This window comes from Gossypium hirsutum, chromosome A11, assembly GCF_007990345.1.
Source record: "Gossypium hirsutum isolate 1008001.06 chromosome A11, Gossypium_hirsutum_v2.1, whole genome shotgun sequence".
Classification (NCBI taxonomy): Eukaryota; Viridiplantae; Streptophyta; class Magnoliopsida; order Malvales; family Malvaceae; genus Gossypium; species Gossypium hirsutum.
The window spans coordinates 6,736,395-6,856,205 of NC_053434.1; the positions used below are offsets into that span (position 1 = coordinate 6,736,395).

Consider the following 119,811-nt stretch of genomic DNA (forward strand, 5'->3'; position numbering starts at 1 on the left):
AATAGTTGTATAATATCAATAAACATGTTAAACAACCGTAGGTTCTTAGATCTTGAAAGGATCTATTTATTTTGCACCTTTCCTTTTTTTTTCCTAATGAAATTAATGCTGATTGCTTGAACATATTATTCATATATTTATGCTTGTCCTGTTGTTTTGTTTTGTACATCTTCTCTTTGGAGACTGATGGTGATATGAGTATATTAATATACTTTGGACCCTTGTGTTACTCGGGATCAGGTTAGTGACGGCTAAGCGATATTCCTAGTTCTTCTTCTTGTTGTGGGAATTGGATTCGAGTATGTTTCAGATAGGGATATATTTATGAGTAATCATTTTATTCAGAATTAAAAAAAATTAATTCACAATAAAAAATAAAAAAATTATTGATGGAATCCTAGCTTTAGTAACATCTGTATTGTTACCAGTATAAGAGGACATGAGTTCATGAGTTCAAGTGTATTGAAGTGTATTATCTTGCAATAAGTAGTTCTGTAGCAATTTTTTAAATTCAGTTGTAAAGTCTTTTTTTTATTTCATTCAGTGTGTATAGAACAATTAAATATGATTTTGGCTGAAATGATAAAGTTAAAATATGATGTTTTAAGTTCAAATAGTATATATATATGTTATTTTGTAAAAGTAAGATGTTTTTTATAATTTTAGAAATGAGTTGAAAGTCAATTGACAGGTGACATAAATTTAAAAATTTACATATAATATTGATTATAACACACTTGAAAATAAATTATCTAATAATTATATTTATTAAAAATTTATATAAAAATATTCACCAAATTTTTTTACGAATATAAAAATTTATATTTATTATGTCATATATTCGAATGTTAGTATAATTGAAAATTTATTGATTTTATATAAAAAATAATTTCATAAAATGTAACCTACTTTATATTATATATATATATATAAAGATATTTAGCAATTTCTTCATTCGCTTAAATCAGGTTTCAAAAAGATTTTCTAAAATATCTTAACATAAATTAAAATTGTCTGAAAAGTAATCTGATTGATAAACAAATTGGATATATTTTTGGGTGTTTTCCGCTGATGTGGGATATGGAAGGCAAGTTCGTCGAATTTATCTTTGAAAAATTAGACAAACATATTTTGTTTGAATAAATGATCATTCTATATAATATTTTTAAAAGAAAAAAAGCATACTGAATTCAATTTTAAATAATTTGAGATAAAATATTGTAAAAAAATTGTTGATTATTTTAATGAAATTTGAGTTTAGATATCTCCAATCGGATACACTTAAAAAGTAAAAAAGAGAAAACCAATATCTCTTTTGGCTCTAGACGCTGTCCAACATGCCATTTAGGTTGCCTACCATCACGTGTCACATACCACCACCGTCCGATCAGTTAGACAGTGCATACGGTTCACGTGGGCCCCCAGACCCATTTGGAAAAACCGGTTTTCACACCATCGGTAGACTTTTCAAAGCTCAAGTCTTCGGCCGAGTTCGAAGCTGTCGCTTAAGACTTGAAACAGTGTTTTTATTTTCCTTACAAAAAATAAAATAAAAGTAATTAATACTCTCTGCTATTGTTTTGGAATTTTCACTCGAGACTAATGCTATTACGCTAACAGTCAAAACGTGAAGCCCATCATTTGGATTATAAAAAAGTTACCATCTTTATGTAGTTTTTTCTTTCTGTGAATTTCACATAAAGAAAAAGAAGAAAAAATGGGTAGTTGTGTTTCAAAGCAAGGAAGCTTTGGGGGATTGTCAAAGAAGAAGAAAAGGAGGATTCTGTGCAGAAGAAAGACCATTAAAAGGAGGGTTTCTTCTCGCAAGCTTGAAAATGGGGAATTTGCTGCTGGTTCTAAGGATTTTTCTCGTGCTAGTTCTACCGTCCAAGGTTAATTGTTTTTCTTGATTACCTTTTTTTTTTCTTTATCTGTTTTTGCTTTGAGTTGTTGAATCTTGGTGTTTGGTTTTTGATTTCTTGGATTGATTGAGGGAAACAAAATCGATTTTATTTGATTTAGGTTTTTTATTGAATCATAAATGAATGATGATTTTAGTCTTGGAATTGTATGATCTTAATGGAGAGGGGGCATGGAAAAATTGAGTTCATATTATAGGGTTATTCTGGGCTTTGAGTTTTAAAGTTGATTGATGCATTTTTTTTATTTGTATTTTACTGGCTTTCATGAATTTGATCTTGATTTTTGGTTTGGTTGCTAGTGACAGGAAGTGCAGACTTGGCATGGCGTGATTGCTTTTCAGTATTTGAATCTGAATTGGATGAAGATTTTTATAGCCTCCATGATGGTATGTGTTTATTTCATGATCAATTGAATCTCTCTTTCTTTTTCTTTTGGTGAAAGAATTAAGCATGATAATGATTTAAATTCATAAGCTCATTGCGTGTTGTTTGCAGAGGTAGTATCTGTGACTGGCTCTGAAAATGCATCTGCATTGAGTGTATCGTCTCCTACAGATTTGAGTCTAATTAACAATGTTAATTCTCAATCGAAGGCGAATGATAATCAGACTGAGGGGAGTGCTGTATTTGTGGATGATATTTCTAGTGAAAGTATTCGTGGGGATGAAAAGCAAGCTGCACATCATGTCGAACTTCTTCCAAATACTTGCTTGCCTTGTCTTCAGTCGACTGCCCCTTCACTTGAGAGAAAAAGATCGTTTAACCCAAGTACTCTTGGTTCAAAGAAGAAAGCACCTCTGAAGCTATCCTTTAAATGGAGGGACGGACATGCCAATCCGACATTAGGTGAATGCTATGCTACCAGTTTTTTTTCCTTATCATCCTTGAATATCTTCTTTATTTGTCATATGCCATATATTTACATGTGCATGATCTTATTTCATCTTAGTTTCTCCGAAGGTGGGTTTCCAAAGACCGGTAGCTGGTACCTCAGTCCCACACTGTCCGAAAGAGAAAAGCATGCCTGATTGTTGGTCTCCTCTTGAGCCAAGTTCTTTCAAGGTCCGTGGCCAGAACTACTTTAGGTGAGAGGGCTTTTGCTTAATTGGTTCGACTTTTCTTAATAAATGTACTTGCAACTTGCCAGCTTAACTGATTTCAATGATGCTTTCTGTTGACTCTCTTGGAAGGGACAAAAAGAAGGAATTTGCTTCAAACTCTGCAGCATTTCATCCCTTTGGAGTTGACCTCTTCTTGTCTCCACGCAAAATTGATCACATTGCTCGTTTTGTGGAACTTCCGGTTTTTAATTTATCTGAAGAAATCCCTGCTATTCTTGTTGTAAATATTCAGGTGCATATACCTTTTTCATCTCTTCCTTTTTCTCGTAGAACTCACTTCATATGGTTATCTGCATGTTTTCTAAGACCTTACAATAGATGTTGATGCGAAATATTTTCTCCCAAGCTTTAGATCGAATTGTTATTTTTCAATTGTAACTTACATTCTTTGCTTGAAACTGAAATATGGACATAAGTATGCTCAATGTGTTTCTAGGTTCAAATCTCTTTGTGTTGTCATTGAACCTTTTTTAATAAAGAACATTTTCTTTCGGCCTGCAGATTCCATTGTACCCTATTACAATCTTTCAAAGTGAAAACGATGGAGAAGGAATGAATTTGGTGTTGTACTTTAAACTATCAGAAAGTTACTCAAAAGAGCTCCCACTTCAGTTCCGAGAAAATATTATAGTAAGATAAACACATCTATTGCTTTCTACTTCTATGTTAAACATTTAATTATTAGAAGTCCCTTGTTTTGGGCATCCCTTTGTTGTTTATCTTAATTCATTAACATTTCTCATTCATTCTTTTACCGTCAGCAGTTTATCAATGATGAGGTAGAGCGAGTTAAAGGATTCCCTGTAGATACTATTGCACCTTTTAGGGAAAGACTGAAAATGATTGGCCGAGTGGCAAATGTTATGGATCTTCATTTAAGCACGGCTGAGAAGAAGCTTATGAATGCTTATAATGAAAAGCCGGTTCTCTCGCGACCTCAGCATGAATTTTACTTGGTATCTTCTTTTTTTTCCCTCATGATCCTTCTATTGAATTATTTTAGTTTTAATTAATTTATGACCTAATTATGCATATGATTCTGATGGATTAAAACTCTTTCAGGGCGAGAACTACTTTGAGATTGATTTAGATTTGCATAGATTTAGCTACATATCTAGAAAAGGTTTCGAGGCGTTTCAGGACAGATATAAGTTGTGTATACTGGATTTTGGCTTGACAATTCAGGTAAAATTTTTAATTACATAGACTGCTGTCAACGTTTTGAGATTTCACTTGGACATGCATATGATGTAATTGCAACACTTCTGAACAGGGAAATAAACCCGAAGATTTACCGGAGAACATGCTATGCTGCATACGATTGAATCAAATCAACCACATTAATTATGGTCAACTGCAGTTATAGGCAAGAACTCTTATTTTTACTAGGGCAAATGCTTGAATGTTGTTTTCACCATCAACCCAATCAATACAAATAATTTCTTTATTATTTCTTTTAAAGCCTTCCTTCCTCGTTCCATTACAACCTAGATTTCGTCTTGTTTTTCAGGTTACAAATAAAAAATCTTACAAGTTGTATCATCCCATTTTTACAATCAGTGTTAAACTTTCATTTTTTTTTTCTTTTTGGTATATAAATATTCAGATGTAAAGTTCTGATCAAGGTGGAAAGAAAAAGGAATAAAAGGAAAGACCATACGCTATGCATATTTATTCATCCATGGCTCTTTATTGTTGTTTCAATCTATGTTTTCCTTTCTTCATTTAACCAATATTGCAAAAGATATGTTGGCATTGAAATTCTAAAGTGCTAATTCTTTCTATTAAGATCATCAATATGATTGTTGGTTCATTCATGGTGGGGCAAAGCATTTGGAAGCTTTATAACAACATTTGTTTGTTTTAGAACAGAATGTTGTGAGATGTTCAATTACAGTTACCTAACAATCACAATTCGTTACCAAGGACTTCTTGAACAATGCTTTCATGGTTCGGTTTGATGTTTTTGTTGGAGAACACCTTGATCCAAAACTGTATCAAAGCAATGCTTTTGATGGCTCATGCATCTGGAAACACAACAGCATTTTCTGTTTCCGTAACAGATTATTTTAGGCTGATCAAACGAACTGATTACACAAATCATGCAGCAATTTGTGAGTAATTCCTTTTTTGTAGATACCAAACATTCATTCTCTCCTCAGCTGCTGCTGCACTAGGCAGTCGTGTGCTGGATGCCACCTTGTAAGAGGGATTAAATGAACAAACTAGATTAATCACATACTCGTATAAATCATTCCCGTTTAATCTGGATGGTAAGTTGTTTTCACCAGCTAATCCATTGATAGTAGAGATGATGTATAATAACCAATAAACATCCTCAATATAATATATGAAACTTCACAGATTCAAGTCCTCAAAAATATGCGTGCATCGAGCATAACTCAAAAATGTGTCGGTATATACAGCTATTAAAAGCTTTAACCATTGATCTTTGGGAAACAGCCAGGGAAACGACTTTCTACGAGGAGCATACCTTACAACTCTTCCTACAATATCCGTAATAGTCTTCAGAACCAATCATGTAACTAGGGTTCTTTTCACACTCACCCGCTGAAGCCCAGGTAGCACAATTCTCATTCTCATCAACACAATCTCTATTTACAGACTGCCACTTTGCCGTATCGAATGACCTGACATGGATCCATTTTGTTGCAGACCATTTCTCACCCTTTATCACTGGGCAACTTCCATGCAAACTGTCGGAATCAGTTGTTGCATCAAGATGAAGACTGAAGAATAGTAATGCATCACCTTTTCTGGGTTTCACTGCAAGGACGAACAGTACAATTTTGTGATGATTATATGGTTGGATTTTTAAGGTGGCAATTTTATCCGAGAACAATTAAATAAGAAGCTATGAACATATATAGCAGGTTCATAGTAATATCTGCAGAATTCATTGGAATACAGATCACAAGCCAATCATACAAGCAAAAGCGGCAAACTTAATTTCACTTGTTCATTAAAGTGAGATTTTATCAGCTAGAATCAAATGAAAATTCTTCCAACAGATCGGTATGGTCTAGCATATTAATATCCGAGAAAAGTAAAAAGACAACACACTAAGCATTTCACAAAATCTCCAATGGAAATCATAGTATTACCTGCATATCCATCTTTTGCACAATCTGACCAGCTATCATACTTTGGCTGAGAAAGTTTTCCCTGCAGAAGGCAGACTAGTAAGTGATGAACAAAATAAAATGGAAATGTAAGCATTTAACAATGATAGAATAGGAAGAGAGCAAACATAAATAAAGGGGGGGGGGAATAAAAAATTCACGGTCAAATGCTTACCTCTGCATTTGGAAACACAGTTTCCCCACCACTCTCAACATCAGACAAATACATCAGTACAGTGGCTATACGGTGACCGCCCAGCTCTTGATTAGCCTTGTCGTGAAAATAATCGAAATGTGGCTCATACTTTTGACCATTCTTGTAATGTAGTATTTGCATGGACTCCCCATTCTCTGGTTGGTGTGCCATATTAAAATAAGATGAGAAAACACCATTCAAAGCAGATTAAGAAATTATAGGGTAACAACAAGCAAGAAATGATATATACCTACTGGAAGGAAGGTCCATGCAGCAATCCTAGCTTCAATATCAGCAACTACTTCATCCTTCACATGAGAAATAAAGGACACCACATAAGCATTTGAACTTCAAGAATCAGCATATACAATGCTTTCCAAACACGGTCCACAAAAATAAATAATCCGAGTCATCACAATTAGCATTGAGTAAACGATCTCTAAACTTAATGAAACAAATAACTAATACTAAGCAGTACATATTTGGACCTGAACTCCAGTGAAGAAAAAGGTGCAAACTAAAGAAGGATTAAAGCAGTAACGCATTCCCCAGTGAGCATTCCCCAGTGAGCAACAAGACGCCAGAGGAAGAAATAAGAAGTAAATCAGTTATCAGGAGTCCTACTCGAGAGCTCTGATACAGCATTAAGGGAAAGTAATCATCCCAAAAGCTTAAGCCAATACCAAAGAGCACAACTATCATCTTTAACTTTCGATGCATTCAGTGAGGAAACAGATTCTTTAGGTAAAGAGCTTGCCCTAGATTAAGTGTGAATGAATCATTAGGGGAAAGGAGTAAAAGACACCTAAAACATCATCTGTCATAAACTACCATCCAAAATTTGGTTATTTGTGAAGAATAAGTGAACTGCCTTCACCGCTGTAATATTTCTATCTTCCATTAACAGAATTCCAGCTAATTTCACATATTTAAACTAAAAAAAGGGGCAATTTAATTATATACCTGAGCTTTCTGAAGAAACATCCCATAGCTGGTTCGAACTTCACTCTCAATGCTATCACCTGATTCATTATCCGCCACCATTGACTTCTCTAATTTATCCTTAGCCTGAAATTCACACATTTTAACAAAAAAAGGGGAGGGGATTAACATCACAAATCGAAATTAATTAACAAATTAGTTAAAAAAATGTTGCTTACCAGAGTAATAAGGTGATCGCATTCCTCACTTGATAAAAATCCTTTGTAAAGGAAAGCCCTGAACATAAAAAAAAATAAAAAAACATAAAGTTCACAATTTTGAGTAAATTAAACAGGAAAAAGTTATAAAATGCGAAAAAGAAGAAGAGAGAAATTAAAGTGACCTAGGGTGCCATGAGAGTTGAGTAACACGAGTGGGATCAAATGGAACCGAAGAAGTTCCTCTCTTCATTTCAAGCACCGATCCATTGATCTCAGCTGAAACCAAACAGAGTTGAAGCAAAATAAGAAGCAAGAATCCTAGAAAATACCAATGATCCATTAAATCCTTTGTTTGGATCCAATCGGTAATAGAATAACAGAGATGATAGGTCTTCGAAGACTTCTGCCTTGGAGTTTGGTGGGATTGTGTACTGTTTTTTAGTCGAAATGTCAAAAAGCGAAAATGGAAAACGTGTCCAGTAGAGGAACTATAAAACCAAAACGATGCGTTTAGCCCTTTTCTAGCCAAATAAATGCAAAGACATAAAAAAAAATGCAAAGACATAATTGCAACTGTGGTCTCCAAACTATGAGGTTTATTTTAAATTTCTAATTACATCTCTAAATTATTAATCTTATAGAGATTTTTTTATTATTAAAATTATTAATTTAATTGTTAAATAGCTTGTTAAATCTTGTATAACTAAATTTAGAATAAAATAATAATAAATAGAATGATGTTGCATAAATTTTTAAAGTAAAAACTAAACACAAAGTAAAACTGAAAATAAAAATTGAATGATAAAGCTTATATAAAAACTTGAAAAATCTCGTCACTAAAATTTTTACAATATTTATCTTTACAATATTTATTTTCTTTAAATTTTAATTTTAAATTATATCACATAAAATTAAATTTAACAATTAATTTTAATAATTAAATAATCTAATTAATATAAAATCAATAGTTTAAAAATGTGATGATTTAGGTATGTTTGGAGTAAAATCGTAGTTGAATAACATTATTTTCTATTGTATTATTTGTATCCAAACAAATTTTACTTTAATAACCTTGAATTTCTCACCCAATTACCATATATATTAAGTATTATTTTTTAATCATCAATATACACCAAACTGTCCAACTATTATTATTTGAAGGTGATGATTTAGGTATACAACAATTTATAGGACAAAATATATCTCATTGTTCAGCCAAAAAACACCCTAAGCTACGAAACTAAAGGACAAAATAGCGTGAACAAAATATAGTTTCTAGCAGCCCATGACCTTATTAGGAGAAAGCTTTGGTTTTTCAACCACAGTGCCATCATTTCCAGCCAAAGCCCTGTACTTATCTTTTCTGGTAAAACTTGTACATTCATATGATAAGCTTGCAGCAATCATTCTTTGAATATAATTGGCAACTTCATGGCTTGATTTCCCACCACTACAAGTTAAAGCATATGGCACCTTGTTCAAGAATGTTACTTCATAAGCTGGGCTAGGGTTCATGAAGAAGTAAAATGGGTCCATCCCTTTCCACCCCCTAGCTGTTGTTCCATGGAACATGCTCATTCGGTTCGCCATTGCGATCGGAACAAGTTCGTCGGTTAACTCAGCAAATAAAGCCGAAAACCTTAGTAAAAACGGTTCCCTACATGTTGTTCCTTCGGGGCAAATAACTAGGTCGCCTTCTTGTAATAGCTTTTTAATCATGGAAGCATCCGTGGCGCGATCACGGCTGAGACGGACGGTCTTAATAGGTGAGATGATTTCTGATAATCTCGATACGGAGTATGTCATGGCGGGTATCGGCCGGCCTAAAGCTGTGGAGAGGAAGATAGGGTCAAGTAGGGTTCTATGAGAGCATATGAAAAGGACTCCGGTTTGACCTATTGATTTTTTAGCCGGTGGGGGTGGGTTGCCTTTGATGTAAATTCGTACACCAAGTGCCCAAAACGCATAATAGACTAACGGCATGGGAAGGAGTGAGCCGGCGGCTATGCGGAGGCAGGCAAGGAGGAAGCCTACGGGGATCCAAAGGACGATGAGAAGTGCAATGAATGGGGTTGGTTTTTGAACAAGTCGGCCATCGTGGAAAACTACTGGTTTTGGTAGTTTGTTGAGGCTTACCGGATCAACTTCAGGCTTTGCCGGAACCACATAACTTTCCTGTAAACCAAATTAAAAGCCTTTTTAATCTAAAATGCAGAAGAAAGGTTCAAAATAAGTGTAATACCTGGTAAGAAAAGGGGAAAGAAAATTAACCTTGCACAATTTCATGAAAGGATAATCAGTCTTTCGATCCCCAAGACCAATATCGGGGATAGGCTCATCTTTGAAAGCGTTCTCAAGTGCATCAGCCTTATTTGTTCCCACAAGAACCCCAGGATTCTTCACTAAACCAGTGGCTCTACCTTTAAACACATGGATTTCAGTTCCAATAACCAAATCAGCTCCCAAATAATCCTTCAAAAAGGGATCCACCATAACCCTTGGGTTGGCCGTAAGCACACATCTTTTCCCACATGAAGAGAACACCCTCCAAGTCTCGGGATGCAAATCGGTGGAGTAAAACTTGGGCAAAACAGCTCGAGCCACAGATTCGATATCCGACACTTTCATTCACACGAAGGTTGCAAATATTAGGACTTGAATACCCGCCGATTCTGAGATGAAATAGTAAAGGATCCCTGCTATGGGGGAAGCTAAAAGCAAGAAGAGAAGCCTTAATATCCCACCAACTTCAAAGGCAATTAATGCAAAGTAAGGGAAAGGGCTTCGTCCTCTTAGCAGGGTTCCATCTATGTCCGCCACAACCGTGTCTTTTTCACGCCCAATTGGTGCACAGTGAGCTACTCTTGGAAATATAAAAGTAGGGGCTTCCTTTGGTTTCGCCATTGTTAGGCTTTTACAACTAACTTTTTTTGGCTTGAAGCTTTGTGTTTAGTTTTGCTTCAATGTTCGTTTGCTTTGAGTTATATATCGAGAAAAAAGTTCATGAAGTGTATAACAAACGCTTTGGTGGGGGCACCGAGATTTCCAAAAGATTTCCTTGAAGACAACGATTATAATTTTTGGGGGTACATTACGTGAATTAATTTTTCTTACTATGAGTATTAAAAAATAATAATCGATAAAGGTGTTGATTGAATTAACTGAAAAATTTTGTTGGTTACTCGTTACCTCAACTAAACTTCCAACATCTAATAAGATTTCACAATTAATATTATGAATTTTGACTTATTTTTATTTATTTAATTTAAAATAATCAATAACTAAAATTTTAAAAATATTCTTTTAATAATTAAACTATTTTTTTATGAATTAATTAATGGAATCGAGTTCAATTCCATAATAACCTATCATTCATCACGTTTACATATATACTTTGTTCTCCCTTCTATTTTCAATTGTTAATTCGATAACATAAGCAATAAAAAATATTTTTAAAAAATAAATTGAGTCATAATTTAATTGGTATCAGTATTGTTTTCAGCTTAAGAGAATATAAATTTAAGTGTATTAAAGTACATTTTAAAATTATTCTCTTATTTATGAGTTTTTAAAATTATTCTCTTATTTATGGTTTAGAAAAAGGGTTATGTATAATTTGAAATCATAATACAAGAAGTAAATAAATAAAATATAACTAAAAGTAAGTAAATGATAAAAATGGGTATGAAAAAATGTATTGATTTTTAACCTTACATGAATGATTAGTTAAATTAATCCTCTTTGTTTTACCCGCTATTTAGTTTGTCATCTTTCTTCATTGTATAATTAATGTTGCATTTGATGTTCCCATTTTTTTTTCTTTTTATATATTGTTTCTCCGTATTCCTTTTCTCTTTCCATTTTCATTATAAAATTAGTATCGTTATCATGCTTTCGATTGGGTTAAGTATTTATTTATTTAAATTATTGAGTAAATTTTAAAATATGTTTTAAGTTTTTATATATTTTATAAATTTGATTTAATTTAATTATTTTTATTTTTAGAAATATAGTCTCTTTATTTTTAAATTTTTAAAAATTCAAGTTTAATTATTACTGCCATTAAAAATTTTCAATTAAATTTACTAGTGTGACATTTTAAAATAAAAAATATATATCACTTGCTAGTGATGTAACAAAAAAAAATTTGCATTGAAAATGCTTATGTGATTTTTTTTATTTATTAAAAATACTCATTCGAACTCGTTATGATGAAATAATTTTTTTGTTGTTGGAATAATGTTCTATTAAAAATGACATAGCATTATAATTGAAACATGTAGCACTATTAACTATTTAGATTAACTAATGACATTATAAAAATAAATAGATCAAATTATGTCAAAAACTAAAGTATATGTATTTAATTTAAATTTCAACATAATATAGGAACCAAAATTAACATTCGACCCTCATTTTATAATGTAAAAAAAAAGAAGAAAAAAAAAGCAAGATAAACTCAATAGATGTGTCACCCTCTTTTAAAACCAACGATATTTAAGAATAATTTTGAAAATAATAAATAATAGTTAAAATATTATGGCTCTGTTTGGTGTCAATAAACAAAGGTTATTTTTATTTTTATTTTTTTAAAAAATAGAAAACATTGAAGAAAATATGTTTGATTGAAAATTTTAAAAATGATTTTTGAACGTGAAAATTAAAAAATAATAAAAAGTAATTTTCATTAAAAATACTTCATAAAAGTATCGACACCTTTCTCCAATCACCCTCTTATTTTTTTTTGAAATCTCTGATCAACAATACATAATAGACATTTAATACATTTAAAACTGTATATATGTTGATAAATGTGTTTTGAATTTTAAATTTGTCACCTCTAGGTTGATAAACACAATTAATTGGCCACTACAAAATTTAGCAGTGTTTTTTACGACACTTATAAAATTAAAAAAACGTCACTAAAAACATATTTTTGTTGTAGTAATTTCGAAAGTTAGGATTTATGTATCACCAAAAAAAGTAAAGTTAGGATTTATATGTCACCAAAAAAAGAAAAGTTTAGGATTTATTTAAAAGATACATAAATGCACTAATTAGGTACTGCATGCCTTAATTATCGCAATGTAAGAATCAATATCAGTTAATTATCATAATATAAGAACTAAAGTCGTCTCCAACATAACTTTTGTATTTTTTTTTGTTATCATTAGAATAGTAAAGAAAAAAGATGACAAAGTTTGAATCTATATCATTTGAATAATCATTTTTTAAAGTGAGGGTGTTCAAATGTTTAACCGAACCGAATTAGTATTAACTAAATTAACAGAATTTTTTAGTTAAAATAAGTATAAAACATATCAAAAAATAAATTGATAATATTCATTTGACCGGGTTATATGAACTAACTAAATTAACCGAATTAATAATAACATAATACATATAATATATAATATTATTTATTAAGTTCGATTAATTCAATTAATTACTTAATTTAAAACCGAATTAAACGTTAACTAAAATTTAAAAAAAATTAATCAACTTTTTACCGAACTAGATCGATTAACATATTATTAAACAAAAGCAATTTTATTTATGAAATAATGATCGGATTCTTTCTAATCTAACTTGGATGGTACCTATCACTGTCAGTATCAACCATTGTAAATAAGGAAAGAGATGCAGCAGAGAACTACGAAGTCCATGCGACGTGGAACTTTTCCCATCACTTTCTAGAGGAAATAACAATGTTGTGTGAAAAGTGAAAACTGACTTTTCTTTCCATGTTTGCTTTGATTTTTTCCATATACAAAAATCATCAAGTATGTAACAAAAGCTTTGGAAACAACTATTAATTTTGCAACAAAGTTGCTTTCCTCAAATAAAATATACTGATTTTGTACTTTACTTGAATTATTATTTTCTTAGAATTTTTTTATAAAATTAACCAAATTTTATTTATTTATACTTATTAACTAAAAAACTATAAATTAATTGAACTAAAATTAATTTTACTAATTTGATCGATTTGTGACTACTAACTGAACAACATTTTTTTTATTTTTTTATTACTTGTTTGGAATTTAGTACTCTTCTTTTCCTATTTTAAATGAAAATAAATTAATTTTAACTTTTAAATATATATATACCACTTAATAATAAAATCAAATAGATAAGGATTACATATTTCTAAAATAATTTTAAAATATAATATTCGTCACCCATTTTAAAATATTTTAATAAAAATATTATTTTCAAAAAAATCATTATTATTTAAAAATACATTGTAAGGTAAAAGTAAAAGTAAAAGAGTAATTAATAAATATAATAAAATATAATTGGAAATGACAAATTGCTCCCAACTCAGCCATTCACGTGAGAATGAGATTTGATTTTTTTTTATTACATATATTCATATTTAGTCCTAAAATTTTGTAAGACTTATAGTTTAACCCTAATTTGTTTTAAATTGTTTCAATTTAGTGTAAAGTTTGTTTTCATAATTTGCAGAAATTAAACATTTCTTTAAGGAATAATGGTTCCAATTTGAACTCGCTATAAGGATTATAATAAGTATACAAATTTACTTATAATATTTTTTAAAATATAGATATATATATAATTTTTATTCAAATAATTTTTAAGCTTATAATTTTAATTAATACATACAATCGGCTTGTGCCTTGCACGAGTATGCAAACTAGTATATAATATAACAAGGTACACAAATTAGAATTGAGACAAGTGGCGCAAGTGTATTTTTATATAATTTATATTTTTTAAAATATAATTTATATTTTTTATTTTCTATTAAATTATAAATTTTATGTTTAAAATAAATACTTTATTGGATAAACGAGAATTTCAAAAATAATTTATTAAATCAATTTAACTTAAATAAAAAAAATTTAAACAAATATTTATCCTAAAATTTAGTTACCCTATTATTTGTATAAATTTTTACAAAAATACTATTTGGGTAAATTATTTATATATTAAGAAAATAATTTAAAATTTTAAGATAAAATTAATTGTTTAAAATACACCGTTCAGAAATATTAAAGTAAATATTTAAAATAATTTTGAGATAAGTTTAAAAAAGTTAAGATTAAATTAAATTATGCATGCACTACTCGTCTGCATAAATTTAAAAAAAAATATTAAAGTAAATTTTAAAATTAACATTAAAATTTCAAATAAAATTTCCCATTAAATTAGCAATTTTATCTTTTTCTAGTGGAGTCAAATAAATTAGCGCCAAAAAATTTCCTCTTGACACCCTATTTCTCTATTAAAACAGCTAAAGGCTAATTTTTTATTTTTTTCTTTCACGTCAGTTTTTTTAAATTGTCCTTTTACTTTTTTCTTTTTTTTAAGTTTTTATTTATTTACTTTTTTTTAAATTATTTATTTTATTTTATTTTATTTATTTGTTTATTATTGATTTTTTAAAAAAAACTTGAAATGTATATTTGAAATGTTTAATAATATATTTTTTAAAAATTTAAATATATATTTTAAAATTATTTTTTAAAATATTTAAATATTATTTTTTAAATTATATATATTTTTAATAATATAAAATATTTAAATATTTTAAAGATATAACCTTTCAAATTTATTATTAGTTTTATAATATTTTAAATGTATATTTTAAATATTTTTTAATTTTACATATACTTTTTTGAATTATAATTTTTCAATTATTTTTAAAGATATTCAAAGCTTTTTTAAATTCTATTTAAAATTTTAAAAAATGATATTTTATTTAAAAAAAGTGAAATTTGAATAAATTAGAAAAATAAAAAAATTATTTGTTAAAAAAATGACTTTATTTAAAAATATATATTAAAGAGGTAAAAATATATATTAAAAAAATAAAAATTTAAATTAAAAAATTAAAAAATATATTATAATTGGTCACATTGTGTCAGTGATATCAATGATGTGACCAGTTATTAACCTAATTAATAATTTAAAAAAAAAGATAAATGTAATATTTTATAGTTATTGTAATATAATAATTAATTATATTGTATTTATTTTTTATATTATGTAGATATCAAAATGTCTTCTGGAGCAAATACGAATCACATTTTATAGAAGATCAACGAAACAATAAAATTAATTATAAATTAAATAAAAAATTATTTTAGTTTTTATTTATTTTTTGCTAAGTACTACTTTGCTCAACATATTTTTAATGTAGATTACTGTCGTGACATGTTGGTGACGCCAAACACTTTAACTCCACTAATATTTACTGTAGATTTTAAATTATTTTTATATTTTATAAAAAATAAATTATTTAAGTAATTAATTAATTTTTAAGGCTATTTTTATTAAAAAAAAGAACTCAACAAAGCCCCCAAGGCCAAGAAATTTGGATAGTGTAGGGAAAAGACTGATGAGGATTTGGTGCTCCATTCGCAGATCCCAACAGTGAAATTGAAGCTTAGAATAGATAAACAACATACAGAAGACAAAAGCTGATCCGACGGTGGGGGAGGGGATCAGAGAAAGCTATGTTGATTAAAATGTATAACCAATCCATTTATATTTATGTCGGCTGATTAAAATGTACATTTGTAATTGATGTTTCAATTTTTTTTTCTATTTTTCTAGATATTCCTTTTCTAATTTTGATTTTGTAAGCCTTGACTTTGTTAATTAGTGGCAGAGTCAAGTTGAGGTTTGTGGGGTTAATTGACTAAAAAAATAAAAAATAAATATTTTTATAATTTTTATATTATTAATATATTAATTCACATAAAAATTTAAAAATAATATTTCTACAAAAATTTGAAAAACACCCACAATTTTTTTAAAAAATTATTTATAAAATAAATTATTTTATATAAAAATAAATAAATCTCTACCCAGCTACTAAAACCCAATCATCCCTAATTCTTTTATTTTCTTTCCACACTCATCACTTTTTTTCTCAAATTTTTTTATTCTCTAGAATTTTTACAAGACATGTATTCAATCAGTCAGTACTTTCACGTTGGTCTCCTAATTTGATAACAACTTTTTTTTTTTCTTTTCATGCTTTATTGATTAATTATTAAAAATTAAAATTTTGACTTTTCTTATGATAGATTAAAATTTTTGTGTAAGATTTAGTTTTTTTTTTCTTTTCTATATTGAATGATTTTGAGATTATTGATTTTGTATTAAATAATTCCTAACATTTTGAGTCGGTAAATGATTAATACAAACCCTGGAGGTAGCATTTGGAACCAAGATTTCAGAATTTAGATTTAAATTTCAAAAATAGTGCAAATTGAGTAATAAATTGTTTAGAAATGTATCATTCATATAATCATTTCTCCAACCCATGGATTTGCTAGAAGCCCATTTAGTAATAAAATTGCAATTCTTAAAATATTTTTATATTTGACAAATCCATTTTTTTTATATTTTTATAATACATATTAGATGAAATCTCAACTAATTTCACTATTATATATGCATTTTATTCTTACGATTTACATCATAATTGAAATCCAAATTCAAATTTTCTAATCTAAGTTCTCGAACGGAGCATGAAAAAATCAAGATTGATTAAAAATTTAGCATTTTTATTTAAAAAATATTGTTGCTGCTGTGACTACTGTGAATCTTGTGTTTGAAAATTAGTATATTTCATTCTCATGACACCAAAAAGCAATTAAGTGTAGTTTATTTTTGCGAAAGAAAATTACTAGTCGTATGTTGACTTCATGAACTTTTATGTGTTTAAGACTTGGATATATTTATTCTAAATATTTGACATGAATAGAAATTTTTTAAAAGAACAGCCTACTAATGAAAGAGAGAAAGAACAACAACAAAAATATTATGGATTAATTTATATAACTTTTATAAACGTTTTAAATAAAAAAAAACCACAATTCAAAATTTTTACTCCACCAATGTTAATAGAATAATTAAAGAAAAAACATAGCTGTGAATGAATCAAACCCAACTTATCAAACTCGAAATGGTCATTTTAATTTTTAAATAAATTTTAAAAGTTATTTTTACTTTAAAACGTATATTATTTGTAATTAAATTAAAAATAAATTTAACAAGAATTACCTTTTTGCTACCTATCAGTATCATGCAACGTCAATCATTGGCTTATTATTTGTTTACATGTCATTTTAGACTCGGAAGAAAAAGAGTATGAAGACAAGCAGCAGAGAATTATAAAGTCCAATGTCGGGAGAGGTGGGATTTATTTTCCATCACTTGCTACGTGAAATAACAATGTTGTGTGAAAAGAGAGAGGGAGTTGATGAGAAGTAGAGAGTAAGATGGTGGACATGGATATTGGGCGTGATGTCCAATGTATTGGCGTATATTATGGAACAGTGTGATGGAGAAGTTGAAAACTTCTAGACGATGCTACTTAGCATCCGTGAGGAGTCTTCAATCTTGGTCTTCCATGAATTCTTTTTTAAGTCCTTTGAGTTTGGCTATAAAGGTGAAGGTCAAAGGTAGAGCTCCATTAATTGTGTTTTTAGCCATAGTAGTGGTGCACAAGAGTCAAGTGTGGTGATTGGTTTAGCTGGGATGTGAGAAAGAGTTTAGTAATTGGAAACCAAGCTAATCATGTAGAGGTGTTATCCATTATTTAATCACCAGTGAGCATAGAATTTATGTTTATTTTACGGTTAGAATAGTAAAGAAAAATTATAGGGTGTTAGGGTTGGTAATCTAAGACACCTTCTAAAATTTTAATGAGAGAAAGTAAAGGATGCTTAAGGAATTATTTTGACAAAGTAATAATAAAATGAAAAAAAAAGATAGAAGATGAACATACTTGAGTATTTATATCTCGACTTTTGGTTACTCTAAAACCGTTAATTATATGAAAGGACATGAAGAGTATGTAGTTACTTACACATGATTGACTAAAATTAATGTCCTTAGTCTTACAAAATTTCATATTGTGAATAGATAATTTAATTATAGAGGTTAGGGGTGGTTGACATGATGGTGGTGTCAAGAGCCATTATTTTAGGAAAGATGGTGAGATTTGGAGAACTATGGAGGTGGTTGGATAGAGTTTTAAATTAAAAAACTAAGCCTTTGGTGGCTCTTCGTGGGAGGAGTCTATACAACTTGACGTGGGTTTCATAACATTAATACTATATTACATATGTTCGAGTTAGAATGAAAAATGGTTAAATTTAAATATAAAAATATATTTGAATAATTAAAATTTAGAAAATATATAATTATTGGATAATAAAAATAGTGTATCATTTAATTACTGTGTTTATAAAATTAAAATAAAATGAGGTCGAAAGAAGAAGTGCTAAAAAATTAAAAGTTGTTAGGCTCACTTTCAATATTTATTCAGCAATTGAGTCCAACATAAAATTTGAGTCAGACCCATTTTTCAATAACTCATAAGATTGGTAAATCATTGATTTATGTTTATTTTATAGTTTATATTTGAGGATCGTAAATATTTTTTTAAATAATATTATTTTTAAAATTTAAACATTTTAAGAGTGTAACACTTTGTAAAATAGACAAACATAAATTATCTTTAGATTAGTTATATCAAAATTATTATCTAATGCTTTAAATTATTTTAATTAAAATATTAAAATAATATCAGTTAAATCTTTTGTATTAAAAACTTAATATAATTAGAATATGAAGGACAGGCAAAAAGTCTTAACGAGGAAGCAAAATTTAGTACGTCGGAAAAAGCCTTAGCTCATAAGGCTTTTTGCCGACTTTTGGAAACTACGAGACAAATTGCAAGTCAATTCTATACCTGATTTTTTCCATTATTTCAAGATTAACCCCATTTCTGTAAACGCAAACCACCTATTTTGTTTGCAATATCTCCAGGACAAAACAAATTAAGAAATCCCTACAGACATGATTTCCCACCTAGGCTCCATATTTGCCACTTTAATGTTTGTTTGGGCAGTTTTCCAGCAATATTTCCCATACCAATTTCGAGGCTATATCGAAAAATACTCCCAAAGATTGCTTAGTTTTGTCTATCCTTACGTTCAGATTACTTTCAATGAGTTCACAGGTGAACGTCTGATGAGGAGCGAAGCATATTCCGCCATCGAAAACTACCTTAGTTCCACTTCCTCTTCACAAGCTAAGAGACTCAAAGCTGACATAGTGAAGAACAATCAGTCTCTGGTTCTTCGCATGGATGACCATGAAGAAGTTGCAGATGAATTTCAAGGTATAAAGCTGTGGTGGGCTTCTGCCAAACATGTTGGCAAAACACAGTCGTTTGCTTTCTATCCTGTCACGGATGAGAAAAGGTTTTACAAGCTTACTTTCCATAAAAAACACAGGGATTTGATCATCGGGCCTTACCTCAAACATGTTTTGAAAGAAGGTAAGGCTATCAAGGTAAGGAACAGGCAAAGGAAGCTTTATACAAACAATGGGTCGAATTGGAGCCATGTTGTGTTTGAGCACCCTGCAACTTTTCAAACACTAGCAATGGAACAGGACAAGAAGGAGGAGATTATGGAAGATTTGATTACTTTCAGCCAAGCAGAAGAGTTTTATTCGAGAATTGGGAGGGCTTGGAAGAGGGGTTATCTTCTTTATGGTCCACCAGGGACTGGTAAATCCACCATGGTTGCTGCAATGGCTAATCTTTTAGGGTACGACATTTATGATCTTGAGTTAACTGCTGTGAAAGACAACACAGAACTGAGGAAACTGTTGATTGAAACGTCAAGCAAGTCGATCATTGTTATCGAAGACATCGATTGTTCACTCGATTTAACTGGTCAAAGGAGGCCAAAAAAGGAGAAAAAGGATGAAGCTGAAGAGATGAAACAACATCCAATGCACAAGGCAAGCATAGAAGAAGCTAAAAGTGGTCAGGTTACACTGTCGGGGTTGTTGAATTTCATTGATGGGCTATGGTCAGCTTGTGGGGGTGAAAGATTGATAGTATTCACGACCAACTTTGTTGAGAAACTTGATCCAGCTTTGATTCGAAAAGGTCGAATGGACAAACATATAGAATTGTCGTATTGTGGATTTGAAGCATTCAAGGTGTTGGCTAAAAACTATCAGAAGGTCGACTCTCATAAGTTGTTCGGCAGGATTCAGGATTTGTTGAGAGAAGTTAGAATAACTCCAGCTGATGTTGCTGAGCATTTGATGCCAAAAACTGCATCAAGGGATCTTCAAACTTGTTTCGAAAGCCTGATCCAGGCTCTAGAATCTGCAAAGCAAGCACAAGACAGTAACAAAGAAGAGACAGCATTGATCCAGGGATTGTCTGAAAAATCAGTTCAATAAGAGGGGAGGGGATTGAATGTAAGGGAGTGACCCCAGATTGTAGGCTTATAGATTGTATTAATCAAGCAAGCAAGCAATCAACTACGATTTATGAGAAGTTTATGGATAATAAAAAGGACTAGAAAACTAGAAATGGATGTATTCAAATATTTTTTCAACATATTAAATTTTCTTATAAATTTTGTAAAATTCTTTTCCTATATCGACATTATTTTCACTTTTTTTTTTTGGATTTTATATTTTTGAGCCTAAAGTTTTCTGGGCATTAACAGCCTTCAGTCCATGATTAGAATATGGCCTAAACCTAAGCTAAAATTCTAATATTAATATGTATTAATCAATCTATACTTCTCTACCATTATAATTTTGGTTATGTGAATCTCTATGAGCTGCCAACCATGGCTCAACCACGGAAGCCCCAGTGGCATCCACAATATGTCTTTGAACTTTAGCCTTTGTAAACTTTAACTCCAACACAACGAGCTCTACTCCCCATCAACTTACTACATCCTGCTAAATTTGCTTGCTTCTCTAACCAATGCAACGTCTTCATTTCGTCATAAAACGCCGCCAGATGCTTATTCCCTGCGCCAACCGATAACCGACCACCACAACTATAGCATCACACAATTTCGCTATCCTCCGGCAAAAGAAATTGTTAGCAACCAAATCGTTGTTTCCGCTCACCCAACCGCCAACGTGAGTAACCTTATCGGTACTTTTTTACAATTTTAAGGTAATGGTGAATAACCTTGATAAGAATTATTATTAGATCTTAAATCTAAACCTTGGCGTTTCCCTCAAATGTCTCTGTTTTACAACAAAAAGAAGCCGGAGAAGAGAGGAAAAAAAAAAGTTTTGGATTAATTACGGAAAATTCTTAACTTTAGTCAAAAGTTTTAAAAAAAATTAACACGTGTTAATCACTTAATGAATTAATATGTTAAGTTAATAATTCATTAATGAATTAATATAATTTTTAATGATAATAATTAATTCAGATAATTATTTTAATTAGAGTGACTAAATTAATTAAATAAATTAAAGTGATTAAAATAAAAAAATTATATTTTAAAATGATGATGGGGTTGCCAATTACCAATTTGCTCAACAAATTCGTTAGCGGCTAACACCGCTAAATTAGTAACTAAACCTAATCCTATTTTCCTTAGACAGTAATGGAGAGATTAGAAGGAAAGTAACTATGAAAATATTTACTGTTACTTGAGACATAGACCAATATATATAGAATATCCAACATATTTACTAATTTTGATTTAATATATAACACTACCTTATTTATTATTATTGATTTTTACATTTTAAGTACACTTTTGTATAAAAAGCTCTTACGAACAAAATTATAAAAAATATTAATTAAGCTGCTCCACTTAATTAGCATTTAATTGGGCTCTTGCTTTTATATCCACATTAATTGTTAAAAATTAGCTAATCAAAGACAGGTTATATCTTTCACTTTTTAAATTATATTATTTTAATATTTAATAATTTTATATATTTTATATATTTTTTATTTATTGAATTTAATAACCTTAACATGATTTTAATGTTTATATTAGAGTAGTATTATATATTTCGTACAGGTTTATTTTTTTAATACTTTTTAAATTACATAATATATAAAAAATAGTATAATATAAAGTACTATAAATTTAAAAATGGGTCGAGTTAGAATTGGGTCTTGAATGTTTAAGCTCAAACCTGAAACCATATTTTAAAAGATTTTATTTTTTTATCCAAACTTATTTTTTAGACTTAATATTTTTACTCAAAACGTCTCAAATTTCGAACAAATTTTTGAACTTAAACAAATAATCACAGGATTGTAATATATTTTCTAATTTTAATTTAATACGAAAGTGTAGTTGATAAAGAAGAATTGTTATTATGATTGAACTCTATTTTTTTTTTAATTCAAAATACAAAGCACCGCTTTTTGGAAAAATGGTTCAAACCATACTTTAGTATGTCTCATGATTTTATATATGTCACACATGATCTAACAGTGTTAAGAATTTTTGCTTCTTCCTCTTTCGTCTTTTTAAAGTTATTTATTGGGAAAAGAACCCATGGCCCAAAAATGATGGATGTCATTTCAAATTGGAAAAGAAGGTAAAATTAATTAATTAAGGGTCAAATTTATTTTGTTCATATATTTCTAGAAGTTTAATTATCAATGCATATTAAACCCCAATTTTCCACTAAACATATTGATTCTGTCTCATTCATTGAAATTTCATGCCAAAAATATAGAATAAAGAAAACATTACCCATGTGATTTTCCATTATTGAGGAACTAATTGGCCAATTTTTATTTAGGAAATTGCCAGGTTATAACTGATAAGCATCTTGGGCTTGATTCGATCCTATACAAGATGATGCTTTTTCACACTTACATAATTTTTTTCTAACTTTTCAACATAATGGAAAACTAGAATTTAGATAATAGGGTTCAATTTCCACAAATTAGTTTGATAAGATTATATATAAGTTAGATATAATAAAAATAAAAATAAATATAAAAATATTTTTTTAGTAGTCTATGTTCGAGGTTCGTAATTATTCCTACTATTGAAATTATCTTTAAGATTTGAATTCGTATTTTTCTTTTTGAAAATACGTGTAGAAAACATACTTTTATTCCATGTTAAATAATTATGGTTATATGCTGATAATCTCTTGACCTATTGACAAAAATATTATGTTGTGAAGTATAAGAGTTTTAGTTCAATTTAAAAAAAAAAAACCCAATCTCCACCTTCAATTGATATATTAAAACTAACTAAAATACTAATTATAAAATATAATGTGATAGTTATTCACCTTAATTTTTAACCATGTACAACTTACTGTGAAAGTTGCGTGGAACATTTTCTTAATATTCCTTTTTTAAATGAAATAACTAAAAAAAGGGTATTCCGGAATTGGGGGAGAAAAGGAATAAGAGGCAATTAACATTCCTTCAATCTTTGTCTTGATGTTGGAGAATGGAGACCATGAAGAACAAGACAATATTTGGCAATTTATAGGAAGCTACCCCCAATGACTTGTCCATCACAATCTCAGTCTGCATTTCGCCTACCGAACAAACTAAAAGGCAATATTTTCGATCCCTTCGATATTTAGTAAAACTGTATTAATGTATTTAATAATATTGAATTAAGTCACACTCACCGTGAAAAAATATGAAAAAAAAGGACTTATCAATTATTTGGAACTTTCAACTCTATTAAAATTTTTGTTGTCTTTTATTTATTTTTCTTGTTTCTTTTATTTTTTTAAATTGTATTACTTTTTAAATTATTTTAAAATGAATGAAAAAATTAATATTTATTACTTTGCTAATGTGGTAGTAGTCCACACTTATATCACATTAGCAATCAAATAATTTTTTAAAAATCAAAAACCATATTCTTTTTCAAACTTTGAGATGAGATTGCATCCTCACTTTATAGCTTCAATTCGAGCTTTTATCACCTACGCGTTGAAAAGTAAAGCTTAGTAAATACATTGAGAATTAAACTTTAAATATAATTTTTAATCTTACCATCTCAATACTTTTTGTTTTGCCCATGGTACACTAAATAGAACTTATAGGATATGTGGAACAATCACTTTCAATTGCACCGAACTGCCATATTCCATCCATATCCAGCATGTTCATAGATTGTTTATTTGGGCAATTTTTATTGTCATTTTCATTGTTGTCACTTATCAATTAGTTGCATAAAAAACTTTACACTATTTACAATTTAGTTTTTATTAATTTAGTTTTTATTTTCATAAAAATAAATGTTCATTCAATTATCACTTTAATATCATAAACACTTCACTAAAATTCTCCATTAATACTTTATTACACACATCAAATTTTAGTCACTTTGCTAACTAGTATTCTTTGCATAAACTTCACTTCACTTACTTTACAATCTTCTCGAATTAGTCCCTACTAGCATATATTTTCATTAATCACCATCCTCTCACTTATTAATCACTTCACTTCTATATATCATTACATTTTGAAAATGTTATTCTAAAATCTTAATACACTTAGGCACTTTTATATATTTTACAACTTGATCCTTTTCAATCTGAAATTTATTTATTATTATTTTTACTACTCAATCGCTTTAAATCAATTCTCTTCCATGTAACACTTCTCTTGAATAATTTTTATTTTCTAACGTTTTTAATACTTGTAGTCATTTCTAAGTATCTTGCAATCTAGTTCCTAACATTATAAAATTTTAATAATTACTATAATATCCTTCTAACTTCACATTTCATTCAAATTCACTATCACATATTAGAATATTTCATCATAATATCTTATTTCACATATCAAATTTTTACACACTTCTCCTCTCTTATTTCAATTTTAAATTTCACAACATTTATAATTTAGTCATTAGCATCATGAAAATTCATTATTTAAGATAATATCTCTTCAATACCACTTTGTATTTAACTCACTAACACTTAACACTTCATTTAAACTCTTTATCCTATTACTTTGTTCTACACATAAAATTTTGTACACTTTTCAATTTAGTCCCTTGTTTCATACTTTCATTACACAACATCAATTCACTTTGAAATTTACATTAAATAGATATTTTCACTATTCTTTAATTAATTTCAAATTAAATAGTAACAAAAATATTTTAAATTAATCACAAAATTTTTAATATAACAATTTCACATATTTTATACTTAGATTCTAATAGGCAAAGTAAAATTCTTTAAGTACTTACCTCTCTTTTGTTAGGAATTCACTGTTTTTGCTTTAATTCTCTTCCTTCTGCACTTTAGTCACCACTTTCACCTTGTCTCCAACACTTTTATTATTTATTCTTTTTTTCTACTCCATGAACACATCAAATACATAATCTAACATGAATTTTATAAAAATTCTTGAATTTCTTACATTGTCTCTTTAATCCCTTCACTTTCTTCTCAATTTTCTCCACTTCCACTACCCAATTTCTTTCGTCCAAATGATAATCTAACTCTCTATGATCTCTACTTCACTTTTCCTTTTTGGTGGCTATGAAAATTCTCATGAATTTTAGGTAAAAATGGTGAAGTTGATGGAAAAGTACTATTTTGTAAAGAAAGCAAAGTTTCTCCCCTCTCTCTTTTCCCACTGATCACGTCGAAGGCATGGAGAAATGAAGAACTTTCTTCGTTTTTCCTTTCTTTATATTAACTAAAAATAAATAAAATATTATTAAATAATTTCACCTAATCAAATTTTATCACCTGGGCCATAATTTCATGATAATTATCCTATTTAGAAAATAACTATTTTACCTCTCAACATTTTTTACAATTTCTCCCTTAAATCACCACTTTATTTGATAAAATTATGATTTAGTCTTTTATATTATCCAGTTATTCAATTTAGTCCCTTCTTACAAATTTCATCACAAGGAATTTTTTTGGATATTCACGCATTTGGTCCTTCAATTTTTTCTAAATTTACTCTTTAACCTCTCAAATTTTGAATATTCACACTCTGACCTATCACTTTTCACTTATTTACAATTTAGTCAATACGTTTATTTCTCTCAATACACTAGTCCTTTCAATTTTCTTCCAATATCCGACTGCCTTCTCTACTAACACTAATAGTTTCGATTTAATTCCCTTAAAAAAAATTAACACGTATCATCTTTTATTAACACTATTCTCGACTTAAGGGGTTTAAGAATGTTAAATTTGGAAGGCCAAATAAGTCATTATGCTGAATATATATAAAAACTAAATGAAGCTTTAGTTGAGATAATAAAGTTGAGTCATTTGATTTGTGGTGTCTCAAGTTCAAATATTGCAATGACATTTTATAAGTTTTATATAAAAATATAGAAACATAGAAACACCCTCAAATTAATATTTATTATTTTATAAATGAACAGTTTTTTTCATTATTTTCATGTTGAATTGGTATCCAATTAATCCATGTTATGCACATAAAGTTCTTAATCAAACTTTACTGGTTGAAAGCTTTATATTATCAAACATAAACATGATTTGTATCAATAAATATAACAATAATCCAAATATTGAGACGTTATAAATGAAGATGGGAGTTCTAGACATTATATATATATAAACAGATTGATAATAACCTATAACGAGATTAAAATTAAAAAAAATTTAAAACTTATAAAATAAATAATATTAATTTGATGTACATAATAAATACTAGAAATTATAAGTGATTGAAATAATTTATTAATTAAAGGGTATTAATCATTATTTAAAAAAAGAAGGAAATTTTAGTTTATGCTGACAGTCATGAATGGAGTTAGAAAGTTAGATGGAAGGGCAAGCATTATTTATTTATTGGATACTTAAATAAAATTAAACATGGAGTTAAAAAAAGGTGAAATGAAATGAAATAATATAAAATTTGAAAGGTGTGGTTAAAGAGATTTTGAACAGTGTGGAAGAAAAACATGTGCGATTGTAAGAGTCATCCCAGACTTTTCTCACTTGCTTCCTCTTGTCCACCAAAACCAACACTTTCTCACACGAAATTTCCATGCATTGATTTGCAATCCACGCCTATATATGAAGATGGCTAATCAGAGAAATGAAAAAGCAAAGCAAGAAATGCGAGAAACTGGCGGTTGGGGGAATCTTGTCGCAGGAGCGATGGCACTGCCTTTTGTTTTTGTTTTCCTTGTATAGCAACACAGCACAGTGCCATCGGCCTGCGACAAGGTACCCTGCAACTTCCTTTAATTTGTTCGTCATCTTCTCCATGGTTTCTCACAGGTATCCATTTCTTTGCATTAATTTATTTATTTTTAACCCAAATTACTGCTTTTTATGGATCATCCGTCTCCGTTTTCTGTAACGCGTGTTATAAAGCAGATGTTGATACTGTTGAAAGATGTATCAGTGGCACTGGCAGGCAATTGTAGTAACTGGTTTTTCACAGTAATATAGATCAATTCCAAATTGCTTTGTAAATTTGCCTTACCCAAAATTCAGTTCAAGTAATGCTCAATTTGGAGTCTAACACAGGGATTTTTAAACAAGATGAGTTTATAATTTTCCTGGGGATTTTAATGATTAAACATCAACCCATAAGGTGGGAAAATATCAATTTAAATTTCCCTCCAATTATTTCTTCCCATCATAATTGTGTAGACGACAATTATCTGTCAACGTAGAGACACACATGTTATATATGGAACCGATAGTATTGTTGCTCTTGTTCAGCTGACTTTTTTTTAGGGTAAACTATACCTCAAATTATTAAACTATTGATAAGTTACATTTTGATTATTTAACTTCAAAAAGTTACAATATAGTTACTGAATTATTCAAAAGTCTTCATTTAAATCACTAGTATGATAAAATTATTGTTGTATGACCTTTTCTATTTGCATTGCTTGTGCCAATCTAAAGCTCTCAGTCCCCGTTTATTTTACAATTCATTTTTTTATGACACAAATTTGTGAACCAAAATCTAAATTTTTTTTCTTTGATCTTCGACACTGATTGTTAGATCGATTTTGATCTAAAGTATGTTTTTCTACTCATCGAGGGGTATTGATCCACCGTACCGATAATCAAATCGACACTTGAAGGTTGTTAGCTGGACTTAAAAGAAAAAATGAAACTTAATAGCCTAGTGACTTAAATAAAAACTTTTGAAGAGTTTAGTGACTTAAATGAAATTTTTTGAATAATTTTGTGATCATTATAAGTTTTTAAAGTTGAATGATCAAAATGTAAATTTATCAATAATTTAATGAGTTGAAATTTTTTTAAATCTCTCAAATCCACAAACTTGTAATAACCTTTGATCTTATTTATTATTATTTTGCTAAGATAGGGAGATAATTTTATTAAAGGGAAAAAGAATAAAAAGAATTAAGAAATACACAAGTCTAAATTTCAGCCTTGGTGTCATCACCAAAATACCAAACATAGTAAAATACAGAAGTTAAAAAAAAAAAGTATAGGGTTTCTTATTTAAATAAAACAAAAAATAAATTACAAAAATAGGATAGGTTGTTAATTAATTACGAAATTAATATGTTTTCTATAAACAATGTGTCAAGTGGAACAAAGTATAAAAAACAATATTTTTAATAAAAACAAATTAATTAATAATAAATTAAAAATTAATTTTTAATTATAAAGTGGGTTGAGGCTAAATTGTGAAGCAGCACCACTTTTCCTAATAAAATAATTGGATTAGTTTTAATAACTTAGGAGGATTAAATTTTAACAAATTAAAGGGATTAATTTCTTTACTTTATATAAAGTAAAGAGATAAAAATTTATAATTAGAGCTTTAAAATAAACTTAGAAATACTAGACATTTTATGATTATAGAAAACATATATAATACAAAAAAATGAATATATGAGAAAATAGAAAGCATAAAATTATCAAAATTTTCTAATTTTCTACATATAAATTGTTGAATTGATGATTTTATTAATTCGTTGCATATGAATTGATAAACAATTGATCATGAAGTAAGTAATTAGATGATTCAGTTTAATAGTATTAAATAATTTGATTAACTTGTTAAAATCGATTTAACATAATTATGGTGAGATTTGAACCCGTGTTATTTACATCAATAAATATTAACTTTATAACTAAACTAATTTTGTACTTTAATATAATCTTTGCATTTTTAATTGTATTATGAATACTTTATCACCTCCATCAATTGTATATATTGATAATCTTGTTGATTAAGGTAGTGTTAGAAGTTAACTCAATACTAACTCAAAATTGATAAAAACACCATGATAAATAATTGTTGTGCATTTAATATTCTTAATATCATATATTATTATTAATTAATTTCAAACCATAAATTTTATTATTTATTATATTTTATTTTTAAATTAATATTTATGCTCAAAATACATAATTTCCACACATATGCCTTTAATAGAATATCAGAATTACTTCATTTAGTGACACTAACTCGAAATGATAAAAAAATCCAAATTTAATTATATTAGTAAACATATCAATTAAATACAAATATATCATTTAATTTGAAACCCACTAAGTTTTATAGTAAAACTAACTTATAATTTATTTCTTCTAAAAACACCTACGATTGATAAGTATTTTATAAAGATATAATAAAATATTAAAAAAATAAATATTTAAATAAAGAAACACGTGTCAATTTTTTTAAAACTATTTGTAGAATGAAAAATATATATTATTAGTGTACCAAATACTCATTACTTTATATATAAAAATTAATTATTTTAATAAATTTTATGGTTTATTCATGATATCAATTTAATCAAAAACTTAATAAAATTAGAGATATTTATGAGTCAAACTGTTGATCTATTAATAATACTATTATTATACATCTTGAGTTCAACTTTTGAGTCTTGAATTTTAGTCGAATCGATTATAGTTGTAAATGATTTAACCCTAAACCACGCATGTATATCCAACACCCGATTTCGAATGAATAAAGGATATTAATGTTTGAAGCTACATTCTAGCAAAATTGAAAAAGGGAATCAAAGCAGCCCACATTTAACTTGCTGTCGATTTCCAATTTAATTTTAATATGGAAAAAAGGGAAACGAATAGTCAGCGACCAACAGAAAAGTGACAAACATAAGCTTCTGGGCCTTTAATATAGATGACGTGTTTCATTCAAAAGTGGAAAACAATCATTAATCATATTTTATTCCTTAATTCCTAATTCCAGAGTTGACTTTGCTTCGATCCCTCAGCAGTGCAGGAAAACCGGCAACCCTAATTACTGTAAAACAAAACAGGTTATGACGCACTGGATCCGAACCGTAAACCAATACAATTTTAACTCAGAAGCTAGGTTTTTCGATTTTTTCCTTACACGAAAAAAAAAAAAACTCTTTCCCTGATCTCAGTCTTTCAAACAAGTTTGAGCACTTTATGAATCTCTAGCACTTTGATCCAACCAGCTGGATTCTTGTTCTTTTTCTTGCGTCCAAGGGAGATGACCAGATAAGTTAAAAAGAAGCAGTGAGCACTTTGATCCTAACCCTAGCTAGCTATGATGGTTGGCAGAGTTTGATCGATTATAGGCGCCACACCTTGCTCTAACAAAATCCTTTTATGTCAGGTATATATTAATTTCAATTTTCTAGGCATAATGTTTACACTAATTATCAGCTAAATCTTGACCTAGTCCAATCCAAGTTAATTTGCATGAATGGCCTCGTCCTTCTCTTCTTAATCTATACACTAGTTGACACTTTGACAGCCTTGTTATTCTGTCTCTTCCTCTCTTCTTTATTTATGCTTATTTAAACCATAACCTACATCTAAGGCATGTGATTGCTTAGTTTTATTTATCAGTTTGATATAGTTGTGTGACCACAAGCTTCAACGGATCTGCATCTTTGTACATTATTTGGGTTCCTATTACACATATTTCGGTTGGTTTTATTCCTTTTGTTTTATATAGAGGTTGAGGCTTATATATATATATTTATATGTACATATTTCAACAATGTCCTAGATATAGCTTGGAATGCATTAGGGAATTTGGAGTTATACGGTTCAAATGGCCACTATCCACATCAAATTATTAGTGAGGATGGTCCATGAGGCTTTTTTAACGATGAAGTGGCTTTATATCTTTTTGGCTTTTCGATCGTGAATGGTTGTATTGGTTTTTTGATATTTTGGTTGTGTCTGATTTGCAGTTTGGAACTATGAATAGGTGTCATGTTTGTGGCCTTTTATTAATGAAATTTCACTTCTTGACTGAGCAAAAAGGAAAAAAAATATTAATGAAAGGTCACGGGACGAACCAATCACGGTCTAAAAATGCTCTTTCAGTGCTAGCATATATATCCTTCCCGTTAATAATATAAATATCTTAAAGGGCTTAATTTCAGTACTGTAATGCATTTCTTTTTCATTATCTGGGTTTTCAGTTACGCATATTTCAAGCATATACATGTTGATTATTAACATAGTGTACTATAGCAATCCAAATGCATCACTTAGATGGCCAGTTCAGGAAACATTATTCAAGGAATATCTACATGAACACAGGGAAACAAAGAGGATTGGGACCTGAGGGTAGTGTTAGTGCACTGCAGATGGCATTATACGGACAGCAGACAATGCTGACTAGTCAAGGACTTGTCTTTAGATTGTTTGGGTTCATCACCTGTCCTCTATACCCCACATTCCACTATAAGGTCCTATAATATCATAACCTTACCTTACTCATTTGATAGTATACTGCATATATAGACAATCCATATATGTGTGTGTGCAGGTTTGTATTTACTGAATATAATACATGTGGCTGAAATTGTTCCCTTAGTTACAAGTTTCTATCAACTACTTTTTCATTGATATGTGATAGAATTTTAGTTAGAGATCAGATTGAAGCAAATTGAAATAAGTGCAGTCGCTGCTAGTACAAATTCAAATCAGCTTGTTTTCAAGATAATGATCAAGTATGAATCTTTCTCTGAATTCCTCCCATATGAGAAAAGTTTTCCTTTTGGGCAGAATCTTTCGGTGCTTGGAGCTGGATTTCTGACCTTGTGATTGAATCTCCAATGGCTGAGATATTGGTAAGTTTAGCCGCTTTTTTACTTTAATTTCTAAGTTTGATGCTTGGCTGGTCGTACTGCAATTTCTGAGATTGATAAGCCTATCTAGGTCCAGTGAATAATATAGTTAATAATTGACATAAATCCTGTCTGTATCATGGTAGCAACTAGCAGTTAAAGAAACTATTAAGTTTGGCAGCTTCTTGGTTTAGAGATAATGGTGGTGGAGCCAATGCAATAAGAAATGCATTCTTTAAAATAAGCCATTGATTAATAAAACAGAAAACTATTGGACACTTTAAAAAAGAAAATTAGGGTGAAGCTGAATCTTTATTCTTATGAGGTAACAGGAGGATTTCTTGTTGTCACAGTTCAAACCAAAAATATTCTAAGACCATGCATAAATGAATCAATAAACACCCTCCTCCTAGGAATTGTGAGATTAAATAATAAATTCATACAGCTTTTTCTTAGCAGACAGCCTGTTTTTGTTTCTTATTTTATTCAAAGGTTTGAATTTTCTAGTTCAAATAATGCCTCCTATGATTTGATAATATATTAATCTTCATTTTGCCATGATTTGTCTTTGTCATCAACCAAATTATTCGGTTGAATTAATTGATAACTCATTCGATTGGGTTGTGGCTTAATTAATATTACTATTTATTTAATTTTAAATCTGTTTTTCAAATATTGAAACACATGCTTTTCACTAAATTGATTAATTAATCCCAATCCAAAATTTTTAACATTGGAGCTTACTATGAAAGCTGTTTTGATATATATTTAATGGGATTATAATTTTTTCACTAGTATCAAGGGACTTGTTTTGAGAGAAGCTTTTCAACCTTAAAGTATCGTGTGTTGGTTCCCCCTCAATGATGGTCTTGTTCATGCTGGGTTTTGTCTCCCGCTTCTCCTGAAAAGTCTTGAGGAGTTTCGGCTGGTATTATCTATACCCATAAATGTTATATAAAGATTTAGGTTCAAACCTCCTTATAAGACCAAATATTTACATTCTTTTAGTGGGTGAGGTGCTTCTTTATAATTAAAACAAAACTCAAAGTATAAAATCGAGCACAGATGCCCTAAATACAATACTGACTACCATTGAGAAATCTGTCGACTCCCAACAAATGACATTTCGAAGACTTCTCCAAGAACAAGCTCATCCTCCCCTCAACAATAGTGATGTGATGGGTTGATATTAGATTTGCTCATGAGTCAGTCAATTATTTGTCCAGACTCAAAGACATCCTACTATAAATATGGTTCAGGTAAAATTTAAGGCTTGTTTTTTTATATGAACCAAGCCTTGGGCAAGTATTTTGGCCCAAGGCCAACTCATCCTCAACTGAATACATTATATTATAAAAATAATTATGTTAATTATATATGTTAAATAATAATTATATATTTATATTTATATTAAATCACTAATACAATAACAATTATATCCATTACCCAAAACTTAAAAAATATTTACCCAACTAAATAATCCAACCCAAAATATAAACTATTTATGTTCTTTAATATAATAAAATTTTATTATATTTATGGTAGTATTTTTTAATATAAAGTTAAAAAACTTTTATTTTAACATTTTTAGTGCATTCAGTGTATTATATTTAAAAAAATTATAAAAAATTATTTTTAAATAAAAATTAATTTTAAAAAAGTCAAATATAGACGGGTTAGGTTAAGCCCAAATTTACATATTTCTTCATTTGAGTCAAGTTTAAACAAAAAATTAAACCCATTTTTAGAGCTAAATTAGACCCGAACTTAAAATTTTAATCTAAATATTTTACATGTAACTAACCTAAACCCAGCACAGTGAATGAAAATCCTACAAATAAAATTTGAGATAATAATATTATATAGTTATATATGGCAAATCACAGTATGAACAGAGACAGAAGAAAAGTCTTTGATATTTAGAACAATAAGTATTTATTATATTTTTTTATGTTTTTCTAATATAATATAACATTTATTATATTTATGGTAATATTTTTTAATATAAAGTTAAAAAGTTTTTATTTTAATATTTTTAGTGCATTTAGTATATTATAATTTTTTTTAAAATTTTATTTTTAAATAAAAATTAATTTAGAAAAAGTCAAATATGAACAAATTGTGCTAGATTCAAATTTACATTTCTTAATTTGAGTCAAGTTTGAACAAAAAAGTAAACCCATTTATAGATCGTTAGATCAGATCCAAACTTAAAAATTAAATATTTTGCATAAAACCAACCTGAACCAGAACAGTCAATGAATAATCCTATAAATAAAATATGAGATAATAATATTATATAGATATACACAGTATGAACAGAGACAGAAGAAAAGTCTTTGACACAAGAAAAGTCTTTTTGTTGACGATATTGTGAATCCATAGTAGGTTAGTACTCCAAGTAAATTTTTGTTGATGGTGATGGGTTTTAAGTTTTAAATAAGAAATGAAAGTTGTTCACACTATAAAAAAGGGTACGTGCAAGTGGAGATTTAAGAGTAGGTTTGAGGGCAAGTAAACATATCTTTATTATATAACTTGTAATATAAGATATTATTATAAGTCATTTGATTCACCGCATCCCAGCTGAAAGTTGTTTGAACCCAGAATAGGATGCAATTGATTTGACTTTGAACAGTTGAGAAATTCTCATTGGTGGTTTGTCCTTGATTACAACAACAACCCACATTCATTCCTGGTCTTTTTAACCTTACTTTCGGAGTCCCTACAGCCAAATCTTTCAAACTCGTTTAATAAACGTTGAATAAAGAAACAATTTAATCAACACCAACTAGCCCAGTCTTCGAGCTCCCTCCACATGCAGCACAAATTTTGCATTTATATATACATGCACATTAGGTTGTGAAATTAAGCAGTCAAGGAGATTTAAAGGTTAGAGATGCAATGGAATCCTGTCGCAAGGGAGATGGTGTATATTTCATTTATGAATTGAGATAGACACACCGTCTCTCTGCGCCAGGATTCAGTGCTAACCTCTAATCTTATCGGGGTTCCTTGCTTTGTCTGCAGACTTTACAAGGTTAGTGCACACTATACATATCTATATCTATTCCATCTTTTTTATGGTTTAGAGAAAACTGCAGGCAGGGATAGACGAATGGATTCGAGTCCCAAACGTATTGAGTTAGTTGCATCAAGTACTTGAATCAAGCATCGGGTTCATGTCTTTTGAATTTTTTTTTATATATACAATTACTAATCATATATAATCTCTCTAAAATTTTAAATTAAAATAATATGTATTAAAATACGTCTAAATCCATATCTTCTTAATTACTACAGCAATAGTATCAACTAAGCTAAGACTTGATCTATGAATACATTTCTTGATCTGTTTCAAATTCTCTTAGCTCATATTTCATAGTATGATCAATAATTCTCCAAATCAAATGCATAATAGTTCTTAATTTATTTTCTTAAAGACTTGTGCATTCGTAATGTTAAGATTAAGGGCAGTACCCAGTTCTCCATTAGCATACATGAAACCTTTTGTAAATATTAAGTGGTTTCATCTACGATATTTAAGTAATTAAAGTCTTCATGTGCCGGAGATTTCTCAAAATTCATATTAAAGAGAGGAAGGTTTACACAAGGGGAGTGTTAATGAGTTTGTATTTAAACTTAATTAGTGACGCAATATTAACACTGGTGTTTCTACAATTACCGTACCTGAATGAGGTATTGATTATTCTGATAGAAGAAGGGTGACACTTTCTTTATAAAATAATATTGCAATCAGTCTTAGATGTTAATTTGTCTATCAGCAAAGGTATTTTGATACGAAGAAGGTTCATTCTTTATCTGTAATTTGTATTGAAATTTAAGTTGGAAATAAAGTTAACACATGATTTAGACGTAGGATCATATTGAAATCTGGACACTCTAACATCTCAACCTTTTTTAGCTTACTAATTTTCAATTAATTTTTAAGTAATACATTTTTAATTATTTTTTACCTATTATTAATAATGATAATTTCTCTTTAACTTTTAAACAATATACAAATTCAAAATTACATAAGAAAATAAAGTATAATTTTAATTTGAAAACAATTAAAAAATAGGTTAATTAAGCATTAATGATAAACATAAAATATATTATTTTAAATTGATAAAAATAAATTTGATACAATTATTTACTTCAAATTTTTAATTAATAATTTCAAATTAAATTATACTTATTTTAAAAGTTAATTAAATAATATCATGAAAAATAAAAGAGTATTGTTATCAATTTAAAAGTTTTCTCAGGCTCATCTTTTTATAGATAATTAATACAGTCAATTAATTAATGGCAATACTCTCCCAACTCCAAAATGTTATTGAAATGTAATTTTAATATTAACAAGTTAAATCTTATTAAATTTTATTATATTTCATATTATCCAATTTTAATATAATTAGTTGATTTTCAGATTGTCATCTCCTTGTTATGACACTTAATTAGAAACGTTAATGAATTAGATGGATCTTATTTAAGTTGCTCATTTTGATTTAAATAATTATAAATTATATATATATATTCATTTCACCTATTAGAGTAGGAAATTTGTAGGTGGACTTGAGTAGTAATATTTAATTATTGATATAGGCAAGCAAATTGGTAACATGAAAGATGGTCAACTTTGTTGAATATTTAATTATGATGCCTTTTAGGGTTGTTTCTTTGTAGAATTTCTTTTTCGGCCGCTCTTCCTACATTTTTCCATAGAAAAACAAAATTACTTCTCTTTTGTTTTCAATAATAGGAATTATAGCCTCCCCATCATGCATGCAGTCAACTATGTTATCACATCATCCCTTTATCAAATTTTCACATTTTATGACGATATGTGTACCTTAACAAATTAATAAGAGATGCTGTAATAGATTTTATATACATTGCTAATGAAGCTTTGGTTTAATATAAGGCAATTAATTGTAGTTATGCTTAAATGATTGGTTTTGATTATAAAATTCAAATATATGTAGAATATATCAAATACCAACTTTATTTATTATTTTATTATAAAGAAAAAAAAAGCAATGTAGAAGAAATAAAAGGTGAAGCCTTTGCGCTATAAATAGGTGTGCTGGGGGGAGAGAGGGCAAGAATGCAAGTGAAAGAGAAAGGGGAGGCGAAGGTATGATGTCGCAGGAGGGTTGACACTGCCAATTTAAGCCATTGCTATTTACCCTCACTGTCAGTGTCATCCTTCTGCGTCATTATACCTTTCCACTTCCTTTTTTATTCAGTTTGCCGATCGCTATTTCAGGTATGCAACACTGATTATCTCTTCTTCTTTTTATTGTTATTATTAGGGGAGATTTTAATTTTTAACTCAGTTTTTGGTTCCAGATTGTGTGTATTTTATTCGATACACCAAAATATTTTGAATATGATATAAATATGATTTTTTTAATAAAAACGGGTTAATACAAACTTAAAAAAAATATGAAATTATTCCTATTTTATGGAGTAAATTGTATTTTTAGGGTGTGTTTGTGATTTTATATTTTTATATAGAAAAATAAATAGGATTTGAATTTTAAAAATGTCTTTTTAATTTTTCATTTTTGTACTTTATCAATTAAAGCTTCATTTTATAGAAAAAGGGAATAGCAGAAGGTATCCATGACCGATTTATTAAAATTTTTTTTAAAAAAAAAGAGGGTGTAGGACATTGTAACACATTTCAGGATTATGTAATTGTATGATTGCAATGATTGGGTATGTATAAAGTGGCGCTGTGAAATGAATTAGTCAACAAATCATAGTTGTCAAGTTCCACACTAATTAATGCATGCTTACTTTTGGCCAACATTGGAAGAAACATTTTTCATTCGCTTTCAATATAAACATTTGTATATATTTTTTCTCCAAATTTTCAACCACAAATAACAATAATTATTATGTTATTTTAAAAATTTATAAATAGGTTTATGAGTTTTACGTACCCATTAAAGCCTCAAATAATTTTTTTACACATGTCTCACTCAAGTATGAAATTAAAATTCTTTTAAACTATTTTTTAAGAAGGAAAAAGAAAATCAACTTTCGGCTACTTTTCATTGATCTTGATGCATAGTACTTCAAAGCTATTTTTTCCAACGTCGACTTTATTTAGTTACCGGGAAACTATATTTATTGCATTGCATTTATCCCACTTCGACTTTTATTTTTTTCCTTTTAATTTGGAGAGACTAAAAAGTTTATTAGATAAATTTTTGTAATAAATAAAATTATCACGTGTAAAAATAAAAAGATTCTGGGTAAAAAAATAAATTATAAATTTATTTAACTACAAAATAAATTGTCAAAATCAAAATAAATTTAGATAAAATTTACACATGATGAGAACATGAGATGTCAAAATTTTGACTGAATTAGTATCATCTATTAATTAAGTCCTAACTTGATTATGAAATTGTCAAAAAGTCTTTATTTTTATAAAATAACATAGTAATATTATAAAATTTTATTATTTTTAATTAATTTCTAATAATTTTTCATAAATTTTAATGAGCTTTCTTTTTTTTTATAAACTTTTTATGTTTTCTTTCTATTTTTAGAATGAGTTTAGACAAATAACTGTTCAAGTTTAAATGAAAGTGGACAATTTTTTTTTTTTGTAAATAACGTGACACTACCACGTTAACAAATCAGTGTTGAAGCAACATCTATTAATAGCCACATCAATGTTGTTGTTAAATCTTAACTATCAATATCAATCAAAGGGCTTGTTTAGTCAATTTTGTTAATTTAAGATTTAATTAGGTGTAAAAGGTAATTTAAAGAGACTTAATTGATTGTTTTGATAAAGTTTGAGAGTTTATTTTAATAGAGTATACGTATAAATGGTAGGGTGGCCATATATATGTTTAACAAGTAGTATTGAAAATCTATTGTATGACTATATTTTTAATTAGTTGTTTTCAGAAAAAGTTGAAAAGATGAGCATCATTTGACACAGAACTAAACAGTGATGTTTCAGTTAAAGTTAATAATACCAAAATTCAGGCACGAGACTAACCACATTACTCCCTAAACAAGCCATGAATTTTGCAGAGCTGAGAGATAAAGAATGTGATCACAGCACCTGCTTTTTCAATTTGATTCACGTGATTGTGCCTCCAAGCCAAGCCAGTAAGCCTGATTAGTGAATGGTAATGGACAAGGTTACATAATCCATTTTCATGTTTCTCCTGCACACATATTCTAACATTTAAATCATGTGGTGACGTACCTATTTCTTTCACTTTGTAAACAACACCTTAGTTTAGTTACGTAAAGAAATTTCATGGTTTTAAAATAAGAACTTAAGTCCCATCTTTTACCCTACACTTGTAATCCAAAAAGGTTAGAAACGTAAGATAGTTTAATAATAAAATTTTGATTTTAGCTAAAATTATCATGTTTAGGCGTAAGTGATTAAAATAAGAATATTTTGAATTAATTTATTTTTATATGAAAATATAGCACAAAAAATTCCTGATTTGTGGTACTCAAATCAAAATTTTAAATAAGAGTATAGATAAGTGAAGAAAGAAAACCATGTCGACTGCAAGGCAAATAAATTCTATTGTTAAAAATTTGCTTCAATTTGTGATGGTTACATAACACTACAAATATAATATATATATTATCTATCAGTGAACCATCTGCGATCATAACTCTATTAATTGATATCCATCAATGAATCCAAGCTTCCTGCCTCTTGCCAGAAGTAATACTGAATAATGGATATGGATGCATCGTATGAAGACCAAGTCTTCGTCTTCATCTTCATCATTGTCTTTGTCTTCTGAGATATGTATAACCGAACACTAATTGGTTTGAATGCCCCCCTAATCAAGTTTCCGATGGTATTATTATTTGCATTGTCGTGGTCGGAAATTGTTGTCGGATAGAAGAGCGCTAATCAAAGTTTCCAACCTTGTTGCTCCAGGGCCAGGCTTGATGACGGTTGTATTACCAATAACGGAACAAGGATCACTCCCATTTTTCCCACTTCCTACACACCAACCACCAGGAGTGAACATGTCTGGACCACGAGACAAGAGGTCAGAGTCGATTTTGTCTAGCGCTGCAGGATCATCCCGAGGGAACTTTCTTGCGAAAGGAGCATTGCTGTTGATCATCCGTTGCATGTCATTCAGCCTGAGGTAATGAGGATGTTGCTTGGGAGGGTTATCCCATGATATGAAATGGAGGTCACTGTTCACGGTAGTGTTACGGAATTTTTGAGCATTACAAATCACGGTGTGGAAGTAACCTTCTGGAGAAGATAAAAAGTTAGCGTAGTACATGAGGACTGTTCGAGGTAGGTTGTCCCATCCCCAAATGCAGTAATCGATAAAAGATCGAGAAAGTGCCATCCAAGCAGAACCTATTACAGAAAAAGAGATGCTTGTCAGAGATACCACCTAATGCAGATATAATGGTGAACATTATGGTTGTCTAATAGAGATTATGGCAACAAGGTAGTTCACGAGATAGTAGAGGAAATTCTGCAAAAATGTTAATGAACATGTTTTACAGAGTAACATACATGACACGACAGCCAATTCCAAATATGGGAAGATCGGTGATGACTAATACACATAAAACTTTCTATTTTAAAACGAATATGCAAAAAGTCCATAATGCATCTTTCTCCTAAAAGACTTTCATCACATAATCTAACAGGGTTAGAGTAAAGAAACTCAGGTTTCATCGCTAATAGCAAACAAAGGAAAGATACAAGTAAAAACAATTTAGTGTCCCACCAAGGTCTTTTGGCCTTCTAACTAGCAGTCCTTTATGCCGGAAACAAAGCATTCTTTGTGTACATTAGTATGACGCTGCAAACTAGCAGCATTAATCGAGTGAAGCATTTGGGACATGTCATTTACAACTCTACATACCTGTCCACTTCATTTGGAGCAGAAACTCCGAATTCTTGTGACAAGCAGTATTAAGAAGAAAAAAATCGCATCAATAAGCTGCTTTCGAACAATTGGAAAGAAGAAGAAAACACGACAAGGTAAGTCATTTATTCTCCATAGTCCACCAAATTGACCTCATTTTAAATCTTAGCCGAGTTAAAACTACTGGTCTTTGAAACCCAGATCAAGAAACTATCAATAATCAGATGTGTAAAGTCTTGAACTGTGACCACTAATATGCTTAATAAAGAATCCTAAGTGAACACTAGATTCCACTATTCTAACAATGTCAACAAATCTATTCAGTGAAACATCATCTAAAACAGATCATTTAAACAAATCTATGAGAGATCATTAAATAACCGATAAGTAAACACATCTAAATATAGTAACTAACACAACTTTCAAAGATATTAGCAGAAGGTTTCAGCATCTTTTGCCTGTAAAGAGTTTGAATGCAGTAGGCACGCTTCTCCTTTGAGTAACCCAAAACACATCAGCTTTTTTCAAACTGTACAACCCTGGATCTATAATAATTGGCTTAGCTCTATGAAACCTGCCATTGCAACACCAAGAATCACTCTGTTTCCAGGAGTACAAGATTACCCAAAAGTAGAAACTCGGAGGAAATTTGAAATTTAAATGCTTTGAAAGATGTACTCACTCTTTCCACCCAATATTGCTTGTATGATCAATGAAATTCAGATCCCTTGGCAAGTATGAAAATGTATGTAACAGATCTGAAAAGTAATCAAAATCCCAAAGCTAAATGTCAACAAATTGCAAAAAAGGAAACCTTTGTTGAAATGGGAAAAAGGAGTTTTTCTCATAACCATAATCGAAGATAAATTTATTGGAATATCCAAACTCACCATCTTGAGTAACAAGGGGATAATCAGAAGCACTAAGATTAATAAACCAATCCCAGTCTCCACCTTCTTTCAACAAAATTGCAGCAGCATGAAGCGTATTAGCAACCATGGTAGGACCCCTATAAGTAACCAAATTAGCTTTCACGATCATCCTAACATTCCTGAATTTGTTAAACACTTTATGATCTTTCACAAACTTCTCCAGATCGAGCCTCTCTTCAGAGCTAGCTTCCCGGTCAAGATGAACTACATATTGATTCAAAGGATGGTAAAGGGCCAAGAGGGTCCTTCTCAACATCAGGCCATCACCGGCGGAGCCTGAAATGAGGTAAGCGAAGCGAGGAGGTGGAGGGAGAGTGGAGACAGGGATGGGTTTCAGTTGGCTCTCCACGAAAGGGGAGGAACCGCCGAGTACGGCGGAGGGATGGTAGAAGAAAAGAAATGGGGAGCCATCAAAAGAGGTTAATGTTGTTAAAAAGAGTAGAAATAATGAAACAATGGAGCCAAGAGCTAATGGCAAGATCCATTTACGCTCCATTGCTTGGTTACTGTTGTGACGGAACTGCGCGTAATAGGTTCTCAATTTCTTCATTTCTTCTTGGGTTTCACTTGTTGGGTGGAAGGAAAGAAAATGAGAGGTGATGCGATCTTAATCTAACTGCGAGAGTTAAATTTGCTGCTTCGAGAGTGAAATTAAAGAGAGGCCTTATTTCCCTCGTGTGTTAGATACAGAAAAGGAAAGTTTATCGCCGTGAAACAGGGGAATTTCGGACAGTTTAATTAGGTGTTAAACCTTCCATTCATTTTAGAATAGCTGTACTTCTATGCTCAGCTAATACATTTTTTTCATTAGAATTAAGAGTATTTTCTTGTAAATGCTGAATTCTTAAATTATTTGAATCAGTTGTACCAAAAGTGGTAAAAACAATGAGTAGATTTTTTTTGAGTTTGGTTTGTAGTTATTTCCAAGAATAAGTATATTTGAATTGTTTTTTGTTTTGAGTTATTCACATTCAAATTAATTCTAGTTTCAGTTTTTTTTTTTAAGAAATTTTAAATTAGTCATTTAAGTGAATAATTACATTGTTGGGTTTAGAGTGAAAAACATTAGTATTTTCATTAATGTTAGATTGCGTCACATTTATTATGTGACCGGAAGAGTGGGAGGTTTTCAAATGAAGGATGGTTTTTTAAGAGAAAGAATAGTAGGTGAATTTATTTAAAATTTTATTTTTTTATATAAAATTTAAAAAATACATACATGAATTTTAATCATTAATTCGTTAGTTTCATCGATCTGATCGATTATAATTTGGTTAAATAAATTCATCTAAATAAAAATATTAATTCAATTGTTAGTTCAAATTAATTTTTTAGCTTAGTTCAACCAGTTCGTATATGTTCACGCGTCAACTAGTCGTATGCCTCTTTTCGGTTAAATTTTGACCAATTCTCAGTCCAACCAGCTATTCCAATCAATACAAACAACCATGCCCAAAACACAATAATTTTCACTTTTTGAATTTCACTATCTCAACCAAAAAAATATACTTAATTTCAATATCGATTTTTTTATAAATTTATTAAGTAATTATTTTCACAAGCATCATCAAAATGTTGTAACTCAAAATAATAAATGACTTAAAATCATTTCAAAACAATATAATAAATGTTATTATAAGGTTTTGTTTTTATAAATAGAAATCCACAGTGTTTTTCTTTAAATATAAAAAATTATAATTATATTTGCCTCAGAGTTGACTTGTAACAATAAATTGGAAAGATTATTTAAAGAAGAAAAAATTGGGAAGGTTGAGAATCGAAATATATGTATTACTTCTAAAATTGACAATATAAATGTTGTGAGCATTTGATTTTCTTTATGGCCAACTAAAATGCTAGAAAGTAGACACTAACCAAGATGCCATATTACCTACCACTCAACCACAAATTTTAATCCTACACACCTATTATATAAGAATCAGAATTGGGATACATTATTAATATTATTATCAACATGACATCATAGTACATTTAATTATTACATATATAAATAAATGTCTTTGATAAACACATTCAACCTATTTGATTTGGATTTGGATAGAAAGTTGATGGTAAAAAATTCAACTACATGCTAAAAGTGACCCGGTCTCTTTAAATTAGAAAATTTTACTTTTAATGCTTTTTATAATTTTAAAAAATTTAAATTAGTATATGGTAAAATTATATTTCATCCCTCTCAAAAATTAGAAAAGAACGATTTAATCCTTTAAAAATTATAAAGATGCAAACTATTAAAATAATAAAATTTTACTTTTACTATCATAAAAATATATAATTTAATTATGATTTCCCTCGAAATTTTCTGACGTCATCTCTTACTTCAATCCTACCGTTGGATTGCTATATAAGTTTTATGCGTAAGTTGGGCTTTATTTTCTACTTTTCCAAGTGTTGAGTTTTCGTCCAATGAGTAGTAATACAGTAATTTTAAGCGTAAATGACAAATGAATGAGAATTAGGTTATTTTGACATCGGAGAGGTTGTGCCAAAACAGTAAAATGATAGCTAAAACTATTCATAATAAATTCCATCCTTGTAATCTCCCCATCTCATAAGATTTGTTTTTTCTTTTTCAATATTTCCTTAAAAAAAAGTTAAATAAAAAAAATTTAACCTCAAATATAAAAATAATTATCAAGTATAAAAATTAACTTAAATTGAAAGAGAAATTTAAGACTCAAGATCAATTATTAAATTTAAGCATTAACTCGGATAAAGATAATTCAAATTTTATATTAAATAATTATTAAATTTTAAATTTTTTTGTTTGATATATTTCGAAGGGATCTAGAAATCCTAAAAAAATTAAGTAATTAATGAATATTAAGACAAAATTTCTTGTACCTCGTTCAAAACGTCATGTTATTTTATCAACCTTGATTCCACTGTTATAAAATAATTCACAATTAAATTCGAATTTTTTACATAGAACTATTATTTCGTATGATTTTTTTAATATTTTTATTATAAATTTTTATCATGTCTATTATTTTTTACATAAAGTCTTGAATTATCTATAACCCCTTATCAACCCATAAATAAGAGTACAATGTATTTTAGTACACTCGAACTCATATACTCCTGCATTAACAATAATATTTATTAACAAAATATCCATACTAATCGAGTTAAAATTAATATTCTCTTACAAAATATATATAGGGATTAATGTATTAAATAATTAATTTTTAAAAAGAAAATCAATGAAAACGACATGGCTTATATGGCCCAAAAGAGAACTTGTAACGGCCCGGAATCAGTTAAAAAAGCAATGAGCCCAATCCAATGACGAAAGTAAAAGAAGAAAACGATCCAATGGCTAAGTGGCCGAATATAATTGATCCTCTCATTCGAACAACGCTTCTAATAAACGTACCAGATTCCCCCCTTCTCTTCCTGTTTTCGCGCCATAACGGCATTGGTGCGCAGTACGCACACCCTTACCGCCTATAAATTGAGAAACCCCAACTTCACCTCTTCAGACTCGGGTTCTTATTTCCCTCTAATCTCTTCACTCGCTCACTGTCTCACGTTCATTGGGGCTCTTTGGTTTCCTCTCGGACTCGCATTGACCGGCATGACGGACGGTCATCTCTTCAACAACATCTCCCTTGGCGGTCGAGGCGGCACGGTCAGACCTCTTTCGATAGAACTTTTTTTAATCGATTACTTTGTAGTTTCATCTGTTGTTTTTAGTCTTTTCGATTTCGCTTTCTCATTTGAAATCAGTTCTAAACCCTAGTTTTCTTTATTACTACTTCTCTTCACATGACTTCTCTATGTTTAGGTTAAATGTGGGAGGAAACTCAATTGGTTCTTGCAGTTTTTATTAGTTTATTGCCTGGGGTTTCTTCCTTTTTTTTTCCTCGAGGAACCTGATTCTTTATTTTATTTTATTCCTAACATTTTATACTTTATTTCTGTTTTTTTGTTCGATATGTTTCATAGATGCTTATGTTTGATGGAATGAAATGGACTGTGGCTTTTTTTGTGTGTGTGTGTGATTGATTCGTTTAAAACCCGGATTCATTTAGGGTTTGAAGAATGCATCGTTTATGGTGAAAACTTTATGATTTTAGGTTAAGGCTTTGTTAATTGATAAAACAAAATGTGGGTTCTTTGTTCTGTTATTTTTCTCTGATTACGAATCTAGAACCCTACTAAATTTTGTAGAACCTATATTCGGTCTTTTTCTTTACTATTTAATCTGTTTTATGCTGATTATGACCTATTGTCAATGGTAATTCAACTCATTAAAGTTGGAGGGAAACCTTAACACCTGTTATAGGGAGACTATAGAGAGAACCCAGATTTCTTTAGGATTTTTTATAATAGTTATGCTTAGGGTTTATATTTCCATACATCCCTTTAATAAAACCTGGTCTTATTACATAATAGGAAACCTATTCTAGAAAGGAAATAATAAAATCACATCCTAAGCTTTAATTGGAGAATCGGAATTCATGGTTTTTAAGTTTTTCCTGACATACATTTGGCCCATAACAGCTATAGTGGAACATATGCTGCCTTCTTTTCCATGTTAAGCTTAAACATGTTGGTATTACAGTTTTTAAATTCTATATTTTATATAGTTTGCCTGGAAACAGCTGAGGAAAGTATAAACTTCTGAAGTCTTGTGGTTCTGGTCATGTTGGTATTCATTCAAGTTTTGTTTTTCCCTTTTCACTAAACCTGGAAAAAAAACAAAAAAAAAAATTGGAATCTTACATGCTCTCCACTTCATGTTCATGCAGAATCCTGGGCAGCTTAAAATTTATTCAGGAGGTATTCTATGGAAGAAACAAGGAGGCGGTAAAGCAGTAGAAGTTGACAAATCTGATATCTTAGGGGTTACATGGATGAAGGTCCCTAGGACAAATCAACTAGGTGTTAGAATCAAAGATGGATTGTACTACAAGTTCGCTGGATTCCGTGACCAGGTTAGTATTCAACTTTCTCTCAATAAGCAAATTATTTTCTCATTCTGCATGCTTAATGGTTGCCAGTAGCTCTCTTTTAACAATGGTAAATGGGAAATAATAGAAGGTTTGTATTTGTTTCCTTGGATGAGGATGCTATCAATACATGATTGTTTTTTTCTGCTGTTAATTTCTCTGTGCAGGATGTTGCCAGTTTGACCATTTTTTTTCAGAATAATTGTGGAATAACACCACAAGAAAAACAGCTTTCTGTCAGTGGTCATAACTGGGGAGAAGTCGATTTAAATGGTTGGTGAAATCTCATATTTTTCCTTCTGCTTTTAAACATATATTGGTTTCTGTTTGTAGCCATAGAAGCAGGTTACATAATGTTCTTTCAAATGTTGTGTTTTTTGCGTCCTACATCTGGTTAATCTTGCACACTTGTTATTATATTCTTGTGGATGTTTGTCATTTAAAACATTTTTCTTAGTTTTTTAAACAATTTTCCATCAATTTAGGGTTTGCAGCCTTCTTTGCTTCAGGAGTCCATTCTTAGGATATAATCGATGATCTAGTGAGGTATTGAGCACTTGAAATCAAGTTTTGGCGATTTGTTCTTTTTCAAATTTATATAGTTTTCTGTCACTACTGTTTTCCATTAGTGGATACTAGTTTTTTTTTCTTCATTAACTTTTCTTGAGTTTGCTACTTTCAAGCCACCTTTTAATTGAGATCCCTAGGTTTTTGTCATTTATCTTGGTCGTTGGATGGTTGATATTTTTCCCTTTTGGGTAGGTTTCAGATTCTGGCGTTCACCTGGTTTTTGCTATTCCACAAACAACATATTCTTGTAGTTTTAAAAGCCTTTATTTGTATTTGCAGGGAATATGCTTACCTTTGTGACTGGTTCAAAGCAAGCTTTTGAAGTGTCATTAGCTGATGTATCACAAACTCAGCTTCAAGGGAAAAACGATGTCATCTTGGAGTTCCATGTGGATGATACAACTGGAGCTAATGAGGTGTGTTTCTCACTGCTCTTCTGATTTTATTAATGTTGAAAGAAGTTTAACTCCCTCCTAATGCTTGTAAAACACCTTATTTACATGTATAACCTTTACTGATAAAGAAAATGTTTTACCTACAACAAATTTGTCCAGGAACAAGGAACACATTTGATTTTTTTATTTTTTATTTTACTAAAGTAGTTTTATTTGATGACAGAAAGATTCACTTATGGAGATAAGTTTCCACATACCCAACGCCAACACCCAATTTGTTGGTGATGAAAATCGTCCTCCTGCTCAGGTAAGTCTGTTGTCACTTCTTTATTAGGAAAATGTGAATTTACAACTAATGATTACTTCGGTGATGCTATGTACCATTACCTTCTAGGTTTTCCGTGAAAAAATCATGTCAGTGGCTGATGTTGGTACTGGAGTTGAGGAAGCTGTTGTCACTTTTGAGGGCATTGCAATCCTCACACCAAGGTAGGTCTTTCCCAAGCACATTGACATTGGGATGAAAAATCACCTAATCAGAACCAATGTGTCATTTGTGTATATTTGATTATACAATTTTGTTTTCTTCCTTTAAATGTATGACTTAGTATGCTCTTCATACAGGGGTCGGTATAGTGTTGAACTTCATCTGTCATTCTTGCGACTCCAAGGACAGGCTAATGATTTCAAAATTCAATATAGCAGTGTTGTGCGTCTTTTTTTGCTTCCAAAGGTTCAATTCTTTCACTGATATAAGATAGTAATGTTCATTGGTATAAGTGAGGCAAAATATATTTACAACCTCTTTAACATACTTTTCTATACTCTGTTTGTTTGGCAGTTCAACCAGCCTCATACTTTTGTTGTTGTTACACTGGATCCACCTATCCGTAAAGGGCAAACTTTGTACCCACATATTGTCTTGCAGGTATTGCTAGTTGTTTAGATTTGTGTTCACTGGATATACCATGAAAAGTTTTGACTTATCTTCTCCTTCATCTTTTTGCAGTTTGAAACTGATTATGTTGTTGAAAGCACCTTGTCCATAAATGAGGATCTTTTGAATACCAAGTACAAAGACAGGCTGGAACCATCTTACAAGGTAATATTTGTTTTTTTTTTCATAATATAAGCCCTTTCAAAGTGCTGAGTGCCCTTGATTTACAAGCTTGGCTTTCAAATTTACGTATATTATTATGCTTGGTAAAACAGGGACTTATTCACGAAGTTTTTACCACAATAATGCGTGGTTTATCTGGTGCCAAAGTTACCAAACCAGGAAAATTCCGTAGCTGTCAAGATGGTTATGCTGTCAAGTCTTCATTGAAAGCTGAAGATGGAGTCCTGTATCCACTTGAAAAGAGCTTCTTTTTTCTACCCAAACCTCCTACACTTATTCTTCATGAAGAGGTATAAAGTCTAATTTGCCTCCTGATTGATCTGTTGTTCTAGATGCAAATGACAGGTACCCATTTTAACTGACATGTTTGGTTATCTTTCCCTTTCTGCTCAAAATGCCAGATTGACTATGTTGAATTTGAGAGGCATGCTGCTGGTGGCTCAAATATGCATTATTTTGATCTTCTTATAAGATTAAAAACTGAGCAAGAACATTTATTTCGGAATATTCAGAGAAATGAATATCACAATTTGTTTGACTTCATCAGGTTAGGTTAATAGGTTCTTCCATTGAGTTAGTAATTCTGGTCCTTTTGGCAATTCATTAACTGCTCTTTTACCATGCAGTTCTAAGGGTTTGAAGATTATGAACCTTGGAGATGTACGAACCGCAGATGGTGTGGCTGAGATTCTTCAAAATGATGATGATGATGCAGTTGATCCACATCTTGAACGCATTAAGAACGAAGCTGGCGTGGATGAAAGTGATGAGGAGGTATTTTTTTCTTTCCCCATCTTTATTTAGGTCTTTAATATGCACATGGTTCTCTATTTTTGAAATATGCATTGATTACAATTTTCACTTGGTCATCGAGTGACCCCTAAACACATTGGTTTTAGTAGTAGTTATAGGAAAGATATCATGTTCTGTCCTTGGGGATGCATGTAAGATTGAGTAGCAACCATTCCAGATATTGACGTCTGAGCTATTAGCTTCTGGCTATCCCTATTGATGAAGTTGTAAATGCAGGATGAGGACTTTGTTATTGACAAGGACGATGGAGGTTCTCCAACTGATGATTCTGGGGAGGAAGAATCTGATGCTAGTGAAAGTGGAGATGAGAAAGAGGTAAGTCATTTTGTTCCTTCACATAGTTTATTCTTGTAAATGGAAATTGTCGACAAAGTATAATTTGGTATTGCACATTGAATTGCCAATTACAGAAACCTGCAAAAAAGGATCAAAGGAAGGAAGCTGCTGTTGCTGCAGCTGCCTCTTCTTCTAAAGAAAGTAAGAAGAAAGGTAGAGATGGACAAGATGATGGAAAGAAGAAGAAGCGGAAAAAGAAGGATCCTAATGCACCAAAGAGGGCAATGACTGGCTTCTTCTATTTTTCACAGGCGGAAAGGGAGGTGGGTCTTATATATACACACACATTTATAGTGAATAAATAGGGCAGCCAATGAACCGAAATGAGTTTCTTTTTTTCCTTCTATTTATTGTTTATTATTATTATTATTATTATTAAATTGAATGACTGAGATGATGTTTTACAGAATGTGAAGAAAAGTCATCCGGGTATACCATTTACAGAGGTGTCCAAAATACTTGGAGATAGGTGGAGAAAGTTGCCAAGTAAGTAATATGTTTGGATTTAATTTGGTTTATAAGAAGGAAGGTAAGTAAGATAACATTGTGTGTGGGTGCAGAGGAGGAGAAGGAACCATATGAAGCAAAGGCTAGGGTTGATAAAAAGCGATACGATGATGAGAAGAATGAGATGAAAGGCAATAGTAACAATCCTCAACCTATGAACATTGATTCTGGAAATGAATCCGACTGACTGACTGACTTGACTTCAAACATGCTACTTACTACGACTGTCCATCTCACTCGAAAATTTAGTGTTGCTTGCAAATTATATTTGAAAAATAAGTAAATTTAGTTTCATGAAAAGATTAACAGTGTAATTATGGTGGATCTGCATTTTAATATTTGAATTTGATTCTTAAAATTTACCAAAACAATTTTATATCTTTTGACGAAACGAAATAAGTTCCATTTGGCATCTGAACTATGACATAGAAGTGTACAAAATATAACAGAGAAAGAAATGGCTTTCCAACAGTACGTCAGTACCTCACGATGCCGTATTTCAAGCTTGGTAATTGGAGATTTGAATTTAGAAGTACTAAAGATGGCCCTGCAACTCGTCTTAATGGAACGCCTACCTAGATGCTAAAACAGTAAGCTAAAAAAAACTAAAAGCTCTAAACCATCATGAAAGTCGTTACCATGACCCCAAGTCTGAGACGTAAGTGGGAGGGCAAAGGCAAAGCTGCCATTAATGTGTTTTGAGTCATGGTAGTGATGCACAAGAGTTGAGTGTGGTGATGGGTTTAGCTGAGATGTGAGAAAGAGTATAGTATCGTATAGAGGTGTGATCCACGATTTAATCAGCACTGAGCATAGAAATTAAGTTTGTTTTAGGGTTGGGACCTTATCAAATTTTTTAAATTGGGTTTATTCCCATGTTAACTATCATTTTTTGTGTGTGATCTACTGTATATTGATCTCGTATTGATATTTTTTCATTCATAAATTGTTAATTGTTGTTTAAAGAGAGTTAATGAAAAAGATAGAGAGAAAAAAAGTAAACACAATATTTAACATGATGTCGAATGCATGATATAAATCAAAGAATAATTTCTTTTTAATTTTCTTTTATTATGTTTAATAAAAACTTAAATCTAAATACTTTTGAAGCCAATTCTTTTAAAGCAAAATAAATAAAAAATAAATTATGAAATTAAAATGTATATTGATTTATGAATTGACTGCTACATAGTTATGGTGATTTGAAATCTATATCTTATTATTTAAGTTTGATAATGTTTTCTTTACAAAACGATAGGCTCAAGTAGTTTATGGCTTGATAGATTATTTACAAAATGATATAAGCATTTCAACACACTTAAGTTAATATTTTTTTACATTGATAATAATATTTGTACTAATTAAATTACTTTAATTTTTATTTTTTTTAATTCTAGGGTAGATACTGTTGTTGAAGGTAATATATTTTGTTATGGAACCTATCTTCTGTTACTATCTGAGTTGTTGCTCACATAAATTTATTTTGATTCCATGACTAACTAAATACCATCTATACCCAAATTTAATGCCAAGATTTCGGACAAGGAAGACGGTTGCTATTTTTCTATCTAAATTTTAAATGAAAGAACCGCATGCATAGATTATTCTTGACAATGATGAAAATTTTATTTTTTTTGAAAAATATTACTAGCAAAAGTCTAAAATGAAATGCAAGAAATAAAAATTGCAGTAAGTCTTAAAAAACTGTACACCCGCAACCAAACCCGGCGGGTAGTCAGTCTGTCATCATCTATATTTACAAATAAGAGATTTTCTATTCTCCATCATCTTCATATTAAAAATTAATAAAGGAAATGTATAGACTCCACTGTTAGAAATCTAACACTTGTTCCCCTTTTCGCAGTCAAGAGCCCCAGCAAAACGGGTGAGTCTTCTCACAAATGTTGCTGGCTTGGCTTTGATCATCTGCATCTTGGTGAAGTCAAACTGGGGAGATTTATCCGGCCCCGATTTTGTAAAACGGGCTCCGTTCAACAACAAATCTCCTTCCGATCTCCATACCCACTTGCTCCATTCCGACTGGGGTGCATAGTTCCTGTTCGTTATCTGCACGTACATTATATGGAATTGGATTATTGCTTAACTATACTAAACTGGGATTCATATTATCATGTTGCGGGTTCAGTATATACACCTCTTTGGCTTTGGGATCGTCTGGAGCAATGAACCTATTACCTTGGCTGATAATGGTGGGATGCATGCTACCCCCAATTGCATACATTTTCCAATGTGTGTAATCATTGTTAACAACATGAAAGAATCCCCACCTGCATCTCGGCATTCTTTGTATCAGTTCTTTCCCAAAATGGTTGAATGCAACTGTGACTTGCATTAGTTTATCTCTTTCGTAGGTGTCACTTGCACCCAGTAGTATCACCTGAACATCAATCCATTATCATTTGTTGTTGAGAAATATTGCAAGGTAAAAGAAGAAGAAAATATATGTATTTACATCGTTATGGTGGGTGAAATGGCAGTTTGAGATTGTGATGGCAGTGGAACCTTGGATAGCATCAATGAGTCCATCTTGACACTCCGACATGGAAAGGTGATCGAGCCAAATGTTTGTGGATCCGAAGATGTTAATGCCATCCCCATCACCCGTTGTCCTCAATCCTATATGATCCACTGAGTCCCTGATTAGGCCAGCCTTGCTTGGACCAATGTGATGAATATGAATGCTATGGATGATGACATCGTCCACGAATTGAAGTGTGATGCCAGCTCCATGCGCGATATGAACGTTGGCTCCACGACCGTCGATCGTCTTCTTGCTTTGGACAATGAGCTCACGTGATAATTTGATGTGCATGTCATGAGCGAAAATGATCCACAATGGCCTTTTCTGGATGACGGCAAAACGTAAAGTTCCGGGTTTAGGATTGACCGGGTCATCATCGGAATTATCAGTAACCTCATAGTATTTCCCTTTCTCTCCTCCTTCGGTTCGGTGGCCAAAACCAATCACGCATTGCGTCAGCCTCTTACGGTTCTCGGCCCAGTCAGGTCTGCATCGCCAACACCTGTCGATGGGGTTTGTGGCCATGCATGGACCCGTGTACTTTTTGTGTTTGCCCCTCAAGTTCCTCCTATCTTCACTACCCTCCAAATCCTTGGTTTTGTTACTTTTATTTGCAACAAGAGCCCTGAACCAAGTTGCCCATCACATACGATTTAATTATAACATATATGACCCACATATCAAGATTAAAGAAGTTTATATAAATAAGAATTACTTGTGAACATTCTCATTGAATTTACTGGTGACATTTTCTGGGCTTGGTTCGTAAGCTGCCAGAGTGTTCTTCCATGCCTGATCGGCACGTCGCTTCCATACGTCGTCAAAATCAGCAATATTACCACCACCACCCCATAGTGTCGGAATTAGTGTGGCAAATGAAAACAGGAAAACCAGTTGGGCCTTTGTTATTTTCATTTTTGTTTCTCTCTAATCTTTGTTTTGTTTTGTGTTGTGTTGGAAATTTAAACAGGGCCTAGTAACTAAAGTTTTGAATCCCAGTTTACACCAGTAAAAAAGGGTGAAAACCTGAATATCTAAAGCTCTGAGCTGCTAAGTGCCAACTTTTGAAGGTTGGCCAAGCCCTTTTGGTTATTTAGAAATGTATGTGGAAATTCAACACCTTCCATTCCTGGGTGTAATTAAAGCTTCTATGCTAACTGTATATTTCTAAAATTAGCGCGTAGAGAATGGGCAACCCTGCATCTTCCTCCCAATATATTCCAAACCACACATCCTCCACAAAACGCTCAAAATTGGTACGCATCCACCTTTTCAATTTCTGTTTCAGTAAGGATAGGAGATATGGGTTCTCTATCTACAACACTTTACAGGAGATAATGCCATGCATTTAAGCACCAACTTAACATTACTTGATTCTGTGGAACATTGAATCCCACCATAAACTGTTATTATATGTGGTTATACTTTCAATTTCATCTTACTTTAATATTTATATTAAAAATTAAACTCACCATATTATTAATCAGATTACCATACTCTAAAATGAAGTAAATTTGTTAAAAACTTTTTTTGGGGGATTTTATATAATGTTTTTATCTCTTGCTTAGGGTTTTTTGGATCCATAAAAGAATGTATGTTTTATTTCTTTACGAGAACCTAAATGCTGATTTTAGTTGTTTTGGTTGGCAAAAATCTCGATGGTGCACTCGTTGTGTGAAATTATGTTAATTGCTGTAGAGCCTACGTGTTAAGACATTTATCTATGTACACTCAAACAGGATTGTACGAGTATTAGTAGAACCAATAAAGCCTATAGTCTGATAATGGAGAATAAGAGTTGCAACAACAGCAGCCAATGAGTTTTGTTATGTAAAAAGGACTCGCCTCCACCCAATTTTTTCATACAATCAATTCTAAGAAGTGACCGAGTTTGAATCATGGCATCTGCAATCCTCCTGATTCCGGCCTCTTGTATACATACAACAACCACAATAACCAAGAACAAAAATAAAAAGGGATCATTTTGTACAACAATAACGGAGGGTAAATGTGAGGGGTACTCCTTTCCTCTTTCACCGGCCAACCAACTGTGCCTGTCATCCTTGCCCTCATCGGCATGCCAACAAGAATACAGTTCATTACTCCGGTGTAACACAAATATCCCCGAATGTGCCCGAGAAAGGTACAAGATAGTAATGAAGGAATGAGAAAATAAAGAGACTGGCTTCCTTCAGCTCAATGAACTCACCATTATGGCTTGATCAGTTCTACTGCTACAGTGCAACAGTGATATATAATAAAACAATCATTGTCGAAGAGGCACTCTCTATTTGGAGTTGATTATGCAGTCTAAAGATGCGGATATGGACACGACCAAATTCTAAATATCAACATACAGAAGTTTGAACCTATGGTTCTTTTGCTTTAGGCTTTGGTGACGGAGGATGTTGGTGAAATGGAGAAGCCTGAGGACCATTCAAACTGGATAAACTCCTCATAGGTTGTCCGTTCCTCGTTACGAATCCTGCCTGCACTCTTATGCCATTTTTGGCAGTTATGTTGGAGGACCTAGACCGATCGGATTGCATAGATTGGAAGTAATAGGAGGAGCTGGCCATATCATTAAGGTTTGGAAGGGGCTTTAGAGTTTCAACAACTTCACTCATCCGAGGTCTGGCTTTGGGATCTCGGCTAAGACATTGGGCAGCCAGCTGGGCTGCTTTCAATGCACCTTTGACAGAAAAATGCCCTTCAAGACGAGGATCTAAAATCCGGAAGAACCTTCTCTTGTCTCCTAGATGCGGTCTCGCCCATTCCACAAGATTGTGTTCCCCATTTGGTCGGTTTTTGTCCATGGACCTCCGGCCAGTCAACATCTCAAGTAAAACTACTCCAAAGCTATACACGTCACTCTTTGATGTCAAATGTCCTAATTAATAACAGTATTAGATTTATGTAACCAAAGGTCTATAAGACAAAAGAAGCTTTGCAACTCTAAGGCTTTGCTTGGTAGAGTGGAAAAAAAAAATGGAAGGATGGAAAATTGAAGTGGTAGAAAACTAAAAGGATGGATAAGATAATTTTTCTTTCCACAGGTGTGCTTGGTAGGAAAGATGGAAAAATTGAAAAAAATGTATAAAATTTTCTTTCTGTCAATTGCTTGGTAGAGTTGAAAAATGGAAGGAAAGAAAACAAAACATTTGAAAAATGTTGAACTAACATACACATCTCTCTCGTTTTTTCGTCTTTCCAACTTGGAAAAATTAGTTTTTATGCATTAGGATGGGCAACGGTCATCCTTACTATTTTCTTTCCTCTCATTTTTCTTCTCAACCAAGCACACCCTAAATGTTATAAAATGAAAACCAAATAATAAATTACAATCTTAGCAGAAAAAACAAATTCTTGAAAAATTGATATGCAGTTTGATTAATACAAACACATACCAAAGAAAGCTGGAGACAAGGGAAACCAATTTCGGAAAGAAAGCAGGAATTTTACCACATACCAGTCATTACATATTCTGGTGCAGCGTAGCCATATGTTCCCATAACTCGAGTAGACACATGAGTTTTATCTCCTTCTGGACCATCTTTTGCCAATCCAAAATCAGAGAGTTTGGCATTGTAATCCTGATATTGGTAACCATTTTATAAGAAGAAAAATAAAATTAGGTAGGGAACATAGTATTTTTCTGTCTCAGCTACATACCGCATCTAACAAGATATTAGACGTTTTAAAATCACGATATATCACAGGTCTTTCTGCTTCTTCATGAAGAAAGGCTAGACCCTTCGCAGCACCAAGTGCAATTTTCATTCTAATAGACCAAGGAAGTGGCAGGGACCCTTCTGTGCAAAAAGTGGTTATTACCAGAGAAAATTAAACATCGGTCAACCATGTACTTGCAAATGCATAAGGCACAAAACAATGCTAATAAACCATAGTATCCGATATTTCATCCCAACTATAATCCGCGCTAAAGGTATTGTGAAACAAAAGGCGAATACATACTTCTGAAGAGGTGGTTCTCCAAACTTCCTCGTGGCATAAACTCATATACCAGTAATCTGTGATCATCTTCAATACAGTAACCAACCAATTTAACCAAATTAGGATGGAGGAGGTTACCGAGATAATCCACTTCAGCCTGACATACGAGGCAAAACATAATTTAATACAAAAGATTACAAAAAGGAACACTATTCAGAGAAAGACAACAACATAGATTCAGATGTCAAACCAGCCATTCTTTGTGACCCTGAAGTCCGTCAATGTTTAGGGTTTTTACAGCAACCGTAAGCCCAGTACCAGGTTTTACGGGAGCAGTTCCGTTCTCTTCAATCCAACCTTTGAAGACACAACCAAACCCACCCTCACCGAGAAGACTTTCGGGTCTGAAATTTCTAGTCGCTAATTTAAGGTCAATAAATGTGAACTTCCAAAGCTGTGAAGCAACTCTCAGTTCCTCACTGAATTTTGGTGTGGATGAAGCACTTCCACCATTGCTTGTGGTCGTAGAAGACACTAGAACAACTGGTTGATCTCCGCTGCTCTCTTTTGTAGGTTCACTTTCCGCTGAATTTGTACAAAGACCAAGGCAGTAAGCTTAACGGTTATGAAACAATCATCAAAAATAGCAACTATCATATGCCATTTTATTTAGATATGCATTTCTAGTGTCCCTTAAAAGGATCTATCCTTTTCACTCGACTTTAACTTCTATATGCTAGATATCCAATCTTTTGCTTTGATGCAGGGAGTCACATTTGTTATCGACCAAGCCATTTTTCAGCTAAGGAAAATGCAGAGAACATTTTCCAAAAATCATTTTTTAATAAAACAAAATCTAAATGTTTCAAGAATTGTATCAAGGCTTCTTATTATATGCCTTTGCAAAAATGATAAGAGGAAGAAAAGTAGTTTCTTTCAACTAGTTAACATCATTCAGCAGATCCTTACCATTTGGTAATGATGGATTAAAAAAAACATTCATCCATTACCATGCAAAAACATAATATATACACCCAAGCATAACATGTTAGAAAACCATTCAATGTCTAAGAATCTCCATTTTCTTTTACTTTCTAAACATTTTTAAACCCTCATAAGCATTAAAACATATATCACTAAATTTATTTTTTTTAATTAAGATGATAAAAGAAATACAAAATCCTTTTGGTAATTTATTCTCACCCAAAGTACTTGGCTATAGTCTTAAAATTCTCTATGCTAAAATTTCTCCTAAATATTCTCAACAAATGATCACATCCTTTACCTCAATCCATAGGGGCAATATATATATATATAAAGAAATTTGAAGATTAACAAGTATAAAATAAAGGAGAAGGGAAGAGAACGTTACCATAATGAGTGCCTGTTCTTCCACTCACAGAGTTATCAACTCTTGATCTTGAAGACATGCAACTTCCGATAAACCTTAATTTAACCCAACATCCTGTTTCTTCTTCCTCTCCATCTTTCTTCTTCCTTGATGAATTTTCCTCCACTACTTCCCTAGATTGATGACCAAAACCCATCCTTTCTATAACTGATCTATATTTCCTCAAAAAAGAAACATGCTTTCAACAACCCCAACATTTTTAATCACACAACATAAAAGGAAAACACAGAACCCATCCCAAAACACCTCAAAGCAAGTGATTTCAGGTAATCAAATTCATAAAGAACCCCCCCCCCCCAAAAAAATAGATCTTATGGTGGTGGTAATCAATCACCAAGACCCAAATTATGAAATTTAGTCAAAAGGAAGGTTTTGAGAAAGAGAAAGACAAAGGAGGGGACTCTCCGCTTGAGAAAGAGGGAAAGTGTTCAACAAAGGGCAGTTTGAAACAGATAAAAGGGGCAGCTTGGGCTGGAGAGAGAGAGAGAGAAATATACAAATGTGAAGAAAAGGAAATATAAATCATTTTCTTGCTGTTAACTAACAACAGTAACCTTAGCATATTCCAATTTCCAAACCAAATATATAACATAATCATGTGTTAGAAAAGGAACATGGAAGTGGATATACTTAAAAAGATTTTGTTTTGTTTAATGTTTTGTCTTGCTTGGCTTAAGATTATTTTACATATCTTGTAAAGATAAAGATACATCGAATTCCATTGAAACTGTACCACGTTTTCTTCTTGCTGGTTTTTTATTTGGTTATAATTTAAGATAAAAACGTATATATTTAAATAATATTCTATTTTAATAATTAATTTATTCATTATATTGATTATATTAAAATAATTGGATTTGAGGAGGTGGATTAAAGAATTAATGGTTCTGAAAATGAAATAATTTGGAGATAGAAATAAAAGATCTTCTAGAGAAAAAATTTTGCCTCTTTCAATAGAATTTAGGTAAAAGTATAATTGAGATGTTCGTATTATGAATTAAAATATATTTTATTTTTTATTTAAAAATAGAAAAGTTAATTTTTATATATTAAATTAAAAAGTAAATTGATTTTTTTTATTAAATAATTCATCCGTTTACATGGTTAAAAACTAGTGTGACGAACAAAATAATCAGATAGTGATATATGACATGTTACGTGTACCTCACAGTGACATACAAAGACTATTTTTAACAAAAGAAGTTAATGTAATTTTTAACAAAAAAATCAATTTTCTCTTTAATCTAATGTGTAGAAACTAATTTACATTTTTTTAATAAATAAGACAATGTAATTTGAATATTAATACAAAGGTCTCCATATACTTTTGCTTAGAATCAATTACTACTCGTTATTTTTATTTTTAATTATTATTTTTAACATATTAGCTCCTCTAGTTAGTTGGTTAATTAATAATAATTTTATCATTAAGTTCGGGCTTGCTTCCTCTTCTAAACACATTTGTATTTTTTATTTTATGTTGTTTCAAGTTTTTTATTTTTAATTAATAACTCTTTTATTTATAAAATCAAATAATTATTTCTAAATATCATTATTTTTAGTAAATATAATTTTTATATGTATAATATTTATTTCTCAATTCATATAATGAGTGTAGTAAATTTTAGTATTATATATTTTTGTATGTGTATTTGAAATAATTAATTAAAATATTTCACATATAAAAATAGTTGAAATATCATACCTAATGTAAATAGAAAACAATGAAATTTGAAATAATTATTTTATTTTATAATATTAAGAATCACCATACCCACAATATAAGTGGAGAAAATAAATATTTGACATATAAATATTATATATAAAGAAAAAAGTATCAAAAAAATTAGTTGACATTTTTAAAAAATAAAATATATTTAACATAATAACAAATATCAATTTTATCATAAATATATATTTTTATTATATAATTTACAATAATTATTTGATTTTATAAATAAAAGAGTTCATAGTTAAAAAGATAAATTAAAAAAAATTTCGAAAAAAATACATTTATTAATTAAATACATTAATTAAAAAAAACTCGAATCAGCATGAAATAAAAAATATAAATGTATTTAGAATAGGAATCAAACTTGAGACTCAAATATGTATCAAAAAGTTAAAAAGTGCACATTGTAGGACACGTTTTCACTTCTTTCTTCAAAATCGATCTATTTTCCTAAATATCTAAAAATTGACCCAAAATCTAATTTTTTTTAAAATAACAATTTTATCAAATTCTGCCATTAAGTTATTTAGAAATGAAAAAATATATCAAATAATATATAATTTTTATATTTATATTAAAGGGATCTTAAAATTATTTTTTACCCATAAATACTCCATTATGTTCTTTTTTAATTTAATATTGTAAAGCATGTATTATAATTTATTCATCAGTATAGTTTTAGTATATATGAATTTTATGGTATAAATAATGTATAAAAAGTATATATAATCTTTGGATATTGAGATATAATTTTAAGGTTTTTATCATCAAACAAGCTCGGGTTGGTTTGAATTTATATTAATTAATTTTACTTATATTTGATGTTTAATTTAATTATGAAACATGCAAATGTTAATATCAATTTGTTTTTTATTATTTTTAAATAGTGAAATTAGTTATTTAAGAGAACTAAATTTAACTTGATCCAAACTTTAAAAAAAAATCAAGTCACGCTCAAATTAAATTAATCCATAAATATTTTTAAATTAAACTTCCACCTTATATAAATTATGCATGGATTCTTAAATTACATTTTATTTTAACCTTATCTAAATTTATTTTATTTTAATTCTTTAACATATATTACTTAAAAAGAAACTTTTCCATGGAGGTAAAATTTGTGATAAAATGTTTCTTTTTTTTTTCCATAATATTAAAAGGAAAAACAAACATACAGTAGGGAGTTTAGTAGACACCAAGTAGTAATAACACTCCTTAAAAGGATAAATTTTTAATTCATGCTTTTATGATTTATAACATTTTAAATTAATAATAATAAAATTACACTTTAACATCCAAAATAATTAAAATTTAATTTAATATTTTAAAATTCTAAAAATATAAAATATTAAAATAATAAAATTACACTTTACTATAAAAATATATATACAATTTAATTTTTATCCGAATTTTTTTAAAAAAAGAAACAAATACAGTGAAAGACAAAAACCACCGTCACTTTCTTTGGTGTGTTTGATGCCCAACTAAACAGTGCTTAAATTTCTTTCCCATCCTCACACGCTATTTAGTGGAATTACAAATCACAACTTAAAAAGGCTATATCCCTTTTTAATCTTCTCACTATTTTTTTTCCATTTTCCCCGATTCCTAAACTCAATTTTTCCTACTTTAAAACATACAACATTATTATATATTATTAATAAATGAGACATTGGCTATGGTAATAACAATTGAGATAATCTCAACACAAACCAATCCAATTCGATTATGAATAAATCTAATTTTAAGAAAATAAGTAGGATTGGAATGGTTGAATTTTGAAAAAGGAGGATTATCTAATAGGTGTGCCACCCATTAGTGAAGGTGCGGTTGGTATGCCAACATCTACAACCAGTTTCACACTTTTCATCAAAATTTTTGGGTATATTAATATATATATTAAGAGTTAAATTATATTTTATATATATGTTAAATTAAAATTTAAATTAATATTTTTTATTAAAAAAATTATATAATTTTACTGTTTAAAACTGACATAATTAATGAAATAAACTAAATAATAAGACGTGATATGCCATGCGTACCTTATATTGACGTACAATGATCAACTTTTAACGGTAAAAATGGATGAAAATTTTAACTGAATGACTATTTTGCTCTTTAATCAAATATATAATGACTAATTTATCTTTTTTTAATAAAAATAATAAAATACAATCTAAAACCCTAATATAAGAACCTTCATGATACTTTGCCAAACTTTTACTAATTTTTTTTATTCGATTATATTTATTTGAGTGAACTGTAATATTTTATGCTTTATTTCTATAATTTGTGCAGAGTCAAATACATTTCTTTAAGCATATCTTCTTCTTCTTTTTCTTTTATTCATGAAAATTTATTTATTCATGAAACGATTCTTAGTGTAGTTTCATTAATTTATCATTTAACAGATTTGACTTGATACCGGTTCATGAAACTATAATTTAATGATAGTTTTATTAAGAAAATTGTAATGTTTGCTACTACAAGTTTTAATAAATAAAATATATTATAAATATCATGTGATGGCTTGATGGGTAAAGGTATTCATCGTTAATTTTTTAAACTTTACCTTATTTATTGTAATTTACCAAAAAAAATATATATTCCCATATATTAAATAGCGAATAACAATGAATTTAATTTATATATAATTTTGTTATTTAGATATTTTAAAATAAATTATTCTAAATATTATATTTGTCGTTTTAAGACTGTCTTCCATTACCATAATCACATGCATGAAAATCTGAGTGACTTTGCCATTATTATTGGATAATAATACTAATAATAAAATAAAAGAGGCCTACAAATTAGACTTGTCTATGGCCTATGGTTTGGCTAATGGTCTAATTTATATGAGTCCAGTTTTAGATTAAAAAACTTTAATTTGGCAATAAAATATAATATTTTAAAGTTTATTAATAAAAATTTGATAAATTAAATCAAATCCAGTTCAAACCTTAACTCAGCCTAACCATATATGATATATGATATAAGCTACAAATTAACAGTAAGTTATGCAAAAGCTTTAATTATAGATACATATATATTTAATCACATAATTGGTTTGTCTATTAGTAAACTTTTTCAAACCTCATCTGCCCTTTTCTGTCAGCTGCCAAATAGTGAAAAACAAATCATGCTAAACATGAGCAAACGTATTTTAATTATAATTAGTATCAGATACTAAGATAAACTATTTAGGTTGTCATCTAACTTATTAATAAGTTTTATTTTGATCATCAAATTTTAAAAAATTTAATTTCATCACTATTATTTTTAACATTTAAAATTTTAGTTACCTGCATACTTAATAAAAAGCTGACACGAACCTTTAATTTTCGGCCTAATATATTTAAGTCTTTAATGTTTATTCATTTTATCAACTTGATGTTAAATATAAATTTAACAACTTTAACCCTCGATGTTTATAATATTTGTCATTTAGTCATAATCTAAAAAATTTAATAAATTAACCCTGAACATTTATAAAATTTATTAATTTAATTTAATTCTAAAAAAAATGCATATTAGAATTGAATTTATTATTAGGGGAATAAAAAAAAAGTTTTTAGCTGCTTAGATTTACTCATTAACTGTATTTTTATTAACTCCCTGGTTCCCATCTATATATGGAAAAAATCTCTTATTCTAATTTTTTTGGGGATTGATTACATGACCGGATGCTTGAACGTTGCTCCCCTTGCAATACTGATTTTCTTCAAGTTGGCTGCTCATTGCACTAATCATAGTCGTTGCTGCTGCTCCGTTCACCGACCGCAGCAGTTGTTTGAAATCATTTTGTTGCTATTTGCTGTTACGTGGCTGTCTTATATGCAACCTGCTGATAGTATTAAGCTTTCGTCATTTAACATCTGCTGCTGCAACTTATGGTCACCGCTAGACTTATTGATAGGTTGGGATATTTATGTCGATTCGAAAGTTAGTCTGAAATATAAAAGAATTTGAATAAAAATATAGGTTCAAAAAATGAGCTTGAATAAAAAAATAAGATTCGTTTAAAAAATAGGTTGGGTGTCGAGTAATGCATTTTTGGTCCGAGCACGGCTGGTCCGGCCTGAATTCACTAAAGGACAAAAAAAATTGTTTTTTAATATTATTTTCTTATTGTTTTCTCCTTATTTTGCTACCATTTTACTATTTTGTTGTTATTATTTGGATATTGTATAAAACTTATTTTATTGTTAATTTTGTTATTATTTTAAAGACATTTGTTAATTTTGTTATTATTTTAGAGGCATTTGCTTGTTAAGTTGTATTTATATTAGTGTTATTTAAGTATACAAATTTTTTTAAATTTATTTTTAATTTGTCGGGAAATATTTATTTTGATATTTTTAGTATTTTTGATGTATTATATATTTTTTAAAATTATATAAAAAATAATATAAAATTTAATATGGGCAAGCCGAGTCAGGCTCAAGTTTTAACATATTTATCTGGGTCAGATTTGAATAAAATTTTAGGCCTATTTTTGGGCCCGAGCCTAAATTTTTTGTTAAGCCTGATCCATACACACATCTAATCACCGCTCCATGCCTTTACAAATTGCCCTTAGAAGCTACAACTAATCACTTAAAATATTTGCACCATTACTTTAATCTTTTAATAATTAAAAAAAAATTAAATCAACAGATTTTATAAATGTTTGGGCAAAATTTATTCAACTTTGTAAGTATTAGAATCAAATGATAAATTTTTATAAATATTAAAAGTTCAATTTATTAAATTTTTAAATTTAATATCAAACTGATAAAATAGAGCTAAATTTATTATTTAGCTATTAAATAAAGGCCCGCGTCAGCTTTCTATTAAAAATTTAGTAACATGTGTCTAAAATTTTAATTTAAGTGATTAAAATAAAACTTATCTAAAAGTTAGGTAACCAATCACGTGATTTACCCTATATATATATATTATATTAGTAACTGTTTTATATATTTAAATTATCATAACTATTTCTGAATATTATCATATATACATGTTAAATACAAAATTCTATTTATATTAATAATAATTGTCTATTTTAATTATAGCTGGTTATTTTTTATATAATATTTAATTAATAAATTAATTGTATTAGTTTCGATTATACATGTGTCGATGTTACTTCTATAATATGTGGAAGTTTTCTTATTTATTTATTTATTTTGGTAGTCTACTAGTCTTAATTTTGGTATTTATTTTCTTTTCACTAGTGGTAATTAAACTATTTTTTATATGTCAATATTTTTATTAGTCCAACTGTTATTCAAATGATTAAATTTATTTTTAAAAAACTTAACTTATAAATTAGTATTTAAATTATGTATTTTTTTTCTTCATTTTGATATTTAAATATTTTTTATCACAAGTAATATTTAAAATATTTTTTTTCAAATTGGTACTTTATAAGTTCAAACATTAGTTAAACTGATAAATCTATTTTTAAAAAATAATTAATTAAAAATCATCATATGATAAAATAAAATAAAATAAATTATTTTTCTCTTTACATATATCTCTTTACTTTATTACTGTTATAACTTTTCTTAAAATTTTTAAAAATTAATTAATTGTTGATATGATATTTATGTGGTAATACCCGTATATATTATGTTAATAAAATTAACAAATATTTAATTTTTATTTTAAAATAATTTAACAAATAATATAAATTTAAATACTAAAATAATTAAAAATTAAATAAATGGATAAAATATTTTTTTAAAAATCAGAAAGTAATAAAAAGCTTTTTAACATATGGAGAAAGCTTTTTTAGTATGGATGAACAGCTTTACTAAAGACGAAACCATCAACACTATTTCCATTGAAGGCGTAAGACAACTGTTCCCCATTTAGTATTAACCGACCGTTTTATATATTTGTGGACGGAAGTTACAAAGAAAACACCCAAAATACAGGTCAACAGACTTGACAATTATACAACCCTTAATGGTAGCACCCAATCCAACATAACTTGGACCATAACTCAGCCTGCACATATCTCCAATCATTTATAACCCTATCTTGTGAGTTAGGTCTTCATGAACCCACGGCCAGTTTTATAATTAAATTTAAACAATCTCTAGTAATTTCGTTTCCTGTTTCGATTATATTTATTTTTTTACATAATATTTAAAATTATTTATAATTTCTTCCCAGTTCATAAATGAAAGAAAAATGTGCTCCTGCATTGACAATAATATCTATGCCAATCAACTAACACTGTAATATACATTAACATGTAAAATAGGTAATTTTGATGAGTTTACACATGCATTTTATAGGGAGATGACATTAAGTTTGTTGATGCTACATGTGGATTACCACGTAGATAACAAGTAAGTATATAATAAAATTTTTTATTTTAAAATTATGAAAAATTATTTTTAATATAACTTTTTAATAATTTTAATGATCTTAATTTTTAAAATATTTATTTAAATTTTTAAATTTTAAATTTTAATTGAATGTTGACATGTGATCCACGTGTCAATCTACATGTATGCAATGTTAATAAAGTTAAAAACAGTAAAATTTTTTATTCATTTTGGGATAATTTGATAAAATATTACTAGTTAAGAGTAAAAAGAGGCGAAAAAATAAATGGAAGACTAAAATTACTTCTTTTTGTTTTTGTAAAGTTAGAGGGTGAAATAAGTAATTATTCATATGATAATAAATTTACAAAGTTTATATATGATCTAAGTTTGAGGGTAAAATGAGAAAAGGGTAGTGAGGAATATTATTGGCTCTTGAGGATGAACAATGGATATGAATCAATACTGAATACACTCAGGTTTACCTTATACCTCTCCATCTTGGTTATTCATTCGCCGAAGTTTGAACGAGGAGGAATGTGGAGAGATTGCATGGTGAGGCTTGTCTCTCATCCGGATGAGATTGTAAGACCACGCCCCCATCAATGTCCCCGTTACTGGTCCTACCACGTACACCCATATTCCCTTGTACTCACCACTAGCTATTGCTGGCCCTATGCTCCTTGCTGGGTTCATTGATCCACCTGATATTGGTCTGTATTCCTACACTACTTGTTAGTATATACATCATATCAAGAATCAATCGATTTGAATTGAGTTAATTTCTAAGTTTGCAATATAATTAATATTACCCAGCCAAGATTGAAGTTATGCAAACAGCAGACCCAACAGCTATGCCTGCTAGCTCTCCTATCTGTCATTTATGGAATTCATGTTTACATATGAAGACTGCAAAAACTATTTGAAGAAATTTTTTTAAATGATTTGAGCTTACAGCTTTAGTATCAGTGGCCACAGCTGAGGTGATAAACATCATTGAAAAGGTAACAACTATTTCCATGATTAGAGCTTGCAAATCTGAGCCTGATGGTGATGTGGTGCCAACATGTTTTATTGGATGCAATAATACACGGAGTGTGAATGATGCAGAGATTGCCCCTGTTAGTTGAGCTGCACCATAAAATGGGACCTGCAACCATTTTATACGTATCCATTTCATTTCTTTTTCAAATTAATTAAATCAATTTGAACATAATTAATCAATTATTGATCTTAAATACAATATTTGTGCCTTAATGCATGTGCCAAACTATATAAACATTTAATTGTTTAATTACAAAAGAAGTATATGCATTAACTCATAATATAATATGATATTAAGAAAAAAAATTTCCGTCTTCACTTGAATAAAACAACGATTAAAGTTTTTGTTAAACACTCATTTAGCACGAGTTTAAACTGTCTTACCCCTGTCCCTCACCCTTAATATTGTATAAAAAAATATAATTTCAATTAGAGCACTGAATTGAAATATAATTTCAATTAGAGCACTGAATTGAAAAGCAACTCAATTAGAATAAATTTAAAGAACACAAATGAATTAAAATAAAAAATTAACATAAATTCAAGTAATTCTATTTCCATATTAATATGTAACAATAATATCGTTAGCTAGGAAATTAAATTCTTAATGCAAATGGAAATAAATAAATATTGGAAAAATATATATTTTATTTGACCATAAATTATTGCAGCATTTATCCATGTTATATGTTCGAATTGTGGCTAGAAGTGAAGGTTGAACTCAAAACCACCGAAGTTGCACAAATGGTCCAAAATAATGAATCCTGGACTCGACCCCACATAACTATCAGCCATGTGCCCATATCCTTCCGACTGTCTAACGACCTTTCTCAAATTACTCAGAAACCCCATCGACAAACAAAAAAATCAACATCGATGGATCAGATTCTTTACCTTTCAATTCATTTTTTATGTTCATAGTTTCCTAAGCAGTAAACATGGCGATCTTCAGGGACTAAAATGGAAGAAATTGAAAAGAAAAGAAGAGAAAACCTGTTTCCATGGAAAATGTCTGACAGCTGCAAAAGCGAGGGTAACAGCAGGGTTCATATGTGCACCAGAAACATGACCAACTGCATAGATCATTACAGTCACAATAAGTCCACCTGCAACTGAAGCTCCTAACCTTGAGATTTTATGTTCATCAACCGAACTAATGGCAGCTGATCCACATGTCACAAAAACCAGCAAGTAGGTTGCTATCGTCTCTGCAAACACCTACATGTTGCAGATAATGTTTTTGTTCATCACAAAACAATGTTTTATTTAAAACATGTTGCGTACAGCCTGTTTTGTTGCTTATACCTTTCTTGGAAAATCAGGAGGGCAGTGTTGTTGAAATGATGGCTGTTTAGGAGGTGTGGGATTTTGATCCATTGGGGAAACGTCAGTTGTAGCCATTGTTGAACAACTGACAGAAACAAAGAAAGAAAGAAAGAACGAAGCTCAGAAGTTGAAAGACAGAAACCAACTTAATTGCTCAAAGCTCTTTTATAATGTTTTCGGCCTACCCAGTACCCATGACATTTGGATATGTTTTATAACTCCAACTACCAATTTGAATAATAATAATTTCTTTTGTTATACAGATAGATTATATATGTCAATCATAATTGGGTTTTGAATAGGACCCAAGAGAAACGCTTGTGGATACTCATTGATCCATTGCCTGCATTTGGGCCTACTAATATCATTCACTATTGAATATTTGAAGTAACTCTACAATAAATAAATAAATAAATAAAGCAATTCTTTCAATAAAAATAAATAAAGGGTAGGCTTTTTCAAAGATAGTGTACTTAAAAAAATTATCTATATTATTTTTAATATTTTATTAAAAGCCTGTTTAATATCATATCGAAAATATTTTATTATTAAGTTGATGTTTATTAATATTAAGATAGATTTGATGATCATTGGAACTTTAATGTTTATTAGAAATAGAATTTTATACCATGTATACTTTTTATGGCTATAAATATGGACTTTGGAGAAGTATTATAAACATCTCATTGATCAATAAAAATCTATAGCTTTCTTTTGCTCTCCTATTTATTGATCTTTTAATTTCTTCGTTATTTATTTCATAACCTATTATCAGCATGATACTTAATTTTTTTCACTGTTTTTCTAATCTCACCCATATACCCAATCTTTTTCTTCTCACTGTTCTATAAACACCTTGTAACTATTTCTAAATAATTTTGAAATGAAAAAAAAAAAACCTCCCTCTTGAGTCGAAGCCAAGTTTTAATGTTTTAAAAAATTAATTAAATATTGACATATCATCTACATGACAATCTGCGTGTATGTAATATTATTAAAGTTAAAAAATGTCAACTTTTTTCATTCATTTTGAGGCGATTTGACCCAAGACACAAGTTTAAGGGCATAAAATTAAATGGAGGGCTAAAATGATTTTTTTTTGTAAAGTTGAAACTTGAAGGACTAAATAAGTCATTATGCCTTTTACTATTAGTAAATGTTATTATGAAAATAAAGTTATTTTAGCGCTTGTAATAGTGCTCGTGACAATAGCTAGGATGACAACGATGATGTTAACGATCCTCGGGTATATTTTACTATGATTTATTTTATTACAGCATGTTTATCATAATTGGAGACTAATTATGAAAAAAAATGACCAAATAGATTTTGAATTGAAATTCATGTATGTTTGCTATAGTGGTCATGAAAAAAAAAAGTCAGATTTTTATATTTGAGATGTGAACTTTATCCATGGAAATGTTTAATTGCAAAATATCTACTTGAATTAAGGAATAATTAAAAATATATACAAGCATAAGGGTATGATAGTTTTATTATTAGATGCACTTGAAGTTGTAAGGACTCTTATTTAAAGCTCGTATGATCAAATGCACTTGAAGTTGCACAACTTTAAAACTATGAGTATAATTCTACAATATTCAGGGTAAGTTTTTAATTAATATTATGCGAGAATATTGTTAATGAGAACTTGTTAGAGATTTTTATTTTAACTTCTCATGCTTCAAATATGTTCCTGTAGTAACAATATCATGAAAAATTAATAGCATATTTAGTTGTGATTGAACAAAATAACGAGCTATTAATGTTATCAATGTGGTATGAAAGGTCATTGGTTGTATGCTTGTCGTACGCCTAAACATTTGGTTAAACTCTATCTAGTTTCTATCAAACAGAAGCGAGACAATGTGAAAATGAATAATAAGAATGATGTTGAATTAGATTTGGCATGCCATATTTATGATCATGACGAACCTAAATTGTAAAGGGATATTAATGTTGTCTTTATGATGCTATCATTTTAAATGTTAGCACGTCAATTTTTAGGATTTCTATAATCTATATCGAGGAACTTGTTGATGCAATTTATTTGCTATTCATTACTAAACTTAGCACGTCAATTTTTAGGATTTCTATAATCTATATCGAGGAACTTGTTGATGCAATTTATTTGCTATTCATTACTAAACTTTAAGTATATGATTTTATTTTGATATTTATATGTAATCTTAATGGTCATATTCCTTAGGATTGTATGTATTTTGTTAAAGATGAAATTTCTAAAAGTATGAATTGCATCCTTTTAGTGAATTGTGACACCCATTAGTTGATTCTTGGATATCTTTTTATTAATAATTACTTTTGGCCACTAGAAGTGGAAACATAGAGATAAATAAGAGAGTAATAAGAGTTCTCAATATAACCTTTTAAAGAAGAGAGGTAATTTTTGAAAAGTTGTTGGTTCTGTACCTGCCATACACATGAATATCTTATTACTCAATTAGTATTCATTAAAAGGAAGGAAATATATATCCCGTAGACAATATAACAATGTATACTACCCTGGATAAAAGAAAAAAAAGAAGAAACTTTTTTTCTTGTTTGGTAATGAAACAAACCAATCTTTGGAAATACATAATTAATTTGAGGCTCTAGAAGAGCTAATATATTGTACATTTTGTTTACTATGGCGATGAAACATGCTATTCTTTCATAAGTATAAAATTAATTCAAATATCTAGAAGAGTTAATACATTGTTATTTGAAGGAACAAAGTAATAGTTAACATATTATGTTCTAGTCAATCTCAAAGAAATTATATTTTAAAAGGATATACGTTGTAACATATATCATATTGAGACTGTGGATGACAAGAGTACATGGAAGAAAGAAATCTTAATAATCTTAGTGATACAAACACATGTTCAAATTTAAATTTAGATGATGATGATGATGATGATGATGAACTTGGTCAATGGCCAACAAATGATGATAAGGAATAATAGAGTATATGTTAAATGTTAAAAAGGAAATTAGATAAAATTGCATATGATTTTTATTTTTATTTTTATTTTATTAGTAATTGTATTATCAACTACTTTCTTGGACTAACATATTACATATGATGATTTGATTTTAATTTTTTTATTCATTTATATATTCTTATATCATACTGATATATAATAATTAATATTTTTAAAAATATAAATTATGTAATTGTGCAATTACAATTTTGTACTACCAAACATGACATATAATATTTTGTTGTAATTACACTATGTGTAATACCAAAAATTTTAGTCTTTAAGAAATGATAAGTAATTAAAAGGTGAATTAAGTATCGGGACGAAACGTATGAATAATGAAATTTAGTAAGAATTAAATTGCAAATTTTTGAAAGCTACAGGACCAAAAGTGAAAATTTACCATTTTTTAAAAGGGGCAAAATTTGAAGAAATTTTTTTATGAATGTGAAATGGAGTTGTAAAATTGAGATAGGAGTTAAATTGAATAAAGTAAAAAAGTGTAGAGACTAAAGTGCAATTTTCCCATTTTATGTAGGAGGAACCTAAATGCAAAATTTTCATTTTTAATTGATATTTAGGGACATAATGATGGGATTAAAATCTCATAGCTAATGAGGTGAAAAGCTATGGAAATTAAGGTTGAAAAGTGTTGAGATTTGATTGAAAATTGAAAATAAAAGGATGAAATTGAAATAAAAAGAAAGTATAGAATTTCCTACACTATTTGGGAAGTGAAATGGCAACAAGCATCATCTGAAGAAAAAAATAAATAAAAGGGAAAGAGAAGGAAAAGAAAAAACGGAAGAAAGAAAGAAAGAAATTTTCTCATGGATTTTTCTTGGTTTTTTCTCTAAAACCATAGCCTAATTTCATATCCTAGAATTCTATTGAAATATTTTCTATATTAAAGACTACTTAGATGAAGAAGAAAGTCAATGAAAAGCATAGGAAAGTGAAGAAATAGGTTAGTAATTAACTGAATTCAAGTTTGTTTATTTTAATTTGATATTTGAGTATTTATATTTTAATATGAAATAATTAAATAAGATATAGTTATAATTATTGAATAAGTATTTGAATTTTGTAGTGAATATGTAATTAAATATATGTTAGTAATGTTCTAACATCTCTTGCCCGTATCTAACGCCGGGACAGGGTTCGAGGTGTTACCAGACTTAAACTCAACCAACTACATAAAACCGGGCCGTAAAATTTTGATCAATTTAAAACTTTTCATTTCACATACATTTTGTGTAACAGCCTAAAATTTCAGTGGTGTCGGAACAGTGATTCGAGATCACTAAATTGGACAACTGAATTAGGAAATTAAAATAAAATAATATTTAGGAGTAAAAGAGATGTTAGAAATATTTTGAATAGGTGAAATTAAAATTTAAAGAGAAATTATTAAATAAATTAAGTTGAAAACGAGGTATCAAGACCTCAATCTCGTAAAACCGAGCCGGAAATATTTTTATAAATATTTATGGAGTGTTAATAATATGATGGTAAAATTTTGGTAGAAAGTTTTATCGTTTAGGTGGTTAATTAAATAAAAAGAACTAAATTGTAAAGGTGTAAAACTTGTGAAAGTGATTAAATAGCTTAAGTGTCTAATGAGGAAGGACCTAAAGCGAAAATTTTCCCAAGTGAGATATTTTGGACGGCAATAGCTGAGAAAAAGTGAGGAAATTAGTGAAATAAGGGCAAAATTGGAATATTGTCAAGACTAACTAAATAAAGTTACGACTAAATTGGAATTATCTAGGTTTTTCTTCATTTTTCTTCTTTCTCATCAACTGAAAACACTATAGGAGGCCTGGAATAAGCTGGTTTTTCATATTTTTGCATCATGTGAGTTTAATTCTTACTTTTTCTTTATAATTTTTCTGTTCTTAAGACTTTTACAACTAGGTCCTACTATTAAATTCATTTGTTTTTTATTCTATGAGTGAAATTGAAAGTTTAAATGAATAATTTATGTAATTTTATGATGATTTAGCATGGATTTGAAGTTTTAATCTTATTATATGATGATTTTATTAAGCAATTTTAGTGGAAATTGATTTTTAGGACCTAATTGTAAAAAAGTTTGGAATTAAGGTCTAATGATGAAATTATGATTTAAAAAGGTTGTGAGTAGTTTAAATTAATATAATAAAGTGTTAATTGAGAAAAATTAGTTCAATTTGAGGGTTAATTAAGTAGGGATTAAATTGTAAAAATTGTAAAATTTGGGGTAAAAGTGAAATTTCAAAAATTAAAGTGCATAAGCTGTAAATTAGAGTAGAATTTGAATAAATGCTAATAAATAAATGGAAAATTTTTATATTATAAATCAAGAAATCGGGATAAACGAGGAAAAGAGAAAATTCCGGAATAGTTCCAGAAATCTCTACAACTACTGTAAATTGTTCCGGGTAAGTTCGTACGGTTAAATTATTAAATTTAAATATTAGTTTATGAATGGTGATTAATATTTATGTATGTTAATTGTTGAAAATAAGTAAATTATGTACAAAAGTTACGAAATTGAACTGAGTATTTCGGAGGAGCGGAACGTAGGAAATGAGTACGATCTTATAGTGAAAAAGATGAATTGACGTTAAATTACCCAAGTAAACCGAGATTCATTATTTGTTGCGAATTCTCTTGTTTGCTTTCTGTTTAGCTCTTACGAGCTTCCGTTAACTCATATGAGTTTCAATTAACCCTTTTGGGGTTTCAGTTCAGCTCTGATGAGCTTCAGTTAGCCTTCGGGCTTCCGTTTAGCACTTAGCACTTATGTGCTTCAGCTAGACTTCGGGCTTCAGATCACGATGTACTCAAATCCATAAGCCGTTCCTTGAATGGACAAGTTGGTAAGTCGTAAATGTAACGTGTGGAAAAAGAAATGTAAGTAATGTTATTATTATTATTGAGCTTAATTAAGTAAATTTTTTTTAAATAAGATTATGACTTACAGGATGAAAGTAACTTACTTGAAAAGTCCATATGATTTGAATTTTGGAAAACTAATATTTGGTAAGATTTATAGTTAAAGCCGACGAACTTACTAAGCTATAGTCAGCTTACTTGTAATGTTTATTACTCTTTGTAGATTAACGGGAGGGTCAGAGGATTGAATCATCACACTCAAGTCACACTATCTCGATTTTTCCAGTAGATTTTGTTATAAATACTTTAAATGATATGGCATGTATAGGAGCTTATATGACTATGTTTTGTATTAACTCATGAATATATTAGCTAAGTTAATATAAGTTGATATATAATATGAATGGAAATTAACTAAGATGTTTAAATACTACTTGAAAGTATGAATGGATGTAATGTTAGATAAAATAAGGGCTAGTGATATTGTCATGAAACGAATGTGATTTGGATGAAGATTGTATTTATTGAGTTGTTGTTTGTGTTGAATTGGTTGCAAATTTGAAATTACAGGAAAGGTTAGATGTTTCTAAAGGGGTTATATTGAGTTTTTTTTTTAAAACAACAACAACAACAACAACAACAATAATAATAATAATAAAGTAATTATATTACAAAAAAATTTCGAAGTACTTGAATAGGTCCCTATTCATTTATAATACGTGATTTAAGCCTCGAGGGTTCATAAAAGAGACTTAATGATTTAATTTTAATATGTTTGTTGTTTATTCATGAATTATTTGTAAATTAACCAATATGTTCGTTAATACCTCGTAACCTTATTTTGGTGACGGTTTGGAGTTAGGGGTGTTACATTTTATCCTTTAAACGGGCTCGCGAGGCCCAAAACATGCATTAGAGACAGTTCGGGACTAAACCGAGAACTTAAGAAAAACTTGGAAAAATTTCATACTTTAAGGCTCCATACGCCCGTGTGAGTATAGAGCACATGCCTGTGTCCTGAACCCGTGTCCAAAAACCTGGACATTCTGCCAATTTGGTCATGAACAAATTGAATCCACACGGCCAAGGCACACGCCCGTGTTCTATGGCCGTGTCCTTCACACGGTTGAGACACATGGCCGCATCTCTTGCTCGTGTGCTTACTACCATGCATACTGACTTGAAAAACTTAGGTGCAGGGGACACACAGCTGGGCAACACCCCTATGGGGGTGGACCGTGTGTCACACACGGCTTAGACACACGCCCGTGTGTCTACCCGTGCAGACAAATACAAGGCTATTTTCCAAGCCATTTTGTCACCCTCACAACACATGCACGCATACTTATACAATAACAAACAACATGACAAAATTTGGCACTTAAACATTCCTAACATGTCACGACCATGGCAATTTCACATGCAACCAATATCATAGATTTTACCTTCATCTTTACCACATTAATGTTATAGCTATCAACATGTCATCAAACCTCATTTTCATCACTGAGCATTCATGATCACATCCACATACCATTCATACCAAGCCATTAAAGACTCTTTATAAATAAATAGGTTTACCAACCCCATAATCAAAATAAGCCAATACATTTGGCTAAAGCAATATCACATACTCAAATATTTAAAACTCCTATACATGCCATAGACTCAAAGTACTTGAAATCACTTACATCAATAGCGATAGCTTGACAGTGTGATAATATCTCCGACGAACTCCAACCCGAGCTAACCTGGCAACACTAGAGAACATGGGAAAGGAAGGGGGTAAGTTTTACGCTTAGTAAGTTCATATGAAAACAATAAGCAACTCATTAACATGTTTTATCAATGTTCCTATCATATTCTCAAGTTCATGATAAGTTGTCTTCTTGTACAACATTCAATAAAATATTTATATCTGGAGCTACAAAACTCCAAATTAAGTTCCATTAATTTTCCTTGAAACTAGACTCATATACCTTTCTACCATAAAATTTTCAGAATTTTTGGTTTAGCCAAATAGTACAGTTTATTCCTCAAAGTTACCCCTGATTCACTATGTGACAGTTCCGACCCTTCTATACTAAAGTTCAATTATCTCATAGCACAAGACTCGAATAATGTTCTCGTCTATTTCTCTTGAAAATAGACTCATTAAGGATTCTAAAAATATAAATTATAACTCATAATTATTTTTGTACAATTTACAATGATTTTCTAAAATCAGAACAGGGGGTTTCAAAGTCATTCTGACTCTATCTTACACAACTTCAAATATCTCATTATAAGCCTTAGGCCTTTTTTATTAAAATAACCCCTTAATTTTAGTTTAGTACCAAAATGACCTGAAATCTACAGTAAAAGTTGGTGGAGCCAAATTATATGGCGCCACCAACTTGCCACGTCAGCAGGGAGCATGAAAAATTAATTTTTTGGCGGAGCTATATAGAATGGCGCCACCTGTATAAATACTAGGGAAATACTGAAATTTTTGAAAACATGGGAAGACTTCAAAAAAATTAACCATTTTTCTGGTGGAGCCAACTTAAATGGCGCCACCAAATTCTGCCATGTCAGTCATTTTTTTTTTACTTTTTGACTTTTCTTTTGACTTTTTTTCTTTATTTATTTATTTCTTTTATTTATTATTATTAACTTTAAAAATTTTGAAATATATATTTGAAATATTTTATTAATATGTATTTTTTAAATTTTAAATATATATTTTGAAATTACTTTTTTAAATTTTAAATATTATTTTTTAAATATTTAAATATTTTAAACTTTCAAATTTCTTATTAGTTTTATAATAATTTAAATATAATTTAATTTGTTTTATAATATTTTAAATTATGATTTTTAAATTATTTTTAAAGATATTCAAACTATTTTTTAAATTCTATTTAAAAGTTAAAAATAATATTTTATTTTAAAAAGTGAAATTTAAATTAATAAAAAAATTAAAAAAATATTTTTCATTTTCTAGAAATACTGTAAATTTTAAAAAAATGAGGGACTTACAAATAATTTTTTATTTTCTAGTTGAGCCAACTTAAATGGCACTTCACCACACCATCTTTCACTCTTTTTTTTTACCTTATTTTTTTTTAGTTTTTTATTATCTTTTGTCTTTTTCTTTAAATATTTTTCTTTTTTTAAGTTTTATATTTTTTCTTATTTTATTTTATTTTATTTATTTATTTATTTTTTGTTATTAATTTTAAAAAATTTAAAAGGTATATTTGAAATGTTTTATAATATATATTTTTTTAAAAATTTAAATATTATTTTAAATTATTTTTTAGATTTTGAATATTATTTTTTTAAAACATTAAATAATTATTTTTTTTATAAAAATAAAAAAAATTAATTCATTATCAAAATAATTGATTTTTTAATTAAACACGAAAGTGACCTGAAATCTAAGTAAAAGTTTGTGGTGCCAAATTAAAAAATGGGTCATTTTGATAATTAATTAAATTTTTTGGATTATTTTTATTAAAAAGCCGAATACCTTTAAAAATAATTTAAAAATCATAATTTAAAATATTATAAAACAAATTAAATAATATTTAAAAATATTAAAAAACTAATAATAAAATTGAAAGGTCATATTTTTAAAATATTTAAATATTTTGTATTATTAAAAATATATATTTAATGTTTAAAAAAATAATATTCAAAATTTAAAAAATAATTTAAAATATATTTAAAATTTAAAAATATATATTATAAAACATTTCAAATATACATTTTAAATTTTTTTAAAATTAATAACAAAAAATAAATAAATAAAATAAAATAAGAAAAAATATAAAACTTAAAAAAGAAAAAAATTTAAAGAAAAAGACAAAAGATAATAAAAAACTAAAAAAATAATAAATAAGTAAAAAAAAAAGTGAGAGATGGTGTGGTATCCACAGAAAATTAAAAATTATTTTTAAGTCCCCCATTTTTCCAAAACTTGCAGTATTTTTAGAAAATGAAAAAGTATTTTTTTTATTAATTCAAATTTCACTTTTTAAAATAAAATATTATTTTTAAATTTTAAATAGAATTTAAAAAATGGTTTGAATATCTTTAAAAATAATTTAAAAATCATAATTTAAAATATTATAAAACAAATTAAATAATATTTAAATTATTATAAAACTAATAACAAATTTGAAAGTTTAAAATACTTAAATATTTAAAAAATAATATTTAAAATTTAAAAAAATAATTTCAAAATATATATTAATAAAATATTTCAAATATATATTTCAAAATTTTTAAAGTTAATAATAATAAATAAAATAAAATAAAATAAAATAAATAAAGAAAATAAATAAAGAAAAAAGACAAAAGAAAAGTCAAAAAGTCAAAAAGTAAAAAAAAAAGACTGACATGGCAGAATCTGGTGGCACCATTTAAGTTGGCTCCACCAGAAAAATGGTTAATTTTTTTGAAGTCCTCCCATGTTTTTAAAATTTTCAGTATGTCCCTGGTATTTATACAGGTGGCGCCATTCTACATGGCTCCACCAAAAAATTAATTTTTTATGCTCCCTGCTGACGTGGCAAGTTGGTGGCGCCATATAATTTGGCTCCACCAACTTTTACTGTAGATTTCAGGTCATTTTGGTGTTTAATTTAAAAAGTGGGTCATTTTGGTACTTAATTAAAATTAAGGGGTTATTTTAATAAAAAGGCCATGGCTTTTGCTTACACAATTTATTTTACAAGAAACTGACTCAATAAGTTTTAACTCCATATTTTATTCAACCTCTAATTCACTTTCTACTATTTTTGGTGTATTTTGAGATTTACACCATTCCAGTAGCCGAAAACTGTCCAGGCTAATTTACTCTTCCACAATTATTGTTCACCAAATTAATACATTATCATTTCATCTATCATGGTAAGAACACATAGCTATGCATCATAAGCATGGACCCATAATCTCAAGGTCATTACAAAATCATTCTCATAAACATGGATTACTTATTTGCAACCTTACCAAAGTTGCATCATAGACCGAATCATTTCTCATGAGTTTTGCGTAGACCTGCTCATGGGTCGGGCTACCCGGCCCGGCCTAAATTTTAAAGGGTTTGGGCAAAAATATAGGCCCGAAAAATGGGCTTGGACAAAAAAATAAGGCCCGTTTAAAAAATGAGCCGGGCCTCGGGTAAGATATTTTTTGCCCTGGCCCGGCTCGGCCCGGCCCGAATTCACTAAATGACAAAAAAATTCTGCTTTTTTTTGTTTTTAAATATTATTTTTTGTTGTTTTCTTCCTATTTTGCTACCATATTACTATTAGTTGCTCCTATTTTGTTGTTATTATTTGGATATTATATAAAACTTATTTTATTATTAATTTTGTTATTATTTTAAAGACATTTGTTAATTTTAATATTATTTTAGAGGTATTTGCTTATTAAGTTGCATCTATCTTAGTGCTATTTAAGTCTACATATTTTTTAAAATTTATTTTCAATTTGTTGAAAAATATTTATTTTGATTTATTTTAGCATTTTTTATGTATTATATATATTTAAAAAATATAAAAAAATATAAAAATAAATACGGGTCGGGCCTGAGTTTTAGTATTTTTATTTGGGTCGGGCTTGAGCAAAATTTTAAGCCCGGGTCGAGCCCAATGAATGGGCCTAAATTTTTAGTTGAGCCCAGCCCGAACCATGAGCTCCTCTAGTTTTGCGTACATACCTGTACTACTTCATAACATAATCATTCCTTATCACAGCTTTGTTAAAATCTTTTAATTTCTCGTTGAACCACTTAGAACACAAAAGGGTATTCGGGGAAATTTGTACACATGGTAAGATGCCAATGACATATCCCAGATATGGTCTTACATGCGTTCACACACATCAATGCTAATGCCATGTCCTAGACATGGTCTTACATGGAATCTCATAGCGAAACTTTATCGAATGTCATAGAGACATCATGAATCCATTTCATAAAGAAAAATGCATGTACATATATTTTTCATGCAATATCTGAACATTAAACATATAATAATAACAGCATGTTGCATTATTTTTATACAACTTACCTCGACACCAAATTGGTAAAAGAGGCCTAAACATCAATTTCTCGTTTTTCCTTGTTCTAAGCCCGAATCTCGTTTTTCATCATCTATAACATCACATTTAACTTATTAAAACAATATACTAATCAAATGAGTCCAATGACACATTTTTGAAAAAATTTCGATTTTGCCCCTATACTTTGCCAAAATTACCAAATTGCCCTTAGGCTCAAAAAATGATTTTTATCACATTTTCTTACTCATTAAGCCCATAAAAACCATTTTCATAACTATAGCAACTCAAATTCAATTATTTCACACATTTACACTTATTTTACAAACTTTACAAAATAGCTCATTTAGGTGTTTTCAAGCAAACTTCCTTCATGAAAGTTGTTTATAACACATCTAAGACTCATATTCTTCCATGAAAACTCAGAAAATAACACATATATTTTCATGGAAAAACCCTAGACTCTTAATCATTTTGCAAAATAGTCCCCTCATTTGAAAGCTTAGGCTTTAGGGGTTCCAAAAATGCAAAAATTATCAAGAAAGACATTAAAATTCACTTACTAGCAAGGGAATTTCTTTGCTAAAAATTCAAAGCTTCAAAACCCTTTTCTTGGCTGGAAAAATTGGTGGTAAGAGGAAGAATGAAAAGAAAGAAAAGAAATAGCTAGGCCAGGCATTATTTAATTACATAAAGTAACATCACCCACCTAACAAGTTGAGCATTTGAAATTTCTTATCCCATGGCAGACCACTACACTTAAAATGGGTCTAATTGCCTTTTAAAGGCCCCCAATTTTAGTGCTCTAGCCATTTAACACATTTTGGCATTAAAACATAACTTTTACCTTTTACGCGATTTAGTCCTTTTTCAAAATTGGACTAGAAATCGCTAAAATTAATATACCAAAATTTTAATGTACCTTTATAAACATGATATGTCACATAAAATAACATCAAAATAATTTTCTCCGGCCTCAAAATAGTGGTTACAAAACTACTGTTCCGACTAAGCCCAAAATCGGGCTGTTACAAATGTAATAAATAATAAAGTGATAATTTAGTGATTAATAAATTTCATAGAACTATGGATTAAACTATAAAGAGTAAAAAATTATTTTTTTTTGTCATTAATTGATAAGTGAATAGATGTAGTAGCATAGTGAAATTGTTGTATAGAGGACCAAATCGAATAGAGTGTAAATTTTGATATGTGAATAAATATTATAAAAACGGGTTTAAAGAAAATGTTAAGTGACAGTAAATGAAGTGAAAAGTGATATTCAAGTGTTATATTAGTGAATAATGAATTTTCATGAATCTAAGGATTAAATTATAAAATGTTCAAAACATACTATGTGAGCTAAAATAGTGAGATAAAATATTTAAATGAAGTGTTATGTAAAATTAAAGTGCTTAATGAATGTAAGTTGAAATCAAAAGTGTAAAGTATTGTGAATATATGATATGTTTGTGTTATGTGAATTTATGGAATAAAAGTATAGTTTACATGTTTATATGATTCAAAGGATTGTGTAATGTGACAATTGTGTGTGATAGCAAGCTAATTTTATGTATTTAATGTACCTACTTTTTTTCAATTTTTTAATAGAATGCTACTAAGTTTGTGATTTATTACTTAAATTTTATCAAGATCACAATTGGAGTGCCAAAATTCAAAAACAATCAAATTCGATCTAAATTGGAACAAAAAGCAAGTTGTGGGGCTGAATTAAAAATTACAAAATTATTTTTGGGCTGATAAAAAATATTAGACTTTTGACTTTGACAAATTCTATATTTATAAAATCTGATATTATGGTGAGTTGTTAAGCATGATTCTAAGAGTAAATAATGTGAGATTGGCTCTTTGAGATGTGTAAGGGCTTGTAATTGTGGCATGATAACACACACTTTGGCTCTTTGAGATGCGTATGGGCTTGTAATTGTGGCATGATAACACACACTTGAATTTAAAAAAGGCAATTTGCATATTCTTGCGTCAAGCATTCTGCCATTCCTTTCCACTTTTTATACTTTGGTGCAATTGACTTTTTAGTCTTTCCCTTTTTCACCTATTATATTTCTTTAAAATCCACTATTATAATCTAATCAAGTATGATTAATTTCATGCTCAACTAATCTCCATTTAGCTTTAGATCAGTTATCACTTCAATCGAGAATCGTGAGAAATGAACTCATGCTAAAACCTTACAACACAATATTCATTATCTCTCCGAAATATGGGATAGTTACAATTGTTCCTTAAAGTTAATTCAATTTCAACTCAAAAAGCGCGTGTTGGACTGGAGTTATTTGGCGTACAATTAGGAAAACGAGCCGGTCATCTGCCACATTGAAATTCTCGCAAACAAATTGGCGTGTCTAGGTGGGAAAATGCCAAATGGATTTTGTTAAGAGAGATTGTGATAAGATTTAAATAACCCACACGATTGAGGCCATTAATTCGAGTTAAGCTCTTCTAGATTGCAAGGCTGCCGAGATCTTAAATTGTGGACACGTGTTATGTGGTTAGATAGTCGGTAAGGGTTGGTTTGCAGGGTGTACCAGAATCAATTACACAATGAGGGGTTGGCGGTTAAGGCGTCTTTGATCGTTATAAGCAGCTTATCATTTGGAAAGGAAAATTCACTTCCAAGAATTGACTCGAGTCTGAAATATTTCGAGGCTAAAGCTAAGAATTCACATATTTTATTTCCTAATTTAATTTCAATTATTTTATTTCATTTTACATTTATAAACTATTATTTGTTCTATTTAATTTATATTTTTAACCCTAATCAACTAAAATCCCCTTCGTTTTATTTTCAGCTTAGCACGTTATTAGTCGTGTGCACGACAACTGCTACGAGTTGAGAATCTGGTTACATAAAAAATGATATTAGAAATCCCAATCCCTGTGGGATCGATCATGCTTCTTTATACACCTGTTTAATTTAGTTATAGTGTAGGAAATTTATATTTGGTGGCCTCAACAACCATCAGTGTGCAAAATGAAAAATGTATTATAAAGCATATATATGATATGTTAAGTATATTATATGAAAGTGAATATGGGAATGTGTGAAATGAAAATATTATATATATATGTTTATGTGATTTCAAATGGATGAATAAAGTTTTACGTGAATCGAGTTAAAAGATAAAGATAAAGATGAATTGAGGATTGCAACGTCAATTTGGATCACATCACTCAACAATCTCCAAGGACAAGTTTTGATATATAAATTTTAGACTTTAGAATGGCATGTAATTAAGTTTAAATATGGTATATGTATGTGAGTACTAGTGGGAATACTTGATAAATTTTTTAATATTATGTTAGATCAGTGACTTGGTTAATTTAGGGCCATTTTGGATCGGTTGTGCGTTTACTTGTGGTTAGTGTACAAATAGCGGTGGCGGCAAGATTAGATACTATAACAATACTGTAGCGTGAGACAAAAAGAAAGCTAAACGCACCGCACTAGAAGTAGACGACCATCCAAGTGGTCCCTTGGTAACTTAGTGACTAAATGTTACATTCTATCAGCCAAACATTTTTAGAGAATTAAAATTATTTGGAATTGTAAGAAAGTATAATTACTATCGAGTAATTACACTTTTATATAATTATTTTATGTTATCCAAACAGATTTTTAATTTAAATATATATAATAACAAAATGCATAATCTAATAGCTGAATATTGCAATTATTCATAGGATTATATATGCAAGACCCAACATATATCTTTAAATTTGGAGGAATTTGTTTGTAAATATTCAGGCAAATTCTAAGCTAAGGATAATAAAATGATGAATTTGAATTTATATTATTAAATTTTTTATTAAATTGCTCTTATAAATTAATCCAACGTAATAAATATTATTATAATAACATTTTTGTCAGTTCTATATTTTAATATAAACTTTTTAAATAAAACGATTTAAAATAAACAATATATAAGGATGAAACTGAAAATATAATTACTTACTCCTATATTTATGATTTAATTAATAATAAATTTTATACAAATAATTAAATGTTACCTGATATAGTGTATATTAATATAAAAAGTTGGTGGAGCATACTCTGGCGATGGAAATCTGAGTGCCTCGTAAACATTAGTATATAATAGAGTAAACTATTAAAATAGTTAATTTTATTTGTCTCAGGTTACATTTTAATCACATATGTTTGAAATATTATGTTATTGTTTTGTTATAAAATGATCACTCTGCCGTTAAAGATATATTATCTCCCAAACAACAGTTCGACGTGACAGTTAAAGTGAGTTTTAAATGTCAACATGGATATCTAGCTAAGATGAGAAAAGTTAATTTCTTTTAATGGAAATAGAACACAAAATTTTACCTTAAAATCTAATTTTCTCTAGTTTAAAAAGAAGCAACAGTTGGGATTTTTTGTTACCATCAAAAAAGAGAAGAGAAGAAAAAGAAGAAGAAGAAATGGGCGCACCAACCTTTATACCTATGTACCATTATGGTTGCCTACAATGCACAAAAAAACAAAGATGAAGCATGTTCTTTTTGTCTATCACATATACAGAAAAACATGAAAAGATGAACCACCTTTTTGCAAAAAAAACCAATAATATTTAAACTCAAAACCCAGGTAAAGAACAAAAAAAACCCATTACTTATTGTAATCCATGACTGGATCCTCTATTGAATTGATCATTTATTCTTCCATTTCAAATAAAAAAATCCAACCGATTGATGGACTATTCATGTAACGACCCAAAATCCGTGGGCACCAGAAAAGTGTGTTATCGGGCCTCCGTCTTAGTGAAATAAGTTCGAAAATAATTATTAAAAATATTTATGAGTCTAGTAGTGTGTTTAATTAGGTTTTAATTAAGTAAATTTAGCTTAATTTAGAGTAATTAGTAAAAAGGATTAAATTGAATAAGGGTAAAAGTTTAATTATAGATTAAAGAAAAATTAGAAGGACTTAAGAGGAAATTAAACCATTTCCTATAGCTGAGGCGGTTTAAAGTGGAAAGTATCAAAGATTTTATTGATTAAAAAAATATATATTTATTTAATAATTAAGTATATTATATTATATTATATTATTATTATATATAAAAGAGACAAATAAGTTAAAAGAAAAGGAAATGAAAACGAAAACAGAGAAGAAATAGGGGAGAAAGAAGAAAGAAAAGGGGAAATAGGGTTTATGAAGCTTGGAGTTAATTGGTAAGCTCAATCAAGTCCTTTTTTCATAATTTTGATATTTTAGAAGTCTTAAAATAAGTTTTTGATGAAATTAAGTTGTTAGTTTGGAAGTTCTTAGGTTTTTAAACAAAGTTCATGTTGAATAAAATGATGAAATAGGGGTTTAATTGAATGAAATTCAAGTTAGAATAGATATAAGGATTGAATTGCAAAGTAAGCTATAAGTTTTGTGTTTTAGGGACTAAATTGAGGAAAATTTGAAATTAAGAAAATATGTTGAAAATTTAATAGTTAAATTTGAGTTTAAATGAAATTTGAATAGGAATAAGGTGTGAATTGGTGTTATAAATTTGGTTATTAACATTTTACATCAAAACAGTTTTGGGAAGTAGCAATGGTCTGGCTTTGAAAATTCACTAAAAATTTTATAAATTGAACTAGAGGATGAACAAAATATGGAATTAAAGCTTATTGAGCCTAATTTCTTATAGTAGAAACAGTGTAAGCAATTAATTGATGAATTAAGAGATGTTTGAAATTTTGTAATACTGGTTCGGGGTGATTTCGAGATGCCCTGTTTTAACTTTGGAAAATCATTAAAAATTGTACAAAAATTATTATGGAGTGTAATTTATATATGTGAACTCCTTAATGAATCTAGTTTCAAAATAAATAAACAAGAACCTTATTCGAGTTCTGTACAATGAGATAATTTATTTTTAGTAGAGAGAGGTCAGAACTGTCAAATGAAATAACAGCGGAGTATTTAACGAATTAACTGTACTAAATAGCTAGACCAAAAATTCTGGAAATTTTATGGTTAGAAGATATATGAGTCTAGTTTTAAGGAAAATTTACGGATATTAATTTGGACTTTCGTAGCTCAAGATATAAATAATTTAGTAACAATGACTCAAGTAGACAGCTTAATGGTGAAATTATATATATACATTAAAAATGGTTAAATTTCCATGTTTAGGCTCATGAATTAAATTGAATCTTGTTGTATTGATGATTATAAATTATTATTTTCGTAACCAACAAAGAACCTGAAGCATCAGCATCGAAAGGAAAAGAGAAAGTCATCGAGGACTAAAACAGGAGAATTACGGTGTGTATTACTATAATTCGAATTTTAATTATTATTGATTGCTGAAATTTTAATTGTTATGTATGGTAAATAAGACTTGAGGTAAGTATGTGAAATTGAAATTAGAAAAAGTAAAATAATACCCTATTAACTCGTCGGACTAGATTCGATACAAATGGCATGCCATTGGATTTGTGATGTGATGAAGAGATTGTAGTTCGGCTGAGAAGATGTTTCTGTTATTATATACTTCGGTTTATCCGAATAGGCATTTAATGCCTTATTGGTGTGTTGGGAGGATATATTATACCGGTGTGTTATGGAGGATTTACAATATTCCGGGTGTGTTTGGGTTGGATATTCTGGTGTGTTTGGGTGGAAATCCGTGTATCTGTCATAGTCCGAGCTTTGTTAATAGGGTAAATAATTGAAATGAAATTTTGAAAATGAGATTATTTGTTTTAGCACTATTGAAAAGTACGAGAAAGAATGTATGAGTTAAATTATGAATTGAGTTAGTATGAGAAAAATGAATTATGAATTTAAGATTTTATGAAGTAAAATAATTATATATAAAAGTAGTTTAAATAATTATAAAATTTATGGTTGATGTTTGTAATTTATTAATATTAAATAGTCTTGATTTATAGTAATACCACTGAGTATATCCATACTCAGCGTACTGTTGTTTCCGTGCGCAGGTTAGTAGAAGTCAAGTGTCCCGACTCAGCATCCAGAACAATCCCGACTCCAACACAAACTTGGTGATGTATATTTTTCTTTTGGGTAAAGGTGGCATGTACATAGGTGTTGTTTAGTCACTTGAATATGTATATTACTTTGGGTAGTGAAGGATGAATTATAAAATTTAGATGGTTAAATGAAATGGAAAGAAAAGTACATGATATTTTGATACATGAACATTAAGTTGTTAAATGAATGAAGTTTTTAACCAATTTTGAATGATGCTATGATAGTAATTAAGTTAAAATTTTGTTAATTATATAAATATTAGTTATATGATTGTGAAATATTGGTGTTGGTTGTTTTGGTTTGAATTTACAGGAGGGTTAAGTAAAAATAAGCAGAAATGCTGCCGAAATTTTTATAAAAAAAAAATAGAATACTCGAACAATTCCCGTTCTACTTTTAATATGTGTTTGAACTTCGAGAGTTCAAGATAGGGACTCAATTATTATATTATACTATGAAAATTTTTAATAATTGTAAATTATTAGTAAGTTGTCTGATATGTCCGGTAATGCCTCATAACCTCGTTCCGGTAACGGTTTGGGGTTAGGGGGTATTACAATTCAATTTGATTTCTACCGTTTCGATTTAACAAAGATGACTATGAAAATAGATGGTTTTTTTAGTCAAAATGGAAACAAAAACTAAGAAAAGTGAGATTAATGATTGATCTGATGCATTGGTTTTGATTATTTCGGGAAACCAAATTAACATTTCCCTTTAATTAATTTTAAAAATTCAATTAATTAAAATTATTTAATTAAAAAATCAATTATTTTACTTGGTTGGAAATCTACGTTGGCATTTAAAATTTATTTTACTCGTCACGTCGGATTGTTATTTGGGAGGTAACAGATCTTAACGGTATAGTGACCATTTTATAACAAAACGATAATGTAAATCAGTAAAACGTAATATTTTAAACATGAACAACTAAAATGTAAATTGAGACAAACAAAAGTGACTATTTTTATAATTTAACTAATATTAGATGGGAAGTGAGATCTGGTTTTGATTAATTAATGAGTGGATTATCTCTCCAAAATTATATAGATCATCATTTTCTGACACTTCAGTATATATAACATCTGCATTTATTTCTTGATGAACGTGGCAAATTAAGATTTTCAACTGTGTTGGAGACCCCAATAATCTCGTCTAAAAAAAATATAAATTAATTTCAGTTTAAATAGTATATTTTAGATCTATTTCAAAAAAATAAAATAAAAGTAATGTATTATTAAGAATTCTATGGTTTTTTAAAAAATAATGGTAATTTAAAATTATATAAATTTTAAAAAAGTATGAAATTTAAGAATTTTTTAGAAATTTCTGGTTTTTTTTAGAATTATGATTAAGAAAAATTTTAAAATTTTAAAATGATATTTTAAATATTATTATATTTATTTTTTATTTATATATTTTTAATATTTATATTTTAAAAAAATATATTAAAAAAGAAAGGAAAAATTAACACGAGTGGGAAAGTGTAAAGGAAAAGAAAAGAGAAAATTTCTATTTTAATTTTTGGAGCGTGCATGAAAACCCTAAATCGGCATGTCAGTTGTCAATTAGGGTTTAAGATACTATCATGTTTGATTTTGATAGAATAAATAAATCATTGTCACCCTCAAATTGTATTTACGGGTTTCGTCGTCTCCATCGCACTTGATTAATACTTAGATTTGAATTCTCCAATAGAATCTTAATTAAATATTTCTATTTATTAATAAAATAAAAACAAAATGAAATTTATTATTAAGTCAACCTTCTCAATCTTATTGACTTCAGTTAAAACTCTTGATTTTTTCTTTAATGGAGAGATATTCATCTAATTATTGATGAATCTCTATTACATTGTTCTTAATGAGATGCTTCATAGACCTTACATATTGAAATCTTAGCCATCATGCTTAACTGGGATCCACATGCATTATTTTAGTAATTAATTTTTTCTATATTATTTTTGAAAAAAGCTTTATTTTTAATTATATATAAAAACTTGGATATTGAGTATATAAACTGTATTAAAGAGTCAAGTGATATGAATTCCATATGATGGTTTGATGTTTAAGGGTGTTTATTATCTCAAGTATAACTTGAGTTCGAGTTGGATTAATTGTATTGGTCGTTTGGGTTAAGTAAGATTAAATTGAATTAATGTAGCAATTTTAGTGGTTTTTAGGTTATTTTCTCCCTGCGTAGAGTTGTAGTGCTGTACACATGGCGTTAACGAAGCCAACCCTTTCAAAATTTATCCCCATGCCACTAGCTGTTCAAAATGAAAAACAAAACTAATGAGTAATGTTCACCTATAAATTTATTTTCTTTTTCGGATGGAATTGTCTTCTCAAATCAGGGTCTAGTCTTTTACCTTAAAAACAAATTCAGAGTTTGAGTCATACATCCATGTTGATCGGATGTCCACAGTTCCATTTCCATTAAAGACCACATGTGAGTGAAAGGGACATTCCCCTGGCTGGGTGGATGGTTGAAATTATTGGAGAAGATGTGTTGCAAGAGTGGTGCCACTCTCATACCAGAAAATAACAAATCACATTTTAACTGTTTCTTTTTCTTCCCAAACTCATCAATAGCATAACCAAATTTGAACACATTCTTTACCTCAAAAATTCATCCACCCCTCTGCCTAATTTTCATCTCACTCTATTATCCCCTAATTTAGTGGAAGTGAGGCAAGTGGGGACAATACCAGGATAAGATCCAGCAATACCAAACACCAACAACATTAATATTACAATTTTGACTCAAAGCCAAAAATAATAAACATGTTAAGCTTTATTAGATTATGACACATGATTTATTAGATTATGACACATTAATAATGTGGGTAATTAGAAAATAATTTTAATAGAACCAAATTATGTAAAAGAAAATATTTACTAAAAATTTATATAAGAATATCTCAAAATGATGAAAACCATGCTTTTTCTTGTCAATCTTTGGACTAATTTTATATAAAAATATATATTGAAAATGAGAAAAATACTCTAAACACATCCTATTTTACTTTATAAAAATGATGTTTTTTTAATCATTTTTAACTAAATTGACATCTAATCAATTAGTGAGGTTCAAATAAATTACGAGTTTAAATAATAATATAGATATAATAAAAATTATTAATTTATTAAAATTTATAAAAAAAATATAGCACAACTTAAAATTTATTAAATTTTTGAGTTCTTTTTAGTGACATTAAAGATGTCGTAGTTTATTAAAAGAATTTTAATTTAGTTGACATTAATATTATTATTAATATAAGAAAATATGAGTTTGAACGTATTAAATATATTTATTTTTATATTTAAAAATTGAGAATAAATTCGAGTAGTTTTAAATTTTGTATTTTAAAGTAAATTACAGAAAAACCTTGATAGATTTAAACAATAAATAATGATAACGATAGTAAGAATAATTAAAATCGTGGAGGGGTCTAAGCCTCTAAGGTATCTCATCATGTCACGGGCCGCGGTAAATGACACTAGGAGGTAGACAAATTTGACACACGTGTTCCATATTGTATGTAATTTATAATTTAATGATCCATTTTATAAAATTTCTGTTTAAACAATAATTATATTTGAAGTTAAAAAAAATTATTATATAATAATTGTCAGAAAAAAGGTTTTCAAAGCTGTCACCTACACTAGAGTGGAAAGATTTAAACAAAAGTTGAAATTTGAGGACTTGGGTATTCAAGAAAGGAGGCCATAAGCCCATGTTTACTTTAAAGTCACACATGTTTTGTTGGATTTTTTTATATATTGACTTGAATTATCTATAAATAAGAAAATAATATATTTTATTATATTCGTAATTACGTTTTAATATATTAAAAATAATGCTAATGAGAGTAGGGGTAAGATGACATATTTTTTTAGTTTCAATAATTTGGAAAATATGGAAAAGAGAAGACAAAGTCACAAAACATTGGACGGTGTGCAAGTTCACCATATATGTTGTTTGTCCGATTATAATTTTTAACCTTTGTTGCTATCAATATTTATTACAATAAAAACAAAGTAATTTTTGAATATTCTTTCCTACAAGGACGAGTCTAGCTCCAACTTAATTAATAGACGCCGATTTTTTTAAAAAGCAAAAAGGCAAAAAAAAAAAAGATTGAAACCCTATTTACATTATTTAGAAGAAGTGTCAAACAAGCAGCCGTACTTTATTATTGTTCTTTTACTTGTTTCAAGCAGTATCATTGAGCTTTATCTCTGTTTCTTCAGTCAAGAAGGCGGCGATGACACATGAGGAAGTATCCTTTACGGTGCCTCTTCTTGAGAATGATCATAAGGATGTGTTAGGAAGCAAAATAGAGGACTTAGACCCAAATTCTGCTCATCACACTAACACCAGTGCCAGCACTGTCAATGTTTTCAGAACCTGTTTCAATGGACTTAATGCTCTTTCAGGTTCACTTTCCTTCCTTCCCCTGCTCCTGCTTCCCACTACCCTTTCTTATTTATTTATCTGCTTAATGGTTAGGAATTCCACCCATCTATGTGATTTAAGGAACAACCATAGCACTATAGCAGTTGGCGACAAGTGTTTGATACTTTTTTTTTTCTTTGAACATATTCATTTGGTTTATTTATTTATATCTCAAGAACCCTTTGTTGTTGTTTTCAACTATATGCAGGAGTAGGGATATTATCAATCCCATATGCACTGGCATCAGGGGGATGGCTGAGCTTGGTTCTTCTTTTCGCCATTGCCACTGCTGCATTCTACGCAGGCTTGTTAATTCAAAGATGTATGGATGCAGATCCAAGAATCAGAACTTATCCAGACATAGGGGAGCGAGCATTTGGGAACAAAGGGAGAGTGATAGCAACAGTTGTTATGTATATCGAGCTCTACTTGGTGGCGACGGGATTTTTGATTCTTGAAGGAGATAACTTGCAGAATTTGTTACCCGATGTGGAGTTTGAAGTCGCAGGAGTAACAGTGGGAGGCCAAAAAGGGTTTATTATAATTGTAGCTCTCATAATATTGCCTACTGTTTGGTTGGATAACTTGAACCTTCTTTCTTATGTCTCAGCAAGTGGGGTTTTGGCTTCTGCAGTCATCTTGGGTTCAGTCATCTGGACGGGTGCATTTGAAGGTATTGGGTTTCAACACAAGGGAACTCTCATAAACTGGGGTGGAATCCCCACTGCTGTCAGCTTATATGCCTTCTGTTATTGCTCTCATCCAGTCTTCCCTACCCTTTACACTTCAATGAAAAAAAGGCATCAATTCTCCAATGTGAGTATCATCATCCTCAGCCTCACATTTCCAAATTTGTTTTTCCAATAAACAGGGTTCTGAAGTAAGGAACTTATCTGTTTTTTTTTTAGGTCCTGGTTTTATGCTTTGTCTTGTGTACCATCTGTTACACATCAATGGCGATTTTCGGCTACTTAATGTTCGGATCAGATGTTCAATCACAGATAACTTTGAACCTTCCAACAGACAAGCTCAGCGCAAGAGTTGCAATATACACCACCCTGGTCAATCCCATATCTAAATACGCATTGATGGTTACACCAATTGTGAATGCCACCAAAGCCTGGATTCGATATCCCTGCGACAAGCGAGTTGTCAACCTCTTTGTGGGCACCACCCTGGTGATCAGCACGCTTTTGGTGGCTCTGGCAGTTCCATTTTTCGGTTCCCTCATGTCCCTAGTTGGAGCATTTTTAAGTATCACAGCTTCAGTCATGCTACCATGCATCTTCTACTTGAAGATATCAGGAACTTACCAGAGATTCAATGGCGAATTCATTGCTGTAAGCCTGATCATTTTGATGAGTGTTGCAGTGGCTATATTTGGTACTTATACATCTGTATTAGACATGATAGGCAAATTATAAACACCAATGCATTGGTGAGTTTTGTATATGCTTATTTTGTTATAATATAACAAATTCTAGTGTAATTTTATTGGGTTCCTTACCAAATTCAGATCAAGCTTTCCTTTTTATCGTAATTCTGAAATCTGTCATTTTTCGACTCCTTCCGCCAGTATTGTAAGTTGTAGGTATACACTAACTTATTGTTTGAAAGGAAGTGTTAACCGGCCCATGGTAGTGGCACCCCTTAGGCGAGTTTTTTTAACCTGGGCCACAGCCTATAACTGCAAAATATTTCTTTCACAGTGCCACCAAGAATGGCTGCTTCATTCATACTTATCGTTGCTATCAATTCATATCAACGGTTAGTAACTACCTTCTATTGTTTTAAATATCCCCCCAAACCTTTATTTCTTTACAATCAAGCAGTTATTGTAATCTGAAAAACAAAATGGAGCAAACCCACCATGGAATTGGCATCAAAGTTTACACTACTGCAACACCACCCCCAGAGGAGGACCCTACACCACTCTCTTCCCTCCCTCGACTGCCACCAGAACCCAGCCGCAAACGGAAAGTGGTAGCCAAAGGAGTTCAAAAAACCATTTCCAAAACTTCCATGCTTGTCAACTTCCTACCAACAGGCACCCTTTTAACTTTCGAAATGGTTCTTCCTTCTGTTTATCGCCATGGTGACTGTTCCCATGTTACCACCATCATGACATACTCCCTCTTATGCCTTTGCGCACTCTCTTGCTTCTTCTTCCATTTCACCGATAGTTTCCGAGGCCCCGACGGGAATGTTTACTACGGTTTCGTCACCCCCAACGGACTGGCTCTTTTCAAACCTGGTCTTGAAGTCGAATCCCCGAAAGATGACAAGTACAAGGTTGGACTTACTGATTTCGTTCATGCTGTGATGTCGGTGTTGGTGTTTGTGGCCATCGCTTTCTCGGATCATAGAGTTACCAACTGTGTTTTCCCAGGACATGAGAAGGAAATGGACCAAGTTATGGAGGGTTTTCCGCTGATGGTGGGGATTATTTGCAGTGGTTTGTTTCTTGTGTTTCCAAAGACTAGATTCGGCGTCGGTTGCATGGCTGCTTGAAATTAGCCTCATGGTTATCCATGTAGCGTCTTAGAATAGAAAAATACTAAATTTGATATGAAATTTTAGGAATAAATTTCTTCAACAATTCATGGCTTCTGCCCGCAGAATAATGTACCATTGTTGCTTAATATCTATATTTTTTTCTTTTGTGGTTTCATAGAAGTGTGTTTGGATTTATGCAAATTTGAATATGAAAAGATAACTTCCCAAGAATCTTTTGACAAATCCACGCAGATCCAAGCTCCATACATCTGAATCCGAGTAACATAAAAATACATACATCCCGTTCAATGTTGTTTTCCAGACTTACTCTTCAGTCTCAACATTCAGCAAAAAGAAACTGAAGAGATAAAAGCAAATCTAATATATTTCTTTTAGTTGCAACAGATCAAGAGGACAGGGATATTGCATCAGACATCACAAACGTGCATAGATAAAAATAGGAGATTAACCCACAAAATCGTCCGAAAAATACGAGTTGCAGAGATATGAATATATCTAAATCATAGGCTTGCAAAGGATACATTTTTTTCTATAATTGTAACTCGGAGGGTGCAAGCTCTATCTTATGTAATAGAGAATTGAAGTCTTCTTTACCGATCAAACTGCAAAATACGAGTAACTCGATAAGAGCCCTGCAAAACCCTTTGATAGGCAACCTTCAATTGCACAGGGAGACTTCGAACAACACACAGGACTACTGTGTTTAGCAACTTCCATGCAATCATCAGATGCATCAGGGGTAACCAATCTGTGTGCAATCAACCTACTTCTCTTAGAATTCAATGAGCAATTCAGGTCTGGTGTGTCCGACAAGTGCGAATCCGAGGACTCCATTTCGTCATCATGACATTCGAGCAATTTCCTCTTCATCCCAGGAAATACTCTTAATCCTGCCACGTGATATTATTATAATAAAATCAGTTATCTATTGCAATCCGCATAAGCAGCTAACTTACGTAAATGTAATGTGACAAATAATATACAACTTACCAGGCAAAGTGTCCTCATATGCACACAACTGGGGCTCCGAATCAACACAGCAACAGAAAGCATTTGAATCTCTGTTGGATCCTGAAATTCTGCAATGGGGTAGAAAGATAAGGGGTTTGAGGCATCTAGGTATAGTGTGCATAAAATAGCATTATTTTATTAGAAAATTTCGGAAGATCGGGATAATGAATAACCAAATGATTACCAGTAAATAAAAAAAAATGAATGAGAGTGAGTGATCACATAAGAGTTAGTAAAATACAAAAATTAAAATATTATAAGTAGAAGGATGATATGACAAAACACTAAAACCTACATTGCTCGGAGTAAAGAGAGAGTGCTAGATATAAGGTATGTGTGTAATATGGGTATGCTCAATTATTTTTAAATGTTTTTTTTTTGGGGGCATATTTGAAGAATTGTACCCATGTCCAAATATGTCCAACATGAGTGCTGTACAAGGATACTTAAAGGAAAATGAAGAGTTCGAGTAACATAAACTAAAACAATCACAATAAGAACTTGAAATTGTAGCCCAAAATTAACTGTGTAATAAAAAGATGGCCATCAAATTTTCCTTATGATCATTTAAGGTAAAGAAAGCAAACCTGTACATGTGCTCAACGAAGTCATCAATCAGAACAGGCCAAGCACCTGCAAAATAACCAAACAACTAAGATTCAAGTGGCACAAATACATAAGAAGACGAAAGGATAGATTTATGGAAACTTAATACCTTCAGGATCATACCCTTCCAGATTTTCATGTACACACCTACTGAATGCTAAAACTTGCTGCCATGTATCCTCTGAAATATTGTGACGCTGATATTCCTGAAAGGAAATCAAAGACATCCGTTGCCTCAATCAAGAGATTGGTGGTAGTCATTAGCAGGTATACTTTCAACCCATGGTATGAGTGTCGAATACAGATATGTGATTACCACGAGTATGTTCAATTTTTTTTTTCAAGTTTTTCCATATATTTGGAGTGCCATATCTCCATACCCATGTCAAAATATGTGCCGGATATCAGACATTAGTACTTCAACCAAAATGAGAAATTGGAGCAATATAGCTTTCAGCTTGAACTAATACGCAATAACAGAACAAGTGTATGGCCCGAGAGACACTATCAACCATTTTCACATGCTTGACATGCACTAACAATTGAAACTGGAGCAGCAGACAAGTCACTCCCTATATGATAAAACGAATGTTGGACCTATCATGGTAATAATAAATCATTTATAACCAATATCAAGATTCTAATGAAATTTTCGTCCAAAAGTTAAAGTGGTCTACATTGGGACAGCAACTGGTAGTTTCACAAGATGTCTCCAAGACAAGCATAAAGTGTTAGTCTCTTGGTATTAGTCATGTTCATACCTCAACAAAGTTGCACCATTTGTCAAGTAGTCGAAATCTGCCAGCCAACACTAATCTCCATGCAGCAACTGCCCTGCTTATAGCTATTGATCACACCAAAAGAAAGAGAATTAAATACGACACCAAAGAAATTCCTTATAATTTACACTTAGATAACTTCGATGTTATTCCAAGGATAAATCAGTACAAGCATTTGCATTTAACGAACTAGCATGAGATAACTTACTAATATTCTTTTGACCATTTTCTCGGCACATGAAGAAAACAAAATCATAGAAGCATGAGAATTCAGAAAAGTCCACCTACAGGAAACAACAGCAAGCCCAAATTTTAGTATGGAAAACATGATACCCGAAAATAAAATCAGTGTACCGACAATGAAGACCTTCAAAGATACTCAATTCTGAAGTCTAAAATTACTAGTTAAATCAGTCCCTCAAAGAAATTCAACGAAAAGGAATCTCACCGTCAAGTCTAGTTGTAACATGAGCTTGTGAAGTTCATCAAAGATGGCAGTCCTGTCAAGGGAAACATAACCAATAAGCAATCACTTGTGTATGACCAATTATACGACCAAATAACCAATAAACAAGATTGGCTATAGAATCTTGTTCGGAGATTTGATAACGTCTTGGGGAATAATATATTTCTTTTTCACTCATCGCATAATCATAAATGACACAGTAACAATATACACACATGTAGGATGTATATCATGGTCAAGGAGGCAATAAACAAATCAGAATCAAGCTAGAATCTTCAAAATTCAAGCTTAAGATGGGATTGGCAGATCAGAAAACTGCGAAGAATGGTAATTAGTTCACATGGCATCCCGTAAATATTTCAAGACTCATCAACCAATTGTCTAATCTTCCTGAGGGACAGCCAAACTCCATATACTTCTATCTACAGATTATAGACATGTTCACTACCAATTACCTTGTGTGCATCCTTGACTCCACCATCTTTAAGAGGTGATTCAATCTGTCCCTCGAGTACTTAGCTCTTTGTGATTCCTCATCTTGTCGGTAACCTTCTTCGCCACAAACATAAGTATCTCCTCTTCTAAGTTCTGCAAACCAGCTTAAAAGTTAACTAAATAACATCAACAGCCCTCTGAAAAATTGTTTTTTAAGTAACATCCCGATCACAGCACAGAAATTTCTGAGAAGTTGAAATTCTAAAACTTCAAGCATATCAGTAAAAGACCAAAAACTTTAAACATTTTAACTAACTCTTTGACCAAATCAAATTACATTTCTTGCATTAAATTTTGGGGGTAACTTAATTAGATTAATTTTTCTATAATTAAACTTCAGATGGACCAAAAATTGAATTAAAAAAAAAACTTCAATTCTTTCCTACCAAAATTATCAGACAATAAAGTAACCCAAATAAACCCTTATCCAATTTCCAATCTATTTTCACCCAAAGATTCACATGTAAAAGAGCCAACCTTCCCATAATAAATCAACGGAAAAAATTATTTTATCTCTAACCAATTTGAAAAAATAAAGAGGTAAAATTTTATAACAAATTGAAAGAAAAAAATACCACAAAATTGCCGGTAAATTTCGAAGATATCAAACCGATTCGGACCCAAAGAGTCCATCGGATTCTCAGCTGTTTCCAGAGCTCGAACGAGTTGGGGTTTTTATTTGGGAGGGTGAATTTCGAAGGAAACACACAGAAGTAATAAAAATTGGAACTTGGTCTTGACGGTGTCGTTTAAAAGTTGTAGTCTCCTCTCTTCCTCTGTATTTTACAAAAATCAGGTTTCCTTTGGATTTTGTTTTCAGGAAGAGAAAGAAAGGAAACGAAAACGAAAATACCGGTTTATCGGTGAAATTAAAAGGAGGAATGAACCGGATCCCTTCCGGTTCAGGTGAACCGGGTGTTCTTAATGCTTGTGACGCAGCAAATATTCTGTATCTTTAGTCCCTTTTATTACCGATATCATGAATTTTTTTTTATATATAAATTATATACATACACATGCCCATTGGTCGGGTAATGTTTTTTCGGCTAAAAAAAATAAGGCCGGTAGAGAAAATAAATTAAGTCTCGAGTATTTTTTTTTTATTTTTTTGGCTCAAACTTGACTTAAACTGAATATGTCAGAATTTTTTTATTATTATTGTTTTCTTGCCTTTTTATTACTTGATTTTAACCATTTTTCTCAAATTGATACTTGGCCTATCTTAATTGGCACCTAAATTTTTTTGTCAACTGATTTAGTACTGTTATATAAATGAAGTCACGATGATGTCATAATTTTAAAAAACTTTTTTACTTTGGACTTTTCTCCTCCCCCAATTTTGTTGACCTTTTTTTTGTCCTTCTTTTATTTTTTTCTTTTTTCTACCCTGGCCACACTGTCTTCTTTCAACAGATCAAAAGCATCCCCCATTTTAACCTACTAATATAATCCCTAGCTTGAATGACAACCATGAAAAAATGCTTCTTAACTTTAGCCCTTTCTGCAAACACGACCATCTTCCTTTCAGTCTCATGAATGCTTTTTTACCCATTTTTGCAATCTCTCTGATCTTCTCATTGAATGCGTGTTGAGTCCAACTTAGATTTTGATGAGCGTAAGGGACTGAAACCCAATCCAATAGTGGATACCCTTTACTTCCGACTACCCAAACACCATTTACTTGGCCTTTAACGGCGGCTTGATGAAACACCGATTTCTCGAAGATTTGTTCGTCAGACATTGAATCAGGCCAACCAATTGAAACGTCAGTGGAAACGTCGATTGGGTCTACGATACCTTGGAGTGTGATGGAATACGATTGTTTTTGGGTTATCTCCGTTTGTTTCTTGTTTAAATATGCGGCGACGTTGGTTCTCGGAGAGATGAAGTCGTGCCGAAGAATAATTTGAAATCCATGGTTGCCGTTCAAGCTAGGGATTATATTGCTCATTGTTGTTCCAATAGGGTCGGAAGCGTGTAAATTATTGTACTAAAAAATCACACAAAGTTCAATTCCCAAGGAAGAAAGGTGGATCACATGGATCTCTTAAATACCAAGTCTTTCCTTAGATAGAATATCCCTTCTATAGTAATTTAATAGCACAATTAAATACTATTATTATACCCTCAAATATTGAAAGAAAAATAGGACAAGAAAGAACACAAGAGTTTTAATGAGGTTCGGTAAATTATACCTACGTCCTCGGGCACTAACACCAGATGATAACTTTACTATCTCCAAAGTATTACAAACAAATAGAATTCCTTAAGAATTCTCAAATGGGAGAAGAGAGAAAACTAAGAGAGAAAGATTGGTTGGGATAAATTGAAATGAGAAATGAGAAGGCCTATTTATAGTTGAGGTTTAAGGACCAAACAATAAATAGTCTATTATCTCAAGGACCAAAAAAAATTATCCCTTGCCACTTTTCCAAAGTTGGTGGTTGTCATTATTGATTGTCTCCCATTAATGTTAATGGCAACCATTATTAATTGTCTTCCATTAATGTTAACAATCTCCACCTTGAAGATTTGATTAGGATAATCACATCTTCACACACTTCCTTCAACTCCCCAAATTCGATAAAGCTATCTTTTGTAGTGCCTACAAATGCGCTCTCGAGCGCCATACACCTGAAGGTGCTCAAATTCTCAGGATGTTAATCAAGTTCAAACAATGATTAAACTTGATTGTTGTTACCACCTTGGTCATCATATCTGCGGGATTATCTGCTGTCGGAATCTTCTGAAGTAGAATTTTTCCTTTTTCAAAGACTTCCCGCACAAAGTGATATCTTACGTCGATATGCTTGGTTCTTGAATGATAGACTTGATTTTTCGCTAAATGAATAGCGCTCTGACTGTCACAATATAAACTTATGTGACTTTGAACAACTTCTAAGTCTTTCAACAATCCATTAAGCCAAATAGCCTCCTTAACAGCTTCTGTAACTGCCATATATTCTGCCTCTGTAGTAGACACAGCTACTGTAGACTGTAAGGTAGACTTCCAACTCACTGGGGCTTTCGCAAGAGTAAACAGATACCCCGTAGTTGAACGACGTTTATCTAAATCACTAGCAAAGTCGGAATCAACATATCCAACTACAAACTGACCAAGTGCTTCATCCTGTTCAAAAATTAAACCAACATCTACGGTTTTTCGAAGATACCGTAGAATCCATTTCACAGCTTGCCAATGTCCTTTTCCAGGATCATGCATATACTTGCTCACAACTCCAACAGCTTGTGAAATGTCAGGCCTCGTACACACCATCGCATACATCAAACTCCCAACTGCATTAGCATATGGGACTTTCGCCATATATTCTCTTTCATCTTCAGTCTTCGGAGATAATTGAGCACTAAGTTTCAAATGAGAAGCAAGTGGGGTACTTACATGTTTTGTGTTTTCATTTACACCAAAACATTGTAAACCTTTTTCAGATATTGCTTCTGATTTAAACAGAGCTTGCCTCTCAGTCTATCTCTACTTATCTCCATGCCGAGAATCTTCTTGGCCTTACCTAGATCTTTCATCTCGAACTCTTGATTCAACTGAGCCTTCAGCTTATCTATCTCATTTTGGCTCTTCGAAGCGATTAACATATCATCAACATACAAGAGTAGATAAATGAAAGATCCGTCATGCAGCTTCTGCAAATATACACAATTGTCATATTTGCTTCTTGTGTACTTCTGCCTTCTCATAAAGCTATCAAATCGCTTGTACCACTGCCTCGGGGATTGCTTCAATCCATATAGCGATTTGTTAAGCTTACAAACTCAATTTCTACCACCAGCATCTGTGTATCCTTCTGGCTGAGTCATATAGATCTCCTCTTCTAACTCACCATGCAAGAAAGCCGTCTTAACATCAAGTTGAGCTAGCTCCAAATTCAACTGTGCTACCAAGGCCAACAAAATTCTAATGGAGGAATGCTTCACAACAGGGGAAAATACATCATTGTAGTCAATTCCCTCCTTCTGAGCGTAGCCTTTAGCTACCAATCTTGCCTTGTAGCGAATATCCTTCTTGCTAGGAGATCCATCTTTCTTTGCGAATACCCACTTGCATCCGATTGCCCTTTTACCTTTCGGTAATTGCGCCAACTCCCAAGTATTGTTCTTCCGGAGAGACTGCATTTCTTCATCCATGGCGCTTTTCCATTTATCATTTTCTAAGCTTTGCATTGCTTCTTGATAAGTGATAGGAATATCATCAACAACGGGAAGGGCGTAGGCCACCATATCAGTAAATCGAGCAGGTTTACGAATTTCTCTCCGTGGCCTTGCAACTGCAACTGGTTCTGGTGTACTTAGTGGTTCTTGGGTCAGAACCTCTTCAACCTCTAATTCCTCCATTGTGGCTGGAGAATTAGACTTATTAACTGGGCAAATCCCCATCTGCTCAAACTCCACCTGTTTTGGAGTACACTCCACCTGCTGTGGAGTATTGCTCGTCTGAATATCTTTATCTGCTACCTTTTTCAATGTGGCAGATTCATCAAAGGTAACATCTCTGCTACAGATCATTTTCTTTGTGCTTAAGCACCAAAGACGAAATCCCTTCACTCCAGAAGTGATTCCCATAAAGAGAGCTTTCTTTGCCCTCGAATCTAACTTTGACTCCTTCACATGGTAATATGCAGTGGTTCCAAACACATGTAATGAATCATAATCTGTAGCCGGTTTTCCAGACCATACCTCCATAGGAGTTTTTCTTTCTAATGCAGATGATGGCAAACGATTAACAAGATGGCCAGCGTATGTCACAGCCTCAGCCCAAAATTGCTTGCCCAACCCAGCATTGGACAACATACATCGAACTTTCTCCAGCAATGTTCGATTCATACGCTCTGCCACTCCATTCTGTTGTGGTGTATCCCTAACTGTGAAGTGTCGAACAATACCATACTCTTGGCACACATCGAAGAACGGATCACTTTTATATTCCCCTCCATTGTCCGTCCTAAGCCGCTTGATTTTCTTGCCAGTCTGGTTTTCGATCATAGTTTTCCATTTAAGAAAAACTCCAAGCACTTCATTTTTAGTTTTCATGGTATACACCCAAACTCTTCTGGAAAAGTCATCAACAAAAGTAACAAAGTAGTGATTTCCTCCCAACGAAGGTGTTTTGGAAGGCCCCCACACATCTGAGTGAATATATTCCAAAATACCTTTTGTATTATGGATAGCAGTGCTGAATTTCACTCTCTTTTACTTTCCCAGAACACAGTGCTCACAAAATTTTAATTTGCAAGCCTTTGCACCTTTCAACAATCCTTGTTTTGCCAGAATTTGCAAGGATTTTTCGCTGGCATGTCCCAACTTCATATGCCACAACTGCATTGAGTCCAAGTCTTTGTTACTGGAAGCTACAGCGACTGCTCCAATAACTGTACTACCTTGGTAGTAATACAAGTTATTTTTCCTAATGCCCTTCAATATCACAAGTGCGCCAGATGTCACTTTCAAAACCCCATCTCTCATAGTAACAACTGAACCATTGGATTCCAAGGCTCCCAATAAGATGAGATTTTTCTTCAAACTGGGCACGTACCGAACATCAGTCAAAACTCTGGTTGATCCATCTTTATTCTTTAATTGGATTGAACCTATCCCAACAGTTTTACAGGCATTGTCATTGCCCATATAAACAACTCCTCCATTTAGTTCTATTAAATCAGAGAACCACTCCCGGTTAGGGGACATATGATAGGTACAACCCGAATCCAATATCCACTCATCTGAATGGAACGATGATGATGATGCAACCAGTGATAGTTCAGAGTCACTAGTATCATGCTTAGCAACACAAGCATCTATAGCAGCTTTTCCCTTATTCTTCAGTTTTGGACAATTTTTCTTCCAGTGGCCTTTCTCATGACAAAAAGCACATTCATCTTTCCCGAGTCTGGACTTTGACTTTGATCTCCCCTTTTGAGTTTTCTTCCGAGTGTATGAACGACCTCGGACTACTAAAGCTTCTGTATCTCTGATTGAGTTTTTCTGTTTGTCCTTCTTTCTCTGTTCATAACTGTATAAGGCCGCACAGACTTCGCTCAGAGATATATCACTCCTGCCATGAAGTAGAGTAGTTTCTAGGAACTCAAACTCCTCAAGAAGTGACCCCAACAGTATCAAAGCCAAATCTTCATCTTTGAATGTCTCATCCATATTCAGTAAATCAGTGACTAACTGATTAAATTTGGTGATGTGATCATTCATTGTGGTACTTGGGACGTATGTGAAGCGAAACAGTCTTTTCTTCAAGTGGAGCTTATTTTGACTGTTTTTCTTCAAAAATTTTTCTTCAAGTGCCACCGACAACTTATTTGCAGAAGTCTCCTTTGAAAAAGCATACCTCTGCTCTCGAGAAAGGCATGATCGAATTGTGCCACATGCCAACCGATTGATCGCCTTCCAATCTTTCTCTTGTACATCATCTGGTTTCTCTTCATCAATGGCAATGTTTAGACCCTGCTGAAAAAGGGCATCTAGAACCTCACTTTGCCACATACCAAAATGGCCCGTGCCATCAAAGATCTCCACGGCCAATCTTGCATTTGCAATTGTCGGTCTTGTCCACATGGACGATGTTGAAGCTCCTACACCGATCGTTTTCTCCATAATCTTTCAATATACCTAAGGAAATCTTTTCTGATGTGGAAGATCAGTTCAAACTGCAACCACAGAGCATACTATTAACCTTCGGCTCTTGATACCACTTGTTGTTCCAATAGGGTCGGAAGCGTGTAAATTATTGTACTAAAAAATCACACAAAGTTCAATTCCCAGGGAAGAGAGGTGGATCACATGGATCTCTTAAATACCAAGTCTTTCCTTAGACAGAATATCCCTTCTATAGTAATTTAATAGCACAATTAAATACTATTATTATACCCTCAAATATTGAAAGAAAAATAGGACAAGAAAGAACACAAGAGTTTTAACGAGGTTCGGTAAATTATACCTACGTCCTCGGGCACTAACACCAGATGATAACTTTACTATCTCCAAAGTATTACAAACAAATAGAATTCCTTAAGAATTCTCAAATGGGAGAAGAGAGAAAACTAAGAGAGAAAGATTGGTTGGGATAAATTGAAATGAGAAATGAGAAGGCCTATTTATAGTTGAGGTTTAAGGACCAAACAATAAATAGCCCATTATCTCAAGGACCAAAAAAAATTATCCCTTGCCACTTTTCCAAAGTTGGTGGTTGTCATTATTGATTGTCTCCCATTAACGTTAATGGCAACCATTATTAATTGTCTTCCATTAATGTTAACACTCATAATACCCAAGTTGTTTCGATGCCCAAGTGAAGAACTTGTAACCCAAATTACCGGCGTCGCCACACTGGTTCAATACGCGTGTGGACACAAGTGAAGAACTTGTTTCGATGCACAACGAAAAACGACGCTGGACTGTTGTAAAGCGAGGTTCATCTTTAAGGCCTGAGTGTGGAGTTTTCAGAGGATTCTGTAAATATTTTCGACATCGAAAGCAAATTTGTCCACACGTCGGTCACTGTCGGGTTCAAATTCGGGTTGTGGGCTAAAGTTAAGAAACATTCATGAGACTCTATGGTGACCAGAGACAGTGAAGAAGACAGTAAAAAAAGAAAGGGGGCTAGAGTTAAGGAGAGTGGGAAAGAAAAGAGAAAAAAAATAGAAGAAAAGGAGGGAAAGTGAAAATGAAAAAAAGACAAAGATGAATCAACACGTCAAAGTGTCCTTTGGAGTGCAACATGTGGCGACATGCGAGTGGTTAGCATTGCCATGTAAACAAAATTTTGACGCCACTAAATTTAGGTACCAAATCAGAGGGTTGAAAAAGGTTCGGATAGGAAAAAAAATCATAAGTGTCAATATGGGAAAAATAGATAAATTTATATACTAATGTTATATTTAACTCTTGTTATTTTTGTTACTATTTTAAAAGCATTTAAGAATACATATTTTTTAAGTATATATATTTTAATTTGTTTATATTTATTTTAATATTTTTAGTATTTTTTAAATATATATAATAATATAAAGAATTAATACGGACAGATTAAAACTGAGTTTTAGTATTTTTATCTGAATTAAGATTGAGCCAAATTTTAAGTCCATTTTCGGATCGAGCCTAACAAATTGACTTAAAATTTTAGTTGGGCTGCCAATGGACACCTCTAATGTCACCCTTCCAGTAATATTCTAATTTATTTATAAAAAAAATCATCTAAAGTAATTTTTATGCACCTATAATAATGAATGAATAATTGTAAATCTACTATAGAATTCATATATTGAAGATATAGCAAGCGCAAGTATTATTACTTTTATTCATATTTTATTTTACATTATTAATTTTGAAGTTCATAAATCTTACAAGTTAAATTAATCAATATGAGTTATCAAATTAAATTAATTAGTTAATCATTAATTATTAAATTACAAAAAATTATATTTTTAAATGTGTTTGGCTAATAAAGTGTATTACAAATTATAATTACATAGTTACATAATTTATATTTTTAAAAAGTATTAATTACTATAAAATGTATTAGTATGATAAAAATAATTTCTAAACAAGTAACAAAAATTAAAATAAAACAATCCAAATAAAATAATTTCTATTTGCACAATTAGAATCGATCTTATAATATTTGGGTTCACAATCCAAATAATTTATAGCTTTAATTATAAGAATTTATATAAACTTAATTTAGAAAAAAAAACTTATATGCTAGATTATATCTTTTTTTATAATTCATAAATTAAGTAAAAAATAATATAAATTTTATAATATATAATATATAACCTTTATTTAAAATGTTTTATACACTGTCCAAAACTTTCATATAACACTTTTTATAAATAATATAATTTTTATCATAATTTTAAAAAATTATTTTTTATAAATAAGTTATAATAAAATAATATCTATTTTATGAATAAGTATATTATTTGTATAATATATGACATGGAAAGATAATTAAATTACAACCATATTGTTTGGCCATAACTTTTCATAAATAAACATATTAAAACATTTTTACAACATGTAGATTATTTTTTATAATAAAATCTTTAACCATAACTTTGGAAATTTTTTAGAATTTAACTAATATTATTTTTATTATAATTTTATAAAATATACAAATTATTTTTATAATATATTTTTTTAGGATTTATAATATAAGAATTTTTTTTACCATAATCATACCGAACACTCATATGTGTTCATGATTATAATATAATTTGTGTACATTGTATAAAAATAATTTTTTAAAATTAAATTTCAGATATAATTACCTACGTAATTACTCAAGTTCACAGCCTCTCCCTGAGAATCGAAAAGTGTAATTGTGTTCTTCAATTAGACCCAATTTGGTGAGACTCATCAATTACAATAGTTACGTGACTTTTCAAACACTACATTAATAAAACTAGCTTCTAAAATCACCTAAAAAATCTACTAATTATAAATTCTGATAGATTGAATAAAACAATTATTATAGAGATAATGATCTCATGCTCAAGCTCTAGTAAAAATGATTTATAAAATTTCTATTTTTTTAAAATTTTTTAATTTTTATATTGTTTTTCTTGTAATATTATATTTTTTCTATTTTAAAATAAATTCAATAAATTTTAAATATTTTTTAAATTTTTTCATGTTTAAATATTTTTTAAGATATTTTCCGAATAAAAATGTCATGGTGTATGATGCGTTGCATCGTATGATTAGCCAAATATTCTAATCAGTATTTTAACGTCTAAAGGATTGAACCTATAATATTAGGGACTAAATTGGAAACCTATAATAATTTTAAGGACTGAAATAGATAAAAAGGACTTTACAAACCAAAATGGAAAAAAAAAGTACTTTAGAGATTAAAGTAAGCATTTAATTTTTTTTTGTTAATTTTCATTTGTTTGAAGACAATAATTTTTTAATATGTTTACGGAGTTTTTTAACTGTAGCAGCAGTCAACAACATAATATTTCAACAATTGATTTGAAGTATTTTTGTTTTACTTTTTACTAAAAATATTATATTTAAAATTTTTAGATTCTTAATTTTGCGTTAAAACTCTATTAGTAGATAAATATTAAAAGTATACATTAACTTTAATTAAATTTACAATATCATAAGAAATTTGATTTTGAATAATTTTATACATGAAAATTGATTAAACTTTCACAAATTATTGATAACATTATCAAATTAGTACCACTTTACATTGATATATTGCATACACAAAACAATTATATTAATCCAAAATAAAAATAAATATATGTATTTATTTCTTTAATTGTATATAGTTTAATCAAAATCAAAATCAAAATTTTATATCTACATATGAATCGCAATTCAAATTTCATATATATAATTGCACTAAATAAAAATAAATGTATCAAATTACATATTAAACTAAAAATCATTTATAAACTTGATATTTATTATTTGAATAGTTGTAAAAGAAAAAGATAAATTTAATGTCACGTACATACATAAAAAGTAAATTCAAAATTTTTAAAATATTCATGTTTGAAACTCGTATTAATTCAAATTTTTTAAAATATTCGACCCTACTCCTCCCAAATGGGAATTTTTATGTTTAGCTGTTTTTGACATTATAAAATTTTAATTAATACAAAGATAAAATGCAGGAATATAATTTATTTCTCTTTAGAAATTGTAAAATTTTATCTAAAAAAGTTATTGCTTGCCTCCTGTATGGGTACGGGAAAATGACCGATCCTCAAAATGTAATAAAAACTTTGAAAAAACAAACCCATATCAATCAGACAAACCCTGGTCCAACTGTTAATAACAGTACGTCCCAGTAATCTATATAATAAGCCTTAATTTTTATATTAATCCACAGCATCGTTCGCTAAATAGAATCCTAAAGGTTCTTAAAATCATTATATTTACTTAGCACTGATGACTTATCAATGTCTCTCTTCTAGATGTAGCCATTGACATGGTTAAACCAAGACATAAATCACATTCCATTTGTAATCTAATGCTCAAACAAATCAAATTACTTTTGAATATATCCACACGCTCTTCAGCTCCCCCTTTCTCGCTTTTAAGGGATATGATCGTTCAAACACCGTGACAGACATACAGGTAAAACTTACGGGGAAAGCAGGGAATGATGTGAGAATAGAAGAAAGGCAGATAATACTCGATGTCATATCACAAGAGATGACTAACCTTCTCCAAATATCTGGTCCGGAACCTTATTACCTTCTAATTCTCTCAATCTCTAGAACAGCTTATTTTTATTTGTTATATACTACCATGGAGCTCAAAATGCAGGCAAAGTTACAGTTTCTATGCCATGGATGTATCTTATCAAAGGAGTCTGGAATATGCGCCAAAATCTCATTAAAACATAGCATGAAGTTTTAGCAAGGATAATCAAATGAGAACAAGCTAACCATAACTACCGAAAAGAGTTCAGATATATCAAACAGTAACTGGAAACACAGCAATCATTCAAGGATCGATCATATATAGGAATAGATGAACAACCTTGTTTCTATTGTCGGCAACAACAACATATAAAGCAATCTTATGAGTTCAAAAGACCCTGTAAGGCATGCAGCGCCAACCAATCACTTTCAGATAAGTTTAGTTGAACAGTTACTTTTCACTCTAATGACGGGCATCTCGAAAGAAAATATTTAACATCTCATATCTTAACACCACCACTAATCAAACAGTTCAACATGATGCATAATACCTAAAAGGTTTTGAACTTTCAAAGATCACCATATAAGGGATTTGTAGAAACCATAAGTGCATAAAACAAATTCCCAAAACATATGTTTCAAGGCTAAAGTACCATCAAAAAGTGATTCAAAGGAAATGGAAAGAACAGCTTCTTATATTCTCCACTATAACCAACTGTATGTAATCCTTACAACGTTTTGCCATGAAAACTTATTTAAAGACAGCATAGTTTCTCATTACACTAACCAGAGAAGGGCATTCCTCAATGCATTATGACTACTTTCTGCATTGTTTTAATTCCTTTCTCTCTCTATGATATTCATATCCCAAGACCCTATTTCTTGATCTTTCTTTGCTTCTTTGGTCCTGGAACCTCCAACCTGCCTACAGAACATCCACACCTGGCTCGAAATACGAGCACCGCTCGTCCATTAACGGGTGCCATCTTCTTAAGTTCAGCTTCCAATTCCTTGTGATGATCGCGGGGCAATTCGAAAAGTCCTTTCTTAACACCATCTTTAACCAAAGTGCTGGAATTCTTGACACATTCCTCAGTTTCCAACTGAATATCAAATTCGGCTGCCTTCCTAAGCCCTTTACAATTAGGGTTCCTGCATTTCTTGGTTGTACATAGAAGCAAAATCCAAGCAGCTATTGCAGCACAAGAAAAACCAAGTCCTATGGACCCATATATCATAGGAGCTCTCATAATTTCCTCACCAATAACGTAAAAGGCAGTTCCAATGAATTCAATCAATTTCAATGATAGACACTTTATAGTTGGATACAACAAGAATCCACAAGCAGCGATCACAGCAATCAAGATGACAACATCAATGGCAGCGGATCTTGATCTTTCACAAGATGGGATCTTTAAACAACTTGGTGAATTGAATACCTTTTGTTTCTTGTAAAGATTGTTTCTTGACGACGACGACGATGATTTGTTGTTCATCACAAGATCATTTGAATTCACAGAACTTGCCATGATCGGAGCTGAAGAAGCCTGGTCAACCGAGTTGCAGACTGAGATAGAGTTATGGAAATAGACCATTTCAAATCAAACCCGGAATTTTTAAATCCAAAAATAAGGAGAACCCAAATTGAAACTCTTATAAATTTCCCTCCAACCCAGACGCCAAATCCAGATCAAACCCACCTCATAAAAGCTTAAAAAGGAAACAACTTTATTACTTCCACCTCAATATCACGTAATTCAGTTTCTATCCAAATGAATAAATTCCTTGGAAAAAAGAATAACAGAAGAAGGAGAAAGTTTCAATCACAAAAGAAAATGAGATTTGAGATTGAATTAAAAGGATCAAAAAGAAGAAATGGAATGGATTTAATTAAAGAAAGGCCGGCTATGGAGAGAGATAGAAGGGGGACAAATGAAGAGTCATTTTAGCTTTTATCCTTTTGGCATTATTATTTGTTTTATCACAAAATTTGGTTGGGGGAAAGCTTGATTTGTTTCCGATGTTGTAAAAGGGAGAATCAGACACGTTTGAAGAAAGAACGCAAATTATTTTGGTGGGTGGGCTTTTGATTATAGGAATGGGCTCAACTTTGCCTTTTCCAATCATGTCTTCATCATTTGTCTCTTTTTTCCCTTCATTTCTTTCGGATTAAAATACAGGTTTTTTACTACAGGTGTCCACACCTTCTGTTACTGGATTACGTGATCAAGATTAGGCTCTTTCCACCGTCAATTTAATTTTAGAAAATAATATAATGTTATTTTTATAACCAATTTTAAATAAATATAATCATTTGTTTTTTAAGTTCAGGACTACAAATATAATATAATTAAATATAATAATTATATATGATGAGACTCAAAACTTAAATATAGTAATTATATATGATATAATTTGAATCTAAATGACGAAAGATTTAACACTTTTAACTTTTATCAATAATATAAAATTATATTTAAAAAGACATTTGGTTTGAGAAGATTGTAGTTTTATTTAAGAAGAGTTTTGACATTGTGTTTTTTAAGTAGATAATATTTATAAATGTAGAAAGATTCGATGTGAGCATCTCAACTCATGGTTGAGTCTAACTTAAGCATAAATTAGAATATGGGCCAAGCATAATCACATTAAGGGTTGGTGAGTTTGCGAAGTTAAAAACATTAAATGGAATTAACTTTAATGTGACAATAGTCATTAGTGATGTCATGACGATATCTTTTTCATATCTAGAGCATATTGTCATGTTACTCTTAAATTTGAATTAATATGATTTTTGAAACAATAAATTTAATATCCAATTCAAATCGTACCGATTAACTTTTAATTCAAATAAATTAGATCATTTATATATTAACTCAAAACCTCCCAATTAATTTACCAATGGAATCAAAGAGATGTATGATGTGGCTTCACTTCTTAACATGATGTTATGTAGTAACATGAATGACACTATCTAGTGTTCCTAATGTCTCTAACTTGCATTACATAGTTTATATTGTTATAGTTAGATGATTAGGTAACTTCCATTGAGAGTAACACAAAACAATTTCGAACAAAAATAATACTAATAAAAAACACAAAATTACCTTATTGTTTTAATTATAAATGCGAACATTCTCCATTATTCAGTGTAAAAAGGTTAAGAAGAAGTAAATTAGATGAATATGCAAGGAACTAAAATTATTGGTTGGTTTTAGGAAGTGGCTATGAGACCCATACCAAACAGCATAAACCCTAAACACAACCCTAACCTCAAATATATATATATATATTTTTTACCATTAATCATTATATTTATAAATTCTAAAAAAATAAAATATTAAATATATTGTTGACGAACTAATATTTATAAGAAATAAAGAAAATTATAATCCAATAACAAGTTAAAAATAAAATTAGTAATATCTTCAAGTTGAGTTATATACTATTAAAGAACATCCAAAACTGACATTATAAAAGCTTGTGAAATCAACTTTGATACTATTTTTATATAAAAAAATATCACAAAAATTTATTTTTTCATACTCAATTCAAAATTTTAATTTATTTAAATTATTTTTCAAAACCCAAATAAAAAGAAATTATGTTCTGATTCTTTTATTTTCTTATAATGAAAATGCAATGTCAATGTCAAGCAACAAAAGAGGTGAAAAAAAACAAAGAACTAATAATTTTACTTAGTGTTTTTACTTTTTTTTTATTTGTTTTTTTATAAGAACGACTATTAGATGTTTCTATACAAATAATATTGAGAAAAAATTTGGAGGATTTAAAAACAATTTTTCTTAAATTTCTCTAACTTTATCTATATTTTAAATTCTTATATGCTTTTATTTAATTTTAAATTTTTAGATATTTCTAAATTTTTAAAAAGAATTTCATTTTATATATAATAATGGTCAAAATGATAGAAAGTATACAAATTAAGGGCTAAAATTGTTATTATACTAATTAAAAAAGTATCATTTAATAGTTGGGTGACAAAAAATAATTTCAAGAATATTAGTGATAATATTGTAATTTTTTAGTTAAATGACAAAAGCAAAAACTTATTTATAGTTAAGTGATTAATAATATAGTTTATTTTTTTTCCTAATTAAACCTAATATCCACTGTAATCGCATTAAATTGGGGATGATTCATGATACTTATCTATAAATTCAAAAAACTAATTATTTTTTAATAGTCAAATCAATAAAAACAGCCGTTTTAGTTAAATAGGTTAAAACGTGATGTTAATTTTGGATTTTGGTAAAATTTGAGATTTAATCTTTATACTTAAAAAAATTAAATTTTTTTATTTAATTTTAAAATCTCAATCAAATCAATAACTTGTTAGCATTTTTCATCAAATTTTATCTATTTAACAAGTTAATTAGACTATCCGCGTATAATGTGGCATATTATTGACAATACTTTAGAAATAAAACTAACTTTCAAATTACACAAGTTCGGATTTCCATCGTCCACCGTTAGATCAACCCAATTTTCTAATATATGCTTATTCTCGCCGGTACCTCGCTCCTCATCATTCATATTTGTGGACCGATACTTGGAGGGCCACAAACCTACCCTAGGCCGGACCTAAGTTTTTAGGTTCTTGCTCTTTGATTTCTTCTTCTCTCTTTCCTTTTCTCTATGATTTTTTATTTATTTTTTTGACAATTTCTTCCTTCACTGCATGTTGTGTTTAGTGTTGGATTTAATTAATAAAGGGTCATTGGTTTGGCGAGGAGAGTTATTGAGATTTTATGATGGTTGAATGATGATTTTGTGAAATAAAATAGTGATGATATTGTGAAATAAAATAGCGTTTGGAAGGAAGAAAAATGAAGGAAAATCACATCCAAAGCCAAAGGGGTAAAGAGAAAAAAGAAAAACTGATAGGCTTGGGAGAGAAGAGGGAAGCAAGAAAAGTTAGGGTTTAATATTGATGTATTTGTGTGGGAAAATTGAAGGAGATTGATTCGAATTTTGTTGGTTGTTGATTTTGGGGTTTGGATATTGAAAGCAGAAAGAAAAAGAAAAGAAGAAGAAGAAAATAATTTAATGGAACTTTAGGAAATAATTATTTTAATCAATGCAAAAAGAAAAAAAGAAAGGGTGCTGTATGACAATCCTTGTGGGTGTTATGTGGCAAATTAATATGCGATATCGTACTCTCGCTATTCTAGTAGCAACCTATAACTGTTGAGTGATTGTTTTGTAATAATTCAATAACGTGACAACTTTAAAAAATTTAAATGTTTAGTGATTGAAATGTAATTTTAATCTAAATCAATGGACAATTGGTGTAGCTTACCAATTAAAATTTTAACCGATAAAACTAATCCTTATATTAAATAGATTATTCGTACATATAAATTGATATTATTTTGTAAACTAATCCTTATATTAAATAGACTATTTGTTCTTTTAACTTGAGAAATAAAAGCATAAATTTAGAAAAGCTTTTAAATTGGTAAAAATATATTTTACTTTCCATCATATTATTAAATCACATTTAAAATTAAATATAATATTTAATTTATAATTATTAGTTAAAAAAATTGAAATAAAATAGCAGTTTTGTAATGATACATTTAAAAATAATATAATTTAATAAAAATTGTGATGATTACACATTTAAAAATAATATAATATAATTTATAATTATTATTTAAAAAGTTTGATAAAAAAAATTTACCAATTTTAAAATAGGATTATTACTCAATAGAACTCTAAGAAAAAAGTTGTGATAATTATAAATATTAATTATTAATTAAAAATAATTGTGATAATTTCAACATTATTATAAGAATGATTTCTTTATTTAAAAAAAAAGTTACACTAATTTTATTTACGTAAAATAGAATTATTAATTGAATAAAACTCTAAGCATCTTAATTATAACTTAATTAGTATAGAGTTGTATACAAATTAAAATTTAACTTTAGCTTTTTATATAGCATTCGGTGATTAGGTATATTCAATCAAATAACATTTAAAAAAATTATAGGTAAAAAAATAGAGATTGCGATCAATAATAAGTTAGAATTATATAAAAGAAGAATGAAGCATTAAAGCCATGATTCTTCGAAGAGGCAATATTGAAAAATATTCGAACAATAATGATACTAGAGAATCAGAGATAGATAAAATATTATTTTAATTGATGTTAGGTAATATAATACTCTGATATCATTTTTTAAGAAAAATTGTAAGTTGTTTATACTATGCATAGTAAGCAATCCTAAATTTATTTTTTATTTATCCATTATTTGTTTGGAGTAAGTGCAAAACATTATGTGGATTTGTTTTGAGAAAAAAGTTTAAATTTAAATGATTGTTTTATAAATCATTATTAATTTAGTGTAAATATCATCTGTATTTATTTTCTTATATAATTTCAAATTTGTATATTATTTTAATAATTCAATTTAATAATTTTTATTATTTTAAAACGTTATTTTATTCTCAATTTTTTTTAAAATTAATAGACATTTGATATAGATTAAACTAATCCTCATTTAATTATCACGAATATATATTTAAAAATTAGAAAAATATATTATATAAGTAAAAATATATAAAATCACGTGTGTTAAAACAATAATATGATTTAAACAAAAATCAAATCACTTTAGTTTGTGTATTTAAAAAATATATATGTTTCATATGCTTTTTAAAATTTTAAAATTTTAATTTTGACCTAAATAATAACAATTAAATATGTTTGATTAAATTTTATTATAAATATTGTATTATGCTTAAATTTTTAAATTTAATCCATATTTTTCAAATGGATTATTCTTAAACCTTATTTCTCTAAAAAAATTAATTTTATTTTAATTTTCTATCGTATATTTTCCATTTTTTGTCAACCCTTGATTATTTTCGGTTATGATTGAAATTCTAAACTTAAAAAAAAAAAAACTGACTATAAAAATTATAACTACAACTTGTACATAATATTTAACTATTTTGAAAATTGCAATCCTGTGAAGAATGGTGGTAAACTTTAATTAATCTACAAGTTTAATTTCAACCGAGTAAGTGCTGGGCCAAAAGGTGCTAATTGCTAGACTTGATCCAATGCCATATTTTTGTGACTTTTGTTATTATGAAATGGTTATTCTTAGAGATGTCTTTTCAACTCAGGGTGTGTTTTTGGATTATCTATAATCTCAGGGATGAAATTAGAAACTTTTTTTAGGGGATTGAGATATTGTAATTTTTACTATAATAAAAATATAATTTTATCATTTTAATAGTCTATATCTTCATAATTTTTAAAAGATTAAATTAATTTTTTATATTTTAAAAGGGTCAAAGTATAATTTTATTTTTATTAATCTAAAATTTTAAGAATTTTAAAAGTCCACATTTTAAGGGAGCTGGCACCTGCAAGCCCCCTTAGTTTTACCTTGTATAATCCGTACCCATTAAGATTGCATTTTATTTATTAATTCAATGAATTATTATAAAAAAAACATTATTACAACATTCATCATATGAGTATTACAGTCAAAATCCATAGAAATAAATAATTCTCTAAAGAGCGATTTATAATTCCTCAAAACGATCAAGTAAGTTTTTGTTTGCCTATCTATATTAGTTTCACTTCTATTCTTTCAAGTTTTCAACGGTGGATCTTACAGCACTTTGATGATCAATTGAGATTTTCTCTTTTTCTTTTTTTATTCCAACACCCTTAAATTATTATTTAAATTCTATATTGGGCCATAAACTTTAAAACATTTTAATTGAGTTTCAATATATAAATATTGTATCAATCTTCTCCTTTTGTTAGCCTAGATGTATTCAGTATAGCATAGAACATATTTAAAACACGTAGATCAAATTGTAAATGCATATATATGCTATCACGTAAATAATTAGGATCTATTATATTAAAAAATAGACAGTGCAGACGAATTTATAATTTGATTAAGTTATTTTAACAAAAATTTAAAATTAAACTAATAATTAAATTAATAGAAAGACTTAATTAATATGATAGTAATGCTTTGGGATTCGATTTAGAATAATTAAAAAATAAAGGGATAGTTGGAGGAATAATAACCCGAAATTGAAATGCTTTCTAAATGTGAATATTTTTTATGATATAAGAGGTTGGGCAAAAGTGGACAACTTGTTTTAAAATTGGTGGAGACAAGGAAACATATAGAAAAGTCATATTTGGTGACATTGCAAGCTCTTTATTTAATTTATTTCTTAATAATCCTAATTGGTTCACCAAATCAAAATCTCACACGAGTAAAGGCCGTATAAAATATATGCTCTAACCTTTTTGGTAGATTACACGTGTCAACACCAAAGCAAACCTCCACTCAACAAGGAAAATTCTCAGCCACGAGAAGAAAAAGATTCTTTATTTGCTCTTTTTTCATTTCTTTTTTACGGAAAATTTCTTCACACTTGTCCAAACCAACACGTGTGAGCAAATTAAAGGGAGAAAAAGATTTTTATTATTATTTATTAGTTAAAAACTCTTTTTTTTTTTTTTTCTGAATCCGTTGGCATGGCCTTTTTTTCACTTTACTCTTTTTTTAAGACTTGGGGTCCACATGAGAATATGATGCTGATGTGGCAAAAATTTGTGAGCCTCACAATTCGTTGGTGGGACCCATCACATGCGGAGCTTTAAAAATCGGACGGTGACATGGATATTTTTAAAAAAAATATTTCTATGGGTTTAATACTTCCCGTGGATTTTAAAGTCGGACGAAATTATGAAAAACTCGTCAAAAAATCGGATAACTCTTGAAAAACGCTTTTTTTTCCTAACTATTTTTTCATTTTGAAAATTACGAGGAAGCTTTTCACGCAATTATATATTTTTTTTACGATGGTGGTTGACTTGTGAATATTTTCTATTTATTTTTAAATTCTTAAAAAAAGAGAAAAAAAAAAGAGTCGAGCATGATGGGTATATATAAAGAAAAGTAAGATTTTCATTTCATTGCTCTTTTAATATTTTGATATGATGCTTGATTCTTGTAGAACCTCATCCACATTTAACACACCCAAGACAAATATTAAGTTTGGGATTTTTTTATTATTATAGAAAAATACATATTAATAAGGGAAATAAATTAAATATTTAAGTTGGTAGTTTAAGAACTTGGTTTATCTCACATGTATGAGTAAAGAGATATAAGAAGCAATAACCTTATGAACCATAGAAAAAAGATATGAAAAGACTAGGAAGTGGAGTAATGGGCCAACTTATAATATCAACCACAAAATAACCCAAAGAAAAAAAAAAGAATTATAGTTGGCAATACCAAAAAGTTTGGCATGGAATTGAATGGAAATTAGCTTGAGGTAAAAAGGAGAAAAAAAAGTACAAAGAATATTTAAGATAAAGAAGAAAAAAAAACTAATTACTATTAAATTGTAAGACATTTGAATATTAATACTCCAATAATATTAATATTAATATTTTTTTAGTATATATTAATCATTAAAACTACAATTTTAATTGAGTATATTTGGGGGGAAATAACATAAAATTTTTATCATTTTACATTAGAGTTGAATGGTAGATGCCAATGATAAAAATGAAGTCGAATTTCCAACCAATCAATAATTTACATTAATAGTTAATTGTCTTAATCAAGTGAAAGGTGTGATTTGATATTTATTTAAAAAATGTAATTTTTATTAAATGAAATTAAGAAAAAGAAAAAAAAAGAGGAAAAATAAATGATGACTAGGATAATGCAAAATAAAATAAGTGAAAGGAAAAAGGAAGTTGTATAAAAGAAAAAGAAAAGAAAGAGAAAGATCTTTTAAGGCCACAAAGGAACTTGTGGATGAAAATTTCCCTGCATGCTGACGTGGCATATCAACTTGTTTAAACAAATCAAAAACGTAGACTCCACGAGACCATCATCGATTATACCCCTTTTTTTCCCTTACAACCAAATATTAAAATTACAGGATAGGGTAATGACAAATTTAATTTATGCTTTCACTAACAGCGACAAAATATTCTTA

General features: G+C 29.9%; 14 protein-coding genes and 1 long non-coding RNA gene across 23 annotated transcripts in view; 7 read left to right on the plus strand and 8 right to left on the minus strand.

Moving 5' to 3' along the window:
- The window catches only part of LOC107924185 (inactive LRR receptor-like serine/threonine-protein kinase BIR2), a 2,317-nt gene extending 2,194 nt beyond the window's left edge, over positions 1-123 (plus strand). Inside the window, exon 1 of the mRNA XM_016854511.2 lies at positions 1-123. This exon is cut by the window's left edge and continues 2,194 nt beyond it. The gene's annotated coding sequence lies outside the window, so the exon portion shown is untranslated.
- Positions 124-1,515: 1,392 nt separating this feature from the next.
- LOC107924303 (uncharacterized) lies at positions 1,516-4,721 on the plus strand. 6 transcript variants are annotated; one of them, XM_041080836.1, is made up of 10 exons: positions 1,517-1,892; positions 2,222-2,308; positions 2,418-2,768; positions 2,872-3,007; positions 3,113-3,275; positions 3,545-3,673; positions 3,805-3,999; positions 4,106-4,228; positions 4,317-4,409; positions 4,554-4,721. In XM_041080836.1, the coding sequence occupies exons 1-9, from the start codon at positions 1,718-1,720 to the stop codon at positions 4,407-4,409; spliced, it is 1,452 nt and encodes a 483-aa protein (XP_040936770.1). In that variant the 5' UTR covers positions 1,517-1,717; the 3' UTR covers positions 4,554-4,721. The 6 variants fall into 6 exon arrangements, with proteins under 6 accessions (XP_040936772.1, XP_040936770.1, XP_040936773.1 ...); XM_041080837.1 differs by having other exon boundaries at positions 1,518-1,892; positions 3,808-3,999; XM_041080838.1 differs by having other exon boundaries at positions 1,516-1,892; positions 2,228-2,308; positions 4,317-4,721.
- A 641-nt stretch (positions 4,722-5,362) lies between these two features.
- LOC107924304 (probable prolyl 4-hydroxylase 7) lies at positions 5,363-8,022 on the minus strand. The gene is made up of 7 exons (XM_016854671.2): positions 7,707-8,022; positions 7,543-7,600; positions 7,346-7,450; positions 6,633-6,690; positions 6,362-6,537; positions 6,169-6,229; positions 5,363-5,830 (listed from the first exon to the last, which is right to left on the minus strand). Exons 1-7 carry the CDS (start codon positions 7,862-7,864, stop codon positions 5,523-5,525), a joined length of 924 nt encoding a protein of 307 aa, XP_016710160.2. The 5' UTR covers positions 7,865-8,022; the 3' UTR covers positions 5,363-5,522.
- Positions 8,023-8,652: 630 nt separating this feature from the next.
- Positions 8,653-10,352, minus strand: LOC107923543 (glycerol-3-phosphate acyltransferase RAM2-like). Its single transcript, XM_041080840.1, has 2 exons — positions 9,796-10,352; positions 8,653-9,699 (listed from the first exon to the last, which is right to left on the minus strand). Exons 1-2 carry the CDS (start codon positions 10,150-10,152, stop codon positions 8,800-8,802), a joined length of 1,257 nt encoding a protein of 418 aa, XP_040936774.1. The 5' UTR covers positions 10,153-10,352; the 3' UTR covers positions 8,653-8,799.
- An 8,969-nt stretch (positions 10,353-19,321) lies between these two features.
- LOC107923266 (AAA-ATPase ASD, mitochondrial) lies at positions 19,322-21,000 on the plus strand. Its single transcript, XM_016853479.2, has one exon. The coding sequence runs from the start codon at positions 19,372-19,374 to the stop codon at positions 20,776-20,778; it is 1,407 nt and encodes a 468-aa protein (XP_016708968.1). The 5' UTR covers positions 19,322-19,371; the 3' UTR covers positions 20,779-21,000.
- Positions 21,001-31,224: 10,224 nt separating this feature from the next.
- On the plus strand, positions 31,225-41,014 carry LOC107924263 (uncharacterized). Of its 2 annotated transcripts, none has more exons than XR_005904779.1 (3): positions 31,225-32,393; positions 37,478-37,665; positions 39,444-39,798. It is a non-coding gene; the product is annotated as an uncharacterized lncRNA (long non-coding RNA). The 2 variants fall into 2 exon arrangements; XR_001691743.2 differs by having other exon boundaries at positions 31,228-32,393; positions 39,459-41,014.
- Positions 39,948-43,047, minus strand: LOC107924262 (beta-glucuronosyltransferase GlcAT14B). The gene is made up of 4 exons (XM_041080842.1): positions 42,190-43,047; positions 41,982-42,057; positions 41,758-41,873; positions 39,948-40,779 (listed from the first exon to the last, which is right to left on the minus strand). The coding sequence occupies exons 1-4, from the start codon at positions 42,779-42,781 to the stop codon at positions 40,262-40,264; spliced, it is 1,302 nt and encodes a 433-aa protein (XP_040936776.1). The 5' UTR covers positions 42,782-43,047; the 3' UTR covers positions 39,948-40,261.
- Positions 43,048-45,577: 2,530 nt separating this feature from the next.
- Positions 45,578-51,319, plus strand: LOC107924261 (FACT complex subunit SSRP1). Its single transcript, XM_016854622.2, has 16 exons — positions 45,578-45,883; positions 47,007-47,192; positions 47,375-47,480; positions 48,057-48,193; positions 48,396-48,479; positions 48,567-48,661; positions 48,797-48,905; positions 49,014-49,100; positions 49,182-49,274; positions 49,385-49,582; positions 49,694-49,839; positions 49,919-50,066; positions 50,322-50,420; positions 50,516-50,704; positions 50,849-50,927; positions 51,002-51,319. Exons 1-16 carry the CDS (start codon positions 45,830-45,832, stop codon positions 51,133-51,135), a joined length of 1,944 nt encoding a protein of 647 aa, XP_016710111.2. The 5' UTR covers positions 45,578-45,829; the 3' UTR covers positions 51,136-51,319.
- A 1,230-nt stretch (positions 51,320-52,549) lies between these two features.
- LOC107923544 (pectate lyase) lies at positions 52,550-54,600 on the minus strand. Its single transcript, XM_041080843.1, has 4 exons — positions 54,206-54,600; positions 53,422-54,115; positions 53,104-53,346; positions 52,550-53,015 (listed from the first exon to the last, which is right to left on the minus strand). The coding sequence occupies exons 1-4, from the start codon at positions 54,403-54,405 to the stop codon at positions 52,788-52,790; spliced, it is 1,365 nt and encodes a 454-aa protein (XP_040936777.1). The 5' UTR covers positions 54,406-54,600; the 3' UTR covers positions 52,550-52,787.
- A 646-nt stretch (positions 54,601-55,246) lies between these two features.
- Positions 55,247-59,446, minus strand: LOC107924228 (probable serine/threonine-protein kinase PIX7). 2 transcript variants are annotated; one of them, XM_016854574.2, is made up of 6 exons: positions 58,817-59,446; positions 57,695-58,029; positions 57,466-57,601; positions 57,163-57,299; positions 56,960-57,083; positions 55,247-56,380 (listed from the first exon to the last, which is right to left on the minus strand). In XM_016854574.2, the coding sequence occupies exons 1-6, from the start codon at positions 58,989-58,991 to the stop codon at positions 55,860-55,862; spliced, it is 1,428 nt and encodes a 475-aa protein (XP_016710063.2). In that variant the 5' UTR covers positions 58,992-59,446; the 3' UTR covers positions 55,247-55,859. The 2 variants fall into 2 exon arrangements, with proteins under 2 accessions (XP_016710063.2, XP_016710062.2); XM_016854573.2 differs by having other exon boundaries at positions 57,163-57,302; positions 58,817-59,407.
- A 7,753-nt stretch (positions 59,447-67,199) lies between these two features.
- Positions 67,200-69,530, minus strand: LOC107922996 (aquaporin NIP2-1). 2 transcript variants are annotated; one of them, XM_016853196.2, is made up of 5 exons: positions 69,266-69,530; positions 68,954-69,178; positions 67,872-68,066; positions 67,729-67,790; positions 67,200-67,631 (listed from the first exon to the last, which is right to left on the minus strand). In XM_016853196.2, exons 1-5 carry the CDS (start codon positions 69,359-69,361, stop codon positions 67,403-67,405), a joined length of 807 nt encoding a protein of 268 aa, XP_016708685.1. In that variant the 5' UTR covers positions 69,362-69,530; the 3' UTR covers positions 67,200-67,402. The 2 variants fall into 2 exon arrangements, with proteins under 2 accessions (XP_016708685.1, XP_016708686.1); XM_016853197.2 differs by having other exon boundaries at positions 67,200-67,644; positions 69,266-69,485.
- A 22,844-nt stretch (positions 69,531-92,374) lies between these two features.
- On the plus strand, positions 92,375-94,247 carry LOC107924396 (amino acid transporter AVT1I). The gene is made up of 3 exons (XM_016854831.2): positions 92,375-92,688; positions 92,916-93,523; positions 93,616-94,247. The coding sequence occupies exons 1-3, from the start codon at positions 92,517-92,519 to the stop codon at positions 94,129-94,131; spliced, it is 1,296 nt and encodes a 431-aa protein (XP_016710320.2). The 5' UTR covers positions 92,375-92,516; the 3' UTR covers positions 94,132-94,247.
- Positions 94,248-94,369: 122 nt separating this feature from the next.
- LOC107924398 (protein DMP9) lies at positions 94,370-95,423 on the plus strand. The gene has a single exon (XM_016854833.2). The coding sequence runs from the start codon at positions 94,562-94,564 to the stop codon at positions 95,216-95,218; it is 657 nt and encodes a 218-aa protein (XP_016710322.1). The 5' UTR covers positions 94,370-94,561; the 3' UTR covers positions 95,219-95,423.
- A 147-nt stretch (positions 95,424-95,570) lies between these two features.
- On the minus strand, positions 95,571-99,574 carry LOC107924397 (uncharacterized). Its single transcript, XM_016854832.2, has 9 exons — positions 99,157-99,574; positions 98,542-98,674; positions 98,069-98,120; positions 97,829-97,904; positions 97,603-97,685; positions 96,951-97,047; positions 96,823-96,868; positions 96,215-96,303; positions 95,571-96,114 (listed from the first exon to the last, which is right to left on the minus strand). The coding sequence occupies exons 1-9, from the start codon at positions 99,212-99,214 to the stop codon at positions 95,822-95,824; spliced, it is 927 nt and encodes a 308-aa protein (XP_016710321.1). The 5' UTR covers positions 99,215-99,574; the 3' UTR covers positions 95,571-95,821.
- A 10,888-nt stretch (positions 99,575-110,462) lies between these two features.
- On the minus strand, positions 110,463-111,815 carry LOC107922737 (uncharacterized protein At5g19025). Its single transcript, XM_016852889.2, has one exon. The coding sequence runs from the start codon at positions 111,378-111,380 to the stop codon at positions 110,661-110,663; it is 720 nt and encodes a 239-aa protein (XP_016708378.2). The 5' UTR covers positions 111,381-111,815; the 3' UTR covers positions 110,463-110,660.
- Positions 111,816-119,811: the final 7,996 nt, after the last annotated feature.

Coding starts and splice junctions, on each gene's coding strand:
- LOC107924303 (XM_041080836.1), top strand. CDS start 1,718: ATGGGTAGTTGTGTTTCAAAGCAAGGAAGCTTTGGGGGATTGTCAAAG. Junction 3,674..3,804: donor AGTTCCGAGAAAATATTATA/GTAAGATAAACA, acceptor TTTTACCGTCAG/CAGTTTATCAATGATGAGGT. Junction 4,229..4,316: donor ATTTTGGCTTGACAATTCAG/GTAAAATTTTTA, acceptor ACTTCTGAACAG/GGAAATAAACCCGAAGATTT.
- LOC107924304 (XM_016854671.2), bottom strand. CDS start 7,864: ATGGATCATTGGTATTTTCTAGGATTCTTGCTTCTTATTTTGCTTCAA. Junction 6,691..7,345: donor TGTTTCTTCAGAAAGCTCAG/GTATATAATTAA, acceptor TCTCATGTGAAG/GATGAAGTAGTTGCTGATAT. Junction 6,230..6,361: donor CTGTGTTTCCAAATGCAGAG/GTAAGCATTTGA, acceptor TGCCTTCTGCAG/GGAAAACTTTCTCAGCCAAA.
- LOC107923543 (XM_041080840.1), bottom strand. CDS start 10,152: ATGAAAGTGTCGGATATCGAATCTGTGGCTCGAGCTGTTTTGCCCAAG. Junction 9,700..9,795: donor CTTTCATGAAATTGTGCAAG/GTTAATTTTCTT, acceptor TTTGGTTTACAG/GAAAGTTATGTGGTTCCGGC.
- LOC107923266 (XM_016853479.2), top strand. CDS start 19,372: ATGATTTCCCACCTAGGCTCCATATTTGCCACTTTAATGTTTGTTTGG.
- LOC107924262 (XM_041080842.1), bottom strand. CDS start 42,781: ATGAAGAAATTGAGAACCTATTACGCGCAGTTCCGTCACAACAGTAAC. Junction 41,874..41,981: donor AGCAATATTGGGTGGAAAGA/GTGAGTACATCT, acceptor TTGCAATGGCAG/GTTTCATAGAGCTAAGCCAA. Junction 40,780..41,757: donor TGCATTCAAACTCTTTACAG/GCAAAAGATGCT, acceptor TTTCTGTAATAG/GTTCTGCTTGGATGGCACTT.
- LOC107924261 (XM_016854622.2), top strand. CDS start 45,830: ATGACGGACGGTCATCTCTTCAACAACATCTCCCTTGGCGGTCGAGGC. Junction 48,662..48,796: donor ATTGCAATCCTCACACCAAG/GTAGGTCTTTCC, acceptor CTCTTCATACAG/GGGTCGGTATAGTGTTGAAC. Junction 50,067..50,321: donor TGGATGAAAGTGATGAGGAG/GTATTTTTTTCT, acceptor TTGTAAATGCAG/GATGAGGACTTTGTTATTGA.
- LOC107923544 (XM_041080843.1), bottom strand. CDS start 54,405: ATGAAAATAACAAAGGCCCAACTGGTTTTCCTGTTTTCATTTGCCACA. Junction 54,116..54,205: donor TTCAATGAGAATGTTCACAA/GTAATTCTTATT, acceptor AACTTGGTTCAG/GGCTCTTGTTGCAAATAAAA. Junction 53,016..53,103: donor ACGATCCCAAAGCCAAAGAG/GTGTATATACTG, acceptor ATGTACGTGCAG/ATAACGAACAGGAACTATGC.
- LOC107924228 (XM_016854573.2), bottom strand. CDS start 58,991: ATGGGTTTTGGTCATCAATCTAGGGAAGTAGTGGAGGAAAATTCATCA. Junction 58,030..58,816: donor AAGAACAGGCACTCATTATG/GTAACGTTCTCT, acceptor GTACAAATTCAG/CGGAAAGTGAACCTACAAAA. Junction 56,381..56,959: donor ACCAGAATATGTAATGACTG/GTATGTGGTAAA, acceptor GTTATTAATTAG/GACATTTGACATCAAAGAGT.
- LOC107922996 (XM_016853196.2), bottom strand. CDS start 69,361: ATGGCTACAACTGACGTTTCCCCAATGGATCAAAATCCCACACCTCCT. Junction 68,067..68,953: donor GACATTTTCCATGGAAACAG/GTTTTCTCTTCT, acceptor AAATGGTTGCAG/GTCCCATTTTATGGTGCAGC. Junction 67,632..67,728: donor ATAACTTCAATCTTGGCTGG/GTAATATTAATT, acceptor GTAGGAATACAG/ACCAATATCAGGTGGATCAA.
- LOC107924396 (XM_016854831.2), top strand. CDS start 92,517: ATGACACATGAGGAAGTATCCTTTACGGTGCCTCTTCTTGAGAATGAT. Junction 92,689..92,915: donor TGGACTTAATGCTCTTTCAG/GTTCACTTTCCT, acceptor AACTATATGCAG/GAGTAGGGATATTATCAATC. Junction 93,524..93,615: donor AAAGGCATCAATTCTCCAAT/GTGAGTATCATC, acceptor TTTTTTTTTTAG/GTCCTGGTTTTATGCTTTGT.
- LOC107924398 (XM_016854833.2), top strand. CDS start 94,562: ATGGAGCAAACCCACCATGGAATTGGCATCAAAGTTTACACTACTGCA.
- LOC107924397 (XM_016854832.2), bottom strand. CDS start 99,214: ATGGACTCTTTGGGTCCGAATCGGTTTGATATCTTCGAAATTTACCGG. Junction 97,905..98,068: donor TGTTACAACTAGACTTGACG/GTGAGATTCCTT, acceptor TGTTTCCTGTAG/GTGGACTTTTCTGAATTCTC. Junction 96,869..96,950: donor GGAAGGGTATGATCCTGAAG/GTATTAAGTTTC, acceptor GTTATTTTGCAG/GTGCTTGGCCTGTTCTGATT.
- LOC107922737 (XM_016852889.2), bottom strand. CDS start 111,380: ATGGTCTATTTCCATAACTCTATCTCAGTCTGCAACTCGGTTGACCAG.